Source organism: Ambystoma mexicanum, chromosome 1p (assembly GCF_040938575.1).
Source record: "Ambystoma mexicanum isolate Mex_15411 chromosome 1p, UKY_AmexF1_1, whole genome shotgun sequence".
In the NCBI taxonomy this organism is placed as follows: Eukaryota; Metazoa; Chordata; class Amphibia; order Caudata; family Ambystomatidae; genus Ambystoma; species Ambystoma mexicanum.
The window spans coordinates 1471739803-1471883981 of NC_090921.1; the positions used below are offsets into that span (position 1 = coordinate 1471739803).

At 45.4% G+C, this 144179-nt stretch overlaps 1 long non-coding RNA gene across 1 annotated transcript; it reads right to left on the minus strand.

Moving 5' to 3' along the window:
• Nucleotides 1-21805: 21805 nt before the first annotated feature.
• Nucleotides 21806-84986, minus strand: LOC138455868 (uncharacterized). The gene is made up of 3 exons (XR_011262041.1): nucleotides 84874-84986; nucleotides 84620-84719; nucleotides 21806-21964 (listed from the first exon to the last, which is right to left on the minus strand). It is a non-coding gene; the product is annotated as an uncharacterized lncRNA (long non-coding RNA).
• Between the last annotated feature and the right edge of the window lie 59193 nt (nucleotides 84987-144179).

Consider the following 144179-nt stretch of genomic DNA (forward strand, 5'->3'; position numbering starts at 1 on the left):
TGCTTGTCAAACTTTTGAGTTTTACACGTCATTCATGACGAGAATTTGCTATAAAAGTTACTGTTTGCATGAAGAATTTGGAAGTTGAAGCGAGACAGGTGATCGCAGCTCTGATGATTTCCATTTGTTTCCCTGTTTTTTGTACTTATCATTAAACGGACTTCCTTTTGCCAAACCATTGACTTGTCCTTATTGATTGGTGTTGGAGTAAGAGAATCCTGCACCCCATCCTCCTCAAGGTGCAGCTATCTCGTTTTAAGGTGCCGGAGGGCGAGCTCTGAATCTCATGGGCCCGTTCAGAGGTCGCTCGCCCTCCAGTATAGAATATTCTTACTTTCTAGGGGCTGTTCATGGTGCAGAGGAGAGGACTCAGTTAACAGGAAAAGTGGCGCTGGTCCAACAGGTACTTGGCGCGGTGGCCCAGGCTGTTTACAAGAACCGTGAAGGGGATTCTGTAGTCCATAAATGACCCCTTTACTCACTGACATGACCAACCTTACCCTAAACATGTCCATGCATGATGCACTAATACTTGATCATACAAACACCGTCCCCGCTCATAAACAAGGCAAACTCCCCTCAATAACCTCACTGAACCCCACCCCCTGAGTGTGTTCTGCCAAAATAGGGGTGGGCTGGCCTAGGGGGAACTCTGGAGATCTCCCGGTAGGCCTATGCACCCTGGGCCTCTTTCGTGTGGTCTCATTTCCACATGTTCTCATAGGAAATGGGCTGGGCTTGCTGAACTTGTGTCATTTGGGGACACTTAGAAAAATATTCACAGGGCCTCTTTTGGTTCCCAGTCCACCCCATCTTTCTACCAGCCTGTCCTACTTTCTGAGACCTCCAGTCTTCATTCTGTTGGACCTACGGGGTCGCAGAGCAACCTACCACTTCTCGAATAGGGCTGGCCTATACGTACCCCTCTCTTAGCAACTTCCAAACAGGGACGTCATTTAGGGGCAGTCCCCTGATGTCTCCCCTGCCACCACTGTGGTCCCCTTGCTACCCTTTTTTTAAACTTATTTCTTTTTTTTTAATTGAGGCTCCTGGGCTGTGGCCAGCAGCATGTTGCTCTTTGTTTCTGGAGTGGCTGGCTTTCTGATAGCTATAGCCGGTACGATAGCGCAGTGGGTTGAGGGGTTGCTGCTGCAATGTGTGTGTCATCTGGAGGTTGGAGGTTCGAATCCCGGCAAGGTCATTCAGCCTTTCATCCTGCTAAGGTTGATAAATGAGTACCAACACAGGTTGGGTGTAATTGTATGTATCTTTGTTCTATATGAAGTGCTTAAGCGTAAGTGCTATATAATAACACATCATTATCATTTGGCCTTGGACGTCTGCTTGCATTCACAGTATTTTGGTAATGTGGGCCTCTACGCATTGATATTAACTATACATATGGTGATCCATTCTTGTATGAAATGTATATCACTTTACAGTGATATCGTAACCATATTTTTAGTAGCGTACTTAGAAACAATGCTATGTAATGCCACTTCCTGTTTTGTCATAGGATGAAAGGATGTGTTCCATCGCTTCCTGTGATGTCACTTCAGGGTGGGGTCAAATGACATCACTTCCTGTGATGTCCTCAGCAGTCAAGGGTCGTGTGATGTCACTTCTGCTACCCCTGGCATTTTGGTGAAATGACGTTCCTGCTCCCAACCTAAAACTTTCTCAGGCAATATTTATGTGTTAACTCTTTATCGTGATAAAAACGGCCTCTTTCAAGTTGACTGATTAACTTTACAACCATGTATTGTTTCTCTTCTTGGCCCAACTAATAAAACTGATTTGTCCCTCACCGAGCACCGATGGAACCCACTCATCTCAAAAAGGGAGTAAGGTTCAATCTTCCAGAAGCCCCGTGCCTTGGGCAAGAGCATACACCCAACCCACGCATTTCCAGGTCAGCGGGGAACTTGCATGACTCAGTGCGCCCGGGCCCGGTCTCAATGGCCACGTGGAGCCGAGCGAAGGCCTCCCCTTTCCCCAAGAGACTTTTGTGCCCGGTGTGTGAAACAGGCACAGGGCCACTTCATGCTTCACAGCATGTGGGAGCAGCAGAACGCAGAGGCCGACGTGTTCTGTTCTAATTACTTCCCCGCTACGCACGGCAACGTCAGTACTTACCCCTCAGAGGCCTCCATCAAATTAGGGCTGTAGAAAAAGGATGAGGAGAACAGGAAAGGGAACAATAGGGGGGACACACATAAAGAGAAGGGAGAGAAGGGAGAGTAAAGTAGATGAGAAATGAAAGTGAAAAGAGTGGGACTGAGAGAGAGAGATGCCAGGCTGCACCCTACGGTACGTGCTACGCTCCTCATCCTACTTCCTCCTACTTTCCCTAGTCCACCACCCGGACATGCCTGCTGGTAGTCCAGCAGTACCTGACTTGACTAACTCTATCCTGTAACTGCTGGGAGGATAGCTCAGGGGCAACGTGCTTGCCTTGGAAACAAGACGACATGGGGCAACACAGGTTTGATCCCTGCGTCTGCGCTTAGAAACCTCTGGGTATTAAGTGTGTTATAAATAACCAATTACAACAAGAAGGAAATTACAGCTACTACAGTGTTTGCAGGGCCATACTCCTGATTCCTGATACATTGCTCGCACCTCTGATTTAGCCTCCAACCTTATGGGTGTAGCTTTGCGGGCCAGTGCGCTGCATTACTGCTTGCTTTATCCCTGCTTGCATACCGTGCTGTTACCAGGACCCAGCAGGTCGGCATGTCCTATCCTCTGCGCAAATTGCGATGTCATGCATTTCATAGAACATTTCATTTTGTTTTAAGTAACCATACACCTTGTAACCACTTGCAACTGTGGCCAGTTTTAGAGACCTCAGAGTATTGCTGTTCCCTATTAGCCTGCTGGGTCCCCGCTCGCCCAGCGTGCTTTTACCTGGGCCCAGCAGGCAGGGCTTGTCCCATTCTCTTTCTTAGAGACCCACTTCACAATGCCATGCACGTAATCGTATCTCTGATTCTGTTTTTGAACTACTAATCATACTCTCTCACCCTGTAACCATGCAACTTGTAACACAACTGTAACTGTAACTAGTACCTTGTGCTCTGCCATTAATGTAAAACAAGCATTGGGAATGCCAACTGTTTGGCCTTTTGTGTAGGCATGGGAACGGGTCCTTGCCAGGCGCCGCCGTAGTGGTATTAAGTGATCATTGATGGTGGCAGGCGAAAATGGTGCGAGTACCTGGGAATCTCATAGCACGGCATGGCAAATGCCTAATACTTCTACACAAGCCAAATACTGTTGGCGTTGCCAATGCTTGTTTTTAACACTAGTACTTCTACACAAGCCAAATACTGTTGGTGTTGCCAATGCTTGTTTTTAACAGGACTTCAGTGAAAGACACTCAGAGTATTTATAAATAGTGGCTGGAAGGCAGACCTGGTAAGACATGTTTATTGCACCAGTAGTAGGTTTACAACTCCAATTAAGTCTCATTCCGGGTTTGGAACTAACCATGGAGTAATTAGCTCCATGGTTGCCTCCGAGACCATCCCAAATCCGGCATGGTGAATAGAGTAATTACCAGTCCATTCCAGGGTCGGAGGGACCGGTAATTCCCCATTCATCTTTTGCCCTTCCCCATTCCTATTTCTGCCCCATAGGGCTCAATTGGAATGGGGAAGGAGGTAATTACGGCACCGTAAATTACGGTACTGTAATCCTTTGCGGGTCCCGTACTTAACTCCTGCTAAAAGCAGGAGGTAAGGAAGGACCCGCAAAGGGAACTCGGAATACGGACGTAAGGGATTACCGGCATCGGCACCCTTACCGGTGCCGGTAATCCCTTACCTCCAACCTCGTAATGACCCGAAGACTGCGTTGAAAAATCACTGCCAGGCAGTTCCAGTGCAAACCTAGATGGTAGGGCTTGAATAAAGGGAGATGAATAGTTTGGGCAGGGAGGGGCAGGAACTGGGTGCTAATGGCCATAGGGATAAGTAGGAAACAAAAACATGTGTCTGATGAAAAACTTTCATCAGACCTTGGGTCGCCAGATTTGAGTAAAAACTACTGATAAATGTTTTATTCTTTCATATCATAAGGTGAAAAATCAGAAATAATTAGAGTTCCATCTGTATAGATAGACAATAGTCCTGTATGTTTTGTTTCGTGGCTTTTTTATTCTCAGAGTTCATTTTAATTGAAGAAGCAGAATTCCAAAATGGTGCCGATGCGTTTCGGACCTACGTAGTGGTCCTTCATCAGGGCGAATTCTGCATGTTTTTGAGTCTTTGCCACGGTTCGATCTGGTGATATTCAAATCACATTGTCCACACCTTAGTGCCTGACATGGATTCTTGTCCAGAGCTCCAAGATGCCAGGTTAATGATCACGTGGGATCTTAGTGGGAATTGTCTGAGGGTCTCTCCCTCTGGTCCCACAGTGTATCGTTTCGAATATTATTCAGACTTGCGTGAATCTGCAAAAGCTGCACGTAATGGATGCATGAAACTGTTCTTTCTTCTAGTTCTATTGTCTGAGTATAGCCCTACAAGCTGCTTTGTTGTCTAATGTAAACTTGTAGACCATATTGCACGTAATGGCTGCACAAAGCCGTTCTTTTTTTCTGGTTTATTGTGTGAGGGTGGCCCTTAAAGACGCTATGATGTCTGAACAATCCTTCTCTCTGAACAGCGTTCGTTCTGCTGCAGTTCGTTGAGTCCGAAAGCGCGTGTTGCCATAGAAATGCTGAGAAACAATACGTGACATGATTACGTCTCTACACGTCTCTATGGATAAGTATGGCCATGGGCAGTCAATGGGTGGGCAAACAACCAACCACCACTTACAGGCTGTGTCCCTCCTCATATGCCCTTCCTCCGTATCTGTACTCTAATGCAATAGACATTACATTAAAATGGCATTTGCGAAGAAGACGCCCAATCCTACTGTTAGAGACTTTCAGTGGAAGAAGTACACACACACACTCGCATTGTTGTATCTTTTCTCTTGGATCACGGGGGCGATTGCGGCCTGCGAGGAAGGAACATGCCTTTGGACCTTCTGCCAGCCTGGATTTACACAGTAAGGCTGTGGTTTGCCACAGCCACAAGGTTCACCTTCTGGCCTGCCTCAGCGGGTCTCTCACGCACAGGCAGCAGCGTGGAAAGCGTGCAATACTCGGAAGGACTCCAATACTTTTAACCCAGCATCTGAGCCGCATCTCCCACCGACACCAAATCCACAAACCAAATCCCCAGAAGCGGCAAGACACAAGTCAATTCGCGCACAGCGCTAGAAAAGTTGCAGACAAAAAATTGCGAACAAACGGAAGCTTGTCATCATTCTCTGCATACTTTCACTTCGAAAACTCACAGTGGTCCCTTTTACACATAAACGGGTTCACCAGGCTTGACCAGCAAAGATAACAATACCACAGCCAGAAAAATCCACAATACCATAAAGGCCGGGTAACCTTCAGTTACATTTAGAAAACGTCAGTACAAAATGTCACCCATCGTCCTGCCATTGTGTTCCTGCGCCAAGTTCCTTTCACTTATACCCACACAAAAGCCCTCTTTCTGACCACCCTTAAATAAAATGGATCTATCCCACCGCATAAAGAGCCATCAGTGACACTCCTTTTAAACAGTGGTCGAAGTGTAGGAAAAGAAGTAGTGGAACTATGTTCCCAGCTGGCCTGCATCCACTCCCCACAAACCCCATCACCACGTCCCCTCCCACACACAATACTCACCCCCAAACACTTGCACCTGCTGTTTAAGGGAACGTTCAGTGCAGTGCACTGAAAGTGCAAGTTTCAACTTCTTCCTACACTTTTATTTTAAAACAAAACCATTTCTTTTTAAAATAAAAGTTTAGGAGCTGTAAAAAGTAATTAAAAAAAGTACAGGAGCACCGCTCCCGACCGATCCCGCTCACTTCGACCACTGCTTTTAAAGCGCATTTCATGACAAAACCGCTCCTAGCACTTACAATTCAACAGTCTGAATGGAACTCGTAGTCAGCAGAGGCAATACCGGGACACGAGAGAGCAAGCACCTAATCACGTTCATCGTCCTGCTCGTGGCATGTATTACATGCCATGATCCCCAGAACCGTAGTCAGGATTTATTTTATAAACCTCGCAAAGTTCAAATGCTCTGTTAAATAACAAGTGAAGTTGGAACTCGTAGATCGACCTCAGAAGGAGGACAGGCTGGGCGAGTCTTGCCCTAATTGAACCTTCGCCTGCAGCTCACCCTCAGCCAGCAGCCGCAAGCGTCCAACTCGCTGAGCTATTTTAACATGCTCATCTTGATTTTCCTTGTGCATGCTCATGGATGCTATGGCAAGTCCCGCTGCAGCCCCCGCGCGGTAAGCACGCTGTGTGCATAGCTATCTCCCTTGTTACTGTAATGTGTACCATACAAGACTGTTATCCAGACGGCATTGACCGGTTGCCCCCTGTGCAGTCATAACAAGGGTCGCCCCACATCCCTTACCTGCAGGGGGCTCGCCCGCCTCTGAGCCAAGCAGCCCGCTCGAACCCCTGCTCTCCAAAGGCAATCCAAAGAGTTGCTGGGGGGGGGGTAGGCTGAGGGGGCTATAGCCCCGGGTCTTTTATTTGTAGCCCCGGATAGAAGCTCAGGGGCTACAACCAAAAGGCTAGCTAGCCCCGAGTCCCGACAATCCCAACATGAGCTTAGCCCCTGATCTTTTCCAGAGCTAGCAGTACTTTTATTAAGCGGACGCAACAAGCACCTTAAATGCGTTCCGCCTGCAGCCCTAGGAGGTACTAAGGGCCCGATTCATGGAATTTGTTGCACTGTTCAAAGTGACCTCGCACTGCCGACACAAACCCTGATTCATGACACTGTGCAAAGTGTATTTTTGCAGTGCAAAGTCATTTTTGCAGTACAAAATGACTTTGCACTGACTTTGCCCTGCAAAAATACACTTACAGTTCCATGAATCAGGGTTTGTGTCGGCAGTGCAAAGTCACTTTTCAGCAGTGCAAATTCACTTTGAAGCGAGCAAACAATTCCATGAATCGGGCCCTAAATTCCTATTCCCCCAGAAGTCTTTAAATACTCCTGCATCCGACATTAGCCAACTCTGCCATGTGCAGGCATTCTATAATCGGAAGACGTAACAAACTGTGCCAGGAACGAGGAGGCTAGCTGCACTGCTGAGCCCCAACACCAAGCCCACAAGATGCATATATGCATAAGGATATATGCATAGCACTTTCCTCCCCATAATGCATTGAGCCACCGCTACTAACCGGCCCCTTAAAAAGCATCGTCATGCCGCCATCCAAAGAACACCCAGCATGGAGACCGCCATACCCGCGATCACAATGCTCCAGCAGCCCGCCAGCCAACCGCCATTGCAAGCACAGCTACACCCACACAAATGTTGAAACATATTTGACGCGAAAGCCACCATGTTAACACTGCCGCGCAAAGTATGCACAGCACAGAGCCCGCTATAAGTACATGCACTGCACTGCGCACACAGACCCGAAGACCACCATCGTGGCCCAGGTTCAATCAAATCATATCTCAATTTCACAGGGCGTGCAGCGGGGCAGGGATGCCCACACCGAGCCCCACTCTTGGATTAACAAAGGGCAAAACTTGCCACACAAGCCCTCAGTAAGCCCCTGCCCTTCATGCCATTAAGCATGCAACAGGGTCTGTAATCCCGCTAGTGGAGGAACGCTGGTCTCCATGCAGGCCTCCAGGCGAGGCTGGACATCCACTGCGCCCACCCCCGCCAACTCCACCCATACCTGGATGAGCAGACTAGCTCCTCTACTGTTTAGCTAATGCAGCGCGATGCTCAAACTGCGTCGATGCTCCCCAGGACCATCCAGTGTTCGGCCGGGGCTAAAGTGACATCTACTGCTGCTGACTTCGACCAGAGCTGCCAAAAAAGTCGAATCTTTGGTGACAGGAAGCGTCCCTGCATCATTGTCACAGGAGAGTTGTTCATCCGTCAGTTGAAGTCTACTAAGTGGCTCACGTGCTATAATACCTTGGAGGCTGGCCAAAATAAAACAGTTTAACTGAAGTGCATTTTCATTGGAAGATGGGTTCAAGAGTAGTATACTTGTAATAATGGTGAATTTAATATGATATCACAATAAACTAGCCCTTATTTCATTGCAAATCCCAAAATACAAAGCAAGCTCCCAAAATGCAAATTACTTTAGCTATTTTAAACAATGTATCATTTTATTTGTAAGCTTGCTGACAGAGAGCTTCCTTAGAGACGGTCATCCAAGATGGCTGCCTCCATGGAAGAGCTTAAAGAGTTCTGAGATGGGCAGGAACGGGTTGGATTAGCCATAGGGATCAGCTTGCCTATGGGCAGGGAATGGGAGGGATTCAATAACAGAACAACTGAGTATCCCTCCTCAAACGTCATCTCCATTGGAAAAGCATTACAGACCCTCATTCAAAGCTCATATTTGAAACTCTTATGTTAAAGCTCTTATTGAATTGACAATAGCTTCGGCTTAAAGATTGCTCTTTCAGCGCCACCTAATAGCCCAAACGAATAAATAATTAAAACAAATAAAGAGAGCAAGAGAGAGAGCGAGCGAGAGAGAGAGAGAGAAATTGAGAAGCAGCGTTTGGGTATTTTTGGCAGAGCCCTCAGAATTCCACCCTCAGAGCCATGATTAACGTGACAGAGCCAGCAATGCTGCTCATTTATTGATTACTTGTTTGCTCTGCGCAGTGACTTATTTCACTCAGCGGGGAAATTATAGGAATGTTAACAGTTAACCGTGGAATGGCAGCCATTTACACCAGTAAACCCCCCCCTCCTACGGTAGCGCACTGTTTTCTCAAGCTGGCTGCTTTTAACTATCTCAGCAAGAGCCTGCGTGCTTTGCTCTTTTTGATAAAAATAAAATAAACAAGGAGCTGCACTATTTGTCATCTCACAATGCCAACCCCTCTACAAAGTAAAACCAATATTTCAAATTGAAAAGCACCATTGGATTCTTAACATATATTTAACATATATTTCTCTTTTTGGTGGGAAAGCGACTTCCATTCACACCATAAGTAGCAATACAATGGATGACTGTACCAGAAAATGACTACCAGTACACTTGCATAACCCAGAATGCAGATTAAAAACCACTCGGAGAGACCGCCAAAAGAGATACGCTGAGCCACTCCCGGCCTTTAGGCTCTCACCTCATTGCATTCTGATGGCTGTCGTCCTAATGGTATGTATAGTGTGACAATACAACTACAAATACTATACAAGAAAACAGAATGACTTGAACGAAAAAGCCTACGTGCAGAGCTCTTGTGCAGGACAATTGAGAGCTTTTTTTCTGCATATTTTTTTTCACATTAATTTAAGTAGGCAGACGTTTAACTCTGTTCGTCATTAGTTTGCCCTTCATTAACACTGTTGGGATATTTGAGAATGGCAGGATGGAGGAACAGCATTCAATTGATAAGACAAGTCTGAAAAGGGAGGAATTTCAAACCGAGGCACAGAACTTCCCCACTACCCTTCCTTTAATCCCACCACTCCTCCTTTTGGGCAGACCAGTGCTTCCTCTGACATAATTTCCGGGTCTGTCAAAGGTTGTGCTTTAGAATTAAGGACTTTCCGCCCAACAGGGACAATCTACATGTTGGCACCCATGCATAGACTATTAGTGCAACTTGTATCCAGGCACCATGCCGCCATCTTTGATCGCTTATGAAACACTAAATATGCGGTGGGCGAATGTGTGTTTTGGTGGCTACCAAACTGCAAATTGAAAATATAGTTTCACTGCCAGCCTTCCACACTTGACCAGTCTACGGGATCCTGATCAACTTTATCTACCTACATAGAATTAAACTGGGTTCAACTACAAGCCTTTCAATTATGTGTCCGCGCGACACAAAGCGCCACGCACAAACACGGTTTAGTTCACTACAGCGGCTGCTTCACACATAATGATGATATTGATCATTTATGTAGTACACATCACAGGCAGGGTTGTACCTCATTGCTCATGACACCTTCATGTGTGTGCCAGCCTCCTGTAATATGGGAGCACATATGAACGTTTTGTTATGTTGTTGAATAATTTGGCGTGGTAGAACAGCAAAACTAGTTTGCGTAACATTTAATGTTTTAAACAAGCTGTTATTAAGGCTGTGATAGGCTCATTTGGAGTATTCTGTTTATTATGATTTTAGTCCTTGTTATCCATATGGCATGGCATGTCAAAGCGGGGATGGTACCGAAGGTGGGAGCCTTTTTGTGTTTGTGTTGACCGTCACTTGTGACCATGGTGCCCCGCCTAACAGAGCATTGGACTATATGAGATATGGTAACTTTGTTAGGCGAGGGAGTCTGCCTTGGGGCGGAGCCTTGACAGGGCACGCAGCCCGTCACTATGATTGCTTTTATTCTTCCCCAGCCTATGGCCAGTGGCAGTGGGGTCTCCAACAGCTACACAGTATGTGATTGGAGGGCAGGGCCTGCAGGGTGGTTGCCTACATCTGAGGCTTGCTACCTGCCACACATTGGTTTGTTCCTCTCTCTTATACCATCCTAGACATGTAGGTACAGCCGGCTGCTCCTACCTGAAGCCCTAGGGCTTAAGACTTCTAGCAGCTTGTTTGCCGCTATCCCCCATCCCCGCTCCAGGCAGGAGGGCATAAGCCTCCGTGTGGTGAAATGCTTTGACCATTCATATAGGATGCACACGTATCCCTGACGCGTGCATACAGATCCCTGCAGAAGATGCAGCAACCAAATAAGGTATCTTACATATTACATTCAAAAGACCTATTCCATGGGGCTACATACAGTACATGTCGGCGATATTTGTAATGGCATCCAGCATGCAATGCCCCCTTTGCTGTGACATGTGATCCTTTGTCACAGTGAGCCGCCTCCAAAATATTCCCACCATCAGCAATAGGTCAAAGGTAAAATAACGGCACCTATCCACCCCCTCCACAGTGTGGGGATAGACACAAAACGTATTGCCGATATACAAAGTGTTTGCCACACTAAATGTCTACAATTCTGCAGAGGAGGCCATCACTGACATCCTTAAGCTGGTGCCAAGCACATGGTTATGTGCTGAGAGGCGTAAGCTTGTTTCACTGGCATGGCATTGCTGGTGCGGGAGTTTCAAGACTCGATTTGGGAGCAAGCATGGGTACTGGGTTTGAACCTTTTGTCCCATGCCTTGTTTTAAATTTGCCCGCAGCAAAGCTAGTGTTTATAACTGATTCACTTTATGGTTTTAGATTGTCTCCCTTACTGAGAAAGTGTATGGAAGGCTAGCAGCAGCAAAGCCAGTGTTTATAACTGATTCACTTTCTGGTTTTAGATTGTCTCCCCTACTGAGAAAGTGTATGGAAGGCTAGCCACAGCAAAGCCAGTGTTTATAACGCATTCACTTTCTTGTTTTAGATTGTCTCCCCTACTGAGAAAGTGCATGGAAGGCTAGCCGCAGCAAGGCCAGTGTTTATAACCGATTCACTTTCTAGTTTTAGATTGTCTCTCCTACTGAGAAAGTGTATGGAAGGCTGCCCGCAGCAAAGCCAGTGTTTATAAATGATTCACTTTCTCGATTTAGATTGTCTCCCTTACTGAGAAAGTGTATGGAAGGCTGCCCGCAGTAAAGCCAGTGTTTATAACTGATTAACTTTCTAGTTTTAGATTGTCTCCCCTACTGAGAAAGTGTACGGAAGGCTAGCCGCAGCAAAGCCAGTGTTTATAACGCATACACTTTCTTGTTTTAGATTGTCTCTCCTACTGAGAAAGTGTATGGAAGGCTAGCCGCAGCAAAGCCAGTGTTTATAACTGATTCACTTTCTAGTTTTAGATTGTCTCCCCTACTGAGAAAGTGTATGGAAGGCTAGACACAGCAAAGCCAGTGTTTATAACACATTCACTTTCTTGTTTTAGATTGTCTCCCCTACTGAGAAAGTGTATGGAAGGCTAGACACAGCAAAGCCAGTGTTTATAACACATTCACTTTCTTGTTTTAGATTGTCTCCCCTACTAAGTTAGTGTATGGAAGGCTAGCCACAGCAAAGCCAGTGTTTATAACTGATTCACTTTCTAGTTTTAGATTGTCTCCCCTACTGAGAAAGTGTATGGAAGGCTAGCCACAGCAAAGCCAGTGTTTATAACGCATTCACTTTCTTGTTTTAGATTGTCTCCCCTACTGAGAAAGTGCATGGAAGGCTAGCCGCAGCAAAGCCAGTGTTTATAACCGATTCACTTTCTAGTTTTAGATTGTCTCTCCTACTGAGAAAGTGTATGGAAGGCTGCCCGCAGCAAAGCCAGTGTTTATAAATGATTCACTTTCTCGATTTAGATTGTCTCCCTTACTGAGAAAGTGTATGGAAGGCTGCCCGCAGTAAAGCCAGTGTTTATAACTGATTAACTTTCTAGTTTTAGATTGTCTCCCCTACTGAGAAAGTGTACGGAAGGCTAGCCGCAGCAAAGCCAGTGTTTATAACGCATACACTTTCTTGTTTTAGATTGTCTCCCCTACTGAGAAAGTGTATGGAAGGCTGCCTGCAGCAAAGCCAGTGTTTATAACGGATTCACTTTCTAGTTTTAGATTGTCTTCCTTACTGAGAAAGTGTATGGAAGGCTGCCTGCAGCAAAGCCAGTGTTTATAACAGATTCACTTTCTAGTTTTAGATTGTCTTCCTTACTGAGAAAGTGTATGGAAGGCTGCCCGCAGCAAAGCCAGTGTTTATAACAGATTCACTTTCTAGTTTTAGATTGTCTCCCTTACTGAGAAAGTGTATGGAAGGCTGCCCGCAGCAAAGCCAGCGTTTATAAATGATTCACTTTCTGGATTTAGATTGTCTCCCCTACTGAGAAAGTGTATGGGCAGATGTAGGGCCCTAGCTTGCTCCTCCCAAGGAATCAAGCTGCACGACACCAATTAGGCAAAAACAAGAGGATCTCAGAGGTTGAAGTGTTCGGGAGCGGTCGGGAACGGTGCTCCCATACTTTTCATTTTAATGTCTCACTGTTCTTATACTTTTATTTAAAAAAAAAACATTCTGGAATGGTTTCATTTTAAAATAAAAGTGTAGGAAGCAGTGGAAACTTGTACTTTAGTGCACTACACTGAACATTCCCTTAGACAGCAGGTGTGTATGTTTGGGGGTTTGTATTGTGTGCATTAGGGGGCATGGCAATGGGGTTTGTGGGGAGCGGGGCAGGCCAGCAGGGAACATAATTCCACTACTTCTTTTCATCCACTTCAACCACTGCCCTGACGACAAATGGTTTGCTAAAGGCAGGTCCTCTTCTGTAGTGGTGCAGACCAGCTAAAATCATTATTATTTGGAAGGTTGCTCAGAGCAATGGTAATGGTCATGAGTCATTCCAATACCTCTATCCATCACATTTTAATTTTGTTGGGAAAAGGAGTGCCATTTAAAAAAAATGGAGGCGTAGACAGTGTGTCGCCCCCAGGAGCAAGCATGCGATCTCTTTCCTGCGATGTCACTCCCAGTGATGTGAAGTAGCCGAGAATCTGCAGAAGGGGTGGAGTCATATAAGTGAGAAGAGATGCTCTTGAGCACGTGGTGTTAGAAGCAGCAGTGGTGCTTGGGCAAAGTGAAAAAGAACAAAGGGGCTTCTTCAAGTAAGTTGGAAACCCCACACGTGATTCTGCAAGACAAGTGATAACGATCAGTGCTGCTTGTTCAAAGCAGCTGGGAAACAATAGAGACGATTCTAGAAAATGGCCGAGGAAGAGCAGAGGTGCCAGTGCCTTGTCAGGAGCAAAGAGTAGGGATGAGTACTTGAACAAAATCAGAGGTGCTCATTTGCTTCTGTATACATTTTGTAGTAGGTCTCTATGCCAATGGCCTCACAAAAGTCTGGTGAGAGGACACCAGAGCAAGTGCAGAAGCAGCTCCTTCATGCCACTGAACTGGGTGACATGGTGTCACGTGTTAATAAGGAAGTGTGCGCAGGCAGTGGGGAATGGAAGCAAGGGCTCAGGCGAGGGGTGGAGTGGAAGCAGAAGAAAGAGGGGATGAGGGAAAGGGCTCCCCCTAAGGATGGCATCGGTCACATGAAGCCCTGCTGGGATTTGGGGGGCAACCGGTGGAGGGCCGTGTTTAGCACCTACCAGAATGTTGGCGGGATTGAAGATTGTCACCAGGGTTCTGCCAGCATAAGGACACAGATCCATCTCTTTAGGTGTTTTGCTGAGCACTACATGTCACCTGTGGGTGACTTCACCAGGTTCAGACTGGCCTGGAGGGCAATGTCCGAACCAAAAACGCAAAATGCGAGTGTGGGCCAGTTGTTGGGTCAAAGTGTTCCACTTGTGAGCCAGTTTGATGAGTTACTTCACGATGTGGTGAGTAGTTTTGACCAGTGCTAATGAATACATATTCTTTAAAATGCAAAATTTGCATCACATTTTACCAAACAACTCCCCCCTGGGCTACTGTTCTAACAGTCTGTCACAAAAGGAATACATTTCCATTTGCAACTGTTATGCCCGAGTCCGACCCTGTACTTCACTGCGTTTATCGGCTTGGGGTATGCTTACTAGCCAGCAGGTTTGTGAGAATGAGCACTGACTGTTGGATATGGAATTTAAAGGCGCGTGCCCCGGAAAGTGATTCTAAAAAAACAAAAACAAAGCCACAGCAGTCAGCTATGCATTATAGGTCCATGCCACCTGACCACTAGATGGCAGCCGCTGAACTTAGCCTAAAGAGAGGTCCTTGGGCCTGCCAAACACCGTTTATGTGGCTGGGTTTGCACCCCAGTTCCTGCACCGACTGCTATCACTGAAGCACCCCTAAATGACACAGAGCCCTGTACCCGTACTGGGCTTTGGAAACGGCCAGAGCGGCTATTCCACGCATCAGTTTCTCAGTCACCGTCAGCCATGCACTGCTAACATAGTGTGTTCAGCACGTGCCAGATAGCCACACCAGTAACGGGCTCTCTATACACCGATGCCGCTGTTATCGGTGCTTGCCAACTTAATGCCATTGTGCTTTTGTTATTCAGCAATACACGTGCTGTGCCACAGACGACAAATGGCCGAGTTGGCCTTGTCAGGATTCGAACCCATGATTTACACGTTGTACGCACATTTCAGTGGCAAAGCTTTAAGCCGTGGAACTATTCGACTCCAGAAACAGCCTCCCTGTTGTTCACAGAGTTCTGAAGCGACTGCCCCTGACACTCTGGCAGTCCTTGAAACCTGCTATTGACATGTTTTCATCGAGGTTGCAAGAGGACGTGGCCATGACTGTCTACAGTGAGATCTGTGTTGCCACCTTCTAAAGGAAGCGTACCATGCATTTCTTCATGTTTTTCGATTCGGTTGATTGCAATGCTTCTTTCTTTGTTGGAGACACTCTTATATTCGTGTTTACCGTGGGGGCGCTGGCTACACCTTTTTTGGAACACACCCCGGGGCCAGATTAGCAAAAAATTGCCCTTGTGCCAAAAAATAGAGCGAAATAATGTTAACACCAATTGTGCTGCTTGTATGCTTGAAAAAGGTTTTCCCCCAATCTATATTACCTAAAAAAAATAAAAAATCACTAGGACAAAAATGGAGCGGCTGTGTTTTTAACTATATTTGTTGTGTAACATAAAACAATCTAGCAAACACATTTATTTTTATGTTAGGCAGCAAACAGTACAAGAAGGCCCGATCCATGTGTGCCCTAGTGAAACATTTTTGAGGTAATATGAATTTTAATAAACATGTTTACTTTGTTCGACAATATCTAAGCAGCAAGACTAGTGGCAAATGCATTTGCTCCGTTTTTACAACATGTGCAAATGTTAGATACCCTGGGCCCGATTCATGGAATTTTTTGCACGGTTCAAATTGGCTTTGCACTGCTGAAAAGTGACCTCGCACTGCAGACACAAACCCTGATTCATGGAACTGTGCAAAGTGTATTTTTGCAGTGCAACGTCATTTTTGCAGTACAAAATGAATTTTGTACTGACTTTGCACTGCAAAAATACACTTTGCACAGTTCCATGAATCAGGGTTTGTGTCGGCAGTGCAAGGTCACTTTTCAGCAGTGCAAATCAGTTTGAACCCTGCAAAAAAATCCATGAATCAGGCCCTCTGACTCCCAAAGCTCTTCGTAGAGCAACAGCTCTACGAAGAGGGTTAGTTAATATTTTCCAATTGTAATATTTTCACAAAGATAATCAAAGTGGGAATGAAAGTGACTGCTGGGGAAAACGACCACGGAAATGAAAGGCTGGAAAATAAGAGGGGGGGCTGGTTGTATTGATGTAAGTTATTAGTGAGGGGATATGGGTCATAGCGAAAGGGTGTGGCAACTGCCCATGACGAAAGCCCATGACCAGTTGGCCAAGGTCTTTTTGCCTAATTGTTGAAAAGGAACAGCGGGCACAGTGGGATTTAGTTTGTTACTAAGCAGGGTCATTTGGGCATGGTCATAGGCCAGGGGGCACAGTCGTTTTTTTACGAATTGGTAAAATGTTGACTGTGGTCACGACTCAAGTCCAGTGAAAAACTTTAGTTAAGACAGAGGCATCTAAACCCATGAAATTCAAAGGGTGTGGGAAGTGACAGCAATCTTGACTCATACATGAGATCACAAAAGACATCAAATCAGCAAAGAGATCAAAAATGACATCATGGGGGACTGCTACCGGTGGAGGTGGGGGGGGGGCAGTTCTGAGTTAAGATTGTTGTTACTTCCCACATCCACAGACTTTCATGAATCTAGTTGTGATGAATTGGATATTAACTCTGTCTCAACCAAAGTTTTTGAACTAAATATATAAATATATTTATACACATTTATATGTATATATTCATTTATTTGTGTACTTTTTATGTGGTTCTAAAGTAGGCTTTATAGTGTCTTCCTGTCAAAGCAGAAATATTATTCGCAAACAGTTTCAAGCAACATCGGTTATGCTATCTTCATAAAAAATAGACATTTAAATATTATCTTCACACTGCAGAGTAGTAAAATATATATGCTTCATGCACAGTGCAAATCTAATGGTGAGCACTTGCATATTCAATTATGTTTCATTATTGTGTGCAGCGGAGAGATGTACAAAGTGTGGGAGCCAGCTTTTGAACTGCCATCTTTTTACAGTAGTGCAGTACTGTGAGTTGAGATCTGAGCTTCGGTATGTGCGTCCATTGGGATTAGTCCCTGGTCAGCTATTGTTGAAAAAGCCATGTTTTGAGAGATTTATGAAACTGGTGACTTGTGGGGGCATTCTGAGTAGATAGCAGGATAGAGTTCCAGAGGGTGGGTGCGTGACAAGAGAAGGATTGTTTGTGGGGCCTCTTTTTGTGGACGAGTTGTGATTCAAATCAGTTGGTCGCTTTGCTGCACGAGGAGCATGTGCCACCACATATGTGGAGCATACCCTGCAGGCAGGTTAGAGTGCCACCCGTGATTGTTTTGTAGATGATAGATGAAGTCTTAAACAGTATCCTGGCCTGGAGAGTAGGTCAATGTAGTTCTCAGAGGATGAGGTGATTTGCTAAAAGTGATTTGCATAATAGGATGTGCTGCAGTGTGGTGAACTGGTTTTAGGGGAGCCAAGTGAGCAGCAGGGAGACCCATCAGGAGGGAATTTCCCCCATTGATGTGCAAGAACACAAGTGCCTGCACTATGGTCCCGAAGTCCTGCGGCAGGATGAAGGGTTTGATTTCGGGAAGGGTGGTGCTATAGAGCCAAGCCTCTTGGGCCTTTTTGGCGATGTGTTTCAGGAAGGATAGGCTCCTATCAATGGTGAAGCTTAAGGATTTTACAGAATCCGCGAGTTGTGGATCAAACGCTTCTAGGGGCATTTCATTGAGCCACTGTTGGACAAGATGTTTTTTTAGCAAGGAGGTCAATCCATGTATTTGTATGCTCATTAATGCAGAAATGTTCCAGGACCAGTGGGGTGGCAATCCCATACGGGAGTGTGGTTCATATTCACAAAGCAATGTTTTCCCTTATGTGTACTAGTATGTCCAGCCTTCCCATGCTAAACAGAGTCGCTGATAGAAAATGCCTCTATAAGAAGTGGGGTTTGTGTCCCCCTTCAGTTGGGGACTCAACTGACCCCACATTCCACTGCATGCAAGCACGACAAAATGAGGGACACAGAGACTGGGAGAAAGTAATGCTTGCTTTATTATCTTTTTCTCTTTCTGCCACGAACGTGATAAAACATTCCTGCACATGCGTGAGTGTGCACAAGTCCATTGGTTATAGCCGGTCTGACGAGGAGCCTCGTCACGCCAAGTTAACCGTGTCTATGCTGGACATGACATCTGGCAGCGGCCTTGTTCTTGTGTATGCAGAGTGGAGACAGGGCTGAGATGGTCCTCATAGCCTGTCTGTCTGCAATTGTTGAAAAATGCACATTCCACATTTGTAAATATTCTACATGTGCAAGTTGTGACCAGATGTGCAAGTGTTGACCATGAACAAACCATTCTAAACAAATGTTATTGATATGTAACTGATAAATGTTTTGCTGCTGCCTTCGCATGACTTCAAATGAGCAGAATCTCTCGAAAATTGTGTGATCACTATCAGATCTGGGATTCCGTCAATTTTCTGTGTGATTTCCCAAAGAATCGCACCCTGAAAGAGCTCCTTTCCAAACAGCCAATGAATGCATGCATAGAACTTGCATATTAATCTCCCTACCATGTGCGATGCCTCGAGCACGTGCTTGGCATGGAGATACAATCGACCATTCTATCAGATTCCCTGCTACACCGGCTGCAAGCACTGTGGGCCTCATTATGAGTGTGGCGGTTCGGAAACAAGGGTGCCGGCAAGCTTAATGGCACCCTTGTTTCTAGACCGGTGCACTCTGAGTCTGTCTGCCGGGGCTGCTAGCCTGACAGGACTGAGCATGCCGGGCGCAGCGGCCCCTGGCAGGCAGACCCATCACGGAAGCACCAGCACCATTAGTAACGGTGCCAGTGCTTCTGTGAACCCATTCCCATGGAGTCCTATCCATGAGAATGGGGACTAACTGTAACTAGCGTGTTTTCCGGCAACTAGCTTCACGGTCCGCCGGGACTTGTAATGTCCCAGTGGCACCGGGAAGCTAGGTGTCGTAAACCATGTTACGTGGCCCCATGTGTTCCACCAAAGACTCCCTTCATCTAAAATTAACTTTTGCAGGGCTTATTCTGGCCTCACAAAAGGCCAGGCATGGAATGCCGCACAATATATTTAGGCATACCACGGATTTGTGAAGATTCTGATGACAGCTAAATTGCTGGATCGTGGTTGAAAGCCCGAGATCCAATTGTTCGAGGAAGAAAAGACCGAAGATTATTTTTCTGAAATAACCTTCAGTCTTTTCTCCCCTGAACATTTCCAATTTTGCACCTGCCCCCACCCACACCCACACCCCCAATCCCCTACTTACCTTGTGGCCACTGACTCGCTGTGTCCCTGCAACACCTGTTACCTTTCACTACTGTGATCAGGAACCGGTGCCACAGGGTCCTATCCTTTTTTGGGGGGTGGGCTTTTTCGGGATGGCTGTCGGGGACACCCCTGAAATCACTGCTCATAATATAGTGAACAATGGTGAGGGGGACAACCCCGTAACCCAGCTTTTTTATCTTTTCTTTTTTTGTGGCTTTTTCTGGATGGCTGCGGGGGACACCCCTGCACCCCCTACTCACAGTATAGTGAGCAAGGGTGCGGTGGACACACGCACAGCCCCCGCAGGCCTTAGCAACGCATGGGTGATTTGGTCAAACTTTTTCAACCGTTCAGAATTTTTGAACGGCCAAAACTTGGCCAAATCACCCATTCGGTCTAATAAACCCGGTCATTTTGGGAGATTCCAAATTGCTTAGTATCTGCAGCATGTGGATCCACCTGCAGCGCTCCTCTTCATCGGCAGTCCTGCAAGAATACACGTGGTCGGGCTTGTAATCCAGAAAATTTGCATATGCCGAGAGAGCACGCAGAAGACTTATCAGAGCACTGTCACTGTATCCGCAGTTACCAACATGAGGTTGATACCATGCAACAGAGCTTGGTATAAAATGACTTGTGTGACTGACTTGGAGCTGATACGTGATCTTTTGTTACACAGGGATTGGTTTGTTTTTATTTAAGAGTTTTCTTTGAAGAGGACAGACCTAAGAATCGCGGTGCGAAATTTAGCAATTATAAAGTAATTCAAAACAAGGCTGTGCGGGCACAAAATGAATACAAGTGCCGCTAGGATGTGGCCGCCCATGTCCCCAGCAAGGCACAGAGGTTGCAGATGATGGGGACATGCACGTCCTCCAGAGCGGGTGGACAGTGAGGAATACATTTCAACCACTAGGGAAAGAAGAGCGCAGAATCTTCATTAGGACGGGGAGGAATCTTTGGTGGGGCTGAAGGGGGCTAGTAAGTATGATGTCATTCAGTGGTGTCCTTGCTCATTGTTTTGGTGGCAGAGAGGTAAGAAATATTATTTACAAACCGGACGACGCAATTAATGAGCTAAAATTAATATTCTAACCAAACGAAAGATGAAAAGATTTCAGAAAATTGGAGAAGATGGAATGAAACTGTATTATTAGTTCTATAACCTTTGCGTAATTGCGTAGGAACCAGCGTTGGGGAGCAGTTAGCACCCTTCAGATTAGCATAAGTTTCTTTGATAACACCCATTGCCCTGATTTCCTGAAAAAAAAGCTTATTTTATATTTTACTCTGTTTTTTTCTAAGTTAAAACCCTCATGAACAGGGATTTGATTTGCGATTGTATTTTTTAAAAGCAAGGATGTCATTTTGAACAGAAATGACACAGAAAATACAGTTACAGAAGGCGGCGGGCAAACCCAGTGTTGGATGCCTTGACAAGATTATTTGGTCAAATGGAAGGGTAGACTTGGTGATGAAGGGCTGATATAGGAACATAGATCGGGGAATGCAACTAAAGGAAAAGACATACATATTCTGAGAACTAGGGCGTATGGCCAGTATAAACATAATAATGGGCCTCATTACAAGTTTGCCGGTCTGGTAACTATGGTACCGGTAAGCTTCCCGGTACCGTAGTTACCGGACCAGCAAACTACGAGTTCCGCTCGTGGGTGCCTTTTCGCCTGCCAGATCGTACCTGGCGGGCGGACCGGCACCCGCGAGCAGAGCATGTCGATGCCGATTCCCAGGCACCGGTAAAATTTGCAAGTTCGGTGGCAGCCTGCCGGTTTGACCGGCAAGGCTACAGCCAAACTTGTAATGAGGCCCAATGTCAGTTCAGTTTTCATATTCATAATCCTTTGCAGGTTAGCAAGAGAGGTGGGATGGGAGGTGAGTTGTGATGGGAAGGTAGGGGGGTTTGAGGGCAAACTCACTCCAGAAACGTACACAGGGCCTGAGCTGGCAAGGCCAACCCAAAGTCTGTGAATGCCCACTCAGCAGCGCTCTGCGGGCATTTACAGATGTTAATGTGGACCAACTACATTGGCTTCAGGCCCCACTTGGGAGACTAGCCTGGCTATGCCTCTGACTCACTCCCTACTAAGGTTTGAGATTGGTTTTGGACGTTTCCACTGATGGAATTGCTTTGATGTCTGAGGAGAGCACATTGCCGAGTCGAGAAAGAAGCAAAAGCAGGGGTGTGTGCAGGCAGAGACGGAGCGACTTGCTCATGAGAGAAGATGAATGCAGAGTGTGAGAGAGTAAGGAGTTGTAGTCAGTGCAGCCATGGTGGTCGTCATGGATGGAAGTTAAAATGAGAGCAAATTTGTATAGAAAAAATTACATCAAAATATTGTTTTCATTTGCCGGACTCCCCTCAAAACCCTCCCTTCCCTATATCACCCCTCATCAGACTCATAGAAAAGAAGGAATTGGAATACATTATCAGCAGCGACACCTACCTCCAGTGACACAGCCTGCTCCGCCAGAGCCCACCATTGCAGACCTCTTCAACAACTTGCAGCGCACCCTAAACGAAATAGGAGAGCCATGGTCAGAATGAATCAAAAGCGGGAAAGGAGATCCATCCGCTGTGAAAATGGCCTAAAGAATAGTTAGGAGGTTTACAGTGATGATAGGGGAGAAAACTCACAGCTCTGGGACGAAAACATAAATGCAGCTGAAATGTTACTTTATAATGTTTTTTAAACTATTTATCATTTCGAGATAATAAACATATTACAAACATCAATGATATACACCATAACAATTCAGATGGCAGCTTTTCCAAAAGAAGGAAAACGGAGGCTAGTTCCATTCCTCCTTATGGAGTCACACATCTTAAAGCCACCAGCTACAAGCAACCCTTTGCAATGTAACTAAAGAGAAAAAAAAAACAAAAAAAGGGAGAAAAATAAACATATACAAACATAAATAGACGACACGATTCGCACTCATACACACACACACAGTCATCACACACACCTACATTCCCACAAATCATGCATTCGACACAACTCTGTAAGGATGACATGGTATCAAGAATAGGCAGACAAAAGTGATCACAGTTCAAGGGTGTTTATTAAACTGTATAGGTAGGGTGGAAAAATGCCTAATCTAAACCTAAATCTAAAATGGGAGCAAGCTACGACAATCAAATCAAAATAAGGCATTCGTAGTGGTGTTGTCAAAATAAAAAGGGCCTATACGAAGAAAAACCTATTGCCAATCCTTACGCTAAATACAAAAAGAGTGTGGGATAAGAAACATAAGAAAGAAAAAAGCGTTCACAAATGATAAATCACGATGTGGTAGCTGGGGGGTCTCCTTTCCCCACGTTTTGAGCACGGGACAAGGTGTACTCCTGAGCACAGCACATGCTCAAGCTTTCCCAGCAAGACATGACAGTTCCGTTCTCTGCTATCAGGGCCTGATATATTCAAAATTAACAATTAAAAGTTCCTTTCCAAATGTACGTTGGGTGATGAATTTTCCCCCCTGGATCACCCTCTTCCAGACTCAGGTTCACAAACAGTTCCTATCAATATCAGGACTTTTGGAGGTTAGCTTAATTGCTTCCGATGGCCTGATCCATTCAAAATAACAAACAAAAAGTTCCTTTCAGATTGCACTTGAAGTGATGATTCTTCACCTCTGGGTCCACCTCTTTCGGGCTCAGATTCCTCTCGAATATCAGCCTCCCTGCTGTTGGGTTCACTCTAGTTTACATTCAAAAATGCTTTCTCGGTTGCATTCATGTGTCGTGGTGATTACTACTCACCCCTGGATCCCCCTCTTCCAGGCTCAGACCCTTTCTTAAATGATTTAAACCATTCTCGACTGCTTGCCTCCCTCCGTTGGGTTCACTACGGCTTTTCACAAATCTATTTCTCTTTTGGTACTCGCAAATCTTAATGTCTTTTTAAACAGTTCACTGTGGACATCTCTCTGTCGGATTCACTTTTATGATGATTACGATTGGTCATTTATAACGCGCTTAATACCCAGAGGTTTCTAAGTGCGGAACCGTGGATCGAACCTCTGTTGCTCTGCGTCGTCTTGCAAGGGACGTGGAAAAGTATGACCGGGTGTATTCGGGTAAGACACAGGAAAAAAGGGATTTTGGGAGGGATAGTTTCTGGATGTAATGGAGGTTGGTTTACCAGAGGTGTAGGCGTGGTTGGATTCTATTAAGGCTAGTACATTGGGAGCAAGGGAGACAGATGTGGTGCAACCTACCAAGGTCTCATGGATCTCGTCTTCTTCTCCTTCTTCCCTTGTATGATACTGCATCTCCCCTGAGATATTTCCCCGAGCACAACCCTGGGCTCCCCTACCCAGGTGATCCTCATTCGTTCGCCCACCCCTAGGGTTGGGATTTGAGAGCGCCAGCCCTTCCATGGCCACCTGAATAAGGGATTCTCGAGGTCTACTTGGGAGAATACTCTCAGGTTTCTCACAATTCTCACAACTATCTCAAAGGAAAGACTAATCTCAACCATACAGTTCATTAAATGGTCCCCACATCTCCAAATATTCACCCTCACGTTTCAGCTTTTATATCATGAATTTCTCATAACTGGACAGAGTCTGCAAATCTGACAGCCAGCCCTCTACCTTTGTTTTTTTCTTGCTTTCCAAACCCTCAAGATTTGCTTAGCTGCCATCACCAGCACTTTACCCAACTACCATAGTCTGGAGCCATATTACATCTCCCTGTATCTGAAAGCAGAATCACTCGATAAGGTGAATGTTACTTTAGAGCACATAACGTAATGATGTGAGAGGTATATGAAAATCTTGAAAAACAATTTGGGATAACACATTAATGTGCTAATACCGTTCTATTGGCATCACATGCCAGACCTTACATCTCTGGAGAATGTAGTAGAACATGTATGCAGAGTTGGGAAGTTTAAAGAGCTGCTACATTTCATTGTTATTAGCAATCAATCAAAAATCATTCCAATAACAGGCTTTCAAATAACTGTATCAGAATCTGCCTACTGAGGTTAGCAAAAGAAAGTAATTGAACAATATAAGGATACTAGCCATGAAAATGCAGATACAGATACAAACAAAATGGAATTCCCAGTAATCCTCACAACTCTTCACAGTTTTGGATTTGTACGTGCACAGACGCTGCGTCAAGTGAACTTAACGATTGGATGAAAAGGAAATGATAAACTCAGTAGTACATTGCAGCATATTGGAGACAAGCAATCACATTTAGGATGCCATTGACATGTTTACTTTGAGATGATTAATGCTCAATGTTTCACGTTTTATACTTTTATATTGTATTGCTCCATTGGAACTATGCAATGTTATATCTTCTTTCTGGCTGTTTCATGGTCATTGTGCTTAAACGTAATATTTTAAGAATAATGGGTCTGCAATGGTAAGGTCACCTGCTGAGTCCCCCACCTGTGGTTGCCTCACGGTGCCTAGAGGCCATTTTATGGCTACAACCAATGTTTAGCTTTCATTCATTCTGTTATTGTACTTCAATCGTCAACTGACGCGTGTGCTCAGTGGACTCTAGTGACATCCGTCAAACAAGAGTCGTGTGATATGCAGGTGCAGCCGACACTCCGGGAGCCTTGCCATACCTTGTTTAGGTCCAGATGTGAGGGTATAAAGCATCACAGGCGAGGATCAGGAAATTGTGGAGTTAGGCACTTCTGGGGACTGTTAGCCCTAGGGGTCTGGCCATGTGAATAACGAGACAGCGAGGGAAGATAGACTCAACGGAGAGCAGCCCAGCCCAACCCCAAAGGGTGCACATTCAGGAATGCGCCGAGACACAATGGCTCAGATTTCCACCAACAGCTGCACCCATATAAAATGGTCTGGGCCCGGTCCCTAAGAATGAGTGGCACTGTTCCCAGACAGCTGACCGGTGGTAGATCTCACTCCTAAAGGCTGACACCCCATGTCTCCAAGACCTAAAGGCTAAGCTATGAGTGCCCAGCAATGGGGGTGGGGGGCATGGATGGTAAGTGGTGCGGATGAGGAGGGGAAAGATATATATATATATATATATATATATGTATATATATATATATATGTATATATATATATATATAGGAAACCTTTTGCCAAAATAGTGACGTCCATATTACTGTCTTTATAGCTACATAACATTTTCTCCATATAAAAATTACAGAAAGTCCAAAAGAGCAAATTAAGTCATTTAACAGATCATACAATTTGGCGGCTTTAGTCGGGGGAGTCTCTTTCATCGCTTTTAACTGCTTCGAGTCACACCTGGATTGGCAGCAAGAATTTTGACACTGCCAAAAAACCGCGTGTTTGTTCTCCCTCCATTAAGATTTGCGACCCATCGCCAATGGACCTGCCACCATATTGCTTCACAATATCGCCCGTTTCTAGTTCCCTTTCAGCTTTTAACTCTGGGCAGCTAAAAATCAGATGTTGAATGGATGCGATTATGTTATCCTTGCGGCATAGTCTGCATGTAGACGTCATGTTAGCGCCTTTCCTCTCGAGTAACAGCAGGTTCCATGGAAATATGTTAAGATGTAGGCACAGGTATTGCATTCTCAGAAATGGATTGGGAAACATGTTTACATATCTTGGTAGTTGGTTTAATTTTCACGGCCTAAACCAGAATTCATCACAATGTTTATAGTTATAGATTGATTCTTGTGTGTCAATCCAATCATTGAAGTATATCTTTTTTTTTATCCTGCCAGGGTCGCGAACCAAAGATTCTTCTGTTTCGTTCCTATTTATAAGAATGGTTTGACAGGTGCCTTTCCATTCTGTCACCAGTTTCTCTCTGGAGTCCTGCAGCGCTTGTTCTAGGATTGCAAATCCACCCTTTGGGGTCTCTTCTACACATTTTCGATACAAGGCAAGGGGAAAGATATCAAAGGCAATAGAAGGATGGCATCAAAGATAGGTAGGGTGTGGCGGCCACCATTTCTCTCTCCTCGTGTTGTGGCTAATTGTCCCTGCAAACCTCTGTTGATATGATCTGAAAGTATCAGTAGTATGATCAAGGTCGACTTGGCAGTCTTTGGCTGCTTGTGTACTCGACTGTGGCGAGTCGGGTGGCGGGGGGCATCACGGAAGCGTGCCTTAGGAATTATCTGTGTTACCATGAGGTGATTGTGCTGTTGGAGGCCTATTCATTTTTTTTTAAATTACAACTAATTTTCCTATATTCTAAAATACCTGGACTCAGTGACATACTGCAGCAAGCAATCTGTCATATCTTAAAGTGTATACTCGTGAGCAAACTAGCCCCAAAGGGTGCTCTGCCTTTCCTGGTTGTTACAGGCCAATAACAGGGACAGTTCTTCAATAACTCACAGCACAGACACAGTACTATTCGGACCCGCATACAAACTAAAATTCCCATTTATCTGCATGGGTGGGCCATGACCACAAACTATGGTGGGCACACTATCTGTAGAAGGAGAGGAGGCAATTTGTTAAAGACTGGCAAACCTCCTAGCTAGCGCCAAGTCGGGAGGACCGAACCAGGGTACCAGTATAATAATCAGGTTTCATTAGGAATCTTGGGAAGCCCACTACTTCCCATTTCTCACGTTGATTGTACCGCAAAAGGCTTAGTCATGAAACTCCATCTCAACCAGTTACTCCTAGAAAGGGAACCAATTCACAAAACGTATACTAGTCAGAAGGACTTTGACATACTTATTCGTATTGTTTTTACCAAACGTGGGGCCTCATTATATGCATGATGGCAGCACCAATTTGAAAATTTCCATTTGAAAAATTCCCCCTAATTACAGGTTGGGATTACATGGGATATGTATTGGACAATTACATAGAACGTGGTGGACGGGGTAAATATGGGTTAGTTACCCCACTCAGTATTTTATATGTGAGCTTTGTGCAGACACAGGCATCCCTAGGAGACCCATCTGCCAAGCGAATAGCTGGAAGCAGAATAGCTCTCATGAGACGAAAAGACGCATAGTGAGTATTCTCACTAAAGATTCAAATGGAAATCCCTGAGCAGAAATGGCTCATACACCTGATGGATATAGAAGCATCTGGCTTGAGTCACATATATGTATACCAATGTTTCCCCTTAAGGGTGTCTTGAACCCCAGTGACTTTTTTTAATTGGATCTATTGGTGGAAAACAAATCCTGGGACTCCAATACTCAAAATTCAACCTTGCATCCCATGCTTGTGAAATGAAGCTTAATAACAAACTGGTAGGAGGAAATAGCCTGAAAACTGTCAGCGACACTGACACTAAAAGTGTCAATGACAAAAGGAATAATGATGTCCAACAATAAAAGAGCCATATACCAAATATCAACTAGCAACAAGTATTGGATCATAAAAGAGTTGATGGTTGGCAAGAAAATAATAATGAATGCATCAAAATCATAAATTGACCACTGAACCCTGTTGGATGGTGCATGTGAACCTAGTATTCCTAGAAAGAGTGGCATATAATCAGCCAGTAACTTCCTGGACATGCTGCTATACAAGTGTTCTCTGTTCAGACCTACATCTTCATTGTCTAATTTGATTGAGGAATTGAATAAGTCAGGCCATGGTGAACGTTTGCATGTATTAGCCTAACCTCTGACTCAAGTGTGCCAAACCATAATCGAGGAAATGGTAGATTCCATGTTGCAACTGGTACATGATGCAGATATGCATGTGGGGAATTATCTTCCAATGGCCTCTGATACGGGTGTAGTAAATAAAGTGTTGATGTGCTATGAAAGACATTCTATAGAGACAGCTAATGGTCAAACTAATGCACAGAAGATTGATACTCTAATTAAAGATACACAATTAAATGAATGAAACAAGAGTGACAGTTCCAGACAAAAAGATTGTCCACCATAGAATGTGGTTAAATCTGGATCGGTACCTGGATTAGAGCACCTCTCTGAATGATATAGTCCTTTATTATCAGTGATTTCAAACTATGCTACCCCTTAGAGCCCACTCATAAAGGGGAAAGATTTCAAAATCATTTCTCAGTTGTCAGACCAGGGTAAATGTCCAGACAAGGAGACCAGTTATGATATGTATGACACAGGCCACATGCTGCGGGGGTGTGGGGAGGAGGATTCTTTTGCTGTTTCAGGCACCCCCAAATTGCAATGGGGGCATTATAAGCAAAGGGATGCATTGACCGATAAGATCATTCACTGATTTTGACAAGTTGGCAGCAGCCTTTCTGTCACCCGTGAGAACATAAAAATTACAAACATAGGATAACAAACCGTAAAGACAATTTCAGTGTGCCCCACTGAAAAATGACTTCTCATCTGTTGGCCTGTTAGTTTTATTCTGCGTCCATGTGTACTCTGCGCTAAACCTAGCTGGGGAGAAGACACAATGCACTGCTCTAAGACAGATGGGCAAAGTACATAGAAGAAGGTAGAAAAAGACAGCTAAAATACCTTGATATGAACTGAAGCCAGGGTAATTGAAGGAGGTCAAGAAGGTTGTAATGACTTTGTATTGCTATTAATAGTTGATGTACATGGAAGTTGGCCAATGGATGTTGTACATTCTATTTCTGTTCTGATATTTATAACCCGCTTAATACCCAGAGGTTTTTAAGCACAGACCCGGGGATCAAACCTGTGGTGCTCTGTGTCATCTTGCTTCCAAGGTGAGCACGTTGCCCCTGAGCTATCCTGCAAGACATGAAGAGTTAATGATGATGATGATGATGATGATGATGAAAGAAAAAGGACTAGCAAAAATGCAATTCGATATCCATTTCAAAAGAGAGCTGCAAAGAGATGTAAATGATGGAAAACTACAACTGAGGGAAGATTTTGGCAGAAATAAATAATGTGGCTGCCATTGACGTATGATGATCTGCTTCCCCGCAAACTCTGGTCCTGATCATCCAAGACAGCCCAGTAAACTTGAATCATGACCTGGAATAGGGCAGAGTTGAATAACTACAAGCATGATGAGGATAGACACACGTTCATCTGTCACAAGCATATTATTTGCTCTACACACTAATGGTCTGACATCTCTGCTGCAGAATCTTAATGAGGACGTTCCAAGAATTAATGGTAAGGGTATCCCAGCACTATTTTACGCAGATGATTGTGTGCTTTTAGCAAGTAATAAAAAATCATTGCAAAAAAATAATCCATGCCTATACCGTGGCCATGAATGATTTGGACTTAGAGGCTAATGTTGCAAAGTGGGCTACTTTGTGCTTTACCCAAAATGTGAATAACAAATGGAAGACTTTTATTTTCAAATGACATCCCAGGTCAAGAACTTTGATTACTTCAGTATTCGTTTCACTTCTAATATTAAAACTCAAAGTCATCTGATTAAACATGCTTCTAAATTGATGTAGGCTATAGATGCAGGTGTTACATTTGCCACTCCCTATAAAACTCAACCAGTTAAGCCAATGCTAAGAATTTACAAAGCAGAGGCCAAAGCTACGGCATTATATGGCAGCAGGATGTTTGGTTACTGTAATCCAATGAAATTACAAGCACATATTTGAAATAGTGAAAGGGCATTTGAGATTCCCTGGGTAAATAAGGTGGAGATGGCACTGACTAGCGTTTGTGCCTCCATCTAAACAATCTTACCTTCCCATGGGGGAAAATCCCCACTCGGTCATGGAAAGCCCAGTTATTAAGCCATTATGCAAAGGACTCTTATCATAAAGAATTTAGTAAACAAACACATGGATTTATTGAGAATCTTTTAACTCCACATTCTATGGCATTTATTTAAATTTCTCACCTTTTGTACATTGTTTCTAATCACCAGAGCACATTCTAGTTGTTTAAATGTAGGTGTAAGGCTTGCAGCATGTGATAATCCTTGCCCTGAATCCTGTCCATATTGCTCTTTTACACCTTAGACCCTTCTCCACGCTTTCCTTGATACTCTTCCGTCAGAAGACGCTATTTATTACCTATTCGGAAGAATGAGGGATTTGACTATGTTGCCCAATCTTCATTTATCTTATGACGGCAACCACAAAATATGTTGTGTGGGTGCTTACTTGATTTCTCCAAGGTCCACTGGAACTCAGGCAGAATAACTATAATGAGTAATTTGAGTAGAAAATGGCACCTGAACACTTATTAATAATGATGAGGATGCTCTGGAAAGGTTGTTAATAATTGTGCTCTGTACCTTTTATTGTTATGAAATTTTGTACTGTACTAATATGTTTTTAGGATGGTGAAGAGGGGGAACTAGACATGGCCCTTGTTGCACCCATCCCGCTCCCAGATCAGCGACAAAGAAACGAGAGCTGTACATCGTTTGTGGGCCCCTCCTCTCCATCATCAATGTATCACAGATGCGAGAAACGCTATTCACTCAGACTACCGTTCAGACCATACCCGGATGATAGTATTGAAGAGATAAAGTTGCCCTCCATCGAACAAGTTGACTGACTACAACTTCAGGGAGTACTGATGACATCATGACTGACACCATGACATAGATACATTAAACATGAAGCAGATACCCCTCTCTGCACTAAGTAACACAGACATTTAGTTTTATTGCTGATAGACATGAAGAATATGCTTATGACTCACATAGCTAGAGGACTGACACATGTATATCTTTTGTTGCGCCAAACACCGCAAGACGCATGAGAATACATATGAGCTTCTTGCTGACGCCTAACGTGACTAACAGGTACTGCCATGTGACTAAAGATGGAAGCCACAGGTACATTGGAGTGAATGGGAGATGCTTCAAGTACTCGAAGCACAGAGACTGCTGACAGGCTGATCCAGCTGGAGTGTGCCGAACAGGCTTTCAGCATGGCTACCATGCACAGTCAGCCAAGGACACTGAAAGAAGGGAAGTTTCCAGTTAGCTGGAGAGATAGAGCAAATGCAGGGAATACAAGCCGAAAATCCTTACAATTACAGACAAGACAAATCCATTTTGCGGTCCCTACACACGTGATCCACACCTACAAGACAGGACCTATTCATCCAAGATAGACAGGGATGGCTTTTCCAGTTGTACTGAAGGCAGGAGAATACAAAAGTAACACAGGTTAATGCTCTGTCTCAAGGTCTAGGAGATTGGAGAAGGTAACCTATTGGGAACACGCATCACCTTCAGGGTCGTTGCCACTACCTTGAGTTGTTGCACTTGGCCTGCTACCTGTCCAAGGCTCCAAGGCTGAGAAGACCCTTTCCATCCAATCACTATTCACCTTCATTCTAAGTTACACTTGGTTGCAGCGGCCAAGCATCTTTCACTAACCTGTAACTTTGTATTTGATACTTTTAGAAGTGGTCTCAGGATGGAGCCACCAGATATGGTTTACCCAATGAGTGCTCTTACCCCCTATAGAATAGATATGTAGTTCACCTCACTAACCAATCCCTTCCCCTGTTAGATTTCTGGGATGGAACTTCATTTTTTGTGATGTCACGGGTTAACACAACCAGATGACAGGCTCTTGACGAACAAGAGCGTGTGGAGAATGTTACGTTGTTCCTGCTGCAATCCCTGTCATTTGAATTTGTAATAAAGACAATAAACCTTTGTCCTATGACTGGGTCTTCTGATCTTGTTGCAGGAGATTTCCAGGGCCCAGTTCTTCTTCCGTGTAGTGGGGAAGGCTGATAATAGTCCACCTGGTCACGTTTAAAATGGGATGATTGGTTTTAATATTTTATTGTTTTAAGTTGATAATTTTAACATATGAAATGTTGGCTTTGTACATTTTGAACTACTTGCCTGAACCTTAATTAAGTAATACTGACTGACAATCTCACATAACCTTCCAATAATGTTGTTTAGCCCACTTTACCTCTCTCCTTGTGTGCCCTACGATATCTATGGCCTGGTTAGAATCCATGGCCTTGCATACAGACGTCTGTTTAACTGAAGACACAAAGGAGATCAATAATGGCCTATGGTCGCTTTTGTGTCTATCATGTATCTCAAACGTGTTTACCCTTTTCTATCTTGTGAGTGATACAAAAATATACTCAATTAAGGAAGAACCAATAGGCCTGAAGAACGCATGGCGTGCTGGTTGGTCATTGCTGGTATGCCCTTAACTGAAGCGCATACATGAAGCAAGTTGTTTTAGCAGCCAAGGGATGGGCCTTCTTTGGTCGGGCAGTTAATAAGTGTGGAACATCCCATACTTTATCTTGGTCATCCTATATCCCTTCCAGATCGGCTAAGGGTTCAATTTGAAGATTAAAATCTCCTGAAACCACTGCATAGATGTAATCAGGTTGGATACTTCCCAAGATTGGACCAGCTCATGGACTTTATTCATCGTTGTTAAAGAATTCAATCTATTATATACATTATACAACAATATATGCAGCCATCAGGAGTTAATGCTACCAGATGTTGGAGTTCTGGCAAGCCGGTCTCCCTTGGTATAATAGGCCAGTTAAAATTGGGATCTACTCAATTTAGTAGGCCACTACTTGGACGACCACTAGAGGCTTTCTGTGTTGGAATATGGAATGACCAAAAGCCCTGCATTTCAATCAATTAGTGAGCAGAATAAAAACAAAAACCACAAACTTCTGGAACCACACAAAGCCACCTCTGCGCCGAAAATTGGAGGCACCCAACACTGCACCCTTGTCCTGTGGGCTTCACCTGCTGGGCTTGGAGTTGTAGGTTAAATGGAAAAGGAGGTAGGGCTAGTAGCATGCACAACGGCTCCCGGTGCATTACAATACCGGCGGCGCCCAACGCCGTGCCTTGTCCTGTTTTATATAAGAAGAAACATATAGGGAGAAGAGCTAGGATCCTGAAGACTGCCTAAAAGAAGAATCCCTGTCCCAAATCGATAAGTGTTGAGCTTGGACTATATCTGGAGGTGAAGGGGCCTTAGTCATTAGGGAGCATGAATCAAATTTTATCCGAGGCATGTCTCATTTCCTAGAAGGAGAGTACATAGCATAATGCACCTCGCCGACTTGGAATTGCCTGAAGCCCTTCAGGGTCCTTGCTCAATCTGTGCCTTAAAGAATGATTCAAAAGTTAGTATACAAATTCCCCAAAGAATTCAGGGATATGCCCTCTAGAACTATTCCTCTGTAAATCACAGGAATGGGTGGACTGGGAGCGAATGTCACTAGGGGAAGTCATGCCGAAAAGAATGCTTTAACATTTATTGCAAAATGCAACATTTCTTGCTAACTTTATTTAAAGCCAAGAAACATTAGATTTATTGCAGAATACACAGTATTGTCTTGTGCAAAGCACACAGTGGCTGATAAACAATCCCCAACAGTATAGAAAGCAGATAGTGTAGCTTCTTAGTTTGAAATATATCCTGCTTTCACTGGATGCAAAGATGAGTAACATTGTATTGAAATAATATCAAATAGTATTTCTCTGCATTTCGCTGTGCTGCATGAGAAGAGTAAAACAGGTACCATTTGCCAGCGTGAGGGTGCAGACTTTTGTAAATCATACCTAAATAATTGAATCCTCTGGTTTTCACAAGTGTAGATTGACACTGTGCTTGTGAAAGGGTTACATCTTCCACATTCCCATGATTGATTGCTAATTTGTGACCTGTGAAATCTTGGTCATGTAAAAAGAGATATCGGGACCAAAGAGAGTGATGCAATATCTAGTGAACAATAACATTTCACCAATTATCTTGTTTTGAAGTGAGAGGACCCCAGTTTAGATACATCACAATTACCCAAGGCAATTGGTGTGATAGTTGTTGCCCTTTCAGAAAATTATAATCTTGGGTTAATTCATAGTCCAGATAAAACAATATAATGTGCATTCTAAATTGATAGCACAGCTTTTCTAAACTCAAGCCTGTAGACTGTGATGCAGCCCACTAGTGCTTGTATTTCTTTTACTTGCATATGCTAGAAACCAATCACACCAGATTGCACATGGGAACACATTGCTAATAGGAGATCTCAAGCAAATCACATATTTCTGTGAATCTTTTCTCTGATACCAATACTAATTTTTGATACTGGAAAAAATAAAACGTTTTATTGCAAAAAAGAACATCAAATTTGTTTAAATGCCATGGGAAGTCTTTCAACACACTGGCCAATAAGTAGTAATGTAATTATGGACACAGACTATGGGCCTCATTCCGACCCGGGCGCAAAGGGATACCGGGCACCGGTAAGGACACTGGTGCCGGTAATCCCTTTGCTCCCTATTCCGAGGTCCCCCAACGGGACCCGTAAGGTGCGTTTGGTCAGACCAAACGTACCTTACGGTTCCCGTTAGGGGACCAGGGCGCAAATAACGGCCTTGGCATGCGCCGGGTCGTTATTTGCACCCTCCCCATTGAGCCCTATGGGGGCTCAAATGGGAATGGGGAATGGTTTGGTAAATGGGGACTTACCATTATCCAAGGTCGGAATGGACCGGTAAGTCCCCATCTCACCAAACCAGGGTCGGACCCGGTTTTGGAGGCAGCCATGGCGCAAATAGCACCATGGCTACCTCCAAACTCTTTTTTGAGGCCCTATGTTGTTTAGAGATTAGATTGCCCTACTAGAATTAGATACAGAAACATAATTCTCTGATTGTTATAACGACTGCATGTGTGCAGTGAACCTTAGTTAGTGTGAAAAAATCTACCAATGTACATATATTTTACTGTGGTGTCTTTCCAGCATAAAGCTGTGGGTCCACCTAAATTAAGTTGTAACTCCAAATACAGCCTGTTTTTTGTCACAGAATTGCAGGTAGTTTTGTATAGCATGGGGGTGTTATTTTAGTGGATGCTCCTTATCGATATCTACAATTGAATCCACAAACTACCTAACAGTATTGACATATATGTACTTGAAACTCCGAAATTGGGACACCTCTTAGAACAGCCTATGATATTCTAAAGCAATCTTTAGTAATTAAAAAAACAGGAGTATCATGATTGGGCTGTGATATGTCCAACAGAGCTCAATCATTCCCTTGCATTACAAGCTATCTTGAGTACAAGCACACTTTTTGTTGCTGAGACATATTTGGATCAAACTGAGCCACTCTTCTCTCCCTCGCCCCCAGAAAATATAACGTTTATATGCTAATATCAGGAAACAATGGCTGGGTCCATGGGCCTCATTCGGAGTCGGTCGGTAAGGGATACTGGGTACCGTTAAGGAGACCGGTGCCGGTAATCCTTTACCGACCTACTACGAGGTCCCTTAGCGGGTCCCTTCTTTAACGCCTGGTCTGATCAGGCGTTATGGACGGGACCCGTTAAGGGACTTCAGAGCTAATAACGGTACCGTAAATTGCGGTACCGTTATTAGCTACTTTCCCATTCCATATAGAGCCCTATGCGGGCTCAAATAGGAATGGATTTTTCAATGGGGACTTAGCGGTCCCGCAAAGGTCGGACTACACCGGTAAGTCCCCATTGAACCAGGTCAGAGTCGGTACCGGTATGGGAGGTAGTCATGGCGCAAATAGCGCCATGACTACCACCATACTCGGAATGATGCCCCATGTCTTAAACATCTGGCATTAGGTCAATGTTAGGAGCACTGACATATTCTAAATTAATATCTACAAGTGTGACTATCTATGCAGTTTCTCACTTCCTAGGTAGAGCTTGGAGTAAGAGGGCACATTATTTGAATACACTTAGGCCCTCATTCCGAGTTTGGAGGCAGCCATGGTGCTATTAGCACTATGGCTGTCTCCAAAACCAGGTCCGGGTCCGGTCTGGTTGAATGGGGACTTATCGGGTCATTCCGACCTGTGCGGACCCGGTAACTCCCCATTCAACCAACCATTCCCCATTCTCATTTGAGCCCCCATAGGACTCAATGGGAATGGGGAAGGCGCTAATTACAGGCCCGCAAATAGCGGGCCCGTTATTAGCACCCTGGTCCCTTAGCGGGACCCGTAAAGGACGTGTGGTCAGACCACAGGTCCTTTGCGGGTCCCGCTAAGGGACCTCGGAATTGGCCGGTAAGGGTTTAAAGGCACCGGTCTCCTTACCGGTGACCGTTAACCCTTACCGCCCAACTCAGAATGAGGGCCTTAATCTTTTTTTACTTACAGCCACATGAGATTACCCTGCAGTTATATCAATTTTAGGATAGTGCTAATTATCGATTCTATATTTTACTCTTTGCACTATTGAAAGTAATGACACCCTAATCGATGTACGGTAGTTTGTTTGTTTAGAATGTGTATTTGTACCACATGGCAGGGCCTTCGATCAATTGATTGCTGCTATTATGTGCAATGAACTGTATACTTGTTTATATACATATTTCATGAATCACAGACCCGGAATAAACTAAGCTATGATGATGATGTACTGATTATAAATATCGTCATAATATTGTGATATCTGTGCTGAAACTAAGAATGGCAACACAACCTAATAGCTTCTCCATTCCACGGCCCCTTTTGTTTCCCTTCTGCATTATATAGAAATTCTTACAGACATCTTAAGATACGCCAAAGTCAAACTTTAAAGGAGTAGTCTTGTTACAGGAATAGCTTTTTAGTCATTAGAAACATGGTTTGTGATTTGCTTCTGCAGTTTCCTACTGCTCTTTAATAGAAAGGGGTTATAACAGATAAGAAACGGGGTATGTTCTGTGTTATAAGTAACAAAATACAATACAATACAATACAAAATTGTTTACTCATTGGAGCACGTATCGGCAGCAGGCCATGTAATATTTCAGTGTTAATTGTTGACTAAAGGTAGGGAGATGTGCCATGAGTGACATAATCGCAATGTTCTAAAGCAGGGTTGTCCAACTCCAGGTCTGGAGGACTGGAATCTTGACGGGTTTTCAGTATATTTCTCATTAATATTCATGAGAGAAAATGTGCTTACATTTAGAGTCATTGTATGCAAATTCATCTCATGAACGTTAATGAGGGCTATCCTGAAAATTCGACATGTTTCTGGCCCTCGAGGCCTGGAGTTCGATAACCCTATTCTAAAGGATAACAAGCATGTTTTGATTTGTTGCAATTTTGTATCACAGTAAAATAATATTCACAGTGAAATGTACCCTTATCAACGAGCTGGTAAAACAGTAACTAATTTCATGGGTGGCTGAAGAAATTGTTGTGTAACCAACAGGTCACTGGTGTGATTCTATATGGGACCAAATGAACCTTAATTCATGCCACGGTTGGCAGAATTAGTACTATTTAGATGGATACTAATATCACCTACCACATTGCATAAGTAACTTGAGACTGTTTGTGGAGTGCACTATTCAATTGGTGAATGTTACTTTAGTAATACACATATCTGTACTCTTCTTAATGTGTACATTTGGAAACATATCTCACTTTTAAGTGGAGGAACCTTTGTCTCATGACTATATGCTTAAATACGTGTCTCACTGGGATGTAATTTCGAATTAAAAACCTGTGCAACTATGAACTCTTTATATAAAAATGTAGTTACAGTTTTATCTTTACGTTTTTAACTTTTCCTTGGAATCTTACCAAAAGTGGACCACTTTAGTCAAGTATATATATACATTTGATACATAAATTAATTAATCAGATCAGGAATGCACAAAATTCCCTATTTTAAGAGATGGGGAAATGTCCATACTACTCATTATATCTGCATAAATTGCAGAAAATTATCCATTTGAATTTTGGGATTATTTGCATAATTGAAGACCTCATGAGGACCTTGTGCTTGCACACAATAGAGAAACTCGGATCAGGCCCTTCTGAGATCAGTCCGTTCTAAAGTTTTCAAAGTGTCTCTATTTGTCTGGCATGCACAGGAGGAACTTTTTGTTTTTGGGAATCTAACACATGGAAGCGAATCCTCAATTCCTTTCGTTTTACAATGTTTTCACTCTTCAGAAAAATAGCCCAGGCAAATATACAAACATGAAGACACAATTAAACAATTTCTCCATGTATCCATGCCCTCACAGCACCAAGAAAGCTACAAATAGAGACCCACGCACACTCAAAAATACACACTTGTCTCAGCAAGACAAATGTTTTCAGCTTCTTACAGGAGAGACTTTCCCAGGCTCTTTTCAGACTCTACATCTTCAGTCATGAATTATAAGAGCCGTTTTTCAAATGTTGACTTTTTTTAACAATGATACTCTTGTCACTCAGGACGAACAAAACGTGTTCACAACATGTGCTCACTAAACACATAAGTTATGCGTTTGTGGTAAAACATGCAGGGTTTGAAAATACCACAAGCCTCATTACAAGTACAGCAGTGTGGGTAAAAATGGAAGTAATGCAGCAGTAATTAGATTACTGCTGTATTACCACACCACCATACTTTGGTGGTAAGGTGGAGGATTTACCGTTAGCAAAAAGCTGTAGGTAAATACTTCACTTTACCACCAACTATTGGCAAAACCAGCGGAATAACTGTCAGCGGAACTGTCGCTGGTGGCAATTCCACTGAAATCCCCATGGAGTCATATGAACTCTGAAAATGGGAATGAACACCTCCCTACCACCACTTGTAATCTCGCAATAAATCCGCGGGACCAAGAGGCAGTAACAGCATTTGAGTTTGGTGGTAATTCGGTGGATTAACTGCCGAATTACCACCAAACTCATAATGAGGCCCATGTTTTTCCGGTTCCAGCTAATTTTGAGATTTGGTACTGAAATTCTTCATTTTTTTCGCTACTTTTGTATGCAGGATAATTCGACACGTCCACATGTCCCCAATGGATTGCTATGGATTCCAAAAAGAGGTTTACAGGCGTTTCAGCATGGATCGAAATCATGCAGAACCTTCCTGTCACTGCATGCTTACCCCATGCAGTATCTGTAATTCTGTCTGGCAGTATAACTGTAATAGCCCTCACAGTAGCAAAAAGTCACTTTTGTTGGCTGTCTGCCCACTCCCTTTATGCAAGGATGTTAAAATGGCTTAAGAAAGGTAACACGTCAAGCCAAACTCATAGCACAATGACAGGTCTCGCAGCCCCGTGTGCAAAAGGTTTGGAGAGTTCGAACTGCACAGCACCTTTTTTTTTTTAAAACAATGTTATTTACAGGGAATCACACAGTGGGCCTCATTACGAGTTTGCTCTTAGTGGTCAAACCAAGTAGTATTACAGATATCGCCTGTTTTGCCACTCTACCTGATCATCGGCTTCGCAAAGAAAATCACCTGCTTGTGTGTGGACGCATCACCCCACTTACAAATGGTGGTAATGGTATATTGGTGGTGTAACCATATGTGGTATTCCTGCCACTCCCCAAATAAGTCCCATGGGGAGTAACAAACAGCCATAATCAGTAAAAGTGTTACCATTTCCACTGGCAGCAATGGTAATTCAGTTTAGCAGTATTAGCACTGCTAATACGGCCAAACTCTTAATGATGCCAAACACTTAACTTTAAGATCTTACTTCTCAAAGTATAAATGCATGAAAACGTTATAGAGCAATGTGAAATATATTTTTTTCACTGTCGATGTTCCATTCCCCCTTCACATATTTTAGCCAAACAGCTCCTCCATCACCAATACTAGTAGAGGTTTGTGAAGCCTTCAACACTGGGGATTCTTTCCTTGGCTTTGAAAACGCTGCACTTTACTGGATCTCTCTCTATGACAACTCCTTGTCCATCTCATGGACCTCCAATATCTTTTCTCCCACCCCACTCCCAGTGGACATTTCTTAAGTAGCAAGCCGAGCTCCATTCCTCTTCACCCTGTACAACTCCTCCTTGGGAAAGCTAATTTCCTTTTACGGATCTAACTATCACAACTTTGCTTATGGCACCCAGGTGTTCTTCTCGCCCTGGTCCCTCTAATAGCCAAAGGTCTAACCAACTGCCTAGCTACCATCCACCACTGAATGGCACCATGCCGCCTCATGCTAATTTCCTACAAAACAGAAGTCACCTTTCTCCCTGCCTCCAATGATGCCCCCACTCTCCCGTCACTTATATTATTTCCCCTAGATCGCCTTATCCCTCCCCAGTGGTTTACACCCATGAGGAGGGATTTGGAAGTGGTCTGGTTCATTACAGCCACCACCACCTCCGATGCCAGACTCAACCTCTTTAGCATCAGAAAAATATACCACCGCCTCATCCACCACCCTGCAAAATCTCTAATCTCACTCTAGTGCTCAGCAAGCTTTACTGTTGCTTGACGCTGCGCCTCTCAAGAAAGCTCCCAACTTTGCTATTCAAACACGTCTTGACCTATCACGATCTTCCACTACATCTACCTACATACACCAAGCTGGATTGCTCTCTATGCAAAATCACACTCTAAAAATTCTGGTCCTCTTAATTACATTCATTCAAGGTCTTGCCTTGTACACTGGATCTCTATATACTCCTCTGCCCAAAACCTATGCTCCTCGTCCCTCAGAAACACATCTTTCCCCCAGCCCCTGTGTACCCCCTCTCACTTACTTTCCTTCTAATGGCTTGCGCCGCTACACTGTGCTCGTCCCCTGATGCCAATCCACCAGTAGAACTCTTCAAATCGATATTCAAACTTCACACACTAGTGCCTGAAGTCGCCCTGCTGCCCCCACCTGCACACACCAAGGGGCCATTTCACTTACTGCTCACATGTGCACTTCTCAGAAACATCCACGTGTAAAATGTCACCATGTTATTAAGGACTCCATGCATTTTATGCCAGTTTTTAATGCCATGTACTCCTTTCCTTTTCCCTATATGTTACAAAATACACCTCCATGCGCAGGGCTAAATAGTTCAGTACTACAACGATTAATGTAATAGAAATCTACCCAGCAAATGCCTCTGCTCTTTTTTTATGGCCACTATGTATGTTATTTCTTGTCAAAAGACAGTCAGTGCTCAGATAAATACAAAATATAACAATGAATGTGCCAAAAAACACACAATTTATGCTATCTACCTATTTTTGCTATATACCTATTTATGCTATCTACCAAAGCAGACAATAACGCCACTACAATTACACTGTTCAACCTCACCATCATTAACAGCAGAGACAAGAGACCAATGCAACAAACAAGACAACAGAGGACAAGTGCAAGAGAGAAATGTGTATTCAACACCAATTCCCGTTTCCGTCTACCCTATACCTCATCAGTGGTGTGTGTCCAGATTGCCTAAAGCTGCTTTCACTTGGCCTTTCTACTTCACCCTTCCTCTCCCCTCTGTAGACAAGCCCCACCAGTAGGAGACCACTATGGTGGTAACTGGTGCAGTGTAAAAGCCTATTTACATTTCCAAATCAGTATGAGGAGGTCTATGTTGGATAATCATTGTGTGTTTCCAGGGGGGGGGGAACATTGTGAATAATGGAGGCAATCCCAAAAATAGCACAAACATTTTAAGAATGTGCAAACTAAAACATATGACTCTCATTCAAACAAAAGCAAATTGTCCATTTCTATTTTTCATACTTATATACCCATTAACACACACTACAACATGCTAAATAATAATATATGCTTTAATTGAGAATTATACAAACAAAAACAGGGAACTTCTAAGGGGCCACACATGTGCCACATTCACCTAACCTGTATATGTGAAACAATGCCATAGAACATGCATGGACAGACCCAGCAACCAGAAAGGGAAACAATATAATGTATTGGAGTCAATACATAGATGCTATTTTGATCATTTGGAACCGAGACATATCAGCTCTAAAAGAACATGTAGCTCATCTCAACCAACATAACTGCAACATTACATAACTGTGAATTACAGTAGGTCCAAGCTATTTTGTTTTGTTCTAAAACTATTCATTACTAACAATACAATTCACAGAATCTACAGAAAATATCAGCTAGCAATACCATTCTTCATGCTAAAAAGTCTCATCTATGTCACACAATAAATGATATGTGGCATGGATAACTTGTACAAATTAAAAGCAATTGCAGTGACAAAGAAGAGCATCATAAACAAGCAGAAGAATTGAAAGATAAATTGCATGACACAGGATACCATGTGAAAATGATTGAACACGCATCTTTAAAAGGCAATACAAAATCAAGATCATCTTTGTTGGTTCTAAACATTAAAAGTGAAAATAACCAGGACACAAACATCAAAAGAAGTTTGGAAAAATGTAATTGTATCCAATATCCTTAAAGAACATGGGACAATATTGACATCGGACAAAGGTCATAGGAAATGCACAAAGGATATGCCGACTATTACAAACCGCTGGGCAACCACAATAAAACATATATGTCCAAGCTTTATGGAACCAGATAATGACATATTAAAGGAAATAAAGTTGAATCAACGTTGTTTACAAAAAAAACCAACAGGACTTTCAAATGCAGCAGCTGTAATATCTGCCATCTAACGATGGACAAAACAAAAACTATACAACTATCAAACAGGAAAAAGTATACAATACAAGATCACATTAATTGCAACATGAAATATGTAGTTTACAGGACTCAATGTATCATCAGAGCGATCAAGAATCACAACATAAAATTTCACATGGATGTACATTGGCAAGAGAACATCAAAATGAAAATATAATCAATATATAATATGTTCAATTTGAAAATGCAAGACTTCCTAACAGAGGTGGAAACTGAGAATGTTTATTGCACCAAGAGAAATCCAAAAGGATATATAAAATAGACACATGCAATTCTGAATTGGAGGAACTTTATTTATTTTTGCAATATCACAAACATTTCTTTACTCTTCATTATTTTCTTCTTATAATTATGTTAAAATGTTTTCTGTAAAATGGAAATAGAATAAATCTAATTCACTTCACTATTGTAATATTCAAAGTTTATTATATACCAAAAAGTAAAATCCAACTATAAATAATCTCATGAGTGTTTATAAAGAATATATAAATGATTCACAAGAATATAGAAAATGGTCCATATGGCAATATTGTATAATGAAATTACACCAGGATTGCGTTTCACAGATACAATTAAATATTATGGTTCTATAATATCAAAAAATTATAAGACACAAGTGCCAGGTATTAGCATAAGGCAATATCAGAATCACATAAAAGGTAAATAGGATCCTAGCCCAAAAGTGTAAAGCTGCAGTGAAATATACTTGCTACTTGTAAGCACAGATTGATGCGATTAGATCAAACATGGTGCACCCAAGCTCATCAAGTAGAAATTCTGTGCGTAATGTAGCATGATGCAGAAAGACACTCTCCTTCACAAAAAGATTTGTTTTTTCTAACAATTGTTCAGCAAAAAAGGCAAAAAGAACAAAGTAACATTCTGCTTGGGAAACCACTTCTTTGCAATAATACCTAAACACGAGTGTATCCGCTATCACAACTTCATTGGGGGGATTTTTAGTGTCTAAGCAACCAAATTTAATCTACGATCAATAAAATCATATGCAAATCATATTATGAAACATATACACCTTAGGTGAGCTACCATACATTAATTGAGGTTAAACTATTAAAAATATTACACAATTTGTATGTTTTCTGCTTACCTTCAGGTTAGTCATAGAAATAGATCATTATGAAAATGTACTAGATAGCCTAAGAACTGCAATATGAAGCATAGCATTCCTACGGTGAGCACTCGGCATAAAGAGAATTGATAGTTTCATGTTTAAGTTCTCTAGTAATTGGATGAACTGCTGATGCAGAGTTCTTTCTTGCAGACGGGCACCCTGAGCTCTTTTTGTATGTAAAAGTAACTTGGGGTTGGTCACCCTAAGTTACCTAGTGTTATCCAGACGTGGACCCCTTGTATACTGTGCTCAGAGAGGCACAGCTATACCTCACTGATGAGGCCAGAGTAGGCCAACACACGTGTCTGGGAACGCTGTTGGCAGTCTTGTTCAAAGGAGGATTGCCATAGCATTTCGGCGCTGGACTGCTCAAGTGGGTGGAAAAAAACTGATATGCAAATTAATATTCCTCCTTTGTGAAAGGTACAGTGAGGGCTAAAACATGTGGCTGAGGACTCTGGTTGGGCAAATTCCTACAGGACAGATTATCATGCTGTCTTCTTTCTTGAAGAGGGGCGCTCTGACCTCATTTTTGGATGCAGGTAGAAACTCCATCACAAGACTTTGCTGTAAAAAACAGCAAAGGGAGACTGGAAAGGAAAATTAAGTGGGTAGAACCCTCCAAAGTTAGGGCTCAAATTTGGAGTTTGAAATACGTTTAAGCAATACTGAAAACAGCTCATATATCCTGATGGTGATTGGCTGGATGTAACACAATGGGCCAGTTAATTACAGAAGAGGAATGTTGCTTGTTAGGAGATTTGTATGCATATTTTGTGTTTCATTCATTTGTATAGTACACTGTACAGTGGGATGTGGTGAGTCAACTTTGGTCAGAGCTGTTGTACAAGACAAAAGTCAATTTAGTGTTGAAGGTTCTTTTCAACTTTGAAATGGGAGAAAGTCTTTGGTCTACAAGCTATTGCGTATTACTGTGACCCCTCTGGAGATTAAGTTTAGGGTGAAGTGGAGCAGGGAGATACGTTTGTAATCATGGTTGACCAATGACGCAGGGTTTGTGACATGACCAAACAGGCTAGTAGCACTGATAGGTTCACCATGAGTCAACTCAACTACTCACGTCAAACATGCTTGATGCCATACTGTATGCACATGCTTGATAATGCAAAGTCATAGTAAAAGAAAGGTGAACAAGCATTGGTCAGGTTTATCAACCTGACATAAATACTAGCAAAAGGAAAGATAGCTGTTAGGCAAGATTGTGCACAGTAACCCTGTGGGAGACTACACCAGTCTTGTCCTCTTGGTATTAGGTAACCCACCTATTGGTATAGGTCGGTACTACACAAGTTGGTAGAGGGACTGAGCAGCCAGACTTATCTCAAGAGGGCTAAATGTGAGCTGTAGAACTGTAGCATAGAATTCCACACATACAAGTATCCAAATAACACTTACATTCAAGGTTTTCCAGTAAAATAATTATTTATTTAACTGTCAGTTTTAAATAAGCCTTCTTTAGAATTGGCAATATGCAAAAATAAAAATAAACTTCATAACACCTTCTCAGATTTAGAATAAGCAAGTAAATACTCGTTAGAGATGCTGTCAATACACTTCCTACACCCTGGGGTGACTTCAATTTCTAGGACAGTATTGGCATTTATACATCACTTTTTATACTTAACAAATTCTGAGGTTGTGGAAAAGGAAAAGGTTTGGGAAGGAAACAAGTTAACGGATTCTTAGCATATGTGCACACTTTTCAAGCTCCCAATGAAGTCTAGATTAGATCTTTTCTAGCAATAAAAGGTAAACTAATGCCCCACCTATGAGGGACAGTTTGAATCAAAGTCAATGGGCCTCATTACGACCCTGGCGGTAAGGGGTTAACGCCAGCGTTAGCTGCGCCGACCCCTTACCGCCAACTACGAGGTCCCTTAGCGCCATGGCGCTTTTAACACCTGCTTTTAGCAGGTGTTAAAATCCATGGCGCTAAGGGACCATGGAGTTAATTACGCCACCGTAATTTACGGTGGCGTAATTAACGCCTTCCCCACTCCCATCATGCCCTATGGGGCAAAAATGGGAATGGGGAAGGGTAAATGGGGATTGGGGACTTACCGCCCCGCCGACCTCGGAATGGGGCGGTAAGTCCGCCAACCACCATGGCGTAAACGTAGTTTACGCCATGGTGGTAAAGTCACGGCCCAGGCGGTAACTTACCGCCTGGGTCGTAATGAGGCCCAATGGGTCAGAAGAGTCTGCAGGGAGCCAGGACAGCCAAAGTCAATTTGAGCAATGTCTGTGGAGCTGAGGCACTTCTTTAGGTAGCACAAAAGTCTTGCGCAATGTTAGAGAGTTTGTAAGGAATCAATGTTGGGCCACAAGCTGTTGGGCTTCTGAAGGTCGAAGCAGAGATCAACTCAGCAAAAAGAAGCTACTGTGAGTCTCAAGTGAGATAATGCAAGCTACAGACAAAAGGGGTAAGTACCCCATAGTCAGGACAGTACCTTCGATTTGATGAAGAGGATCCAGCTAACTTTTGTTCTGGTTGCAGCCTTGCAGATCCTGGGTTGCTGGGGCCTCAGTCATGGGGACAAGAGGGAGGACGTCTAGAGGACTCCTGCACTGCAGTTCAAAGGGCGAGAGTGGCTACGGGCCCTTTTCAGTTCAGCGGCACTTCGCGGTTTCAGCTACTGACAAATAGCACCACCGTGGTCGTTGGACACTTGATGGGCTGCCCTTGCTTCTGTAGTCCAGCACTATGGTGAGGTGACTCAGGCTTGGGTTGTCCTGCTTCGGAAGGGTCCTCAGGATCTTCTTGGAGCTTTGGTCCAGCTTAAAGATGATGCACTCGACTACGGATTTCTCGACCCCTGGCATTCGGTTCCAATAGCAGCAAGGAAGTACAGCCAATTGGGGAAGGTCCTCCAGCAAAGTTCGTCTTTGGGTTAGTTGGTCCCACTAACCCAAGGGAAGAAGTCATCCTCTCCAGAGCTTGTCTAGTCGATTCGGAGAAGCAGTTTCAGCACAGCAGCAGGGCTTCACCGGGTAATTCAACAGTCCAGCAGGATGCAGCAAGCTTCTCTTCATGATTCCTTTGTCGGATGTTTCGTCCAGTGGTCGACTCTGCCTTCAGTCCAAGAAACCTCAACTTTCATGCAGGTTTCTCCCACTCATGCACAGCCTAGCGGTCACTCACACAGCAGGGGGTGTCCTACAAGGACAGCCAGCCTATCAGCACTGGGGTGCATTCAGGTAACCAAGGAAACTAAGGACAGGGAGTTTCAGGCACCTCTCTCGTTTCCTGCCCTGCCAGGCACACTGGAGCCAGAGGCGGGTTTCAGTAATGAAGCCTGCCAAAGGCAAAACAAACAAAAGGGTTAAACCTGGTTTGGTGCACAGAGTAAAACGAAAGGAAGACCTCACATGCAAGAAAAGCGAAAAAAGAAGACCAGGACATTTTGACAAAATGGGCACCCATGGCTGCACTACTGCAGCTGAGGATTCAGCCTGCAGGAGAAATGCACAATGGTAGGTAGGCAAATTAAACCACTGCCACCAGCGATTTGAAGTCATGAGGGTAACATAAAAAATTTTGCATGAGTAAGTAGGAAAAGGGGCTACTAAGCAACCCCCAACACTTTCACATAAGATGGGGTGTACCGGACCTACATAGGAAAAACAGTTAAGTAAAGTAAATTTCACTTTACTACTCTTGGGAACAGAAGTTCACCCAAGAGAAGGTATTTAAACCTTACGAGAGATCCAAAGGACTTCTCTGTGACACTGCACTGAAGGTGCTGTGTGTCACCATACAAAAAGTAGATGCCTGTGGAGTTTGTCAGACTCCAGAAACAAAGAAAACACATAGGGTTATAATTTAAAAGTCCTAAAGTCCAGCAAAAAAGCTGGGTGTCTCTAAGGTGGGAGGAACTTAGCACCGAAATGCAAATTCTCACTATCAGTAGCCAGAAATCTAGCAGGGGCTGCTCACGGGCGTTTTATGTAAAGGATCTCATTGTGTAGAAGTTCACAGTCCTGCAAAGGTTGAAAGTGGGCTGTCACCCCAAGGCTATGGTACCCCTTTAAATTCCTTGCCCTTCCCATTGATAATGCCTGGCATAAAAGGAAAATAATTAAAGATGGGTTTGAGGTTAATGATTACAGCACCGCTATGATGGAGGTCTATATACTCTGAATAGATGATGACCTATGAGGTTGGCTCTTCTCATACAAGTGAGCCTGATCAAGCTAATACTAATACAACTAATGAGGCAATGGATGCTGACTACACATTGGGTATGATAAGATAATCGTGTGAATAACTAAGGCATAGGACTTAATGACTTGTGCCTGAAAATAGTGGCTCTCAAATGTTGGACCTGCAAACAATTTAGTTTGGGTTTAAAACGTAATGTTGCACTGTGAAAGGGTGCCACAGATTTTCTGGGTGTTTAGGTTCTATGTTTACTTTGTTGTTAAGATATAATGGGCCCCATTACGCTTTTGGGGGCAATTAGGTAGCACATCTGCAGAATTACCGCCAAACTCGATTACCATTACTGCCACTTGATCTCGTAGGCTTACCACAGGATTACAAGTGGTGGCAGGGTGATGTAATTCCCCATTTTTAGAGTTCTTAGGATTTATGTTTTTTGTGTCAGTTTTACTGTGTGGTAAATCTGCTGATTTGTGGAGGTAAATTGGTGGATTTACCGCCAGCTTGTTTCTGGAGGTAAACCCTCCACTTTACCTCCAAATGTATAATTCGGTGGTGAGGTAAATAGGGATAATTCTGTTACTGCCAAAAAAAGTGGCACCAACAGAATTACCACCACCTTGTTCCTGCACTGCCCTCCATGTAATGGGCCCAATGAATTGCTAGTGGCTAGTGACCGACAGCAGGACTGTGGTTTAATGTGGGATTGTAGATTGAATATCCTCTGCAGCCTGATTAAATATTATAGGCAATGATCTACTTTAACAACATAACATATAATTTTCCTATAAAAAAAAGACTGAAATCTTTTTTCAAAAAGAGGGTAAGATATAATTTTCCTTCCAGACACATATATGTGAGTCGAGGTGGTTATGTTATGCTATGACCAAAAATACTTTGGTAGAAATAATTGCCACCAACTTGTTTCCTGTAATTTGCAAATATTTTATTTAAAAATAAAACCTTTCCATCCAATATCTCACCACCTGTCACTGTGATGAACCATTTTAGTTGTTGGGAAAGCCCATTAAAAATCCTTCGCCAACCTCCCACTTAGCCCACACCCTCCATTTGCGTGTTAAATCATCGTCAACTCCTCACTTGCACAGTGGTAGACAATATGGGAAAAGATTGCAGAACACATGATCTGATCTGATATTAATATATGTATATTATTGAGTATTTCGGGTTCTGTGATTTTTCCTTAAGTGGCCAGTGCTCCTCTCTTTTTCTTTCCCTCCTATATTACTGAAACTTGCCTTTCCAAATGTTCAATCATTTTAAGAAACTGTAAAAAGTATTTAGGAAATGATGTAGCTAAAGTCTGTATATCCATGCGTGCACTCTTGGCACACAAGGTTGCTTTGCCCTGTTATGTCTCTCCATGCTTTACTATGACTTGACATTCTTTCTCATGCCTTATATGTTTTGTAATGCCTTTTGCGTGCCTTGCTGTGCCACGTTATTAATTAATTACATAATTAACCATTTGTATCTAGCTTAATACCAAAGACCCGTTTCAAGGCATGGGACCGGGATTCAAACCTGTGCTGCGCTGTGTTGTCTTGCTTCCAAGACAAATGCATTTCCACTGAGCTCTCCTTCCATCGTATGCGTTCTATATGTGGCATAGCAACTGTTTGCACCCCCCCTAACCTGCTCACCATTCTACCTTTAAACCTATGCTATACTGATGCCAGGTGTGCCATTTGCGAATCTGCTCCTATGTGTCCGACTGCAGTTATGCTTTGAGGGGTCTCACTGTGATCTGCTCACTGGAATTTGCACCCATGTATCCCACGGTAATTATGGTTTGTGTGTGTGTGTCCCACTGTAATTTCAACCCACTGTGATTGTACTCCTAGGTGCCACACTATAATTTTGCCTTGCCCCACAGTGAATTTGCTCCCAAGTGCCTCACTGCAATTCTGACCCTAGGTGTTTTGACAGAGATTTACCCCTGGAGCAATTTCAATTGACTGTTAATGTGATTTGGGATGAGGCATGGCACGCTACAAACTGTGCACTGCTAGGAACACCAGCCCAATCTAGGATGCCTTAGGAGTTCTCTTCTCGGTTGGACTGCAACATGTAATGAATGATCTAAAGAACCATTGAGTTTTCAACTGGAGACTCCCCGCACTAACATTTTCAAATGTTATCCTCCAACATGCAATATGTATACCAACTAAACAACCCACACAGGGGGATAGAACAACCCAGACACCAGACATTAAACATCAGAACACTAGACCTCGCCAACTAACATATATCACAATTCCAACCAATGCATCCTTGAACTACGGGCACATAAGTCTTCTCTCTGGACGCAGATACCACAAGTGGTCACAAAACGAACCACGTAGACAAAGACTCACGCAGAGGACAATGGTACTTCCGAACTGCATGCATCAACTCAGAGGCAAACCAATTTTGCATTTGAACTCTTTCCTGAATAACGAAACCCAGCCCCCTTTTCTCTTTTAGGTCCGTCAAAGCACCAAGAGACCTTGCAAATATCAGTGGAGTGTGGTTTAAATCCCAATAAACAACGTAACAAAGAGGAGTAAAGGCCTGGCCAAGGAGTAAATCCACAACACATGGTGTGTCAAGCTTCTAAGTGAGATATTGGAATGTTCTTTTTAATCAACTGCAACAGAACTACAGGATTAATCAGAAATGATTAACAAATAATGTGCCCTTTTCCTGGCAACACCTACTGAGTCCTTTAAACATAATCCATAGTTCCAAATTTGGCTGTGATTGTAACATACATAATTTACCAGGGAGGGAGTTAAGTGCACCCCTTTGAATATGCTTAAATTGGGGGCCTGTCCTAAACAAGGCAAAGACTAGGGCAGTCACACTATGTGGTACGAGTAGATCAATGAAAAAGAGCACAAGGGGGCTTTTCTTAGCCAGTGGTTAGTAGCATAATGCCACTCCTCTAGTGGAGCAACCATCATTGAAATATTGTGGGGGGGGACACAGTACCAAAAGCATGTAAAATAAGGCCAATACAGCACATACTATTATTTTGATTAGAAACAGATTTTAATTAAATTAATTGCATTTATTTATTTATTTATTTATTTATTTATTATTTGCTTGTTGGGCACCTATACAATAAGAAAATATTGTTTCAAAGCACCCACAGGGAAAGGAGGGAGCAAGGGTGCGAAAATAATTACAACACAATATTTAAGAGCAGAGGGGGAAGAGGGAGAGGGAGGAACCTACCATACCTTGTGAGTATTCAGAACGTGCAAGTGCCAAAAGGAAGAGGAAAGTGCTGGGGAGTCCGGGCTCGTGTATGAGCCATAGACAATGTGCTAGGAATGCTGTCTGGGCCGTGGTAGGTGTAAGTGTGTGCCTCCAGAAGAGAGGGTGTGCAGATGCAAAGTGCCGTGGATAGACAGGAGCTGGGAAGAATTGGTGTGGGAGGTCAAGGCCCCGAAGATGCATAAGGGCCGAGGGCACTGATTCAGCCACTGTGGGATTAGCAGAGGAGGAGTGAAGGAGGAGGAAAAGAGGAAAGTCTTAAGGTGCTTCCGGAATTTGAGAAGATTCTGCTCAAGGTGCAGGGGGAGGGGGAGGCTATTCCATAGGAGAGGGCCTGTAGCGGAAAGTGAGCGACCCACTGCCCTCTGTTTGGCAAAACGCTTTACACACAAAGAGTTGGTGACAGAGGAACAAAGTGGTCTAAAGAGAGAGTATTTAGTGAGATAAAGTTGAAGATACTATGGTCCCCGGGCCCAGACAGCCTTGTGGATGATGCAGAGGGATTTGAATTTAATCCGTGCAGCATCTGGGAGCCAGTGAACACTTTTTAGTGCAGGAGAGATGTGGTCCCTGGGTTTAAGGCCAAGGATAAGTCTTGCTGGCCTATTCTGGATAAGCTGGAAGGGCCGCAGAGTGGAAGAAGGAAGATTCAGGAGGAGGCTGTTACTGTAGTCAAGTCTAGAGAGAACCAGGGCTTGAGTCACATTGAGCCTCTGAGGGAAAGTGAGAAAAGGTAAAATTCCTTTGAAATGTAGAAATAATATCTTGGGTCATCTTTCTGATGGAACAGATACTGGTCCTATACACCAGCAGAGGCCTTAATCTCCAGAAATCATCAGCCACTACAACCAAGGCAGGTTCCAGTGAAACTGGATAAACAATTACTCACGGGCACATCTTATTCAGAAACCTTGGGGTGTATGTATGAAGAGATTTCACAACTAGCAATGAGTGGCAGTTGTATGCCACACTGTAGCAGTCTGCATGCAAAGTACATGCTGAGGAGAGCGTTGTGAAGGATAATAAGGCTAATCATGTTAATAATGTACTGCCCACATTTGTCATCTGTTACATATAACATCACACATTCATTTACACCAATTTCACACCGCTCCTGAGTTCTCCCTTGTCTGATTTAGTATATTATACAAATTCAGTTTTTTTGGCTCATGCCAATTTGTTTCTTATCACAATATTGAAGTTGAAATGAGGACTAGAGCTATGTTGCTTGCTGGTTGGTGTAGAGCTTCAAGACCATAAAGATGGCAGCTAAGCGCTATATAAATGCCACTTGACGCGTGAGATTGGAGGAAGGGACTGGTGGAGTATCCCACACTTGACTTGAGAGGGCCTGAAAGATTTCCAGAGTGGGGACTAAAGTTCGACGAAACTTTAGATAATGCTTGGTGGTACATGTCATGCTTGATACCTCCATCTAGCACTGGTTTTGCAGCATACAGCAGTTTGCACTCTGGGATGTGCCTTTCCCATAGGTTGTGGCCTACAAATCATCAAATGCAAAACAGGAGTGGCTAAAAAGCAACGTACGTCCACCTGTCAGCTACTTTCCTACCACTACTTGCTTACTCTCTATGGTGTTTGCAAAGCAGAGTTATATGGCTGCACCGCATGTCTGACATAAGTGGCACATCCTACATTTTTTGTTTTTTTGCATTATTGTATCTGCACTTTATGATTATGCCATTATAAATGCATAATTATATGTAGCAGAAACCAAAGATAACTAAGTCTGGGTTGGATGGGCTGCACATACATGGCATCGGGCAACTTGAGCTGTCAGTGGTGTTTGTAGGTACTGGGGCAGAGCCCACTACATTGGTGGTATGTGCAGCCTATTGATAATCCAAAAGAGCTAGCTCTGCCCTATGTCATTGGGTGCTGCGCCCTGTGCTGTTCCTTTATTTGCAAGGTTTTGAATCAATCTTAACCACTGGGAATTGTGCTGTGCATCACTCCAGACCATTGTTTCTCAACATACATTACAGAAGGGGAAAGACCACATGCGAACCAGGTGTAGTGCCAGCAGAAAAGGGGTAGTCCAGCCTGAACTGCTTGTCACATCCCTTCTGCACAAGACAACTAGCATCCCCAGACATGCTTCTGAATCATCAGCAAGATGTCACTTTGGTCTTAAAGCACAGCAGCCTCTGGCCCACATCTGGACTTCCAATCACAGTGACAAATGCAAAACTGGAGGTTGATGAGTGGTAGTTACCTAATCTTAACCACTGGCAATTGCTCTGAGCAGCCATCCATAGCATAGTTTTAAAGCCTACCATGCTGTCACAGATGGGGAAAGACCATCCCATATCAGGTACGGTCCCACCGCAACAAGAGCAGTCCAACCAGAACTGCTGGGTACTTTCCCTCTGGCACGCTAGCACAACAAATCCCAGGCATGTTTTAATCTTATTGGGTGCCATTAGTGAGATGTATTGAATTGAAGCTCTCCTTGTTACAAATGCGCCAAGCTTGGTCAACGGTTTGATCCAAAATTGTTATTTATTGTTTCCACAACTACTTTTGTGTTTTAATTAATCATTTCAAGTGGAATGCCCTTTTATGGTGACACGTTTTTATCGGCACACCTTTAGTGCCTTTATCAAACCAGGGCTAATTGTGACAAAAAGAATTGTTATAACATAAATCGTAATCCCATGTTGTTGCAAAACAAATAATCACAGAGAAGTGAGAAACAAATGAAAAAAGCAATTCAAATTTCATAATCCAAACATTGTCAAATTTCATGATATTACATGTTAGAAGAAATATATATAAAGAAAGAAAGAGAAAATACGGGAGGGGGACCGGGTAAGGAATTTTGAGGAAAAGAGAATAACATAAGAATTAATCATTAGTTAAACCGTCTTAATTTAACTTGATGCCTTTTTTCTCTCTGTTTATTATGTCCATGTGAAAATAAATAATTATCTTGCGATTATTGTTATCAAATGCCTTTGAACAATTTCTCGATTACTCTCTTCAAATACTGTATGGTGTAATATTTTGTAATATTGCCAGATTGATGCTTGAAACATCAAGACCAAAGATCAATTTGCCCTTATGTTTTGTGCTGTGATTAGAGTTGGTATGTGACAATGGATGTTGAAATTACCTGAGTACTTGGTACATATGTGCTTATTCCATCTGTACTTGCTGTAGTAACCGGGTTAAATCCCTGATGAAAGATATAATTCTGAATTAGTTATACTTTGCTACAATCCCTTGATTGTCCCTATTGTATTAAGATGCTGCAAATTAGATTGAATAAACTTATCATGGTTACTAATGCCATGTTTGTTTAACCATAAATGTTAGGATCATAACGAAAAACCTGTAATATGCTTGCAAAGACATGTTTGTTCTAAGCATATGATGAGCTCTGCTTTGTATTAAGTAACTATGCGTCCGATCGGTCATCGTAAAATAACATATATTGTGATCCATCTCACTATAACCTATGAAAATATTAATGCTTTCTCGCAACCATGAAACCCGTTTCAATTTTAGAAAAAATCTGTGTGCCGCTTCATGCGCGTGCTGACTGCTACATGATAATCGAATCTGCAAGTTTAAACGCACTCGTCATTTTGACGGCCATGACTATAAATGGGCAAGTCCAAACGTGACGTCTGGGCTATGCTTATCTTTACGATCTGCCAAGTTGCCAAGTTTATCTCTTACCGTGTTTATCCGTCCGTGAACACTCGTCAGTCCAGACGTGTCCGTGCTACAGTGATTATTTAATTAATCTAGCACCATATGTTTTCAAAGAGTATCTTGGCAACAGGCGTAGTCCTTTCTCCATGGTGGTGCCCCTGTCGGCCATCTTTTGGGACCACTTACATTGCTTATAATGGTAAATGATGTTATCGAACCACAATCATGTTAATGATACGTCACCGAAAAACAGGTGACGAGTTGTGCTTGATTATACACAACAAGGGAATTTAATTTCCTTTAAATTGCTTTGTTGCAACATTTAATAATACGTTATCAAATTAAGTTTTGCATGATCTCATAAGGGCAAATAGATTTATGATCTTTCAAATTTAATGTAGGGAATTGTGACTATGTGTAACACATATACCTTGTGTAACTGTGTGTCCTCACTAGTATCATGAATTAATGTCACTGGGGTACCAGTGATTGTATTTATTGTAATATATGTATGTCATATTGTGTTTCTATGTGTTATATGTAACTTGTGATGGTTTAATATGTTAAAAAGTTATTGTCATGCTGTGTATTCACAGAAAAACAATACATTTCGCTATCAGTGTTCAAGCCAATTTTCAATGCTTGAAAATGACAAATAAGCCATACTTCCGATTGTCGTAGTGCCATTTCTAGGTTTCCACCTCTCCTGCCAAGGCTCTCATGTTTTAGGCCAATGAATCGATTGTCTTTTTTGTCTCCCATTTGATGCTTTTGCTGCCAATGGATGGCTAATGGCAAATTCTGATTCTGACTGCCAATACCTGACAAATGTTCTCTGATGCGTGTGCGTAGCTGACGAATCGTGCTTCCAATATATATTTTCTGACGTATACATATTATTGCATATACCACATATTTGGTCTTGCAATTGATGTTTTGACTGATATTTGTCTGATTTCTATTTTTGTCTCAGAATTCGGTCATTTTTTCACATGCATATTGGCACATTGAAAAATTGCCAGACTTTCTGAATCCCTGAATATTCGTCGGAAGCCAATTTGCATGTTGCATATCATCTGTTCTGATTGGAAGGAGTGATGGACTCAAATGGTTCTTTAGTATTTTTGCTCGTTGTAACACTATTTGTGGTCTCTGTTGCGTATATGTTGTAAGATGGGGATCCAATTGTAATATATGCCAATTATTTTCACATGGACATAATAAACAGAGAGAAAAAAATGCATCAAGTTAAATCAAGACGGTTTAACTAATGATTCATTCTTATGTTATTCTCTTTTCCTCAAAATTCCTTACCCGATCCCCCTCCCGTATTTTCTCTTTCTTTCTTTACATATATTTTTTCTAACATAATATCATAAAATTTGACAATGTTTGGATTATGAAATTTGAATAGCTTTTTTCATTTGTTTCTCACTTCTCTGTGATTATTTGTTTTGCAACAACATGGGATTACGATTTATGTTATAACAATTCTTTTTGTCACAATTAGCCCTGGTTTGATAAAGGCACTAAAGGTGTGCCGAAACACGTGTCACCATAAAAGGGCATTCCACTTGAAATGATCCATTAAAACACAAAAGTAGCTGTGGAAACAATAAATAACAATTTTGGATCAAACTGTTGGCCAAGCTTGGCGCATTTGTAACAAGGAGAGCTTCAATTCAATATAATCTCTGACAGAGGTTTGGGGTTGTTACCTCTTTCTCTCCTAACAAATGCGACATAAGTACCTGATCATCGAACCTTACAAACTGGTCGCTTAATGTGAAGGTCGGCGTTCAAAATCACCCCATAATTTATACCTATTAGTGAGATGTAGATTGCACCTCTAAGCACAGCAGGCTTGGGATCAGGTCTTTGCTTTCTGGTATGTTGAGTCTTGCTTTCCATCATTAATACTAGAATTTCTAGCGGCGAAGAAACTGTTGCCACTATTGCTGTGATTAAAATCTTATATCAAGCTGGTATAGTTAAACTGAAATGGTAATGTTTTAGCCTTTCTAATTCAATTTTCTTTTGTTATCTCCCTCTTCCTTTTTCTTTACTTACTATTTTAATGATTGCATATTGGATTTATGCTATGTAGGGAACTTTGTTTTAAGTTTCTTTCTAAAGAAATGTTTATATGAATTATGTCTGTAAATTTGTAACATGATTGTTTCTTTTTATATTGTGTAGATTTGAGTGTGAACAACCAATAACACAATAACAAATAAATAAAATAATGTGATGCCGCAAATGGAAAAATGCATGATGGGGAGGCAGGGATGGATGTACTATTCACAAGTTAATTGTGACAACTTGAAATGTTTGCAAACTTTTCTCAAAGTTGTGTTATCAAGAACAAGTCGCCTGATTTTGTAATTGTTTGAAACATGCATGTAGCATGTTGGTATGCATTATGTGACTAAAAGATGTGGACCACAATAAAAAAACGTGTGTTTTGCTAAACATGATTGCACAAGTTATTTTGTTTACTACATGTTTTCTGACCCAACTTAATCAACTCCGGACGTTTCTGATGTTTTAGCTTTGAAATTCGGATTCCCCATCACAGTCTTAACGAGACAAATATTAACCACCTTTGAGAAGGTGTGGAACTTTTAAAATAATAGGGTCACTGAAGATGAGCTTGGCCTGATTACCTATTTGTCACTTATGGCTGCCTGCTGGGCCTTGACTGGAACAAAGGATGTAAATTAAGCAATACTGACAGCATAAAAAGGTCACTGAGAGCACAGCAGGAAGCTTTGATGGATGAACGCAGTCATGACTGCTCTTAACTTCAGACCAGACAGCAACCTTTTAAACTGAAACAAGGCCAAACAGATGTTGAAATGCAGCACGACTGGGCATTATTAGTGCACATCTTTTAAACAATGTATTTAAATCTCTTCCTTTCACTCTCACTGGGTCATGTTTTCCATGTTTCATGCATGCTCATTCAAACTTGAGTTTTGTTTGTTTAATGCAGTAAGCATTTTGCCATTTCCCTGTGTCATTTCACTGTGCAATCACAATATCCTATGTCCTTCTTCTAATGTTTGCCGGTGGAGATTCCTGGGATTCACGTAAATCTCCACCGGCAAATCATTATAAGATGGACAAAGAACACCACTTTGGTGAACACATTTTGCAGCCAAATCACACTCTTGATGACTTAAAAATTCCAGTGCTGAAAGTGAACTCTAGGACAGAAAATGCAAGAAAAACATACACATACCTATTCGTGCAGACTTTCAATACACTGGCAGATGCTTTCAACAGACATCATGTGTCACTATCCCAAATAACAAAACTTCTGGCACTTTGCACCCATAGTCACTCAGGGGTCACGGGATATTGGCTTGACTATCATTTTTCTAAAGCTCTTCACTGGCACCTGACTCACACAGACCAAGACCAGTGTCTCTGTGACAATGGTCTATTGCCAGACTCCCTGCAATCCCAGACCCACAAGCTCTTTAAAAGCCATGCCTCGCGAACATCGCAGACCCCTGTGAGTGCCCCTGCTCCATGTCAGACTCTGCCCTTTCCTTATCGGATGTAGAGAAACAGAATCTCCGCATGTTTTTTGATACCAGCCTTTTCACACAATCCTTGAAATGTCAGAAGCATAACTCATGACTATTTGCTCCCTCTCCGTACTGGTCATCAACACGCAGAATTTTGACATTGTGAACTACGGCAATGTTTGCATTGTTTTAAGTTATGCTTCTTTTTTAATGTTACCACTTTGAATCCTGCCACAGTGATGTTTCGCCACAGGTTCATTATTTTCTACTGTGAGGCTTCACTACATTGAATTTTGCTACGGTTGAGGTTTGCATAATGTTAAGTTCTGCTGCCTTTAAATTTTGCCATTTGAATTTTGCTACCATGATGTTTGTATCATTTTAAGTTCTGCTGCTTGTGAATTTTGCCATTTTGAATTTTGCTGTGAGGTTCCATAACTTCGAATTTTGCAGCTGTGAGGTTTGCACTATTTTGATGTCTGCTGCGTTTGATTTTGGCCACTTTTAGTGCTGCCACAGTGAGGTTACACCACATTTGAGGTTTTCTACTGCGAGGTTTTGCCACTTTTATTTTTTCTGCTGTGAGGATTTGGCACTGTGAATTTTGCTACTGTGAGTTTTCCATTAAATTACATTTTTACTGGAATAACGAGATGGTACTCACAAGAGGACCTGCACTGACATTGTCTCTGTCTTTGCTGACAATTGTGCATGTTATTTGCTTGTTGACTGCATATAAAGTATAGCAGAGCCCTCACCTGAAGGCATTCGCCTCAGGGAGCGACAGACTATTCACAATACCCTTGCCCCCTTTCACGCTGCAGCCCATTGAATACAGGTGAGTCCCACAAAACATTCGGTCCAGCTGTCACATAGCCACTGACATAGCTGTCGTCTTTATGCCTTTGCAATAAGCGCTGTATGATTTTAAAATACTTCAACCTAGTCATCTTTGCTTATCACAGAATGTAAATGACTGCTCGCTGGCATTGTACTGCTCCTTTTATTTACAAGTTTGCACAGACTACGGTCTTCTGAAGGGCGTTCATCCACCACAGCACTTCGAGGCCAGTAGGTGCTACCAAATATCAAATTACATAACATAATTGTGCCAGCACCATCCTCGCTAAGGGATCAACCTGAAAAATGGCAGTCTCACCACCAATAGGTTTGAACCTGAGATGACTGACACTAGGCCATCACTTCATGCCTTCCTGAGAGCAGCCTGACAGTGTTTCTATCTTTTCCCTGCCTTTTTTTGGACTGAGACGCATGTGGGTAACTTCTGATGTGCATGGCTGGGTGTGAAGGAACCGTGAATCAGAAACACAGACACGAAACCATAAGGAAATCCAGAGGCGAATGCAGCAACTAGAAAACTACAAGCAGGGCGATGAACTGTGAAATCACCTGCGCTGGGTCTGCTATTGTTCGTGTTTAGTATGAGAATGCCTCCCGCAGCATGGGTAAAGGAACTAAGCCCGAGGGCCTAAACAAAACCTTGAAAGGTAACCAAATACCTTTGCGCGTCGAACAGGTGTTGGGAATAGAAAGTATAGCAAATTGTCCATCAACCAAAAAGTGAGTGCCAAATAAGAGGCATTTAAACACCAACTGGTATAAATAATTAATATAATTAGACACAATCCGCAAATAAGAAAGAGGAAGAACACTTTTTGAGTAAACCATCAGAGCATTTACAATTGGTGAGTGTTAGGTACAAGGGGAGGAGAGAAGAACAAGAGGACACGCTATTAAATATTGTTTGCAAATCATCTCTGATACAGATTAATTGTGTCCTGTTTTTCCAAGAGCTTATTCATTCTTTGTTTAATGAAGTGATTTTAAGAGTATGAAAGCTTGCAAATAATTGACTTTGTTAACCTAATTAGCATGATGTCTTTTTTGGAACAACTGTCTATAACATATACATATATTTATGTTTTTGGGGAAATTCATCAGAGTAGGTCTTTTGTAATGGGGTTCACAACTTTCTTTTTATTGCTGCAGGCCATCATGTGTTTCATGTTCTTTGTGTTTGGCAAAGCAACTCATGAACAGTAGCCAAACTAAGCAGACCAAATAGTTTCTTTAAATGCACATTCTTAAAAGGCCATTAGTGACTTGGGATAAAACTGGGAAAACTGAGGGAGAAAAGGGTAAATCAAGGGGCAATGAGAGCTGGCATTGGAAGTACTGAAATATATTTCAGTTGTTCTAACACAGATCTTCCCTTAAGCATTTGACTTCTTAACCTTAATTCAAACACAAAAATGGGCTGTAGAATGTACTATTCTAATGGGTGTGGGCATCCACCACTAAACCCCTCCTAACTGGGCACATTCACCCCTCCATCTTTCCCTCACCCTTCTCCACAGTAAAACGCCTCAAGCAGAAGCTAACTCCTAGTTCTGTTTGTTTTGCGAGTTCTAGCTCTCCCAATTGCAGGAGATACCGCAGATATAGATGTGAAAAAGGAACTAGAAGTTGAAAGCCTTTGCTCATGTTTGTGTGTGTTACTGGTGTGGGTGTGTGTGTGTGCGCGCGCTTGCGTAAAACTCTCTGGGGCTGATTCATGGAATTTGTGCGCTGAAAAACAGGGATTTGTGCGCCATTCTGCCCGCAAATCCCTGTTTAACAAATGGGGATTTGCAGGCAGAATGGCGCACAAATCCCTGTTTTTCGGTGAAAACAATTCCATGAATCAGCCCCTCTGTGTTAGTGTAACCTTGGCTGCTTTTCATCAATGTTCATGTACATCTCTATACTCGGGTCTTTTGTGCAGGAATGATTCAGCCGTATGTGGACTTGTTTGTGTGTCGTGTTGTGCTATTGGCATCTATTCATCTGTTTCTCAATTGTTTTCTTTCGAGACAGTCTGTAGGTGCACGGATCTTTATACTTTATATAGTGTTGAGAAAGATGGGTTCTATGTGATTTTTTCCAGGAGATTTGGTTGAATCCAAATCCATCTATTTTCTTTTTCTTTTAAGCCATTAGGATGCAGATATATGTGGGGGTGTCCCCCCACATCCTCCCCCTGCAGCTCCCTCTTGCCCCTCAACCTTAATTATTACCCTTACCCACCCCCCAAATATATTTGCATTCCAATTCGGCTGAAGAAATTTGATGGATTTGGCTTTGGCTAAATCTCCTGCAATGAAACCTCTCTATCCAGAAAGATGAGCAATCTTTGCAGATAAGGCTTGCATATGGCTGTCGGTGGCTTGGGTATGCATTTGATTTTGTATTTTCTATATCTTTTGGAAGGACGTTGCCTGTGGCTGTGCAGTGAGGTGCTCTGTGTGTTTGGATATGAGTGTATGAAGGTCTAATTAGACATCTTATGAAATACAAATGCCAGGTTTTTCCCTAGCACCATATGTGGAATATTGTGGCATTCTAAATAACAGGATTATCTTGGTTTCAAAGCTTAGGAGTTTTGGCCTGCAGTGTAAACACGCCATTGTGTGTGTGTGTGTGTGTTTTACTGCGGGGCACCCCTATGCATAAGTGTGTAACAGACACTTTACTCCCGAAACACAGGCAACTACCCCCTAACCAAAAAATAAATAGGGAATAAAAACACTCCCAATAAATGTGAAAAAACAACGGCTTTGTGGTTATGTTTGGATGAGTAGCAGCAGCCAACCAGTGCTAGAGTAAGCAGATCCCACATTGTGAATGATGGATATGAAGAAGAACTTTAAGGTAACATCTATCTAATATTTTCCATCAATTGCAAGAAGTATGGTTCCAAAATGATTATTTGTTTCAGAGTTAAACTATATGTTTACTCATATAATAAAATACTCCCATTTGTGAATGGGTAATTATCCTTTTTATTCCACAGAAAATAATTTTAATCCCAACTTCAAAAAATTGGAAGCAAAATACTCTCAATTCAAAAACATATCCGCATTACTGGTGGATAAGATGTTTGTGTTTGTTGCATTGGGGTGAGGAAGGTCTAGAAAAACTGACCATATAACTAGAAAATAATTATAGAATAATACACATATTCATTTGCACCCCCTCACACAAATGTAATCAAATGTACATGTGTTTCTGTCCCACACAGCCTTTATCAGTAGAGCACACTGAATATTTATTTTATTTTAAAACTAATATCAAATGCCAACATCAATAAATAAAATCTCATATAAACCAGGGACTAAAGGCAAGGGACGCAGCACCTCACGGCAAAAATATGTGATTGCTTTTATCAGGGTTTTATTGCGAAAATCACTTTTATTAATTAAAAAAATAGCACTTGTTATCACAATATTCTCCCCATTTTATTGCCCTGGGGTTATTATTATCCAATGTAATGATACTCATCTTATCAACCTCAAACAAATGAAAGACTGAGGGCCTCATTTAGAGAATGGTGGAGTGTTAAACCCCCCGATCTTCTGCTGGCACAAAGAAGCCTATTTAAAAGTTGCACTCCACCAGCTGTTCACCTGTTTTCGGCCAGCGGAAAGCTGGCGGGTAATCTGCTGGTCACCATGTATTGCAATGTGGACCCACGGACTTCCCGCCAGCGGAAACCGGTGTAAAACTGGAGGAGTACTATCTTTCAATAGGCCTCTTTCTGCCAGCAGAAAACTGGCAGATGTTGGTATTCACCAAACTCTAAATAAGGGCCAGAGTCAGGTCTGGGATTTGAGTGAAGAGCAGGTTGAATGCAGATCTCCACGGCAGGTTCTTAAATCGGCAAGCTATTTGATGCAAGTGAGGTTGTCAGGGTTGCACGGGCAAACTGCCTGGTTGCACTACTTCCCGCACCATGAGCATCAATAATGCATGTTCTCACCATCAAGTAGACAGTGGAAAAGACTGGGATTGTTCCAGCCAGAAAGACTGATGAATGCTTGTTTCATTGGCTCAGGCTTCATGGGCCCATGAAGGAATTGTGGAGGTGGTGGCTCAGCTGCAGTTTTCCAATGCACAGAGGTCCAAGACTACCATTGGCGGGTTCTGCTGGAGTGATAGCACGTCACAAGGCAGAGCGTTTGAATCATCCCTAAACGTCCCGAGATTCTCAAGGCGACGTTATGGAAAGAAATGATATTGTCCTTGTGAATTGCACAATTTGAACTTCAGCTGTTTTTGCAATAACAGTAACCAAAATTGTAACTGTGTTTTTGTGAGTGTTTGTGTGAGAGAGAGAGAGAGAGAGAGAGAGAGAGAGAGAGAGAGAGAGACAGAGAGAGAGAGCAAAATAATAACGAGATGTACACGATCCCAAGGGCAGTTAACATTACACAACAGCGATGTTATAACCCAATCTACAGAACCAAGGCTATTCATTTCCCAGTGGTCAATATTGACTTCTACAGGAGCATTAATCTCTTAATTATCCTGAAAAATATGGTTCAGCATAAGATACAATGATTTTTCCATTGCATCATGGCCAAAAATGTGGACTGAAAATAACATGTTTTAGCATCACACCGCTTTTCCCTATCTCCTAACCTCAATTCTATTTTTACAAGGGAAAAAGAACAGTGTAGGAGTACCTAAAAAACATTTTAAATTACTGTGCTCACCTAATTATTATATAAGCAGGCAGCCTCTTCGTAATGTAAGATCTAAATTTTCCAATTTAAATTGTTTTTTTATGTCGGCCGCCCAACTTCTCAATGGAAAATAAGTATCAAAAGAATACAAAAACACGGACAGTTTCAGCTGTTAAAAATCCTGCTGCCCCTATTGTAATTGCAGCATGCGACTCTGAACCGCAGCGGCCCGCATCGAGCCACTCAACAGGTACAAATTGGTGATACATAGATTGTACCATGCTGTTAATGGACAATTTTACAGAGATCTATTATTTGGGGGGCATACAATATAGATTTAAAATGCGACAATTAGTTTTTTTAACACATTTTACAGAAAAACATTCAATTTTGTCTGAAAACATCAGAAGACAGAAAATAAGTCAATATCGCCAAACATCAATTGGAGCTTGACTGGCTCTTGTTTAATAGATTTCTGGCAAAGAACAACTGTGTTCAATTAGACAGTAAATATCAAGAGCAGGTGAATTACATATGAGATATTATTGACCTAGAGGGAAGTCAGTATTGCCTGAAAGTCACAATGTAGCCCGAGGATCCAGTTTGAAGACTTTAGAGTGCTCGAGTACTAATGACTTCCAGAGGGGCACTGATATGCCAGGTGCACTGAAATGAACAGTCCATGGTCAGTTTATGACGCCCGATGGATTTTTAACTCCAAAATGCACATAATCATGTTTTTGGCATAAAATATTGCATCTCTCTTCTCCTGCCCCAACTATTTAACTATTTAATTATTCACTGCTTTTCAAGGCATGTCTGTTTAATTTTTTTGAAAAGGGTAGATAGTTACCATCTATGTAACTTCTCATTTACGTCCCAAAAGGCATCATAAACCCTTGTTTTTCGATCTTTATTGACATATTTTAAGTTGAAGTCACCCGTCACACTGAGGCAAAAGCCAAATATATAACATCTTGCAGAGCATCATAAAATTAATAACTGTACAGATCTACTTAATCTACAACACAGGATAGTGAGCAAAGGCCTACTTCGCAGAGATTATTAAATTTGGTTATATGTGATATAATCGCTGGAAAACATATCGAGGGTGAATTGACATTTTTTTAAAGACACTAAACACCATCCCCAACATATTTTACGACTGGTGCAATTATATAAACAAACTCCAGTCCTGGAAAATTTGGGGAAGGTGTTGGATAATGCCTTTAAAAAAAATATCGAGTCGCGCTCAATGTTATTTCCAGCGATTATTTCACTGGACAACATTCAATTTCAGTATGATGAAAACATATCCTTCACTGTTTAGAGAACTTAAAACTGAGTATTATACTCTAGCGAAAGACCTTTACATAGAAAAAAGAAAAAAGGTCCCTCTGTGACTTTTGTTCTCATCAACGAAGGTTCGCCAAACTGGTCAGGCTATTGATGTGGCCAACTTGGAACACTCACTTTTCATGCCCAAAATCATTTCTCAGATGAACACGTTTTTGCACATAGATTAGCACAGTAGCTGAATAATCACTGTTTCAACACTTTGGGCCTAATTTATAACACGTTTTTTTAATTGTGTTTTCCCATTGAAAAACGCTTTTGTAAATCGGGCTGTATATCTTAAAATTGTCCACTTCCATTTTAGAGACGTTTGCCACACAGGGAGCCTTTTTCCTAAAGTTGTGTTTACCAGAAAAGCTTTGAAAATGTGAACAGTCAAATGTGAGATATTCACCTTTTAAGCAAAAATAAGTATATTGATGTTTCCGTACATGCACAAAAGGCACAAAGGCCAAGATTAAAAAAAAAGAAAATCCACAGTTACAACACACGAAACACGAAATTCAAAGGATGATCATGCATACCTAGCAATTGGAGGGCCAACATACTTGAGCATAAGGTGTGGCGTGACAAAATGAAATGAAAAGCATTTTGTGAGATGAAAAATATTCCACGAAATGATAATGATAATCAGCTGAAGTAAACGTGCAGTAGGGCCGCCAGACACGCACTAGGAGCGGAGGCACCAACACAATGAAACCATTTCATGAAATATTCCATGAAATGCAAAATGTGACCAGCAGCACCCAACACAGAGTAGACACTGTGCATGCCCAGAAGGGTCAGAGAGACCAGATAAAATGAAAAGCACAAGATGATCAGCTGGGCACAACGTACAGCAGATACACCGTGTATGCATGCAGGTGAGTTTGTCTACTTTACTCTTTTCTTTTCAAAGTAAATGTTTCAAATTGCAAGCAGGGGACCGAACAATATGCAAGTATGTTTTTTTGTAAAATTTCCCACTTGCGGCCTGATTTACAAAACGTTTTTCGATGGGATTGCACCACTGGAAAATGCTTTTGTAAATTAGACCGTTGGTGTTTTAGCTTACAATTTGAAACCGTTTTTTTTGGGACCTGCACTTCCCTTTGTTCTCGCGTGTATTTACTGTGAATTTTTTGCAAAATTACAGTGAGAACAGCCTGCATCAATGAAAAAAGTATGGTAGAGTTTCATTTCTAAAAAGCTTTGGTTGCTGCAATGCACCGTGGGAGATACATACAACCGTTTTTGTGCCTGGGGAACTTCCTTCACCTTCAAATTTGGAGAAAAAAACTGCTGCACAGATTTACACCAAGCAAAAAAAAGGGAAATATACACTGCTTTGTGCCCAACTTGTTTCTTATGTGGCGCACACCTATTCAGCCATTTTTCTGTATGCGTGTTCAAATGAAACACTTTACTCCCTATGTGAAAATGAACGGGAGTAGGCCAAGAAGTGCTTTCTTTGTCAACACTTAACCTTTGAACCACTGGAGGAATTTGCCCCATACTTTTCAGTTTGGGGGAGCACTTGCCAGACAATAGTATTTTGGGAAGTCGGTGCAAATTGCTGTGAACTTAACTATAGAGTGCTGATTGCTTCCCTGCTGTGTTGGTGTCTGTGTCTGTATGTATATTATAGGATGGCAGTCGCCGCCTTGTAGTGAAGGCGAGTCGTACTCCCACAGGAAACCTGAAAAAACGAATTTCTAATAACTTTTGATTTGTGCGACTGATGTGGTCGTAATTCTGAAGAGAACTAGGTACACCTGCCACCCGCCACAAGACAGCAAATTATGGGAATGTTTTGTTAAAAAATAAAAATTTATTAAGAAAACAAAAAATATGAAGCTGTGGCCTAGCTCCCATTCATTTTCCCAGACAAAACAGGTCATTTGTTTGCCAGATCGCACAGTCCAAACAGCTGGATGGATTTGGGCCAGGTGCGAAAGAACTTGGCCGCGAAGCGTTGACTTGAGTCCTTTTTGTGGTTTGGGGTTATTCCATGCAGTAGTTTTTTAAATATTTGATGGAGAAGGGGGTGCCACCTTTTTTCTGCAAAAAATAGATATATCTTCCATGGTCCATTGGTTTTCAGAAATGAAAAAGCTGCCATCTTTCTTTTTCTTGATGTGAGAGATAACTGTGGGTATAGCCAAGGGTATCGGAAAAATTTAACCCAGAAAAAAGGCTTTTACATGTCAAAAAACATACAAATGCCATCAGGCTAGAGGTGGGGTGTAGGCAAGAGGACATCAAGTGAATTGTGGCAGTTGCAGGGAGTCTAAGGACTGGGATTGCAACATAAAGCTTTTCTGTATCCTCAGCTATCGGATAGAATAGCCACGATTAGCCGACCTTTCATAGCAAACTGCATCATAGAAGCAGCGAGTGTTGTGGGGGGAATGGGAGAGGGCAGGGGAGGGGAGGAGGCCATCAGAGGAGTGGGGGAGCTGGCACAGATGAGGTGGGCAGTAGATGAGGGCCTGGGTGGATGCAAATAATGTTTTCCTTATCCTGTTTTTCCTGATAACTGCGGGTATGTCTACAGTTAACCAAGGTTAGTTCTGTATACGCAGCTTTAGAAAAACAATTTTTTTTTACAAATATATATTTTTACAGCTAAAGTGACGTCGGGGGTGAAAAACCACAACAGGAATCCAGATCTTACATACATCCACTAACCGGGGCAATCCCTGCTTAGCTTCAACCAACCCCCAGGCCATGTTGCCTCATCAATGAGCCCAAGTTACATTAGTGATGTCATCAGTGATGTCATTAGGGATGTTATCTGTGATTTCATCCTTGTGGTCATAGGCTGTACAACAGGGAGCGCAAAGTTAAGGTGGTTTTAGCTGAATGTCAGGACTTTTGTTGTGTTACGTTCTCACCTTAACGTCCCTGCAACTAAAGTGTTTTTCGCTGAATATATATAAATATATAAAACATAAGGTTACTAGCCATACAAATTTTAAGTGTTTAAACATTGGGAATGCCAATGTTAAGGATTAACCTATTATTAAACTTAAATCAACACTAAACATAATGAAACCAACCTTAAAACCAACTTAGTTTAATGTTAACTTACACTTACACGTATGGTAAGTGCATCTACTATGTACCAGTGTGTTTGTTTACTCTGCATTATAATGGACGCATTTTGTGATGGTGTGTGAGTTCTCTGTTGAATGCTAATTTCTTTCTCCAATGTATTTTGCTTCCATGTTGTGGCTATGCTGTCCAAGATGGTTTTACTGTTAAACAACACATTCCTCTTCTCGCTGTGTCCCTTTGACCTGTATGTTGCGCTGTGCATTTGTAATTTAATTTGGTCCATGATGGAATGGGGATGAATGTGCGTGTTGGATGCTGTGAAAGCTTTTGAGCATTTTCTGGAATGCTTTTCCTAGTATATTTTTTATTTTGTTTTGCTCCTATGACTCAGGTGAGCATGCCAAAAGGTCCTAATTATTGTTTTGTACGGCAGATCATCTCGTACATTTTGTGGGATCTATATATATATTTGTGAACCTGTGTTTGCATGTTCGGGGTTGGCTCCAGCCCCATAACAGTTGGTGGGCGGACATTTTGACAAAGATTGGGATACCAGTCTGGGGTGTACTGGCCATGGTGAAATCTGACCAACCCCACCCATTCGCCCTGCACAGGGCGGGGTCTGGCCCTTTGCTATCAGTATAGGCGTTTTTGGGAGATTGCAGATTTTGCAATATTTCAAAAATAGGAAGTTATGACACAATAAAACATACACCAGACAATAGCAGACCCCCACGTGCATGTCATCTACAGACCTGTGCAACACCGGTTGGTATCGCTAGTGTATGTTTTGTTTCGCTTACCCAAGAATGGCATGTCTGTGATTTAGAAGCTGCAGACATTTTTGTTTGATTAAGGGAATACTTTTTATTTTGCAGTATGTTTTTCATTTTTTGCCCATCCAACGCAACCACGTCAGCCCTACTGTGTGTTTGGTGTGGTAAGTCCTCTTGTTTGTTTTGCAGTATATTTTACATTTCATTTTTTCCATCCACTCTTGCATATCACAGAACTGGCCTTTTTTTTGTAAACTGAAGATGTTTTTGTGTATGTTGCAATATATGTATATATTTTTCATTCTATGTTGGCCCCTTCTGACTACTGTAAAGTGTCCTTGTGCATTTAGTGGAAGATTTTTCATTTTGCAGAACGCTTTTCATTTAATTTGCTCCTATTGTGTACGGCAGAAATTGAGTGTGTATGTGCTTGGGGGCTGCAGATGTTTTTGTGAATCTTTAATCTATTTAATTCTGGTATTCCCCCAGCACCTTTGCACATCTACGGTGGCCACACTTCCGTTTTGGTGTGGCAACTCATCCTGCGTGTTTTGTGGGGAATATTTCATTTAACTGCATATGCTGTATTTAATTGTTCCCCTCCGACTCTACTGCACATGGCTTTATAGGCATGTGTATTTGTGGGGGTAGGAGGGTGGGCTGCAGATGTTTTTGAGAACTATTTTTCATTTTGCAGTATATTTGTTATTTATTGTGTCATCTTCAAACCCTATGCTCACGTACTGTGGTAGGTTAGGTGTGATAGGTCATCTTGAGCGTTGTGTGAAATATATTTCATTGTGCTGTATATTTCTCTATTTTGTCTTGCCCCTACAGTCCTACTGCACGTGACTAAACTTGGGGCTGCAGATGTTTTTGTGCATTTCATAGTATATTTTTAATTTCATTGTGTCCAGCAGATTTTACTGTGCATCATGGAATTTGGCTGTGTGTGTATGTTGTAAGCTGTAGATGTTTTTGTGTTTTTTTGCAGTATATTTTTCATTCTGTTTTGTCCCTGCATTCCTATTATAAATGTACGGCGTGTCTGCTGCTCGTTGGATATAACTGATCATAATGTGCGTTTCTTGGACTATTTTTCATTTTGTGATTTTTTTTATTTTTTTATAGTACTTTGCATAGCTTAACTTGAGTGTGTTTGTGGGCTGCAGACAGTTTATATTTAATTATGGTCATGCCTCGGACTGTTTTTTGCACATTTAAGATGGCCTTTTTGGTGTGGCAAATCAGTTTGTGGAAAACATTTCATTTAGCTGTATATATTTCATTTTGTTTTGTTGCTCCTGCTCTACTGGACATGACAATATATGAGAGTGTGTGTTTGTGTGTCTACTTGGGCTGCAGTTGTTTGTATGTGTTTTGGGGAATAAGTTTAATTTTGCTAAATGGTATTTTTCATTTTTGTTTTGTTCCTCCTGCTCATGCACAGCAACCTCACTGCGTGGTTGGTGTGGCAGATTTTTTTGGAATAGTTATTATTTATTATTTTGCTTTTTCATTTTAATGTATCCTTCCAATCCCACTGCACCAGGTGGCAAAAATTCAAGTTGCAAGCTACTAGCGAGCCATGAAACAAGTCCCTTTCCACCTTAATTCACTAAACAAACACAGCACACCATTTCTTACTCGCCAAGTGTCAAATATCACTAGCCAGTGGCTACTGGCGATTGGCGATTTTGCACACTGCACTGCATATGACTGAACAGTGGTGTCTATTTTGGGGAGCTGCATATGTTTTGTGCAATATTTTTTTATTCACGTTGCCCTTTCGCACCACCTGCCTTGCTTGCAGCTATATACACATTTTCTTTCCTTAAAAAGTGAATATCTTGATTTTGTCTGATGCGAGTTTCGAAATATTTGTGGCATCCACTCCAGCGTAAGGCCAGGGTTTGTCAAACAAATCTCAAAAATCGGAGCAGACAATATTGATAGATCTCGGCTAAACAGTGCCTTTTTCAATCTCTGAGGAAAGGCCCATTCAAAATATATGTGTTTTAGCAATCGTATTCCGCATGAAATTTGGCATGAGTATTCAGATTTGGCTAGTTAGGTGGCCTTGCCAAATTTGGGGCTTTCATGATCGATGGGAACAAAAAGTACAGATGTCAAATTCAAGGTTACTTTAACTATAGTGCTTCTATTGCCTCAGTGTGTGTGTGTGTGTATATATATATATATAGCTTAAAGTACAGTTAAGGTGATCAGATTTAATGCAACAAAACCTTTGAGATTCAGTGTATGTGGGGAGTGGTGATCATCTTAACTCACCATCGCCCCGTTGATGGTCCCTAGGATCTAATGATGTAATATTGATATAGAACTTAGGCCAAAGCACTGTCTATAGAACACATATACATACAATATCACCAAACCAGTGTTGGTAGTCATTTATCGACCTTGTAAGGATGAGTTGGCCTTTTGTCGGGATGCGAACATGCGACCGGCAGAGCACACCCATATTGCAGCAGCGAGCGCTCAACCAACTGAACTATGTTATTAGCCTCTAATTGTGTTTGTCATTGTGATTCCCATCTGTTAAGTATGGGCTTTGCAACAGGGGAGACCCCGAGTTAAGATGACCATCACTTCCCACATTCACTGAATTTTGGGGATTTTGTTGCGTTGAATCTGATAATCTTAAAAGTCCCTTAACTAAGGTTTTTTGAATGAATTTCAAGGGTTTTGTTATACCATAGTTTATTCAAGGGCCACTAGCCATGGCCTTTGGCTGTGGTCACTGTACTTGTTGCACCAATAGGTTTCTTTGGGGCATTCTGAACAGAGCAAGTGGCAAAAATACCAATTTCCCACTGCCTAATAGATGTAATTACAACAGATGTCACCCCATTTATTTATTGTCCTCAGTTTCCATATTCCAAATAATGACTGCGATTATCTTGCGGTTATTACTGTGATAATGCTTTTAAATTAAAAAGTCCTCACATGCGCTCCTCATGTGCCTCCTTCCTTTTCCGTAGGTCCCCACACCCATCTCAGTGGATTTTTCCCTCCCTGTCCCACTCTCATTACTCCCTTTATCTCTTTGCTTCGTGTGATGCATTTTCACTTCGGAGCGCCTCTTGCGAGATTGCTTCAGTAATCTGCGGTAATCTTGCAAGTTTCCTCCAATATAGAAAAACATCTGAACTGTAACTAGCTCTCAAGCCCACCCCCATCTTCACATAATGTCCTCTGTCCGTCTCCCCACTTCTAGCTTGATGCAATTTCAACCTATTTCCTCCTCCAAATAGTTTTTTTTACACTTTTGTTTTCTCATGCCCCGATATTACTGCGGTAATCACTCACTGCGGTAATCAGTGAGCAAAAAAGAAAATGGTGCCTTTTCATTTCTGAAAATTCTCTCTGCTGCAAAGCTCCATGGGAGCTATAGCTATATATGTTTGGGAGATGGGTTCCCCCTCTTCCCCGTCAAACATTGTATGAAGAACTACTGAACAGACGCCCCAAACCTGTCCTGGAAATTAAGCAAACGCTTCATGCCCAAATTGTTTCTTCTTTGGGGCAATTCCCCCCAGCAGTTTTTGCACTTCGACTTGATAACATTTTTACATTTTCTCTATGGGAAAATGAACGGGAGTAGGCCGAAAACAGATTTTTTTGCTTTCTTAATAACTTTTACATTTTTTACATATTCTCTCCCTTAATTTCCAGTGTGCAACTTTTTTTGAGGAAAATATCAGCTACATCTGACATGCAAGTCACATGTAATTAGTACTTACATTTTTCAGATTTCCTATTGCTCATGTCAGTCACCTTAACTATCGTGCAGCGACTGCTGCACTATAATACATTTACAGATATAGATATATACATATAGTGAAAAACTTCAGACAAAGTTAAGTTGTTCGCAACAAAACCCTTTCAATTTGGCAGGTGTGGGAGGTGACAACATTCTTAACTCTGAGTCATCCCCGTAGGTGTCGCCCATGATGTTATTTTTTATTGCATTGTTGATCCCTGCTATCATGTCATGAATATGCTCAAAGGTTGAACACTGAGGTTCACTCTGGGTTAAGAATGTTGTCACCTCCTATTGATGCTGAATTTCCAAGGTTTTATTGAGATAAATCAGATTATCTTAACTCTGTCTTAACTAAATGTTTTTCACTGATTTTCAAAGGTTTTGCTATGCTATATCTTTTCCAGGTCCAACTGGCCATGGCTTTCAGGCTCTGCCCATGTAGTGCTAATTAATATATTATAAATGTTCGAGGCCCAGTGGCCCTTGGTTTATGGATAGGGTCCATATCACCCAGCCGAGTAACTAACAAGATCTCCCCAGCCATTAAGGTGCATAGGTCATTACATGCCCATGTTGCAACAATAAGGCTAAAAGACCACGGCCTGTAAACTACGGTCGCGGCCCATATCCTAACCACATCCCACAGGCCATGACCTTTGGCCACCCACCTCCTGCAGCCATGTCCACTGTCCATGTTGCAAAATTAGACCAAAGATACTGTGGGACACTGCCCCTGGCCTTTGGCCATTGCCAGTCCATATGGCCACCCGCTGAGTCCCATATTCCTGCCCTTAAATTATCATATCTCACTCGCAATGGGTACTGTCCCTTTTGAACCAACTTAAAGTTCATGGGTCACTGCCCTTTTGCCTTTGCACACCCTCCCCCTTTAATTCCTGCATAAATGTCCCCAGGGGAATTCCTATGTTAATAAACTGTGGTCACATCGATGCCTCCTTCTATTACCACACTAATCATTCCCATGGTACTGCATTGTTTGTTGATTGTTGAAGTGATGGGAAAACTTGCCAATTTAAAATCTTTCCCATCCCCACTGTAAATCTTCATGTGGCACCCCTCCTTTCTAGGACCCCACACCTGCCCTGTAAATTCTCCCTGACCCTCTCCTACTATTCCCTTTCACTCGCCGGTTCCCATGACACATTGTTTTTCCAGGTGCTTCTTGGGAGTCTTTAGCAGCAATCCCCATGGCAAGACGAAATTGGGCTGTTTAGCCCACCCCAAACACTCCCACTTCACATGTCATCCTCTTCCCTCTGCCCCACCTCTAGCCTAGTGTGAAATTACTCCTTTACCTCTGAAAACCCTATTTTGAGCATTTTCCTTTTTTGGCTTTCTGCAACATTCCTGCAGTAATCTCTTGCATGAACCAAAAAATCTGGCGCTTTGTCATTTCTGAAAAGTCTCACTGCTGCAATGCACCATGGGATATTATATTAATTTTTTTTGGACATGGGCAAGCCCTTCCCGTTCCTTTTCTTTTTTTTAAACACAGGACAGTATTACACCAAACTAAAAAAGGAATGCTTTGAGACACTTTGTATCCAACTTATGTCTTATTGGTGCAATACCATCTATCGGTTTTCACACTATGGTTTTTTCTCTACTGGAAAATGAATGGGGAAAGGCAGAAGACGGCTTTTTTTGTTTTCTTGATCACTTTTGAACATTTAACACAGTTTCCCCAAAATTCACAGCTTAGAGGGGCCAAAGCTAGACCATTTGTGGGAAAATGACATCCAAATCTGTCCGGCAAGTCAAAAAATATTAACAATAGAAGTTTGGGAAAGGTCAATGCAAAGGTTTTATCTTATGTATAGGGTGGTGTGTATATATTATCCTCTAATCAACATTAATTTGTTGGACTTTAAAACAACCACTTATAAGATGGCTCTGTGCACTTACTCATCCACTAAAGAGATCTGTGTGTAACCTGAAGGTGAATGGAAGAATCCCAGGGGTTTCAATTTATTTATTTTAATGTTAATTTATAACACGCTTAATACTAGCAAGTGATTCCTAAGCGCGGGATCAGGATTTCAACCTGTGTTGCACCGCGCTGCTTTACTTCCAAGACAAACGCATTGCCCATGAGCTATCCTTCCTCCCCATCCATCTATCCTTCCTCCCATATCCAACTATCCTTCCTCCCATATCCTTCATAAATCAGAGCACAGTTGCGTATTTATAGCACCTCAAAATTCAATATCCTGCTAATTTTAAATAGGGTGGAGTAGTAATGCTTTTACGTCTTGATTTACCTCTTCGCCTCATTTTAATACAGTGACAAGACAGGGAAGAGGCACAGAACAGAGATAAGATCTCCGATGCCCATTCCTCCTCCCTCTTGACAGAAGTTTTTGTTGAACACCTGCATGACATTTCCTATGAAATCCGCGTTGGTTTTGCACCTGGTCAAGATCAGGCAGATCCCATAGGAATTCATAAGTGAATGCTGCCTGCAAAGTGTACCTTTTTCATGAGACGGAGAGGAAAATGAATGAGTAAAAGCGAACTAGTACTTTCCTGCTCTTCTTTGCCTCATGAAGGTTGGAAATTCCGTGCCGGGGACCCAAAAACACATAATGAACCTGTGAGTATGTTACATAAGTGTGGCAATTATTATTCGTTTTATTAAAGATTATCCTACATCACGGCTTTGATCAGCGCTGCTGTGTAAAGGCTTCATAGTTATAAAATGATGTCACACTCATACCGTAGGCTACTATGTAGCTCGTACATAGGGAATGCAGCGAAGCAGCCATTACCTGTTTCCATGTCACTAAGGGATTTCGCCACAATAAGGGAGATGGCGGCGCGACAGCCGGGGCGCAACAGCCGCCCAGGGCCTGTTGCTTTACTCTTGGCGGCTGCAGTGCCAACGTGATCCCTTTGGAGGAGCAACCGCAGCTTTACCTGCTGTGGCGCCTCTCAGCAGCAAGGTTCCTCTTCTTGATCATCAGCCTGTCCAGACTGCAACTGACGCTCCCTGAAGGGCTATTTCTCCCATCCAACCACCCCCTTTATCGAAGAAAGTGGTTTGGAGTAAATTAAATCCTATTTATTTAGATACTCTAATGATATCGCCTCACCTTGAATGTTAACGTTTGCATTCGACTCTGTTATGTCTCAATTGTAACATTACTTTTGCTGCATTCAATCTTGTTTCTGCCGTGGGCGGTTATATGCCATGCTCAATTGCATCCCAGACCTGTTCCCTTTCCAAGGGGCTTTGTCAGTGTGTTGCCAATTAATACTTCCCAGGTTACGAGCCACGGATCAGTGCTGTGAGGTTGCTGTGACTTTTCAAGCACTCACTGTTTGAGGTTGACCCGTTAGGTCTGCAAAGGATTAGCCGGCTACTTTGTTCAAAAGCTTGTGGCTAATTTGATTAAATCCTCGTCGGCTATTGTGTTTGGAATTAACATATATCCAAATCTGTATGATTGCAATAACACAGTACACCCCATGCGTTTTTAAGGAATGTGTTTTTTCATTCAGAGCCTAATGAGAGGCACACTTTGAAACTGTTTTGTTTGTTGCCACTCACTGCTTGAGGTTGCCCTGTTAGGTCTGCAAAGGATTAGCCATTTCCTCTACGCCCTAGACTATCCCTGTGGCGTGGAAGGGCTACCCATGCACTCGAGGAAAGTTTAACTTCTCTGACAATGTTGGCATGCATTGTTGTTGGTTCAGGAATTTATGACTTGTCTAAAGTTTATCAAAATTAAGTTGAACCTTCCAGTAATCCAAGGCCAAACAATGCTCCCCGTGCAGACCTTGTGTTCCATGTAAGCAAAAGTCCTTGAATGAAATAGTGTACGGCTTGTTTTCACATCAGCCTGGCATTGAGCAATTCGTCATTGCATTCTCAAAGATTGAGGGCTTGAGACTGTGCACAAGAACATTAGTTTTACGAGAAATGTGTAAAGATATCTCTGAAACCTGAAATCATGCAAACAATTACAACTGGTAATCACGAAATGTTGAGATAAGAAAGTAAATCTGATTAGAATTAACCAAAGCGTGTACTGACATATCCTGAAAACTTATTGTGATCAGAGTTTGCAGTGAGCATGAACTAATGGGAACTGAGTTCCGCTACATTTATTTTTTAAACGTAATAGTTTCACTACTATTTGCTACAAATTCACAGTTTCAGAACAGTTCTCAATACAGTTAAAGCATACACCGTAATTTTGCTCAAGAGGCTCCCTCAAGCTAATCAGTTTGCTTCGGCCCCAGCTGACCCGGTACACAGTAAAACAAGGTGCAAGGCCTCTTTAGTGCTGCTTTCTAGCTCCTCTTGCAATCAAGGAGAAGATTGCAAAAAGTGCTTGCTCTGCTTAACAGGGGACATCACCAACTCCTATTAATCACATCTACGTGGCTCTTCTTAAAAGACCTGGCAGTAGCGTGATGCCTAAACACATAAATCAGGTGTAAACATGTAAAGTTGCAAGCTACCAGCCAAGCCTACACAGCCACTTGCCACCTCACTTCTTCACATGCACAAAGCTCACAATGTGTTACTTCGCAAGAGCCAATTATCACTCGCCAATTGCTACTGTCAAGGTCAAATGTGAGGTCTGCAAATACCCTATTTCTTCCATCTCAATCCGACCCCCATCCTTTATCACACGTGATGGTCCATGCTTTGACTCCCTTTCTCTCCCCCAACCCCATAGGGCACTGGGGTCACAGTTACACAACATTGTTGATACCCTTCTGACTTTGACTGTGATGTCAGCATGTTTTTCAAAATATGTTGTTGCGGGTTTATGAATAAGAAAATGCCCGCTGTGGTGTTTCCTGTGTATATGACACTGATAGGGCGGGGGGTGGAGGGTCTCCTATTCATTTGTATTGTAAGTATGTGTTGATAGCAATGGGAAGGTGGAAACATTTTAACATGTGTAATGATGTGTTTGCAAATGTGTGTGTGTGTGGTGTGTGTGTGTGTGTGTGTGTGTGTGTGTGTGTGTGTGTGTGTGTGTGTGTGTGTGTTGTGTGTGTGCGCGCGCACGTGTGTTTGTGTTAGCCTTTAAGTCCAGTGAGTGGCACCATGCACTTTGGTGGAATGACGGGTGCTACCCACAAGTCCATACAGAAGCAAATCTCCAAAAACCTCCTGAAGCCAAAATAAAAACGGGTTTGCCCCTGCTCAATAAATGCGTGCCTGCGTACAGAGCACACTTGTGTAGGTTGAAATCGATGCTAACAAGATCTACAAACCACAGCAGGCACAAAGGGTCAAGCTGTAAATGTTTGCTTTAATAGTCCACTGAGACCCTGATCTGAAGGCGTGTTTTTAGTGACAGGGGTTATCAGTTAAATTAAGCTTTTCAACTAAACACCTGTGGTAACAGAGGTGCTGCGGAGCTATTTAATGGTTTTCTATGGTAATGTAATATAGTAATGTTTACTATATTTTTGTTTTTTTCGCGCTGCATTTATGTTACATTTTATGAACAACATTCAACTACAGAATAAGCCTGCCCTCCTGAGAAGGGAGGGTCTTGCCCTCAAAGCATATGCACAGTATTGCAGCTTCAACCTTATTACCACGATGCCTTCCTGGGCATCCACTATATAGAATGCGGGGAGGGGGAGTAAGTGTTAACGAATGTGCTTAATACACAGGCCGAGACTGGCCAATAGGGTAATAGGCCCTTGGCCAAAGCAAAAACACAAAATGCTGGTGTGTGCCCATTTTGTTGGTCAAAGTGGCCCACTTTTTTGGCCATTTTCGGCCAGTTTAATGAGTTAATTCACTGTGCGGCTAGTAGTATAGACCAGTGTTGCTGAATAAATATTCTTTCAAATGCACAATTTTCATCACACTGTCAAAAATATCCCCCTTAGTTACTATTCAAACAGTGCCACAAAAGGAATGAATAGCCATTTGCAACTGCAGGCCACTTTTTCATTGATGCCCGAGACAATTTGGTTGCCCAGTCGGACCCTGTTAATACAGTAATATACATTGCATGTTGCCACGACCAGGAGTGTGCCATGTAGCACTCTCCACAAAATAAAGCGTTAAGCAGGCCCTTCTGGCATTTGACACAGTGGCCTGAAGATTAAACACTGACCTCTGCAGCAAATTCCGAATCCACTGCTCTCTCACGATAAAACCAACACCAAATCAAAAACTGTAAAGCCGCCCGACAGTCGTGGAGGATCCCTGGAACAACTGCCACACAGTTCTGTAGTTCAAAGTGGATAGCAACATGATCCTACAGCAGACGTGGGCTGCAGCTAGCTCGCAATCTACGGGTATCACATCGGCTGGCAGTCAGTCCTCTCTAGTTGCCCTCAGCAGCACTTGCTTCCCAGCAAGGCCAGAGCAAGGTACCGTGCACAACAAGAAAGGAAGAGAATGCAGGCACCGGCACCTGGAGTCCTCTTTCTTTGTTTGATTAGTAAAAAGGCATTGCTGCGAATGCCCGCCCCGGCAAGAGTCCTCTTTCTACGAATGACTACGGCCAGAGGGGTAAAGGGAGTGAAAGGCCAGCACCGAGAGCATGCCGGTAAGAAGCACCACAAACAGCAAGGAGGGATAGAAAGAGGACAGCGAAGTGCCAGAGGTAAAAGAAACACCAGAGTGTGACTGCTCTGCGACCCCAGCTCAAGATGCGTGCACATTTGAGATTGGAAAAAGACACCCCTTTGATATCGGTAAGTAAAGATATGGGCCTGATTTAAAAAAGCATTTTACAATAGCGCATTCCCATTTAAAAACGCGTTATAAATCAGGCCCATGTTCTTTTCAGCGATTTAAAGTTTCACAGTCTAGGAGGCAAGTGATACATTAAAACAATGTATTACTGTAAAATGTATTTTTTTTTAGATTTTTCGATTCCATGCGAGGCAGAAAGTTTGCTGATGATCAAAGATTATTTGGAAATGGAAGAACCAGGCAAATGTTAAATATAGTATTAGATATTTATTTTTTACAAGGGGAAAAGGCAACACATGTCCTGTTCGTAAGTTGTACTAAAAATAATAAAATACATAGTCTGCCTTTTAGTGCCCTCCCTGTCACTGTTTATGGTAAATGGGCAGTGCCAATTCTTTGAGCACATGTTCAATGAAGGCGGATCCCCCCGTTTCTTTTAGGAAAGGTGAATATCGAACACTTAAAATCCAACATTTCGGGGTCGTAGATAGGAAAACATAGCTCCAGTGGCTGATGTGGCAGGATCCACCACCATGTGGCAGGATCCACCACTGACCCAGTTACTACACTACATTTAGTGCAGCGTTTATATGCACAGTTTTTGGAGAACGTGTTAAAGTGCTGAAAGCGGGTGTGAGGGTGAACAAGGATGGGGGGCTGCATTGGGTGGTCATCAGGTGGGATACTGGTCTTCCTGGGTTCAGACAGAGAGTGTATTTTATGGGGTGCATTGACGATGCTCCTTGTAGAGAAGGATCTTGACCTATTTTCTGAACATTAGGAGGTTGGGGGTGAGTTTGAAGTCTTAAAGTTTTTAACTTTTTTTTGATGTAGGTACTTCCCTTATTAAGTGTAAATCTAATCCCATGGGATAAGGGTGAAGCAATGGAATGAAAAGCAAAGCCTCATAGTAAAATAGAAGAACTTGGGCACATACAATAATGCAAATGTCAGAAGTATAATGTGATGTAAAATGAACTCCAGTGGGGAAAACTGAAAATCAGGACTATCGGGTGCTCAGGGAGAAAATGATTAGTTGCTCTCAAAACACAGCTTTAAGGCTTCAAAAACAGGAAAGATTAGGAAAAGGCAAATCCTCAGTGGAAGGGAATGCTGCACCTTTGACGCGGCAGCAAAAGCCAGATGAGTCATTTTTGTTTGCCAGAATTTTGGCATCTCTGGCATATGAAAATAGTAGCATTGAGTAACACTGAATCGCTATGGCAACACAGCTGAAGGTTCTGAATTGCGTGCAAAGGAAGCTAGTGCATGTAAAACAAAATGGTGGTGGTAGGGGTGGCGCGATCTAAAGTACATGTCCCAGTTATAAGGAGGGCTATTTTTGGTGAACATTGACTTGGCTTTGAAATGCGCCAGGAAGATGGAAGACTTGTCTACGGTGCAAAGCATCACTGGAGTCGGGAAATCACTGGGGCTTCGACAGTCGATCTAAAATCAGGAGGTGACATAAAAGCTTTAATTTGTTTTCAAAGGGGAGACATCTAAAATGTTTAGGAGTTATTAAGCCTCGTTGCCTGAAGCTGGTGGCTAAGAGCAGAAGCAATTGTATAATCCAGCGAATAAGAGATAAGCGTTGCAGGCTGGGCCTAGCTGCCCTGGAGCAAGATACTAGTGTGGATGGATGGTTTTAGTTGAGGGAATGAGATGAAATCCGTTGACTGGTTGCCTTTCGGCAGTCCTTCAGGCAACGGAAGTCTGCCTCGGACGGACACATTGGCACATTTAAGAGTGTCATTGCCATGCAGTTCAATACAGCGTCCAGCTGAGCCCTAAGTGACCAGTGGCATATAGATGTTACCAAATGCGGGTGACAAAGGTGGCCCTTGGGCTACCCGAGAGGCCACTGCCAAGGGGTCTACACTGGGGGATGGCTTCTGGGTGGAATGAGTTTGGCCAGATTGGAATGTCAGCGCTCTACAGGACACAGCCCCGTTCCAATGCATGGAGACCAAATGGAAGGTAGTACTGCACGGATAACCGTGTCGATTCCCGCCGAGATATCAAGGAACGGGCGGGGGGATCAAGGAACGCAAGCAGAGAAACGTTCACCTCGCCATCACACCGGTTAAATCAGCCCCATTAAGGTAGTTGTTGTGGTGCCTCACCAAGAATGGAAACCATGCCGACACGGCAGGAGCAAACGACGGAACAAGAGGTGGTGGCCCAGCTCCAGGACTGCACAGCCTGTAAGAATGCTGCCTTGAAGAAGAAACTCGTTTTGCTTTCTTCCAGTCGACAGCATCTGCAGCCTTCCCTGGTGTTAAACATGCAGGGCGAGTGCACATATAAAAACCAATTGCAAACTCTGACGATCTTCTTCGAAAACGGAAAAGTAACGTTACATCCGGTCCATATAATCACTTGTTAATATTTATAGCAAAAATGTTACAGGTAATAAACATTTTCCTGCAGCATAAACCATGTCCGCATTCCCATCCAAACAGAACTTAAAAGCTGGACCGGTTTTGTAAATATCACCGCACGAACGAGCTTATTATTTAAAAGGTTAACAAAAAGTAATCCTAAAAAGAAAATCCTGCTAAAAGATTTACTCTGGGGCCGTATGTCACTAGAAGGAGCGTACTAGCCTTCGATGGGAAGGCTGCCTCGGGCCTGCGTGACTGCACGCCCCAGAACCAGCCCCCACATCATCAAGCACCCTGTGTTTGGCTTCGGAGATGCGTGATACAATGGGCTAGTTCGTATAAGCCAATTTAATTAGTGACAGCAGTGCTTGCATTTAACTGTCTGCAAAGCATAGGGGCGTGGAGGGGGAGGGGGTAATTTTGCCACGCTCAAGTATTTTTTTAATAAAATATTTTTATATTCCGAGCGGAAGCTAGAAGCATGGACAGATATTGTTATTCTCGTCTCACCCTCCTCCTACTGCAGCTTTCCAACTGGTAAACAACTCAACAGATATTTCCCATATTAAAGGGGGAGTGGCGGGGGGCTGCGGAAATACCCGTTTTCTGTACTCTCTGGATTTGGTCATTACGGAAAAAAATGCTACGAATGCTTAGCTTGCGCCATTATTTACTAATATAAAGATGTACAGCTAGGGAGGTCTCGCCGGAAACAAAATACACTCCATCGAGGAGTACTTCCGGAATCTGGGGGGCAAGTGCGCGAGAAGCGAGAAAACGCGTGCACCAAAACGTGGCTTTCCAGAAAACGTGGAATCGTTTTCATGCCGCCACTAGCAAATAGTGCAACGAATCCGTTTATGTCTGGCAAAGAATGAACCTACCTGACAAAGCGTGTTGTGTTATCAAAAGGCGGAGAGAAACTGCGGGTGGCTGGGGTCTGGTGTCCCTTTAAGCCATTTTCTTTGGAAACTGCAGGACACCCGTTCGTCTTCTGGCGGGGTTGGCCCAGCTTGTCACCCTTTTTGTGGTAGATACAATGTCGGCTGGGTTATGACACTGCCCATTGTAAAGTGGCCTATGAAGTTGTGGCATTGTTACTTTTAGAGGAATCAAAATACCTCCTCCAGGGGAATTTACGGTTCCTGCTTACGAAGCCTCCCGCGCCCGGCGTGTAGGTGCCCAGGGCATTGCCCCCCCACGCACAAGCTAGCATTGCAAAGGGCGCGACCCATCACCACCGCAGACTGATGCACAGTAAAATGCCTTACAGTAACTGCAGCAACAACCTATTACCCATACCTCAGTCTATTCTTTGAACTACTGCTTGCCTTAGAATGCAGGGAGTCTTGGGACGGTGAGGGCGAGAATGGTGCAAGGCTCTAGCCTCTGGCAGCACTGGTTGGAACCCCAACTCGGGCATGTTCTGGGATCTACCTGGGATGAAGGTCTGGTCTCAAACCCCCTCCTCAGGATGTTCCATGCAGCTGCCGTGGCTGGCTGGGCATCGTGAATTGGCCCGTGCCCGCTCCCGTCGTGGCACTGCTGCATCAGCGCCCACCCCTCTGCTGTGCCAGGGTCCCTTCCATTCCCGGGTCTCTGAGGAGGGCAGGACACTGAGCAGGAAGGGCAGCATCACAGGCACTTGGCGGATGGACATGTATCATGACATTTTGGGAGCGGGTCCTTTCTAGGGCACACGATTGCCATGTAAAAAATAACATTGTTGTAAACACTTGTTTGTGGTCTGTGGTTTTCCAAAGGACTCACGCACCTGTGACGAGGAAAGCGCAGCGGGCTTCTATATGTACATATCACTGGCATTAAGAAGCAGTGTGTGCACTGCATGCTGCGCTCGCCACCCATGGAGCACCCCGAGTGGCGTGGTTTTGTCCATAGCCCCAGCACCACTATAAAGTTTAGTTTCAGGTTAAAGGAACGGCAGGCTGGACATGTGGAGAATGTCTTTTATAACTACGCCTTTACACGCTAGGCTGTGATTGATATTAGCTGGCCATGTTGCAGTTTGCGCTTGTCATTGTAGATTTCTCTTGTCCCTGTGGTGAAAGTAGTTGCTAGTTCCGGCTCCCGATTTAATATGAACCACAGTGGGAAGAAAAACCAAGCGCACTCTGCAAGCTTGCAAGGCATCGACCGCAAATCCCCGGCATACAGGACACACAGCCCTCGGAGCCATGCACCCGGCACCTGTTGCTCGCATCCAGTGACTTGGAGACTTTCTGAGGAGATGCGCGTCCTTTGCCGCCAGTAAACATGCGCCACAGGGCGAATTGTCCTTTGCCACTGAAGCGGCAGCGCTTTCACTTTCCATTCAACATCAGGGTCGCGAAAGAGGCAGGTGCGAGGCAGCAATGACAGGACCCCACCCCGCGGGCAGCCCTTCGTACACAAACCTTGAAGCGGGCGCGTGACCCCGCCGAGCCCTTTCTAAGCAGATTAAAGAGTAGACGGGGGAAAGTACTCACCCACACCTCCAGGGGGCTCCTCCTAGTCCTCTCACACTGCGATGCAGCGGTCTTCCATCGCGAGGCGTCTGGGCTCGGTAGGAAATAAGCCACCAGTCACCTACAATGGAAATAGAAGTCAATAGAAAAACCGACTGAAACCCCCTGTTGCTTGGCAGTGGTGGATGGGGCTCTGAGCGCTGCCTCTGTGTGTGTGTGTGTGTGTGTCAGACTGTGTGTGGGCGAGCCGAGCACTGCAGAGGGGAGTCTTATACCGAGGCTGCTCTGCTAACAGGCTGTCCTTGGTGGCCACTTTGAGTGGCAGCTTTTGTAGGCAGGGGCTGTATAAAACAGCACAGAGAGGTGCCTGTCATTTACATGTGTGCGCCACTGATGTCATCCTTGAAAGGGAGCGGGCCTTCAGAATAAAAGTCTGTGTGAGTCACGTGAGGAACTCGGTGATAGAAGAAGGGGTGGGAGTAGGCATTCTGGCAACCAGACTTGAAAGGAAGGCTCATAATTAGGAAATTGCCCACTTGTAGCAGGGATTGTGTCATGGTGTGCTGTGTATTCCAAACGTCTTCTCCCCTATGGAATAGATACTGCTTATAGCATACTCTGATACACCCATAGAAAAGTAAATAGTTATTTGTGGCTGTTATCCAAAACATTCACCTACAACATTGTTTGATCCTAATTTTTGCATGATCACAATTGGTACTCATTTCATCAATCGCGTACAAGATCAAAGGATGCTCCTTCCACTCCTGCCAGCATTCAATCCTACAATTTAGGAACCACGTTCAAATCCCAGTGGCCAGTGCTTACATCTGTGGACTATCTCTGCAACATGATAGCATAGGAGGGGTAGGGGGAGTAAGGGGGGGGGGCTGTCATAAAAAATAACTCTCTTCGTCAGTAAGAGCAAACGAGTGAGTTATTCGATTTACGGATCAGAGTTCCCCTGAAAGGCGAGTCTACTTCAGGAGTTGGAGTAGCGCCTAGAGACAATTCAGTGCGCTAAATGAAAAGCGAATGCTGGTTCCTGGTGCAGTTTTACAGCTCGGGGCATGAGTAACTGGTTACCAGGCCCTTTGTCTGTGCTGTACTTCACAGACAAAGCGACTGACTCACAAAAATGCATTTTGTGAGTCAGTCCCAAAATGTTTTTTTTTTTAGCCAAAAGCAAACAACATCAACAGATAAAGAAAAGAAAGTGTTAAGTTCCTTGCAGAAGACAAGCAGATTGGATGCACAACTCAGGTGTGCCGGAAGTGAGCTTCAGATGCAGAATATGTAGCTGAGGACACATTGCTGGGCAGTAATCTCTTTCCTGAGTAAAAGGACTTTAGGTTGGACCAATGTTACTCGCCCGATATAATTTAAAAACACTTTCTGGCTCACAAATGTGAGCCAGAAAGTGCCAGTGGCACTTCTCAAACTTTTTGCCATGGGAAGTAGCTAATCGCGATTTGCCAATGCGGGCCTCGTTTTCTTGGAACATCCGGGCTTACTCTTTGTCCAGTCTCGCGATGCTAACAGGTGTCCGCGTTGCGCGCGGCGCTTGGATGCACATTATCATGTGTTTCTTTTTTCTGTTCAACACTTGAAAATCTGTAAAAAAAAAACAAAAAACTATGGTTCACAATTTCTAAACTCGCGATCGGTGAAAAGTGGCAGTAATTCTTCTACATGATTTGTCAGATATAGTTGGGGGGTGGCACAGATTTTACATGTCGACCCCTTTGATGCGCCACCTGGCAAATCCATCTGCAATTTGCACCTGACAGTAGCAGGCAAATTCCAGTGGAATCCATTGTAAATGACCCCCCACCCCCTCTCCCCGCAGGCTTTTGCCAGGCACTTAAACTCATTTGTATTTGGAAGTGTAAAAGAAAGGTGTAAAGGCGATTTGCCCCGTTTTTACACTTCTATGAACATGTCATGGTGGGAGCCTTTTGCACTTAAGTGCAGATGTCCACGGTTCTCTTCAGGATAATTTAGGATTTGTATAAAATGACCTACCGTATGCCATTCTTATGTACTTAACATTGGTGTGCTATATGTTAACCTACATGCAAGGGGAACCCATTCTCCTCTTTTTCCCACTATTCACAGGGAACCCATTTTCCTCTTTTCTTCCGCTATTCATTTAATTTCAAGTTTATTTCTGAACAAATCTGCCATAAAATCATATTTATCACAAAGAAAAAAACATAAAATGGTTCTAAGTTTTATCACTGTACACTTTTTAAAGGTCGAAACATTTGTCATCTAATAATGTTTGTTGTATGTTTTGTCATTGGCTTGTGTTTCAAAATGTATTTCCCTATTTGTTTCTGCTGTTTTTCACAGTCACCTGTCTCGTCCTCCTCCTGCATGCAGGTCACACATCCGCAAACACTGCCCTTCCACCCGCTCTGACAACCACTCCCTCGTCTACAGGTTGTGTTGGCCCAGGCGCCATTGAGCTAAGTGGGCTTCAGCCCCCTTCGAAATGTGAGCTGAGGGGCGGGGCTTCCACCCAGAGCTTTTTGTTAGTCAGACAGGGGAGAGAAGCCTCTCCTGAAACCGGCGGCTTTAAAGTGTTACTCTGATCATGCAGAAAAACCAGATGCACACATCAGCCCCCTCCCCACAGATGCGAGGGAACATATAATAACATGATGTGCTCTTTGACATCCGAGGGGAAGTGGCTGATGTGCACATCTGCTTTTGAAAGCCCTCTAGAGCAACCACTTTGTGCGCTCAAATGAGGGGCAAATATAAGAGATCTTGTCACACAAAATGATGTGTACATTAGAAGAGAAGAGCTAACTCTAACAGAATCATGGGGCTCAGCGAAACCAATAGGACACTCTCCGTGCGGCACATGGAGGTGGACTTGGGTCTTAAAAGCCTGTGGAAACAGTTGCAATTTACCAACTGCAACTCAAAAAGGGAGTTCTATGCAATATGGTGCCCATGTCACAAGTTATATTTTGGCATGACAGAGAGGAAGGTAAAGGTCAGAATTATGGAAAATAAGAGCTGCAGAAGGAATTCAGTATTGGCTGCTCCCATGCTTGGCCACTTTGTAGCAATGAAACTCACACCAGAGTCATTAGTGCGGACCATTTTGACACAAGTACCGTTATCAGGGGACAGCGCCATTAGTAAGAAAAAACTGTATCACAAAGAGCAAAGGTTAATTTACCTGTGTAACAGTGTAGATAATGGCCTGAACAAAATGATTGATTGGTCTACAGTCTGAAGGCAGTGACTCACTCTACAAGAGAGACACTGTCTGGTGGAAAGCGGTGGTCACAAATCACATAATTGCAAAACAATGTTTCATGCTTGCTATAATTAAGGCATAGGTCGACATTTATCTTAATCCTAGATAGGAGCTGCCAAATCAAGCAGTAGAAAGGGAAGGAGCACACTGATAAGGCTACACCGAATTCGGTCATAGGTACAATAAACAGTAAGTGTAAAATATAAAAAAAGATGTCAACTTACGAAATAAGTAGTGAATGATCGGCGCTAATTATTGGTGAGGTTATTCGTTCCTGTTGATGTGGACGAGATAATATATTCTACCTCGCCATAGACAATCAAACGATTACGGCGATGCTCTGCCAGGGATCATGACGTTTTGATGTACCGCATTGAGGATACCGATACTCTTTCTAACATGGAAGGCTAGGTAAGGTAGCAAGACACTTAATACTTAACGCACTAGTGTTTCCAGTACACGAGAAAGCTTTACCTTTCACTTCCGGTCTAGGGAACAAGATAAAGGAAGGACTAGCCGAGATACCGTGAAAGATTGGAGTCGCGAAAGCAAGTATGTAACTTCTCGGGAGCCTGCAAGAACAAGTTCATTAATCAAAATAAAGGTGAGTTTTTAAGGTCTACTCAGACAGAACACTGCTTGTTTGGTTAGTATAGATCATAGGAGTCGACAGTCAAATTACCTAACCGACCGTCCAACTCAATAAGGAGTACAGCACACATCGGTAGTAAACGAGTGCAATGTTTTATTTTCATAGAACCTCTGCCAATACGGACCGAGTTATCTGATAACTGCTATTTGGGCGTGCTTTCAACGTTGAACCAAAGCAACTATTTATACTACTTGGATTTAAGGAGGGTCCGATGACAGAGACCAAATTTGGTCCGGTTGGACTACTCCCTGGAATTAAGACCGTGACAATATAGCAGGTAAACCTTCAGCTAATGTGTCACCGTAGTGTTGTGCATAAGCTGGATGCACCGTGAGAGGAGATGTTGTTACAATGATAACGCGCCAAATGAAACAAACAGGGTTCATATTGCGGTTGCAACAGCATCATGCAATCATAAATTAGAAGAGAACAATAGTAGGTTTTGTGAGCTGAATCAAGTCACTCAGTTGTTTACTGAATATACAAGAGTTGTGCCGACTTTTGTTGAAAGCTGCCGACAGTAACATTCGTTTTAGAATGTTTTCAGTGTTTAAAAGAAAGGAAAACACATTATTTCAAAATGAAGTGAACTGCACTTAAGTAGAGATGACTCAAATGTTGTGGGTTTAATCTTTTTTCTGTAAACCAATCAACAGTGTATTAATGGAATGCTATTTCTCCACAACCTTGTAGATCCGGTTCCTAATAATAAGGAATTCCACGCTTGGCATTGCACCCGGTTTACTTAGAGCAATGCAGTAAGCCTGGCCAGAATTATTTATTTATTTTGGCACATTTGTTGTATAATTTAAGACAATACAGAAATAATAAGTACAACCTATATTAAGAGTTGTGCTATCTCCTCAGGTCACTGTCTGTTTAGGCAGTTTACCCCTATGAGGAGCAGTCAGAAGTATGTACCCATTGGAAGACGGACGACTACCAAGCCCATGTTATAACACACTGTAATTTTAACTTGTTTCCCCTGAAGAATTTCCCTCAATTATGTTTGTGATACAAAAATGGGAATGAAACATGTTGGGATTGTTGTCACTGTTACATTAATCATGACAGTATTATTTAGATACTGATGGTTAGTACATGCCAATGATATACTTTGATTTAGATTAAAGACAGAGTGTATATTAGACATAGGTATTTCTAGATCGGGACCCAGTGTTAAGTTTTAAATATATGTGTCATTTTGTAATTTGTTTTCATTATTTTTCATTTTTTTGTAATCTCTTTAATTTCCACTGTTCATCTAACTTTTTATTTATTTTTAGGTAGTTTTTATGGTGTGGGCCCATTTGTATTGATGAGCCATTGCTAAGTAAAGAACACTGGTGTTATTTAGGTTTTTTTAGAACACAATATTGGTTTTGGAGAAATTGTGGGTTTCATCTTTTCTTTTAGAGATGTGTTCTAAAGTTTTTTGACTGTATGAATTATGTGTATTAAAATGAGAATTATCGATTGCTATTAAATAAAAAATCTTTTTAGAGAGTTTATATTTATAATATTGACTCTCATCTTTTGAATTTCAAAGAATCGTAGTTGTGTTTATTTGGTTACGTAACACTGACTGTTCCTTTCAGATTGGGGTTGGTCCTCCTTTTAGGGGACCTAGACCGAGAAGGTTGTAGCAAAAGAGGTGACAGGATTTCTTTGGTAAAATGGTCTGTTGTTGAAGGGGCAAAGTCCTGTCCTCTTATTAAAATTAATCCCCAGGTCCTTTTTTAGTTTTAAAATGTGTTGGCCCAGGCTCCATTAAGCTAAATGGGCTTCAGCCCCCTTCAAAATGTGAGCTGAGCTGTGGGGCTTCCACACAGAGCTTTATGTTAGTCAGACAGGGGAGAGAAGCCTCTCCTGAAACTGGCAGCTTTAAAGTGTTACTGTGTTCATACAGAAAAATCAAATGCACACATCCGCCCCCTCCCCACAGATGCGTGGGAACATATAATAACATTATGTGTTCTTTCACATCCGACAAGAGGGGGCTGATGTGCACACCTGCTTTTTGTTAAGCAGAGAAGTGAGGGAAGCCTTTCCTGAAAGTGGCAGAGTGAACGTTTTACTGTGTTCATGTAGACAAACGTATTTGAACAAACACAGAAAAAATGTAAAGCTACTAGGTTCGAGAAGGCTTTCATCGCGCCTCTGCCTCTGAAAATTCAAATGCGCACATCAGCATCCTACCCACAGATGCAAGCCAACATATGACAATGTTGAGCACCGAGAGCTGTCGGAGGCGGCTAGGTGGGGTGGCTTGGCAGCCTGACAGTTTTGGGACCCTTCCTCTAGCCTCGTCAAACCTGCTTGTGAGAAGCTGCTGTTGCAGAACTCTGTCGCAGGGTTCCTGGCGGCTGGGGCATCCAAAGAGCATCGGTTAGAGGGCCGGGCGGGGAAGTGAGGTTGAGCATTGGACCTCAGCTGGGTCACTGTCACAGGCCCTGTCCTTGTCCTGGAGACAACGCTGGTGCTGGGCATAGAAAGTGCCAAGCATTGCAAAGTCTCTCTGTGAGTCCTGGTGGCTGGCGTGTTGCACGCCATGTGTGTGCGCCATCTGCGTTCTGTTTTGGGGAGAGGGATGTAGAGCTGGGATTACTGCACTGTGCACAAGGCGGCTTGTGAGCTGCGAGTTTCTGCCGCTCAGCTGCTACATATTTGTTTCTGACCCGGGCCAATATTATGTGTCACTTTTAGCTATAATATTTCATTCCTGGAGTTGTGAACATGGGCTTTTTGCTGCTCCTTCTCGTGGTCATATTCAGGTATCTCTGTCAGAATGCCTGTTACTAGAGCGGGCACATCTAAATCTATGTCGAGAAAAGTAGATCTGTGTCCCCTTCCTTTGAAATCTGTTAATCATGAGGTAATTGATGCTCCAAGATATGATGGCATTACAGCGGGTTCCCCAGATGAAGTCACCCCGGAATGGGCGGATAGGCCGTCAACTCCAGGTGACAGTCGTATGTTGGAAGTCTTGGCTAGAATACAGTGGTTGCAACAAGAGAGAAGGGAATCAATGATGATGCGGGGTGAAATAGCCCCGGATGCCATGAATAAAGAGGCCACAGTCGGTTATGAGGGCTCACCAAAAGAAAAGGCCTCTGCAGAAATGATGTTGGACATAAGGCCTAGTGAACCCGACTCATAAGAAAAGAAAGTGGGCCTCAACTTCTAGAGGCTAAAATATGCGCAGTGCACTTCATCAAGGGAAGGAAAGACAAGTTGAAATAATGGTTAACAAATCCATGGAGAACTGCACTGATATTTCCAGAAACAGCAGTGCACAGAATCTTAAATGAAATACCAGATTGTGTCCCAGCAGCTGCAGTGAGAGTTCATTTCATGTGTAAAATAAATAAAATGTCTTTTCATTTTCCCTCCAAAGTGACAACCTGCAAAGCGAAATGTTCACCAAAACCACAAAAAGTGTGAATATGATGTTCTCGTATAACAGCTTTATGCAAGGGACAACTTAGAAGTGACACTTATATATATGCTGAAACTGTGTGCCTTCAAAGAACTTATCTAAAAGGGAAATGTGAGTTTAAAAGGCAATTTGTGGCAGGGTACATGGATGATTATTTCTTCGGAAATTAAACTGACCACCAGTATTCTTTCCCCTGCTGCCCTGAAGATCTGGCCTCAGTGTCATTATCAATCAAATCAAGTACTCCACTATATAGAAAGAAATACAATGCTTTAGATTGAAAATATGCTGGGGAACTGATAAGCCCTGTCTGTTCTGGCAGGACATGTGACCTCTAGGCCACAAGTCCCATAAAAAGTGCATTAGCTTGGCCATTAGACGTTGAAGGGGTAAGTTAATATAAACACAGATCCCTCTCTTGACGTCATATGCCTAAACAGGGGAACTGAAATTTTAAAAAAAGGTGGGGTCAGAGAGTCAGAGGAGAAGTGAAACTGCTCTTTGCTTTTAAATGGGAGAATCATATTTTATCGCATACAATGAAGACGTTACATCGTTCGACAGTAATTCTAGGATTTTATTAAAGGTGAAAGTTAACCCCTTCTAACCATGTGAAAACAATTTTGGTGGGATAAAAACAACTGAAGTTATTAATGAAAATGAGGTTTGGGCCTTACCGTAATTACCAGAGATGTAAAAAGTTTATAAAAGTATGCCATTTATGATTCATATTACGCCCTTAAAGTGCCATATTTTTCACTGATAGGGTTCCTAAGTAAATGAAGAAAAACTGTATCTCTGCACAGGAAGGGAGTGCAGAGACCAGACTAGTCTCATCTGATTTGCTTTAAAATGCAGTTTTCAAAAATGTATTCATACATGTTAAGATGTGAAAATTAAGGGTACTTGCCATGTGATGAGATTTTCAAGTCAAAAACACGACTGAGCGCGCCTGTCAAAGTGAGATGATGAAGCTCTCTCCTCCCCTAGCCAGTCCAAAGCACTCCCCCATTACCTTGTCCTATCAGCACACACGTGAGAGGGGGTAGTGACACTCCACCAATCCTTTTTACAGGAATCATGACAAGTTAGTGATGTCATTTGTCCTATAATTAAGACAGCTTGCCTCAGATCTGGACTCCTCCCACTAATTCCAAGAGGTGACTTGCTGCCGAAATCAGGCAGGAACATCCCAGTAGAAGAAGGCCTAATCTTGCACTGGAGACAGGAGCCAGGAGACATAGAAAATTATTGTGACCCCTTGAAGGAAAGAGAGGAGATCCTTGACAGACCCCCTTGGCTATCCCAGCAGTGTGCGCTGATGCCCCCTGATGCCCAGTCCACACCTCTCCTGTAAGTAGAACTACCCCCAAAAAGCCATAGAATGTTTAAGCCTTATATATTTTTCAGCATTGTTTTAGTAATTTCCCCATTGAAAAATCCTGTTTGCCTGTGTAGATCCTTAGCATATGTGTCAAAGTAAATCAATTAAAAGTAAATCAATTAATTCCCACATTTAATTCACAGGATCCGTATTGTTGGTATTCAAAACCAACAATCTTTTCCCAGTGTGTGTGAGCCGGTATAGTCATAAAGATTTGCAAAAGAATTAAACCCCTAAACCTGCTTCCACCTGTGTGTGCGCAGGGTGTAAAAAATGAAATTCCCCCTTGATCCCCTTTGTGTTGAACATGAAGTGCGAAGCTCAGTAGTGCTGGTGCATATGCAAGGTGCCAAAACAAAATTTCCCCTATGTGCCCCTTGTGCTCTGCAAAACAAATTCCCATTTGCATTTTATTTATCACATTGCAACTGTGCTAAACATCCCAAAATCGATTTTCTCAATTTGCTCTGAAAAACGAATTTTCCCATTTGCATTTTCTGTTTTACATTGTATCTATGATTCCAAGCCAAAAACCGATGTTCCCATTGTATGCTGACTAATATCCTGAAACCCTGTCTTTCCTTTTTAGGTGTAGAAAAACAAATTTCCCATTTCTTTCTATCCTTTCCCATTACAGTTGTACTAAGTAAGTCAAAACCCATTTTCCCAGTTTGCTCTGTAAAACAAATGTTCCCATCACCATTTTGTCTCCCATATTGTTTCTGTGAGGGAGACCACAAATCTGATGTTCCTGTTGTGTTCCCACTCCCTGCCACTGCTTTCCATTCAAAGGAATCAAGCCTAATTGATGTTTGGGGGTGAGGGTTGCTGGGAGAACACTTAACAAATCTGCTATCGATATGTGTTGAATTGTTCTACTTTTGTCTTGAGATGTAAAAGGAGTTAATTGTGACAGTATATCTCTACATTGTACTTCACAGAAGTTATTTTGTTTGTGTTGCCACAAAATTGGTGGCTGATGTAACCTATGTGTGAGATTTGGCTCAACAAATTAATTAATAAATACTTTTTAATACACACCAGCCTGGTACCTTGTCCATTGGAGCACTGGACATTTGTTGAAGTTGTGTGTGAGACGGGTTGGAGGCCTAACCACAGTGAACCAAATAAAAACTCATAGTGATTTATTGTGCGCCACATTCACTAGGGGGAATGAGCTCCCTGAGTTGGGTGTGACCGTATGACAAATAATGACAAAACGGGGGGCTCGTCCGGGATTGGTAGAGAGTTTTCACCTGTGACAGTGCAGTAGAGTATACTATTGATAGAAGGTATTGTTACATTTAGTGGATAGAAAGTTGTGTTGCATTGTGAAGGTGCCATCCAAACCTGTACCCTGGGTTTCAGGGCAGCGTGTGTAGATAAAAGTAATCATTGAGTTGCCACTGTGAATACAAACTAAGCAAGAACAGGGTTGAGATTTTGCCGTTGCATAGAGAGCATAGAAGGTGCAGAACACATTTCATAATGAGCACCGTAGAAATCAATCTAGTCAGGAAGCACATTCTATCCAAATTGTTTATTAAAGGTGAACGGGTAAAACATGAATGCAGTGTGGCAATCTAGAATGATGCAACAGGTTACCTCGGTAAATGTGGATATGTGGCAGGATAATAGCCTGTTACATCAGGCAGCGACAGACTTTTATATGGTACAGACCACCAGATATGAGCAAATTAAAATGGCTCAGCTCACAGCATATATGTACTTCCATAGGATGATCCTGAAAGAAAGATACCAGGAGAGTGTAGCCTCTGTGCAAAACCAATCTGAGCGTTGGGATCAAGCACAGAGAGAGTTGAAGCAAGTAGAGGAAAAAGTGCAACAGAGTCAAAATTCTGAGTTAAGATTAGAAAACATTATTCAGCAGCTGAAATATGAGTTAGTGGCACAGCAGCAAACTTATTTAGAGTGAGAGTCCCAATTCTCTGCACTGAGAGAGGAATATTAAGAAAGTGTGGAGAATCTGAGAGAGAGTCAACAGCAATTAAGTGAGCAAGTGGTGCGCAATAGAGCCTGCTTAGTGGACATTTGTGCAATTCAAATGCAAATTACAAAAATGAAAGATGAGACTAGCCGGTTGATCTTAAGGGAGGTCATTTCTCAGGCGGAATTCGATCAGGAACGCCAGAATCGGAATGCTCTGAAACGACAGAGAGAGCACCTCAGTGAGGAGAATAGCAAATTGTGTCAAGAGAAAAGTGTCCCATGTCAGGAAGTGTTCCAATTAAGGAAAAGGACACAGAGAAAAGCGGGTTATGTTCTCAGGAACTGACTGACATAAGGATAGAAAAGGTAACATTAATGGGACATGTGAGGCAAGCAGAGTTTGACCAGGGAAATGCCAGGCAACACAGGCCAAAAATGCACTAAGTAAAATGTGATAAAGAAAATGCAAATGGGAATGAAAATGCAAATGGGAATTTGATTTGCAGAGCACAAGGGACACATAGGGGAAATTTCGTTTTTGGTACCTTGCATATGCACCAGCACTACTGAGCTTCACACTTCATGTTTAACACAAAGGGAATCAAGGGGAAATTTCATTTTTTACAACCTGCGCACACACACGTGGAAGCAGGTTTAGGGGTTTAATTCTTTTGGCAAATCTTTATGACTATACCGGCTCACAACACACTGGGAAAAGATTGTTGGTTTCGAATGCCAATAATACGGATCCTGTGAATTAAATGGGGGAATTAATTGATTTACTTTGACACATATCCTAAGGATCTACACAGGTAAATGGGATTTTTCAATGGGGAAATTACTAAAACAATGCTGAAAAATATATAAGGCCTATACATTCAATGGCTTTTTGGGGGTAGTTCTACTTACAGGAGAGGTCTGGACTGGGCATCACGGAGCATCAGCGCACACCGCTGGGATAGCCAAGGGGGTCAGTCAAGGATCTGCTCTCTTTATTTCAAGGGGTCACAATCAGTTTCTATGTCTCCTGGCTCCTATCTCCAGTGCAAGATTAGGCCTTTCTGTGCTGGGATTTTCTTGCCAGATGGATACTGGATCCCAAGCCACCCTCTTGTCCAAAAAGGCCTTTGACCAAATGAATTTAGGAAGGGGCGACAGTCACCAAATTCCCCTCACACCTCTTCCTGGGCAACTCCAAAACGTTGATGGAAATTATATTTCCGTCGAGGGGACTGCGGATCTTGAGATCAAAATTGGGCGACATAGGGTGAAACACCCAGTCAGAGTCGTCCCTCCAGATGGCACACTTTGTCTACTGGGGAAGGAATGACCTCCTGTGGAACCCCTGATTAACTGCATGAACAAGGTCCTCTGGACTCAGACTAACCGGCCAATCAAATTAAAACAAAGCACAAATTACGTGAGTTTAAATGGCACATGCCACATAATTGAACAGTGGTCTGACCAAATAGATTCCACTTTAGGAAACATCAAGTCTCAGACATCACTGTCATCTCGGTAGGAGAGCAAACTGGTGATGGGAACGCTTCTCCATTTTTGAAAATTAATCTTCCTCCCAGTTTTAAGTGGCATTCCACACTGAAAGGGAATACTCTGAAATGTTATGCTGATTCACAATCTGAAGAAAATCCAAATCCCATGATAAAAGATGATGAAAAATGAGCTCAATGTTTGACTGACATCCAGAAAAAGGGTGAACAGCTGTTTTTCCCCATTCAGGTAAATGAGGGGGGAAGCCTGTTCTCGTCAGAGTATGCCTGAATAATAGAAAAGCTTCATCAGTGAAGCATTATTCAGGAAACTCCCAAAAGACCAGACCATTCCCACATTTAATTTAATTGATGAGTGGGAAATGGGTCTGGAAACTCCAAATTCCAAACATCTCCTGCCTAGCAGGTGCATGCAAAAAATGTCAATTGGTGACAAAAGTATAGAACATAATTGTTGGGTTGTGAGAGATGTTCCCTCTGCATTTTACTTAAGCAGCAACATTCTCAATCGATTCGCAATTAAATTAGACTTACTTAATTATAAAGCCTGGTCCCGACTGGGGGGTAAGCCCATGGGCTTTGGCAACACTGAGAAAGTATTGCAGTCAGCTCAATCACTGCCCTATGCAGTTGAAGTTCAAATGGGAGAAGAAGTCACCATCCCAGGACAGGTACGACAATTCACAATTCCCCTAAAAATTAAGCAAGAACAGAACCTCAAAAATGAGGACCCTTATATAAATCTGATTTATCACCTCCAACAGCAAGGTTTGTATTTAAACCCGACACCACTAGTTGACCTAGAACACAACACCATTCGAATATTGGTGGATAACAGCGACCCTAGAAGTATCACTTTGGGCGCAGCCACCTTTATTGTAATGGCGGTTGATGCCCAACAATATTCTATTGACTTAGGGAATGAGATCATGGTACCAATTCCAAATGACTGCTATAATGGTGATGACGATATCCCTCCGGAAAAGATTTTCACCGGCGAGGGGGGAATTTCTTGGTGTACTCTTACAGCCCTTATGGTGGGGAAGAGTTTACCTGTGACATCAGGAAGGATGAGGTGGTATTTCAAGTCAACAGTGATTACCTCTCGTCCTTGAAACCTCATGTCCAGGCCAACACAGTGACAAGAGATCTCTCCACTCAACTGGAGGATACTGCAGAAATGGCAAAACCAAAGGTATTTCCAGGCTTTAAGCAGATGGTTGAGGAACAAATCAAACTTGCTGATGCCTGTGGGACCGAGGAGCAAAAGCAGAAGCTGAAACAGGTGTTTTTGGATTTTCAGGAAATCATTGCACTGGACTCGTACGACTGTGATCGCACCGAGATACATTCAACCTACATACCAACGGACCCTGAGATGGCTCTGTATTTGTGAAGCAATACCGGTTGCCCCTCGTGTCTATGGAGTCATCTGCAGAGATTATAAAGAATTTAGAATCCAGTGGGATAATTCATGCAGTCCACAGTTCCTTTAATAATCCGGTACTGGGGATACTCAAACCCAATGGTCAATGAAGACTTTGCACAGACCTTACGGAGTTAAATAAACAGGTCCACATGTCAAGATGACCCCTTCCCTACATCGATCAGGGACTGGCTCAGATCCAAGGGTCAAGGGTGTATACCACCATTGACCTGACCAACTTTACTGAACAGTACCCATGAGTAGGGAAGACCAATACAAGCTTGCCTTTACCTTCGGGGGCAGCAATACAGGTGGACCCGAATCCCCTTCGGATACATAAACTCAGGCAACAAATTTAACATCTTTCTTCATAAGGCCATGCCCGACTTGGGTGAAAGGGGAAACCTAGCCCTTTGTAGACAATGGGCCTCATTACGACCCTGGCATTAAGCAATGGTGCTATTAGCGCCATGGTTAACACCAGTAACTTACCGAATAAGCCATGGTGAAATGGGGAATTACCACCCCATTCCAAGGTTGGCGGGGCGGTAATTCCCCATTTACCATTGGCCCTTCCCCATTCCCATTTTTGCCCCATAGGGCTCAATGGGAATGGGGAAGGTGGTAATTACGATACCGCAAATTGCGGTACCGTAATTACCTTCAAGGTCTGTTTGCGGGTCCCTACCTTAACGGCTGGTACAGACCAGCCATTAAGGTCGGGAGCCGCAAAGGGACCTCGTAGTAAGGCGTTAAGGGGTTAACGGCGCCTCAACCTTTTACGGTGCCGTTAACCCCTTAACGCCTGGGTCGTAATGAGGCCTAATGTTTTAATCAAGAGCTCAACTGTGGAGTGTAAGAAGATTCAATTCAACACTACAGCTAAGTCAATGCCTAGTCTGGGATACTGAATGGAAACCCTTATTGATATGTCTTTATGTCCAGTTCATGAGTTCTGGATGACTACCCCTATATAACACCCCTCTCTTAGAATCCCCCTGACCCCACTGAGCCAAGAAGTAGTTCTGTTTTGCAAGTTTAAAAGGTTTATTTGAGAATTTAAACAATATATATATATATATCACACTTTATAATAAATTAATATCTGATAGTACACTTAGACATATGATGTTGATCAACAATGGGTAATCTGGCACTAGCACACTTCTTTACAATCAAGGAGGAGTTAGTATAGGATGGATAAAGTAGCAAAACTACTTTTATGATTTCAAGGGAAAAGCAATGAGGAATAAAATGCAGTACAGAAATACTTGATATGATTTTAGCAAAAGATAAAATAATCACTTTTTCTCTGGCAATTCACCCCCCTCCCCTATGCAATGTAAGAAATGGAAGGAGATGGAAGTAACACACACAGTTCTTAGGAATGCAATCAAATATAATTCAGTTCACCCCAGCAAGCTTAGACCACAGATAGAAGTTTGAAACACAGGCCCGAAATGCTTTTAAAAGGTGATGGCAATGAAGTGAGAAATATGCTGAAAATGGTTTTAATTCCCTTCAGGGGGAGTGGTAGCTACTTGGGATAAGTTCAGGCTCACTTTAGCAATGATTCAGAGATGGTGATTAAGAGGCAAACAAATTTTTAGCAAGGAAAGAAATGACTGCTGATGGTTACACGTGGCTGGATTTTTAACCAAATCGCAAATCGCGGTAAAATTCACAAGTGCGTGAATCGTGATTGCGGAAAAAGTATAAGGAGTAGGAAGTCGGTTCTGAAGCTTCCAAGCTTTCAGAGGAAAGTTAAACCAAGTTCGTAGCCCAAACGGTTCCAGAGATACAGACGATTAAATAAAGGTAGTTTTTCGGATTTAAAGTAAACTCAAAATGACAAGTGACAGCTATGCAGCTGCAGAATTGACAAGTGACAGTGGTGCAGGTTTACCAAATGACAAGTGACAACTTCTAGGAGGCAGTTCTGGTTAGATTAAAATAGTTTGGATTAGATTATTTTAAACTAAGAGCTTATTTCTGTCACAATCTGACCTAAATACTCACAATATATTTTGGAAGGACTGGACCTCGTCACGGATCTGATCAATCAGGCTAGCGGCACTTCACAGCGATCTGGTCTCTGGTTCTGCGGTTCTGCACGGTCTGGTCTAGTCTGGCACTGGTCTGGTCTGTCCGGATACAGCGGTCTCTGCACGGCTCCTGGATCTCTGCACTGGTCCTGGCAAAAGTTCTTGTCAAGGGATTCAAGCAGCTCACCCGGCTGTGAGTAGCTTGCAGTGATTTGAGGCCTGCTGCAAAGAACTCAGCTTGTGGTTTTAGGCCTCTGATTTAGGTTCTAAAGTATAAGTTCTAGGTTCTGGAGTATGTAGCTGGAGTCAGTCTGGAACTGGTATCTTCTGGATGTTGTGTGGTCCGGCAAAACGCTCCGCAGCAACTGGATTTGAATCCCCTCTCTAGCTTCCAGTGGCTCTTTTTATGTCTTTTGAAAGTGGGTGTGTGCCTGGGCATAGCTAAGTGTAATAATTGTCACATAAATATTCTAACACGGCCAGAAAGTACACAGAAAACACCTACCTGAGTCCTTTCCCTGCGATTTATGGCGAAAATGAGGAAATACCTAGAAGTCCCTCCACTGGCCAGAACGAAAAAGTCCAGGCCAGGGGTGAGCCCTCCAGGGAAAACCCCCGTAGGGGAAAAAACCCTGTGCCGAGAAGAGCTGCTGGGGTTCGAGGCGTCCAGATAGCTGCTCCCCGGGGAGGTTCCAGATGATCGGGATGTTACTTCTCAATGTAGTAAATGATCTTCGTGCAATCAGTAAGGACTACTGGAACTGGATAATAATATAAGGGGAAATTTAAGATTTACCCACAACACATTCATAAACTGAGAAATGGAGTTTAAGAAGGAAGAAATGGAGGCTTACCCAAAACTAGCCAGAGATAAGCCTTGAGTGAGGAAAGGAGTGTCCCCCGATTTTAGACCCGGGATGTTAGTAGGAACTAACCAGAAAACTGTGAACAAAACAGAAAAATATGAACCTGGTAGCAGAGGGAGTTGAACTGACTTCCTAAAGATATTCGTGAGGAATCTTACCCTCGGAATAAAATGGTGAGTAAGGCTCGGCTCCCAACGTGGGTCGGAGTATATAATCACGACAGATGAGATGAAGCTTTTGCCTGAAGGAAAACAAGGAATGAGATACCTGTGAAGGTACAAGATCTCTCCCCACTATACAATGAGAGAGCAGAGGAAAAAATATATGAAGAGACGTACCCGCTCAGTGAGCGTTGGTGGTTAAAGGAGGCGTCTCCGCCCTGAAGTGCAGGCCGGGGGATTCGGAAGTGAGGAAGGGATTCTTCTGCCGAAAGTTAGGAACACATATAGGGACGAAAGCCAGAACAAGGATTAAAGTGCCTATCAGGACAGAGGAGCTAAAAAGGCAATTCTAAGTATGGGGAAGAACAAATAGTAAATAGTTAGTGTTCGAACTCACGAAGCGTCTCAGAACTCTGTGGAGAGTAGCAACGCACTGAACTGCCGTCGCCGTCTCGTGATAAGCGTTGCGTGCGTAGAGGGGCGTGGCCATGGAAAGGTTGGTCGCTGCTTGCAACACTAGACCGTTGCCTGCAGTACTGCAATTCGCCATGATACCGGAAGGAGCCAGGTAAGGTACTGCCAGATCGCTGTGCCGTGTCCTCATCTCGACAGTGTTTATTACAGTATGCCCCCTCCTAAGGGTACCGCCCCCTGGTTTGTTAGGATGTTTTGAATGAAATAGACGCACAAGTTTGGGGGCATGAACTGCTTTTTCAGATTCCCAAGATCGGTCTGAAGGGGAGTACCCTTTCCAATCCACCAGATACTGTAATTTTCCATGATGAAATCTGGAGTCACAAATTCCTGATACCTCATATTCCGAACCTGAGTACCCTAATAAGGGGGGAGGACGTACCGAAATATTAGGATGAAAAGTACTTCGGAGATCTGGCTTTAATTGGGAGACATGGAACACCGGATGAATTCTGGACCAGGTCCTTGGGAGTTTTAATTTGAAGGCGACTGGGCCCCTTGCTGCCTCAACGCGAAATGGACCCAGAAATCTCGGTGAAAGCTTTGAAGGCCGAAGATGTCTGGGGAGAAAACGAGAGGACAACCAAACCCAGTCACCGACTTGAATAACCGGAGATGGGGTCCGGAGGCGATCGGCGAACTTCTTTACTCTTTCTTGAGACTCCGATAGGGCTTTTGAGGCAGCGAGATGACCATCATGAATCTGTCCCATCAGCTGTTCAACATCAGGAAACTTGACATCGGAGAGTTTGGTCTTGGGAAATGCGGTTGGATGGAATCCATATGAACAGAAAAATGGTGAGGTCTTAAGTGAGGAATGATAAGAATTATTATATGCAAATTCTGCTAGAGGTAATAACTCTGACCAATTATCGTGAGCAGCTGAGATATAGTTTCTTAAATAACCTTCCAAGGTCTGGTTGAGCCTTTCAGTCTGGCCGTTGGTTTGAGGATGATACCCCGAACTTAAAGCTCGTGTAATTCCTAAGATCTTACAAATCTGCTTCCAATATTTAGATGTATATTGTGACCCTCGATCAGAGATGATGACTTCCGGTAATCCATGCCGGGAAAAGATTTTGTCAATAAACTTCCGGGCCATTTGAGCTGCGGACGGAAGTCCCTTAAGTGGCTCGAAGTGTGCCAATTTAGTGAAGGAGTCAATGGTTACCATAATGGCCGAATGACCTCCTGAGGGAGGTAGATCGACCACAAAATCAGTGGAGATGATTTGCCATGGTCTTGTGGGTAATGGCATTTTTACTAAAGTCCCTACCGGATGTTGACGGGGACTCTTAGTCTGAAGACACGTAGGACAAGAATCGACATACTGTTGAACATCCCTTCTTATCGTTGGCCACCAGAAATAACGGGAGATCAATTCTCGGGTGGTAATCCGTCCTCGGTGACCCGAAGTCTTGGAATCATGACACCACTTCAACACTTCCTTCCGTAGTACCTTGGTTGGTACGTAAACCTGAAGATCATGGAAATAACAACCTTCCTTTTTGGTCAGCGTTTTCTGGTGGGCTAGGGAAAGTTTCTTCAATACTGCCGGCCCGGATTGTTCTTCCAGACGTGATACAAAATCGAAGGGTTTGTTTACCTGCAACGTGGAGCAAGAGAAAATGGGTTCTGAACGGAAGAGGCTCGAGGGAGTAGGGTCCTTTCTAGACAAAGCATCCGCTTGCAAATTGTACTTCCCAGGAATAAATGAGAAGGAGATCCGGAAAGGGGAGAAAAAGTGAGCCCATCGAGCCTGTCTGCTGTTGCATGTTTGAGCATATTGTAAAATACGCAGGTTGTGATGGTCTGTTCTAACTTCCACTGGAATGACGGCCCCTAATAATAGATGCCTCCATTCTTCGAACGCTCTTTTGATAGCCAACAGTTCCTTTTCCAAGACAGTATAATTCCATTCGGAAGGGGATAATGTTTTAGACAAATATGCGATGGGTCGTTCTTGGCCCTGATCATCTTGTTGTAGCAAGACGGCTCCTAGAGCATGTTGGGAGGCATCAGTCTCGATGATGAAACCCTGCTTTTGATTCGGAGTCTTCAGAATGGGAGCGGTGGTAAACCGATTCTTTAATTCCTCAAAAGAATCTTGAATAGCTTTGGTCCAGACAAATTGAACCCCCTTCTTTAGTAGATTAGTCATGGGTTGTGTAAGAGAGGAGAAATTTGGAATAAATCGTCTGTAGAAATTAGAAAATCCCACAAATCTCTGGATATCCTTAGAGTTTGTGGGTACAGGCCAATCCTTAACAGCTGAAACCTTCTCTGGATCCATTGAAATACCTTGAGCCGACAAAATGTACCCCAGATAAGTCACCTGTGATTGATGGAACATGCATTTCTCCATATTGCAGTGTAAATGGTTTCGGTGCAGTCTGCTAAGGACTTCCTGGACCTGAGATTTGTGTTCTGAAAGATTATCCGAGAAAACCAAAATATCGTCAAGATAGACGATAACGGAATGAAGTAGAAGGTCGGAGAAGAGATGGTCCATGAACCTCTGAAAGACTGCTGGAGCGTTCGAAAGACCAAAGGGCATCACCTGATATTGATAGTGACCAAATGGAGTCCTGAAAGCAGTCTTCCATTCGTCCCCTTGTCTAATTCTTATTAAATGATAAGCCCCTTTCAAATCCAGTTTGGTGTATATCTTGGCCCCTTGGACTGCTTCTAATATATCAGGAATTAGGGGCATAGGGTATTTGTCCGGAATGGTGATCTTGTTAAGGCCCCGGTAGTCAATACAGGGTCTGAGCTCTGAACAATTTCTTTTTGGAATAAAGAATAATGATGCCGCCGCCGGGGATGTAGACTCAGTAATCAACCCGTTCTTTAAATGAGTGTGTAGATATTCTCGTAGTACTTCTTTCTCGGTGTTAGAGAGAATATACATTCTTCCAAAAGGGAGAGGTTGTGCTGGAACCAACTCAATGGCACAATCATCGCGACGATGAGGTGGTAATTGCATAAATTCTGAGGTAGAAAAGACGTCAGCATAATTTTGGTAGTCCTTCGGTAAACCTGAAATGTAGCTGACAATCTTGGTCCTTGGACTCTCTAGAACTGGCAATGTAGGAGCTTCTTTGTTCTTCCCTGGATCTCCAATACAATGCCTCACACAAAACTCGGACCCTAAGAAAAGGGATCCAGCCGTCCAGTTAATAAAAGGGTTATGTTTTCTTAACCAAGGTATCCCTAATATGATGGGATAGTGGGCGGCACGGATTATATCCAAAGTTATGATTTCATGATGAGAGGATATTGACATGGACAAAGGATTCGTCTGGCTCAAAATTGGGCCGGAAATTAACGGACTCCCGTCCACACTTTCGACAGGAATAGCCTCGGGTTTAGCCGAACAAGGTATGTTTCTTTGTCTGGCCCATTGATCGTCAATAAAATTGCCAGCGGCTCCACTGTCCACCAATGCTGATATCTCGGGAAGGAAAATTTCACCGATTCTTAAAGTTACTTTTAGAACCAACATATAAGTCAGAGAAGAATCGGGACAAAGTGAACATTGTAAATTATGTGAGGAACCTAAAACTAGAGAGGGTTCCCGAACCGTGGTTCCTCCTACGGCCGGGCGCTGGCGTTTCCCGACTTTCTAGGGGGAGCGATGGGACAATCTTGAACCACATGAGTATGTGCTCCACAATACATGCACAAGTTATTGGTTCTTCTCCGGGTACGCTCCTCTATCGACAAAGGACCTCGAGGGGTAGCGGTTCCTAATTGCATAGGTTCATCGGAACTCGATTTGTTTGTGACCGATGAGGGCTGAGAAGGAAACGGGCGCATGACTCTGCCTCTTCGTCTTTCATTGTTCCGTTCTCGGATTCTGTAATCTAACTGCATAACCAATGCCACTAGTTCTGCCAAGGATGATGGGCGAGGTACTCTGGACACTTCATCTTTTAGCTCCTCTGACAGACCTCTACGAAAAATAGTCACCTGAGCATCGTCTGACCAGGTTGTCTCGCTAGCCATCTGTTTAAACCGGGTGACATAGGTCAGTATGTCTTGGTTCCCTTGTTTAATGTCTAGCAAGTGTTCCTGAGAGGCCACCCTAATTTCCTGCCTAGCGAACATGGTTCGGATGCTGTGACAGAATGCCGTATAGGAGTCAAGAATTGGATTATTGGACGTTACCAATGGGGTGGCCCACGCTAGGGCTGGTCCTGACATCTGAGAAATCATATAACCAACTCTGTCCCTATCATTCTGAAAATAAGCATGTTTGAAAGCAAACTGTATAGTACAGGCATCAAGAAACTCTTTTACCCGATGAGGATTTCCATCAAACATTCCTCCTGGTAGAGCCCCGGGAGGAACCTCTGAACACTGAGGGATCCTCACACTTGTAGCCTGCTGAGCTGCCTGCTGTTGTGCAACCTGTTGCTGGGCAGCTTGTTGGGCTGCCTGCTGCTGATTCTGTAACAGCGCAGCGTTTTCCTGTTTAAGGGTCTGAACTTCTGAAGTTAAAGCCTGTACTGCAGCTATAAGCTGCTGGATTTGCTGATCCATCTTCCTCTAGGTGTTCCCCAGATACGCCCCGGCCGTGTCAAAATAATTCTCTTCGTCAGGGCGTTGCTAACTGTAATAATTGTCACATAAATATTCTAACACGGCCAGAAAGTACACAGAAAACACCTACCTGAGTCCTTTCCCTGCGATTTATGGCGAAAATGAGGAAATACCTAGAAGTCCCTCCACTGGCCAGAACGAAAAAGTCCAGGCCAGGGGTGAGCCCTCCAGGGAAAACCCCCGTAGGGGAAAAAACCCTGTGCCGAGAAGAGCTGCTGGGGTTCGAGGCGTCCAGATAGCTGCTCCCCGGGGAGGTTCCAGATGATCGGGATGTTACTTCTCAATGTAGTAAATGATCTTCGTGCAATCAATAAGGACTACTGGAACTGGATAATAATATAAGGGGAAATTTAAGATTTACCCACAACACATTCATAAACTGAGAAATGGAGTTTAAGAAGGAAGAAATGGAGGCTTACCCAAAACTAGCCAGAGATAAGCCTTGAGTGAGGAAAGGAGTGTCCCCCGATTTTAGACCCGGGATGTTAGTAGGAACTAACCAGAAAACTGTGAACAAAACAGAAAAATATGAACCTGGTAGCAGAGGGAGTTGAACTGACTTCCTAAAGATATTCGTGAGGAATCTTACCCTCGGAATAAAATGGTGAGTAAGGCTCGGCTCCCAACGTGGGTCGGAGTATATAATCACGACAGATGAGATGAAGCTTTTGCCTGAAGGAAAACAAGGAATGAGATACCTGTGAAGGTACAAGATCTCTCCCCACTATACAATGAGAGAGCAGAGGAAAAAATATATGAAGAGACGTACCCGCTCAGTGAGCGTTGGTGGTTAAAGGAGGCGTCTCCGCCCTGAAGTGCAGGCCGGGGGATTCGGAAGTGAGGAAGGGATTCTTCTGCCGAAAGCTAGGAACACATATAGGGACGAAAGCCAGAACAAGGATTAAAGTGCCTATCAGGACAGAGGAGCTAAAAAGGCAATTCTAAGTATGGGGAAGAACAAATAGTAAATAGTTAGTGTTCGAACTCACGAAGCGTCTCAGAACTCTGTGGAGAGTAGCAACGCACTGAACTGCCGTCGCCGTCTCGTGATAAGCGTTGCGTGCGTAGAGGGGCGTGGCCATGGAAAGGTTGGTCGCTGCTTGCAACACTAGACCGTTGCCTGCAGTACTGCAATTCGCCATGATACCGGAAGGAGCCAGGTAAGGTACTGCCAGATCGCTGTGCCGTGTCCTCATCTCGACAGTGTTTATTACACTAAGCCTGCCCCTCACTACTTGTCATTGGCCCAATTCTCCCCTCTCCCATGATTGGGGAAGGAAATGTGAGTCAGAGTGATGCTGTAGGTTTTATGGGTCAGAGGATCCTCCCTGGTCAGTTTCCACACAAATCTATATTTGACCCAAATACATATTGCACAGATATGCAGTTGTTTAAAATTACATGCACCCATCACATATCACATGAGGTATACTCTGTTCAAACTCTGCTCTTCCTGGGGGCTTGCATTCAGAAATGGCAACATTTTGCGCTTTTTAACTGGTTTTGCAATATCGGACATTTACCCAAATTTACACACATGTGCGCAAGGAGTATGGACATGAATTGATGAAGTGTCAGATTTTTAACATGCAGACATTTGGAGTGAGACCCTATTTTCCGCTAGCAACCCCCCAGAATACACCACAGAGTCCTAACGCATCTTAAAATGTGGGCAGAAAAATCACAAGAATTATGGTATCATTTAGATAATTTTGACAAGTCCGCACCATGAGTTATAAATCTTTCTTAAAATCATATTCTGGCCAACAGGGGTGTGTCTTCCCAGGTCACATGGTGGAGAAACCAGTCTATCCACTTTCTTTAAGCTCAGCCTGTCCTCAGAGGGGGCTGCCCCTCCCCGTTTCTGCCAAGAGGAAGACACTTTTACGATGCCCCCAATATAACATTTGCCTGAGTCCAGGACAGGCCTTTGTTCACCTCCCTGTAGTCCCCAGCTGCTCCACTCCTAATCTAATCAGAGAGGTGACAACTCCTTTTGGCAAGGGGAAGAGTGGCTGAGCAGGTTTTAACTCCTGTGGGGGTAGATGTCAGACAGAATTCAGTTTCATTAAGCCAGGTTTCAGATAAAATGTCACTTTTTGTCCCCCAGTTTAAGTCAATACAATTTTTACATATGCAGCTAGAATGCTGATTCTAAGTTCAAAACTATGACATTTTAACAGTTACAAACTATGTGACACTCAAAAGTAGGTCACTCAGTTAATTTAAACATTTCGATTTTGGTGGTTTTAATGCAGTTTCAGTTAGGCTGCTGACATGCATAGCTCAGCCAGTTTTGTTATGAACATTGTTTTGGGCTCTTCATCTTCCCAGATTTTGTATGCACACATACTTCATTCTGCCAGATGTCCGCTGGTGTTCAGTGAGATTTGTGGATGTGTTGCAATGTTTGAAAATAGGCATTTTGAGCTGGCATTCAGAGAAACCAAAGGTAATTTTAAAGCGTTTTTGAGCGCTGCTGTTTTACCTTTGGCACCCATTCCACTCATGGCACCCTGGCCCATCACGCTCGCACTGGTGGGTGGCAAGTTAGGCAGCCATTTTGGTGTACGCACAAACTGCGTGGTTCTCCTGGATTCTGGCGCACATGTGGGCTTTTTGGCCATCTTGGACTTTTTAAAGCCCACAGCACCAAATGTTGCAGCATGATAGCTCAAACGTGGGTCAGTACACCCAACAGGAGGAACACATAGCTGAAATACGATATGTTCTGACCCAGTTGCAGAAAACCAGAGCGAAACTGTCCTTTCAGAAGGCACAGTGGTGTAAGATCTGTGTGAACCTCTTAGGGAATGAAATCACCCCTGAGGGTCTCAGTCCTCAGGTGAAAAAGGTGGAAGCCTTGTTGAAATTAAAAGACCCTATGACTCTGCATGAACTACGGAGTCTTTTTGAACTTACTATCTATAGTAGAAAGTTCATAGAGGACTACACAGAGGTCACAAGAACCTTGGTCCATTTACTAAAGGCAGGGTCAAGTGGGAGTGGGGTCCAGAGCAAGCTGAGGCAGTGAAACAACTAAAGAGAAGCCTTAAGTGCCTTGTTTGGCTTACCCATTAAAAACAAGGAATGCTTCTTGGAGACAGGGTTCTCAAATACTTGCTTAACAGCAGCATTATACCAAAAACACAAGGTCAACAAAGTCATCTCATATGCGAGCAATACTTTGTCCTCTGTGTAAGAAAAATTCAACGATTGTTAAAAGGCACTCCTGGCAATGGTGTGGGGGTTAAAGAATTACCGCCTGTTCATCCAGGGGGAGCCCATCATTGTCGAGACTCCTCACCAGCCCTTGCAATATCTCCAAAGTGATTGAATCCGAACAGGGAACGTGAGTAATTCCAGAATTTCTTCCTGGATTCTGTCTATGCTAGGCTTTCCTTTGGAGGTCAGATATGGCCATAACAAGAAGAGTCCCCAAGCGCAAGGTTTGGCTGACTTGCATGACTGTTCTCAAGAAAACGGTCTCAAGGATGAAAGTCTAAAAGCTAAAGACAACATGGAGGCGTACCGTACTCCCCACACAAAGTCTACGAGGAAGACACGTGCTAGGGGATACCCACAGTTTATGTGGATGGGTGCTCCTACTATGTTGATAATAACGGGGAAAAGGAACTAGTGGCTGGTGTTGGGAATGCCTGGGTGAATGATGCCTCTGCTGGGTACAAGATTGGTCCCCGAAGGTGGCAGAGTTGATGGCGGTACATCAAGCCATCCTCACTGCTGTGCAACACCAACTCCAAGAACTCATCATAATCACTGATTCCGATTATGTCATTAATGGGTTTGTTGATAACCTGATTAACTGGAAAGATTGAGGCATGATGTGTGTAAATAACAAACCGCTCAAGCATGAGCAGTTAATCCAAGCAATTGATGATCTGGTCACCTATAATGAGATGACCATCCATTGGAAAAAGATCAAAGGTCACTCCAAAATAGAGGGACTAGACAAAACTGGAAATTACTTGGCCGACCAGTTGGCCAAAACCAGAGCCATCCACTGGCATTTAAACTGAATCCCTGTTGGGCAAAATCCAGGTCGCTGTTGTCACCAGGTCCCATACACATGTCCAAAATGAACTCTCAACTGCCCAGTGGAGTAAAGAAAACCCAGATGCTGATTTGATGATGGCACAAAAAGGGGACCCAATTATTGGGAAATTATATCAACATATTGAAGACCCTGTGAATTTTCCTCTGACCAAATCCGATTATAATGGGAAAGAAGATCTCCGGGTGTTGATGACGTTTTCCAAAATGTTCAGAATCCAAGACGGTTTGTTGGTACAGAGATCTATCTCTGGATATGACCAGTGGGTGGAACCTACCTCATTCCGAAGCCTGATGTTAAGTCATGCCCATGACGCGGCCACTGCTGGCCATATGGGGTTTGATGTAACTTTGGAAATCTTGTGAGAGGTTGCATACTGGCCACACATGGGTCAGGACCGTGACCAATACTTAAAGGGGTGTCTTGTGTGTGCTCAGTTTCAGCCAAGTTCCCTCACACACAGAGCTCCCCTACAGAAAAGGGGATTGACACCGCCTTGGTCAGATTTGCAAGTAGATTTCATCGGGCCTATTATTCGCTCCTCTAGGGGAAACAAGTACATGATGACCGTGACATGCTTGTTTACCAAGTGGGTGGAAAGTCTCCCGGCCTCAAATTGCAAGGCAGAAACAGCTGCTGCCCTCATGTACAATCACATCTTCTTGCGTTTCGGCCTCCCCCAATGGATTGAGTTGGATCGAGCAAGTCATTTTACCAGTGAGGTGATGACAAAGATGTGGGTGATACTCGGGATAAAGAGAAAACTCCAATTGCCTACCGAAGAGCCTTGAGTGGGGGAGTTGAGAGGTACAATAAAATGATTGTGGGTATCCTGAAGAAGTTTGTGGTGGACTCTGGGCCTAGTTGTATCATGGTCACCGGGCCAAGGACACAGACATTACAGGGTTACACATACAGGGGGCCCGGATGGACATAGTCCTGGTACCTTTGGCGTCAGGCTCATAAGGAACAATAAACAAGACATTCATTTGGGTCAAAAAATGCCTTTATTATGGACATAGCACTTCATTTTGGGTGCACCGTGTATTTAACATTGGAACTTTCCACCTTAAAGGAGCCCCACATGCACACTTTGGTGGGACTACTTGCTATTGGGTTGCCTGACACATGCTGTCTCACTAGGAGTGGCAGCGTGTGGCAGGCAAGCCAAGCCTAGTGGGCGTGCCCACAAGCACAGCTATATTAGCTGCTCTGATCCCTGAGGCAGACGCTTCGCATTATTCCGCATTTACATGCAGCGTAACGCTCACCGCCGCCTGGGATTCCACTTACCTTTAGAAGTCCAGTCATCTGCCTCCATATTTACCACCTGGGGGATCCTGCTCTCTCCTGTGTACGTCTTCATGGTCATCTCTGCACATCTTCTTCTTGGCACCGCGGCTCATCTTCCATTCTTTGGGGATGCTGGAATCTTCATCCTGATACCGCAGCATGACACGCTCCACCCGTTACCGCATCACCTGCAAATAAAACAAAAGGCAAGGTTAGACACTTAACAGACATTAAGTTTATGGTTGCGCTACCATCAAACCTTGTGCTTTCCCTTAAACCCTCACTTACTAGTTGTTGGATATTGTGGATTCATCCATCTTCATCTCGGCTGCATTCTGCGTCTCCAAAGCTGCTGTTGGGCAACAATTCCACCTATCTGGAAGAAAGCAGAAGAGAAATCAGAGATCAGTGAAGTAACTAGATCCCATCCACAAGCGCCCCTGCCAGAAATAGCAGGACGGCAAGCTCATCCTCCATACTTATCAGGTGAGCCTTATGGGCCGGTACGTATACACAGAAATTTCACCTTGGGTAGAAGGTTTTGGGAGGTACAACAGTCACCAATCAGCGCACTCACATTTTCTCATATCCACGCAGGAGCAGTGCCACCAATTCTGGCCACCTGCAACTTGTCCATAGGGGGTGAAACCTGAAGGGGGTGATCTAACCACTGGGAGGGCTGCAACCATGCCCCAACGCCTCCACAGAGACCAGGTGAGCATTGTGGGATGCTTTTACCCATGAATCCGAGCCCTACCAAAAAAAACTGTGCATTACTGGCATTGAAAACATCATGATGGCCAGAGCTTCCCAGAAAATGCACAGGGAAATGCATGAAGAATAGGCTGCCATCCATTTTTGCCGATGTTATGGGCACAGAAGGGCACTGCCTAAAACCACCATGGGCTACCCACACAGTAGCCTGAAACCATAGGGAATGGCAATGCTGATTGCCAAAAGCAACCTAGAACTGTGGGGAATTCATTTTCTTAAATCCCAAAAATGGTTGCATTACCAGTACTCACCACTATCAGAAAGCCGGCGTTTTAAAACAACACCAGACATTTGTTTAAAACTGAATAAATGAACCCAAAGCAGGCCAAAGAAAGACTTACTAAGAGGTGGATACAATGTAAAGTTATATTCTGAAGTGACTTGAAGGTTTATAACAAGACTGGCCGAGCTCTGCAGGTCTGCAGCGGCTTAAACTGAAACTGGATTTAAAATTACCAAAAATCGAAATGTGTAAATAAACTGAGGGACAGACTTGTGACTGCCACATAGTTTGTCACTGTTAAAATGTCATAGTTTTGAACTTAGAATCAGCATTCCAGCTGCATGTGTAAAAATTGTTAGTTTTATTTGAATGCAGAAAACTGGGTAACTAAAAGTGACAGTAGCTGGGGCCTGGCTTAAGGAACTGGATTCTGCCCGACAACTTCCCCCGAATTGGAGTGAAACTGGATCCACAGCAGTTCTCAGTCCTGGCTGCATTCTGAGGGGAGGTTACCCCTCTCTGATTGAATTACCAAGGGACTGCTATAGACTAAACAAAGGACCCAGGCAGAGGGTTTGTTGGGGGGAGGCCATAAATGGCTTCCTCCTGAACAATGGGCCTTCCAGGGCCCAGGCAGATGGTTTATTAGGGGGACCGTAAAATAGCTTCCTCTTGGCAGAAGCTGGGAGGGGCAGGGTCTCTGAGCTTGGCAGAAACTGGATAAACTGGTTTCTACACCATGTGACCTGAAAAGGCACACCCCTGTTGGCCATAATATGATTCTAACAAAGATGTATAACTCACAGCGCGGACTTGTCAAAATTATTTAAATGATACCATAATTCTTGTGAATTTTCTGTGCACGTTTTAAGACACGTTGGGAATTTATGTGATGTTCTGGGGCAAAACCCTGCTATTTATGGATACTACAGACTCTGTGTTTAAGCTAGAGACATGGGAATTTACTGGAGTATGTAAGGACAGGCCGTGTATATGTGTATAATTTTTAATGAAGAACCAAGGTTGCATAACCCACTAAAATCGAAAATAAGTTGCCATTTTTGAATGCAAGCCCTCAGGAAGAGCAGAGATTGAACAGAGTATACCTCATGTGATAGGTAATATGTACAGGCAATGACAAACCACTATGTATTTGAGAAATGTGTATTTTGATCAAATATAGATTTGTGTGCAATTTGACAGGGGAGTGTCCTTTCTGCAAGCCATTAAATGACATCATTCTGACACACAATCCTGCTCTCCAGTGAGAACACAAAGAATTCTCCAACCTATCAGAACTCTGAAGGGGTTGGGCCTAGAAAGCTAGCCTCTCCACCCACTTTCAAAACACATAAAAAGAGACTGCTGGGACAGGTAGGGAAATTCAATTCCATTTGCTGCGGAGCATGCTGACCGACGACTTCACATCCAGAGATCCTACACTTAGACTTCCAAGCTAAACAGAGACTACAGAACTTTGAACCAAGAAGGCCCACTGCAAGCAAAAGTATTTGTCAGCAGGCCCAAAAATCATTTGCAGACTATTCACAGCCGGACCCAGGTGTTGATTCTGGCCTGAAACCCTGTGCCAGAAAGATCCAGAAGCAGTGCTGTACCCAGAGAAAGCAGAGCAGTATCCAGAACCAGAAGCCAGAGATCCAGAGTGACCCAGACCGCTGTAGCAGAACCAGAGAGCTGACCCAGATCACTGTGAAGTGCCGAGACCAGAACCGGAGTCCAGTCCAAAACCTGACCAGATCCGTGGGGAGGCCTATTTCAAAATACATTGTGAGTACCTAGCAGAACTGTGCAGAACCAATCTCTTAGTTAAAATAATATAATTCAATCTATTTTAATCTAACCAGAACTGCCTCCTAACTGTCACCTGTCATTTGCAAAGCTGTCACCTGTCATTTTCTAGCTGCAAGCTGTAACTGGTCGCTTTGAACTTTTAAAATTTCAAATCCGATAAACTACCTTTATTAATCGTCCGTATCTCTGGAACCGTTTGGGCTAGGAACTTAGTTTAACTTTCCTCTGAAAGCTTGGAATCTCAGCTTTTCAACAAGCCTATAACCGACTTGCTATTCCTTATTATTATACTTTTGCCGTAATCGGGATTCACGCATTCGCGAATTTTGCCGCGATTCTCAATTTGGTTAAAAATCCAGCCACGTGTGAAAACAGCAGCTTCCTTGCTTTCCTTTGCCAAAAATTCGTTTAACCTGCTAGTTACTCCTAGATCCTTGCTAAAGTGAGCCTGAACTCATCCCAAGTATATTTCACTCACCCTGAACCTCCTAAAGGGAATTAAAACCATTTTCAGCATATTCCTCACTTCATTGCCAGCACATATAAAAGCATTTTGGGCCTGTGTTTCAAACTTCTGTAGTCTAAGCTTGCTGGGGTGAACTGAATTACATTTGATTGCATTTCTGAGAACTGTGTGCTTTCCTTCCATTTCCTTGCATTGCATAAAGGGGGGGGAGTGGATTGCCAGAGGAAAGTGATTACATTGTTTTGTTGAAATCATATTGAGTATTTTCTGTATTGCATTTTCATTCAACATTGCATCCATCTGAAACTAGATAAAGCATTCTCTACCACCTCATTCTTCTGTTCCTATTCCCAAGCGTGCTACCTCATCCTTTATTCTACTCCTGGGTAATGAAATCAGTTTATTAGTAGAACATTACCCATTGTTGTTAACTGCTCATGTTCTGAAGTGTGATATTAATTATTAATTTATTATAAAGTGTGATATATATATATTGTTTACATTCTCAAATAAACCGTTTAAACTTGCAAAACAGAACTACTCTTGGCTCAGTGGGGTCAGGGGGGTTCCAAGAGAGGGGTGTTATATAGGGGTAGTCATCCAGAACTCATGAACTGGACATAAAGATATAACAATAAGGGTTTCCATTCAGTATCCCAGACTAAGCATTGACTTATCTGTAGTGCTGGATTGAATCCTCTTACAGCATAACAAGTTGGTACATCTGATTACTGCTTGTCCTGATGTCCATCAGGTCTACACCATCTTCTGCGACAAAATGTCATCATTTGTCAGGTTTGGATAACACTTCCCTTAACTCCTCCTCACCTGTCTCCTTGAACACGCCTTCAGGTTTCTCCGAGTTCTTCTTTCTTCTGGGTTTCTTTTCTTCCTACGTCTTTTTTTCTTTTTTTGATGTAAGTAGGGACGCGCTCCCTCGGTTGCCACCTTGACCGGGCGAAAAACCCCTGTCCAAAGGACTCCCGAGGAGCACGTTCCTTAAGACAGGGAAAAAGCCAAAGGCTGAAAAAACCCTGTAGTAGTGGTAAGGTGGTGTTTTTTATTATTAAAGTTCAAATGATGTAGCAGAAGAATGAGCAGCAGGATCCAGGTAAGGTTTAGAAGTAAAGTCCAAAAAAGTCTGTAAACCCTACAAGTAGAAGGGATAAACAATCCTTGCAGCTTCTTTAGAATGGATCGGGATACCAGTTAGTTGGTTGCAGCTCCTCTCAGTAGATTAACAGGAGAGGATCCGGAGTAGGGCTGTTTCTTAGGATATGCGATAGGAGCAATAGCAGAGAAACAGAGGGGAACTGTGACCGTACCGCGAGCAGCAGAGGTGAGGAAGCAGGAAGGAAAATAACAGAACTACAAATGAGCAGAGGAAAAGAGGAGTTCAGCCGAATGCCTGAAGGGAAAAATTACCGAAAGATAGATAGAAAGTAGATAGGGGTAGTAGACAATAAGTACAGAGGAAAGGGTAATAGGAAGTACAGAGATCACAAGCGATAGACACAAGAGAGTAGCGTTTCAACATAGGAAGCGAAACGCTACGTGCATGAAAGAAAAGTGAACGTAATCCACAGATTAAATACCTTAGAAGATGATTGTTCCAAGACTGCTGTAAATCAGGAAAGGAGAGACTAGAAATATGAATTAATTAAGGATCGAATAGAGTAAAGCTAGTCTATTTGGAAAGTAGACAAGCAGCATCAGACAGAAAGAATGATACAACGCACCGGATGAAGGTTCTGATCCCGTTAAATGAGTTCCGGCGGCCATGTTGAAAATAAACTAGACTATCAACATGGATCTTGCTTCTCCATGTTAGGAGTATCTTCGCTTCTGCCATATTTTACAGGGTTGATGCATGACACCATTCAAGCTCATGACTGGATGAAAAATGGGGCTGCCTCAGCATCTGTTCTACAGTACTCAAGAGTAGACCCTGATCTATACATCCATGAGTACATTGAGCATTTACGAAAACACCTTCAGCACATTTTGCTTACGCTCAGCAAAATCTAGAAAAGTCCACAGAGGGGATGAAAACCCCCTACGACTTAAAGACCACCAAGAAAAAGTACCAAGTAGGAGATAGGGTCTACCTGTACAATTTTCAAAGGAACCAGACCAAAGAGCGGAAGTTCCCACCCTCCTGGCATGGTGCCTTTGAAATTGTAGATAAAATCTCACAGGCTGGAGTTAGAGCTGCCAGAAAGGTAGGGGTCCAGGACCAAAACCAAAGTCTGAAAAGAGCAGAGAGCAGACCTGAGCGCCACTCCCTCAGGACCAGAAAAAGAGCAGACATGCTCTAAAGGAGATCCCTGGAACGAACCCAGGCTACAAGGAAACAGACATGCCATGCTCTCCTTGCTCTTTTCTCTGTGAAAGTAATCAAAGAGCCAAAAGGGAGGATCTGGGGGTGAAATAGCCCCAGATGCCATCAATAAAGAGGCCAGAGTCGGTTATCTGGGCTCACCAAAAGGAAAGACCTGTGCAGAAATTATGTTGGACATAAGGCCTAGTGAACCCGACTCATAAGGAAAGAAAGTGGGGCTGACTTCTAGTGGGTAAAATATATGCAGTGCATTTCATCAAGGGAATGAAAGAAACGTGGAAATAATAGTTGACAAATCCATGGAGAGCTGCACTGATATTTCCAAAAACAGCAGTGCACAGAATCCTACATGAAATACCAGATTGTGCCCCAGCAGCTGCAGTGAAACAGAGTTAATTTCATGTGTAAAATAAATAAAATGTAATTTTTTTTCCCCTCCAAAGTCCATAGTGACAATCTTAGAAGTGACATATATATATATATATATATATATATATATATATATATATATATATATATATATATATATATATATATATATATATATATTACACAGTCATATTAGTGGCTGTGTAGTTATGGTTAAGTTGCTGTTTCCATAGGAAGAGCCCTTTTTGGGTGGCTTATAACTTTGCTCTCCCTGGACGAATCCTCACCAAACTTTGCAAATATAAATATAAAAAAAAGTATATTGTCACGCTGAATCGTTTTGCAGAGTTTGGTGAGGTTTGGTTCAGGGGGGGCAAAGTTATAAGAGGGGTCCCAAAACTTTTTTTCCCATAGAATGAATGGGGAACAAAATTTGCTCATGTCTACAGCCCAAACCGCTGGATGGATTCTCACCAAGTTTGGACCAGGAACAGCAGCTTGGTCCCGAAAGCGTGCTTTTGAAAATTGGGGAAAATCCGTCCAGTAGTTTTTTATAAAATGAGCAAACAATAGGTCAAAATAAATTTGTGATATCTATGTTCGGTCCGCAGACACACTTCCCTGTTCGCTCCGCGGACAGTGTCCTGATTGGCCAACCAGCTTGCATCATGTCCGCGGACATGCAACGTGTTCATTGATTGGACGGTGAAGAGCGTGAAGCGCGTCAGATTTCAGGAACGCCCGCCATCATGGATTCACGGACGTCCACGGACAACGCGGTGAAACTTTGTTGAAAAATACTATTTAGTAGAGTGTGTTGTTGTGTGAAAGTGTTTGGGGAGGGTGGGGGAGTAAGAGATGGGTTAAATGTTTTATTTATTTAGGTGGTAGACCCCCCTGTTGTGTTCGCTTTGTCCGCAGACAAAGCGGATGTTCTAAAATGTTCTAAGTAAACAAAATGGGGGGTGTTCTGAGGACACTACGCCTGTCCGTATTGTTCGCAAGCAAGCTGAAAGTGTTCTAAGAACACTGGCGGTGTCCTGAAATGTTCGAAAATAAATAAAATGGGTGTGTTCTGAGGACTATAAGCCTGTTCGTTTTGTTCGCAGGCAAGTTGAATCTGTTTTAAGAACACATCATGTGTCCTGGGATGTTCGTCAATAAATAAAATGGGGGTGTCCTGAGGACGGTATGCCTGTCCGTTCTGTTCGCAAGCAATTTCAAATTGTTCTAAGAACACAGGTTCGTAATTACGTTCAAAGTGTTTTAGAACATATTATGTGTCCTGGGATGTTCGTAAATAAACAAAATAGGTGTGTTCTGAGGACGGTAAGCCTTTTCGTTTTGTTCGCAGGCAAGTTGAATCTGTTCTAAGAACACATCATGTGTCCTGGGATGTTCGTCAATAAATAAAATGGGGGTGTCCTGAGGACAGTATGCCTGTCCGTTCTGTTTGCAAGCAATTTCAAATTGTTCTAAGAACACATATTTGCAAGCATGTTTAAAGTGTTCTTAGAACACATTATGTGTCCTGGGATGTTCGTAAATAAACTAAATGAGGGTGTCCTGAGGACGCTATGTCTGTCCGTACTGTTCGTAGGCAAGTTGAAACTGTTCTAAGGACACTCATGATGTCGGTGGACATTAAAAGTGTCCATATGGCATAGTTGAAATGGCCATGCTCCCAAGACTCTATGCCCTGGCCACAACTACCGCAGCATATCACACCCATAGTGGTTTATAACTTTGGGATCCAAGAACAAATTTATAAGCAACAAAGTTATAAGCCACTATGGGTGTGATATGCTGTGGTGGTTGTTGGCAGGGCCCATAGTCTTGGGTGCATGGACAAGATCAAATTTATAGGCAGCAAAGTTATAAGTCACTATGGGTGTCATTTTCTGTGATGGTTGCACTTCATATAATATACTTACTGTTTGGTTTACATGGGCATGTATTTCTTGTTTATTTCTGTGATAAAAGAAGATCATGTTAGTATTTGTATTTTGTAACAACTTTTTTTTGTTACCCTCATATTTAGTAGATTACAAACCAGTGTACTGTGCAATTTGCTCAGTTTCTGTGTTTGTTGCTAAAATCATTGGGTCTGTGGGAGAAAAAAAATCCATGTTGGATAAAAAAAAACCTTTTTTTGTTGTGCTACAGTCTATTTGTTTGTTTTCAGTGTTCACTTGTTGTTTCTGTCTAATGCTCTATATATTGGCTTGTTGCAAATATTTGGAGCAGTTAGATACCTGTTGACATATTCTAACCGTCTATTTTTTGTTATAATGAAGTGGTATTGATTTATCTATTTAGATATTGAAAATGTTGGGTTAGTCAGATACCATTTGGCATAGTCTAACTGTCTATTTTCTGTTATAATGTAGTGGTATTGATTTATCTGTTTGGTTATTGAAAATGTTGGGGTAGTTAGATACCAGTTGGTGTATTCTAACTGTTTATTTTTTGATATAATTTAGTTGTATTCATGTATCTGTTTAGTTGTTGTAGAATCTTGGGGCAGTTATATAGCTGTTGGCATATTGTAACAGTTTGTAGTTTTCTAATAGAAGTTTAGTTAATGTTTAAGTACAGTTTAGTTATTAAATTTTGGTTTTAAGAAATTATAATGAAGTGGTTTTGATTTATCTGTTCGAATATTGTAAAATTTTGGGGTAGTTAGATACCATTTGGCGTATTCTAACTGTCTATTTTTTGTTATAATGTAGTGTTATTGATTTATCTGTTGCGTTATTGAAAATGTTGGGGTAGTTAGATACCAGTTGGCGTATTCTAACTGTTTATTTTTTTATATAATTTAGTGATATTCATTTATCTGTTTAGTTGTTGTAGAATCTTGGGGCAGTTATATAGCTGTTGGCATATTGTAAGAGTTTATAGTTTTCTAATAAAAGTTTAGTTAATGTTTAAGTACAGTTTAGTTAATACATTTTGGTTTTAAGAAGATTAAATACGCATTTGTAAGATTTGCAGGTAATCACTGCTTTAGAGTAATGGTACTATCATTACATTTTAACCATCCACAATTCTTTTTTATATATGCAGTATAGTGACCTGCATTGGTTGTGGCTCCTGTGTGGTAGATTATACCTATTGTTGTGAAGGTTTTTTTACCAAGTGTTACTTGACCATGTGTGAACCCAGTCACTTTGCAGTTGTTTTTGGTACCATCTGCATTGTAACGTAGAAGCATTAGTATTACGTATTTACTATGTGTTTGTATTAGTAAGGTGGAGTGATTATCCGAATTGCAGGTAGTACATAATCTACCATGGTTTGCATTTTGTACAAGTTGCTGAAATGGAACGGATTCACAATTAGGTATTGATACATACACAAAGCGCTCATTGGGGATTTGTTCTTGTGTCACATTGTTGCACAGAGTGCATGCATGTTTCCACATGTATGAAATCTGGAAGATTTCATTTATAGGTATGTTTTTGTTTTCCAGGACTTGTAGTAAGTACATTAGAAATTCTTGTGGATCTTCCTGTGAGTTTATAGTGAATTTCACCATTCCAGCACAGTAGTCCAATTGTTGTCTTATTCCATAAACACTATACGTGTTGTCAGGATTGTTTGTTGCGTTTCTATCAGGTACTAACATTTGCAAACACAATTGGTCTGTACTGTGTAAGTAAATGTTGTCAACTATTGGTGGTAATTGAAATAGAATATTCATTGCTACATTTGCGTAGCAACTTACACCATTTACATTTGAAATTTTAAATGGACCAGGTAGTTCTGTATCTGATTGCTTTTTTTGGAGTTTGTCTTCCTTCTTTGATGAAGTACCTGGTTTACTTTCCCTAATAGGTTATTTTTTGATTGTGGTACTTGATGAAGTATTAGTTTCTTTTAATCTCTTTGGAGGATTTGCAGTGACATCCTTTTGCATTTCTGTTTGATTTAGTTTTCTTTTAGAACATTTTACTTTCTGTGGAATAGGATATGTTTTTAGATGGGGGTGTATAGTGAACGAAGTCTATTGTATTCTGAAATGCAAGGAATATCAGCGTTTACTTTACTTGCATCAAAGTTGATTAGAAATAGACGGTCAAGTATACATAAGCGTGATAGTGCTACGTAGCTCATGCATTCTTTAAAGACTTTGTTACCAATGTCTATCAATGCTTTGTCTAGGGTAAGACCTTGTGATTTATGAATGGTGACTGCGTATGCAAGAGTTAGAGAAAATTGTTCTCTTCGTACATACATGTCTTTGAAGAGAAGGAATCGAGCTGTTGAGCATCCTATCCTTTTCACTTCTGAAAGTTTGTCAAAGAGAATATTGACAAACTGAATGTTGTTGTCACGTGGGTATGTTTGAAAGCCAACAACTGTACCCAGTGCTCCATTAACTAGTCCTTGATCCACGTCAAGGTTACGTTTAAGCATTACTCTGCAATTTAAGGATAATTTGAATATTTTTTTCCAATCCAGCTGTGTTGGAGATTGAATTTTCTAAACTATTTAGTCTTGTTGTGGCTTGCTCACACATGGGTAGTGTCATACCATGTACCTCTAGTTTTTCTGTGGCGCTAATTTCAATTATTGGTTGCATTTCTTTTTTTAACATTGTTTCATTTAATTTGAAACAGCTTGCAAGAGTTGGCATTAAGGCCATACAATTGAAATTTTTGTGGGCTAATTGATCCATAACATCCGTAGCACATGCAATATGGCCATAAAGTGCATGAATGTGCTGGGTTTTCAATATTGCTTGTGCTTCTAATTTTAATATACCAACTCTAATACTTTTTAAGATGTTGGCATAAGTGAGATCTGCAGATTGCTGCATGTTTTCTGTTAATTCTCTGTATTGGAAATGTTGCCAAAGGTTGACATTTCCAATGCTGCCAACAGTTTTACAGCAGAGTCTGTGTCCTAAGGTTTTAAAAATAGGCTCACCTTTCACTGGTGTCAATTGAAAAAGATCTCCGAAAACAATAATGTGTTTTCCTCCAAAGAGCTCTTTGTAGTTTGTTTTGAGTAATTCTTGTAATCTGAGGTGAATCAAGGCCAACATTAAGTTGGAGACCATGCTCACTTCATGTATTAGTAGCATTTTCATTTGTTTTAATACTCTGCGTAGTTCCATTGCAGCTTCTATAGAAAGTTTGCAATTGTCTAATGTGTTTTGGTGTTCTACTGGCAGGAGTAGTAATCGGTGTAAAGTGACACCACCTATGTTGTAGGCAGCTAAACCTGTGGGGGCAGTGACAGCAGCTGACAGTTTGTTGTTTGTCAATTGTTGAAGGAATTTACTGATGATTTTGATTAAGAATGTTTTGCCAGAACCAGCTTCACCACTGACGTACAGTTATATAGGTTTGTAATTTTGGTAGGTGCCTTCTTTGTTTTCATGTTGTACACCATGTGCAATTTCTTTTTTTACTTCTTCAAAAATGCTATGTTGCTCATTGTTTAGTTTAGATTGTAGTATAGTTAAGTCTTCTTTATCTTCATACTGACACTATGAGGGTAATTCATAGAAATTCGCAGAAAAGTGTCGCAAGCGGCTGGCGCAGAGTGTCCGCGTGCGATTGTCTGCGCCAGGCACGTGCGCTAAAACCGATTTCCGCGCACAGCGTATTCATGGATTTTAGGTTCCCAAACCAGCCGTGGCGCAGTGAATCGCAGCGACCCTGCAGCAGCGCCAGTAACGCCCCGAAGAACGCCCTCGCGCAAGGAAAAGCCATCAAAATCGCTAAATCATCGCAAAGGGCTGCGCTAACCCTGGACCAGTTCACCGGCTGGCAAACAGCAAACGGCAAGCGGGGAACGTGTATTTCAGGGGTGCGCGGGAAGTTCCACACGCGATTGGCCCAGTGCAAGCAAGGTATGTGAATTTCAGGGGTGCGCGGGAAGTTCCACACGCGATTTCAGCAGGGTACGTGTATTTCAGGGGTTCGCGGGAAGTTTCTCACGCGATCGGGCCTGGGGGAGCGGGCTACGTGTATTTCAGGGGGTCGCGTGAATTTTTTCACGCGATCAGGCCTGGGTGAGCGGGCTATGTCTATTATAGGGGTTCGCGTGAACTTTCTCACGCGATCGGGCCTGGGGGAGCGGGCTACGTGTATTTCAGGGGTTCGCGTGAACTTTCTCACGCGATCGGGCCTGGGGGAGCGGCCTACGTGTATTTCAGGGGTTAGCGTGAAGTTGCACACGCGATAGTCCCAGTGCGAGCAGGGTACGTGTATTTCAGGGGTGCGCGGGAAGTTCCACACGCGATAGTCCCAGTGCGAGCAGGGTACGTGTATTTCAGGGGTGCGCGGGAAGTTCCACATGCGATACCAGCAGGGAATGTGTATTTCAGGGGTTCTGGGGAGTACTACACGTGAATTGGCCGTGTGGGTCCTCCCAGTTGTACGCTCCACAACCTCCACGGCCCCTGCAGGCAGCCCACACCACGGGGGACTACCCTGCACCCCTGCCCATGTCCCGCAGGCATCCCATTCACCATGGGCATGCCCCCCAGCCAACCCACATGTCACCTTGCACTACTGATCAACAATGCATGTCTCCCACCACCCCCACCCCCCAGCAGTGCAGGGGCAGCCTCCACCAGGCCCCCACTCATGTCCCCCTGCACCCCCACCCCCCAGCCACCATGGGCAGCCTCCACCAGGCCCCCACTCATGTCTCCCACCACCCCCACCCCCCAGCCACCAGGGGCAGCCTCCACCAGGCCCCCACTCATGTCTCCCACCACCCCCACCCCCCAGCCACCATGGGCAGCCCCCACCAGGCCCCCACTCATGTCTCCCACCACCCCCACCCCCCAGCCACCATGGGCAGCCTCCACCAGGCCCCCACTCATGTCTACCACCACCCCCACCCCCCTGCCACCATGGGCAGCCCCCACCAGGCCCCCACTCATGTCTCCCACCACCCCCACCCCCCGGCAGTGCAGGGTCACCCTCCACCAGGCCCCCACTCATGTCTCCCACCACCCCCACCCCCCAGCCACCATGGGCAGCCCCCACCAGGCCCACACTCATGTCTCCCACCACCCCCACCCCCCGGCAGTGCAGGGTCACCCTCCACCAGGCCCCCACTCATGTCTCCCACCACCCCCACCCCCCTGCCACCATGGGCAGCCCCCACCAGGCCCCCACTCATGTCTCCCCCCACCCCCCAGCCACCATGGGCAGCCTCCACCAGGCCCCCACTCATGTCTCCCACCACCCCCACCCCCCTGCCACCATGGGCAGCCCCCACCAGGCCCCCACTCATGTCTCCCACCACCCGACCCCCCGGCAGTGCAGGGTCACCCTCCACCAGGCCCCCACTCATGTCTCCCACCACCCCCACCCCCCGGCAGTGCAGGGTCACCCTCCACCAGGCCCCCACTCATGTCCCCCTGCACCCCCAGCCCCCAGCATCCAGGGTCACCCTCCAGCAGGCCCCCACTCATGTCTCCAACCACCCCCACCCCCCGGCAGTGCAGGGTCACCCTCCACCAGGCCCCGACTCATGTCTCCCACCACCCCCATCCCCCAGCCACCATGGGCAGCCCCCACCAGGCCCACACTCATGTCTCCCACCACCCCCACCCCCCGGCAGTGCAGGGACACCCTCCACCAGGCCCCCACTCATGTCCCCCTGCACCCCCACCCCCCAGCATCCAGGGTCACCCTCCACCAGGCCCCCACTCATGTCTCCCACCACCCCCACCCCCCAGCCACCATGGGCAGCCTCCACCAGGCCCCCACTCATGTCCCCCTGCACCCCCACCCCCCAGCATCCAGGGTCACCCTCCAGCAGGCCCCCACTCATGTCTCCCACCACCCCCACCCCCCGGCAGTGCAGGGTCACCCTCCACCAGGCCCACACTCATGTCTCCCACCACCCCCACCCCCCAGCCACCATGGGCAGCCCCCACCAGGCCCACACTCATGTCTCCCACCACCCCCACCCCCCAGCAGTGCAGGGACACCCTCCACCAGGCCCCCACTCATGTCCCCCTGCACCCCCACCCCCCAGCATCCAGGGTCACCCTCCACCAGGCCCCCACTCATGTCTCCCACCACCCCCACCCCCCAGCCACCATGGGCAGCCTCCACCAGGCCCCCACTCATGTCCCCCTGCACCCCCACCCCCCAGCATCCAGGGTCACCCTCCAGCAGGCCCCCACTCATGTCTCCCACCACCCCCACCCCCCGGCAGTGCAGGGTCACCCTCCACCAGGCCCCCACTCATGTCCCCCTGCACCCCCACCCCCCGGCAGTGCAGGGTCACCCTCCACCAGGCCCCCACTCATGTCTCCCACCACCCCCACCCCCCGGCAGTGCAGGGTCACCCTCCACCAGGCCCCCACTCATGTCCCCCTGCACCCCCACCCCCCAGCATCCAGGGTCACCCTCCAGCAGGCCCCCAATCATGTCTCCCACCACCCCCACCCCCCGGCAGTGCAGGGTCACCCTCCACCAGGCCCCCACTCATGTCTCCCACCACCCCCACCCCCCTGCTACCATGGGCAGCCCCCACCAGGTCCTCACAATCCCCAATCATGTGCGTAATGGTCAGCCTCCACAGCCAAAAAGCCCTACCAAGTAACCCATTCACCCACATGGAAATGGAAATCACATGTTACACCCCCAATGTTCATGAAGCTAATGAACCCATGTCCGTCACACACATTTTTTGCAATTGAATGTGAAAACACACAACATGAAATGCATGAAACCAATGAGATGATACCACACAGTGAACTATGCCAACAAAATTGTATTGAAAAAAATAAAGAATGCCAAAGAAAGAAAATTAACTACAATGTAAATGTGAAAAAATAAGCTGCATGTCCGCATAAAAACACAAAACAGGAAATCCAAATCCTAAAAATGTTTGTCCAAAGTCAAATGTAAAAAAATCTCCATGCAACAAAGAACTATGTACAAAAATAACAAGGGTCCATGAGCCCAACTGAACAAAGGAAACCTCGTAAAAAAGCTACCTAAATATCAACTATATACAAAAAGTGGAGCAGTGTCCGTCGACTCCAAATCATAATAAGAACGAAAGGAAACCTAAAACTAAAGAACTATATACAAAGGCGGCGGGCAAGTCCAGCGGCTCACTCCGTGGTGTCCCAGGCCAGGGCATCATCGAACTCCTGTTCGATGTCCCGGAGGCGGTCCAGTTCCATGGCCCCGAGGGTACGCAGGGACGACGCTGTGTCCTCCTCCAACCCCCTGCGGATTGCCTCGAGGCACTCGGCCCGCCTCAGGGCCCTCCGCATGGAGTTCTCCGCCCTGACCATTGTGAGCCGCGCCTCTTCCGCCCGCCGCCGCTCCGCACCTATGGCGTGGCCCAACCGCTGCCACACGGAAGACACTCTCTGTCCTGGGTCCCCCTGCCCTCCGGCCGATGCCTGCCCCTCCGATGTCGAAAGCCCCGAGCCTTCATGTCTCCCACCATGTTGCTGCTGCTGCTGCTCTGCCTCTGCCCGTGCACTGCCTCCTGCTGCCTGCACATCCTCCGCCAGCTGGGGTGCACTTGCTGATGTGGCCACCCCTGCTGGACCTCCGACTCCCGACTGTGGCAGGGATGCCTCCTCCACCAGCCTGGCCGCACCGTCAGAGGCAGCTCCACAGGGCACTCAGGTGACTGATGGGTGGGAAGATGGCACAGAGGACGACTGGCGCGTAGGGGGTCCAGTTGAGGAGGGGGTCAGAGCAAGCCCCATCAGACAGCGGAATCCGGCCTGGGTGACCTGTCCAAGCAGGCTGACGTGGTCAACGAGCCATTCGAGATGACATGCAGTCTCTCCATGAAAAGACTGCAGGTCACCTCGCATGGCCCGTTGACGCAACGCCACACCAGCCAGGACAGGCTCAACCCGGACCTGGATGGCCACGTCCGCAGGCAGAGGAAGGCCAGTTGACGTCAGCTCATCCCCTGCCTGAAAACGGGTCTGGACGTAGGCATCCCTGCTGGTGCAAGATGATGCAGGGACAGGATCGGGGACAGGATTGCACACAGGCACCTCCGCGGCCGCCTGTGCTGCCTCCTGTCCCTGATCCTGCACTGCACCACTAGCACCGGTGGGATCCCCACCTCCAGACCCCGTCTCTGGTGCTTGCGCGGCCCCCTCCTCCACCAAACCCCCCACCAACCTGGATGACTCCGTGCCATCTTCCCCTGTTGGGCCCTGTGGGGTCCCAGCTGCCCCTTCTGCTGCCGAGGAGTCCAACTGCAACCTCCGCCTCTTGGACCTCCCCCCGGCAGCTGCGGCCTGGGACGCGGCACCGGACTCCTCACTCCCCGACGAGATGACAACACGGGAGGGGAGCCGGGCCTTGCGTCTTCGGCTGGCGGTCGGATCCCCGCCGCTGTGCTCCACAGCACCTTCTCCGCCCTCTTCATCAGTTGACGCTGCAGACAGGGAGAAACAAAACACAGGCATCAGGGCACTGTACAATGGACACATACACGCATGACAGTTGCACATGAGTGGCATTGGCAAACCTCAGACATGTCATCACAATCCCCAACACACATGTCATTGCAACTGGCACACATGAGCCATACCACAGACATATCGCAACTGCCACCACCATCCCTACACATACAACAGCATCAGCAGCCAAAGGGGAGCCAGACATCACATGCAACACAGGAAGTGCACCACACATGTACACACACCACCACACTTGCATGCATGTCTACACCTCTGCCAAGTGTCGCACTGTTCAGACGGCCATCCATGTCACATCTGCCAATCAGGCTTCCACATACCGCTGTCACATGCATCCATGTTGCATCACTGTTGCACCCTTGTCAAATACACACACATGCACATGTACACAGTGCTCATACATGCAGCCGAAAACAACATACATGCCTGACATCACGGACATGTCTACTTACATACACATTCATCCAAACATGTGTGCACGCACCACTGCATTTGCCATGCAAGCCCACACACACAAGCACCATCCATGTCTCACACATTACAGCCCTCGCATGTGTTAGCCCCACGGCCCTGTACACCCCCACCCATACTCGACCCCATACAAACAGATGTGCAACCGGCACAATGGCGAATGATCACCACACGCACTGCTCACAACCAGGATGCATGTACACTCACCGCTCGACTCCAGACGGGTCTGCTTCTCTAGGACCTGGACGTGGAGCGCTGGGGATATGCGTTCCAGGACCCCCATCTGTTCTTCCGACAAGTGGCCCCGGCGCCCCTTGGCATCCGCTGCCTTCAAGAGGCGCCGGGCCTTGTTCAGGGTCCTGGACCTGAAGTCCTCCCAGCGCTTCCTGACATGTTGTAAGTCCCGGACTGCCACCCCCTCCGCCTTGATGGCAGTCACGATGTCAGTCCAGATCCGAGTCCGTCCTTCCTTGTCGGCGCGGGAACTTCCAAAGAGGGCATCATACCGCCCCAGGACTTGCTCCACCAGGACACCAACTTCGGTGGCACTGAAGCTGGTGCCCCTCTGCCTCTCTGGCCGGGGGTTGTCAGTGGTCACAGATGGTGTTTGCCCCGACATGACAACCCCAGAGGCAGGAGTGGGTGGGCAACTGGGTCCTGGGGCTGGGCTGTGGAGCGATGGAATTCCAGTCGGAAGTCTTCGGTTCCAGCAGGGGTGGTCACAGCAACAGCACCCCTGGCTGATGTGCAGGCAGCAAATGGCAGTGCACGTGGGCAGCAGGCAGTCAGGCAGCAGCAGATGGCAGGTGGGAGCGTGCTCGGGGCTCTGGGGGGCAGTAGTTCGGCCTTCTGGGCAGGAGCGTGGTCTTCCATGTGCTTACGCGTGGCCAGCTTGGTACGGAGTGATTTGGCACGTGAAAATCCTGCACGTCAGCGTGAAAACCGAGGAAAGGCCCTCAGCGCGTAAGCGCATCAGCACGCATACGCGATTCTATTGGACCAAAGGCCCTCAGCGCGTAAGCGCGTCTGTGAAGTGACCCACACGGGTGTTTCCCACACAGCACGTGATGACAGAGCACACGTGGAAAGACTGCACGTCAGAGTCTCATCGCGTGTGATTGGTGGAAATGGCCGTACACGCAGAAGTCACAAAGTGTGTCATTGGTGGAAATGGCCGTACACACAGAAGTCAAAAAGCGTGTAATTGGTGGAAATGGCCCTAGCGCGTACACGCCACGTAAGTGACGTTGGACGTGTGGGCCTGTATAAAAGGTACGCGTAGAACACCATTTCCTTGTACGTGCTTTTCGTGGAGAGCGAGTGGGTGAATTCTGTACTTCTTGTCGGTTCACACGCGATTTACTTCACTGCGTTTCAAGTTCGTATTCCCTGTTACCTCTGACAGATTTTTCTCTTTTTTCTCTTTTACTGGTTTACCTGGGCCTGTTCCCTCAAACAGTGTTCCCTTCTACTGTTGTCCTGTCTCCTCAGACAGCGGTCAAATCTTCTTTTGGCGGGAGTGTTGCCAACCAAACGTGCTCCTTTTTCACGTTCTTTTACCTGGCAGACGGTGAGTCACGCACGTATCTAACATCTGTGCTTGCTCCGTGTGTAGCCTACCCCTTCAGAGGTCATTCTAGGCTGCGTGTGACACGCATACGTTCATTCTTGTGTTACTGGGTGCCACAGCGTAGTGCAGGTTTTTCTTTCTGCACACGTGGTCTAGGAGGGGTTGCGTGCACGTCATCTCCCTTTTTTGGGGCTCCTGTGCGTAGCGTGACCCGTCATCTTTCCCCAGGGGTTACAATCAGCCTTGCAAGAGCACTAGGGTACAATTACCATTTGGTACCCAACCCCTTTGACCCCCAATTGCCCAGGACAATATTTTACAGCCACTCCCATACGCACATCAACATCAGTGCCATGGTTGGGAGGCGAGGATTCCGTAAGGGTGGCAAAGGTGGAAGAGCCACAAGTGGTGGCCGTGGTGGATCCGGTAGGGGACGTGGTCGTTACTTGCAGGGTGAGCCTGTCCCCCCATGTGTGGAGGACCAGTCAAGGGCACCCATTATCCCCCCCACCCCCCTCCCGTTGAGGCTGATGTGGCTGACACCATCCATGTTCAGCCCTTGTTGGACCAGCCCATTGTGGCACCAGACCTGGCTGACTCCATGGCTGACTTCCAGGTCAGCAGGCCTATGACACGTGCGCTGGTGCACGTTGATGTAACCATGCCACGTGCATCTGGGGCAGCAAGGTCATCTGCTGCACCAAGTAGGCAGGGCGGAGAGGCTGCAGGGGCAGCTGCGGCTCCATCCACCCCAGCCCTCACACACCCAGCCCAGACAGTGTCGGTCCTAGTCCATGCTGCTGATATTCCCCCTGACACCATCACACTAGAGCCATTGCCTGCACCAACTCCCATGCTGAGTGTGCAATCCCACACTCCTGATACAGAGTCCACCAGGGCTCCTGCCCCTAGTGTCCAGAGCGGCGCAGGACACTCAGGATCACCACCACCTTCCAAGCGGAAGAGGAAGAGTGCTCGTCCGGCACAGGCTGATGCCCCAGACACGGCTACACAGTCCGGCCCGTCCAGGAAGCCCAGCTTCACGGATGACGAACTGAATGCACTTGTCGAGTATGTGTCCGCACATGACAACGAGATGGTCATTGTTGCAGGATCCAAGACCACACCTGCACAACGCCAGGCACACTGGCAGACCGTTGCGGACATCGTAAGTGCCCTTGGAATCGTGAGGCGCACAGCCAATGATTGCTATAAGCGGTGGAATGACCTAAAGCGCAGGGCAAAGAGTAAGCTGGCCTCAAGTCATGCCGAAACTCTAGTGACTGGAGGTGGGTCTCAAGTAGTAGACATGGAACTCACTCCACATGAGTCAGTCGCTGGGACCTACGTCACGGAGGAACAGATCCAAGGCGTGGGAGATCTCCCTGATTACGAGGCATTGTCCGGTGAGTGCACATGCATGTGTGTGTCATCCATGTGCATGGTGTGTGTGAGGGCTTCTGTTTGTGTGCCAGGTGAGAGTGTGTGCACCTGAGTCGTATGGGTCAGCCATGTGCTTCATGCAATACATCCTGCGCAGCTGCATTTGGCCATAGCTGTATCCCTTCTGCCAACAGTAGACATGTAGTCCAACTGCACGCAAGTTGCCCTTGAAGTGTCACCTTGCCACAACATTGTTGCAAAATTTAGCACTGTTCATTTAGTCAGATATTTTCCATTCCACCACTTTTACTAGGCATGTCACAGTCCTCTAGTCACATGTCTGACATGGCTATGGTAAAGTTGAGTGACTTTGTTACCTGGATATCATTTTTGTTCAAGCATGTCCCTGTGCAATTGCACCATTTCGGACTGGCAGCTCCAGGTGAAGAATCTGACCTGTTAGAATTAGAAAAGCTATTACATGCGGGAACTGGACAGTATGCATAGGTGCTGCCCTCCTCTCCATCTTCACTCAATAGCAATGGTAGATGCCATCTGTGCGATGGCATGTGTGTTTCACCTGCCAATCACAGGCCAATGTGTGATGCCACTGCCAGGCAGCATGCAGAAAATGTGTTCATCTTCAATCTTGGTGTCATCAGTGTGTGCCATTTGCCTGCCCTTCATACGCAGTGAGGGTGCATGCATGGGAGGGTTTTAGTCATGTGGGACATGTGTCAAACAAGTACTGTTTCTCTTGCTTCTCAGCCCTCATTGTGTGCCATGGTGCTAATGCCTGTTTCCATTTCTTTGTTTTTATGTCTTTGCAAGGGAAGACGCACCTGATACTGCTGGGGTTGTGGAGATGGTGCAGACCCAGGAGGGGCCCGAGGGCCGACCAACCACCAGTGAGGGACGTGGTGTGGTGGTGGGTGAGCACCCACAAGTGCTGCAGGTCCTGCTCTCAAGGGGTGTCTCTGGCTGCACCTCCCCCGAGCTGTACTCAGGTGTTGATTCGGATGAGACCTACGTGTCGTCGCAGGTGAGTGTTCCAGGGAGGGATTCTGTTCTGTCTCACCCACCTGCACCAGGGTCAGAACCCTCAATGGGGATGTCAGTGTTGGCAGCTACGCCTTTGGTGGTTACGGATGCAGGGTCACACTCCGCGACATCTGATCCTGTTCCTGGGCCAGCAGATCAGAGGGGGAATGCAGTCCTGCAGCCTCAGGCAGTGCCGGCACAGCAAGGCGCAGTCCGCCTTGCCCCAGACAGGTGTGGTGCCCGCCGACGTGGTGGCCATACGGCACCTGGCAATACTGCATGGGAGCAATCCATTTACGGTATGGCAACCCAACAGGCAGCATCATCCGAGATGATGGCTCAGGCCATGGATAGGGTGGCCACTTCCATTGTCCCCCCTGAAAGGCTGATGGAGCGACTAGAGCAGGCAACCGACACCATCTGCCAGTCACACAGGGAGAACATGTTGGGGTTCAACAGGGACAGGCGGGCGGCACTGGCGACTCTGCAGGAGGCCATCTCCATTGAGTCCCAGGGCCACAGGGAAGCCCTGAGGCAGGAGCTCCTTCACCTCAGGACGACTCTTGTTGAGCTTGAGGCTTCTACACACCAAAGGACAGAACAGCAGCTGGAGCGTCTCACCCGTACGCTCTCAGCTGAGATGCAGGCAACGAGGGCGGAGGTCCGGGCATCCCGTGAGTTGTTGCATGGGGACCTCCGCACACTCATCCTCCAGATCCAGACCTACCACACCCGCATGCTTGCAGCCATGGAGGAGCAGACTAGGGCCTTGCGTGGGCTGCCTCCCATAGTGCAACCACCTCCGGATGCAGCTGCACAGGGTGATAATAGCGACAGCAGTGATACTCCCACAATAGGGTAGCCGTGTGGGCCATGAGCCCATGGAGGTGTTTTTTTTCCCAGGATCCACGCAGGTGGGTTCTGGTGTGCATCCTGTCCTCGGACCTCCTGGGTGGCCTCCCCAACCCGCCCGGGCCCTTCAATGGCCATTTTTGATTTATTTATTTATTTATTTTTTATTTATTTTATTCCCAATTTTTTTGGGACGATTTGTTGGCTTCCGTGGTTCCTGTGGGCATACGCTGCATTGTGGCTGGGCACATGCAGGCTTGTAATGTATTTGGTTCAGATGCTTGGGTTTGAGTCACACACACCCCTCCTGCTTCCCGTTTCCATGGGCTTGCAAAGGGTGTGCCCAAGTGACAGTGAATTACACAGTGACGTTGGACTCCCATGAGCTGTGTGGGCAGTCTGTAGTCAATACTGTGTATACATTCCTAGTGCATATTGCTGTTGTGTTGTACACTGCATGTTGCATTGATGTGTAACTCATCTTCTGTGTCTACCTCCCAATTTGCAGGTCCCTTCCTCATTTCTACACAAGGACCTCTAGTCTGGAGATGTGGTCCATGTTGGCAGCAGTGCACCTACAACTCTACAGGCGCCAACACTGCACAGTTGGTAGTGGTGGGAGTGCAGGCATTTCCAGGTGGTGAGAATACTAATATTATACATTAGTGATGTCATGTTAATGGTAGTACGTGCTCAAGTTTGTTGTTGGTCCGGCATTACTGTGAGCATTTCAGGTGTTGCAAGTTTCTAATAGGGACACTGTACATTGTGACACTAGTGTCATGTTGTGGGGATTACTTTGTTTACGTGCAAATAGCATGACATGGCACGGTGTGTCGTGTGGCGGTGCTGGGGTTGGGTTGGCTGACATGGCACTGTCCTCTTGTTGCATTTTGCAAGTGGGTATTCATTTCAGCTGCTTGAATTTGTAACTTCACAAAACTGCATTGGTGGTGTCAGTGTGGGTAGGGATGCACACATTGTGACACTTCCAGGTGAACAATCTCAGGCTGATATGGTTTTCACGGTTCTTTCTCCAGACATTCAGGATCAGTGTCAGGTTGAGTCATCATTGATTGTCAGATGGAATGTGCCAGGGCAGTGTGCACTCCACAGGGGTGTGATTTCTATGTGAAGTAATTAGCCACTAGCTGTGTACGGGCTGCCTCCCCCCGTGCCCTTTCCCCTCCCATGCGCAGCGGCTGTGCATGTGGTTGGGGATGGGGGGGCACCACCATGTCCACGGCCAGGCCCCGGCGTGTTGCAACGTTGTGCAGGACACATGCTGCCACTATGATCCTGCACACTACTGGGGGAGCGTACAACAGCTGCCCGCCAGAACGGTCAAGGGAGCGAAAGCGTGACTTCAGCACTCCAAATGTGCGCTCCACTATGCCCCGGGTTGTAATGTGGGCTGCGTTATATCTTACCTGGGGTCGCGTGGTGGGGTTCCGAATTGGCGTCATCATGTGGGGGCTGAGAGGGTAGGCACTGTCCCCTGTGGAGGTGGTGATTGGTATCATTGGTGGGGTTGTGACCTTGCTCAGTATCTGACATGCATGCATGTGCAGTGGCATTCATACTCACCAAGCAGCCATGTATCGCCATGCCGGCCAGCTTCTAGGTCCCGGCTTAGGGTGGACATTCGGTAAATGAAGCTGTCGTGGGTTGACCCAGGATAGTTGGCATAACTGAGGTGATGATTCCCTTGGCATTACATACTACCTGCACGTTGATGGAATGCCAGTGCTTGCGGTTCCTATAGATGTGCTCAGATGCCCTGGGGGGACGTAGAGCCACATGGGTGCAGTCAATGGCACCTAGCACTTTGGGGAATCGTGCCACAGCGTAGAAATCCAGGGCGGCAGCATGCCTTTCTGCAGGGGTTCTGGGCAGGTATATGTGCCTGCGGACTGATGGGCGTGCAGTGATGATGTTCAAGACCTGGTGTAGGCAGCGTGACTGGGTGGCCTGTGATACACGACCCACAATGGCACTTGTCCGCTGAAATGATCCAGTGGCTAAGAAGTGCAGTACATTGAGGACCTTCTCCAGGGGGCTGAGTGCTTGGGAGCACAGGGTGGGTGATGTGAGGTCGTCCTCCCACTCACTCACCAGGTCCAGTATGATGTGTGGTGGAAACCTGTACCTCCCATGCACCTGGTCATCAGGCACCCCGAAAAGGCTGGTTCTGGGTGTGAATGTTCTGGCCCTGACTATCCTCCTCCTCCTCCTTTGGTAGGCCACGCCCACTGCTGCTAGGAACGGTATGTTCATCCTGGGTCTGAGCTAGTTATTTTGTTAGCGCGCAAATTAATGCGTTGCGCGTGTTGTAGGCGAGCGTGTGACCCGCGCACCCCTCAAATCCAGTGCCCAGTCCAATAGCGTGTGGAAATTGGCGCGCACACCGGGATACAGGTGCGCTGACGTACTTGCGTGTGTAAGTGTCCGCGCACACCTGATATACACGTACATAGGCCAATCGCGTGTACACGCACTTTTGGCCAATTACACGCGATGAGACTCTGACTTGCTGTCCAATTACACTCGATGAGACTCTGACGTGCAGTCTTTCCACGTGTGCTCTGTCATCACGTGCTGTGTGGGAAACACCCGTGCGGGTCACGTCACAGACGCGCTTACGCGCTGAGGGCCTTTGGTCCAATGGATTCGCGTATGCGTGATGACGCGCTTACGCGCTAAGGGCCTTTCCTCGGTTTTCACGCTGACGTGCAGGATTTTCACGTGCCAAATCACTCCGTACCAAGCTGGCCACGCGTAAGCACACGGAAGACCACGCTCCTGCCCAGAAGCCCGAACTACTGCCCCCCAGAGCCCCGAGCACGCTCCCACCTGCCATCTGCTGCTGCCTGACTGCCTGCTGCCCACGTGCACTGCCATTTGCTGCCTGCACATCAGCCAGGGGTGCTGTTGCTGTGACCACCCCTGCTGGAACCGAAGACTCCCGACTGGAATTCCATCGCTCCACAGCCCAGCCCCAGGACCCAGTTGCCCACCCACTCCTGCCTCTGGGGTTGTCATGTCGGGGCAAACACCATCTGTGACCACTGACAACCCCCGGCCAGAGAGGCAGAGGGGCACCAGCTTCAGTGCCACCGAAGTTGGTGTCCTGGTGGAGCAAGTCCTGGGGCAGTATGATGCCCTCTTTGGAAGTTCCCGCGCCAAGGAAGGACGGACTCGGATCTGGACTGACATCGTGACTGCCATCAACGCGGAGGGGGTGGCAGTCCGGGACTTACAACATGTCAGGAAGCGCTGGGAGGACTTCAAGTCCAGGACCCTGAACAAGGCCCGGCGCCTCTTGAAGGAAGCGGATGCCAAGGGGCGCCGGGGCCACTTGTCGGAAGAACAGATGGGGGTCCTGGAACGCATATCCCCAGCGCTCCACGTCCAGGTCCTAGAGAAGCAGACCCGTCTGGAGTCGAGCGGTGAATGTACATGCATCCTGGTTGTGAGCAGTGCGTGTGGTGATCATTCGCCATTGTGCCAGTTGCACATCTGTTTGCATGGGGTCGAGTATGGGTGGGGGTGTACAGGGCCGTGGGGCTGACACATGCGAGGGCTGTAATGTGTGAGACATGGATGGTGCTTGTGTGTGTGGGCTTGCATGGCAAATGCAGTTGTGCGTGCACACATGTTTGGATGAATGTGTATGTAAGTAGACATGTCCGTGATGTCAGGCATGTATGTTGTTTTCGGCTGCATGTATGAGCACTGTGTACATGTGCATGTGTGTGTATTTGACAAGGGTGCAACAGTGATGCAACATGGATGCATGTGACAGCGGTATGTGGAAGCCTGATTGGCAGATGTGACATGGATGCCCGTCTGAACAGTGCGACACTTGGCAGAGGTGTAGACATGCATGCAAGTGTGGTGGTGTGTGTACATGTGTGGTGCACTTTCTGTGTTGCATGTGATGTCTGGCTCCCCTTTGCCTGCTGATGTTGTTGTATGTGTAGGGATGGTGGTGGCAGTTGCGATATGGCTGTGGTATGGCTCATGTGTGCCAGTTGCAATGACATGTGTGTTGGGGATTGTGATGACATGTCTGAGGTTTGCCAATGCCACTCATGTGCAACTGTCATGCGTGTATGTGTCCATTGTACAGTGCCCTGATGCCTGTGTTTTGTTTCTCCCTGTCTGCAGCGTCAACTGATGACGAGGGCGGAGAAGGTGCTGTGGAGCACAGCGGCGGGGATCCGACCGCCAGCCGGAGACGCAAGGCCCGGCTCCCCTCCCGTGTTGTCATCTCGTCGGGGAGTGAGGAGTCCGGTGCCGCGTCCCAGGCCGCAGCTGCCGGTGGGAGGTCCAAGAGGCGGAGGTTGCAGTTGGACTCCTCGGCAGCAGAAGGGGCAGCTGGGACCACACAGGGCCCAACAGGGGAAGATGGCACAGAGTCATCCAGGTTTGGGGGGTTTTGTGGAGGAGGGGGCCGCGCAAGCACCAGAGACGGGGTCTGGAGGTGGGGATCCCACTGGTGCTAGTGGTGCAGTGCAGGACCAGGGACAGGAGGCAGCACAGGCGGCCGCGAAGGTGCCTGTGTGCAATCCTGTCCCCGATCCTGTCCCTGCATCATCTTGCACCAGCAGGGATGCCTACGTCCAGACCCGTTTTCAGGCAGGGGATGAGCTGACGTCAACTGGCCTTCCTCTGCCTGCGGACGTGGCCATCCAGGTCCGGGTTGAGCCTGTCCTGGCTGGTGTGGCGTTGCGTCAATGGGCCATGCGAGGTGACCTGCAGTCTTTTCATGGAGAGACTGCACGTCATCTCGAATGGCTCGTTGACCACGTCAGCCTGCTGGGACAGGTCACCCAGGCCGGATTCCTCCGTCTGATGGGGCTTGCTCCGACCCCCTCCTCAACTGGACCCCCTACGCGCCAGTCGTCCTCTGTGCCATCTTCCCACCAATCAGTCACCTGGGTGCCCTGTGGAGCTGCCTCTGACGGTGCAGCCAGGCTGGTGGAGGGGGCATCCCTGCCACAGTCGGGAGTCGGAGGTCCAGCAGGGGTGGCCACATCAACAAGTGCACCCCAGCCGGCGGAGGATGTGCAGGCAGCAGGAGGCAGTGCACGGGCAGAGGCAGAGCAGCAGCAGCAGCAACATGGTGGGAGACATGAAGGCTCGGGGCTTTCGACATCGGAGGGGCGGCCATCGGCCGGAGGGCAGAGGGACCCAGGACAGAGAGTGTCTTCCGTGTGGCAGCGGTTGGGCCACGCCATAGGTGCGGAGCGGCGGCGGGCGGAAGAGGCGCGGCTCACAATGGTCAGGGCGGAGAACTCCATGCGGAGGGCCCTGAGGCGGGCCGAGTGCCTCGAGGCAATCCGCAGGGGGTTGGAGGAGGACACAGCGTCGTCCCTGCGGACCCTCGGGGCCATGGAACTGGACCGCCTCCGGGACATCGAACAGGAGTTCGATGATGCCCTGGCCCGGGACACCACGGAGTGAGCCGCTGGACTTGCCCGCCGCCTTTGTATATAGTTCTTTAGTTTTAGGTTTCCTTTCTTTCTAATTATGATTTGGAGTCGACGGACACTGCTCCACTTTTTGTATATAGTTGATTTTTAGGTAGGTTTTTTAGTAGGTTTCCTTTGTTCAGTTGGGCTCATGGACCCTTGGTATTTTTTTATACGGACATGCATGTTTTTTTTTCTCATTCACATTGTAGTTAGTTTTCTTTCTTTGGCATTCTTAATTTTTCTTAATACAATTTTGTTAGCATACTTCACTGTGTGGTATCATCTCATTGGTTTCATGCATGTCATGTAGTGTGTTTTCCCATTATATTGCAACCATTGTTTGTGACGGACATGGGTTCATTAGCTTCATGTACATTGGGGGTGTAACATGTGATTTCCATTTCCATGTGGGTGAATGGGTTACTTGGTAGGGCTTTTTGGATGTGGAGGCTGTCCATTACGCACATGATTGGGGATTGTGAGCACCTGGTGGAGGCTGCCCCTGCACTGCCGGGGGGTGGGGGTGGTGGGAGACATGAGTGGGGGCCTGGTGGAGGGTGCCCCTGCACTGCTGGGGGGTGGGGATGCTGGGAGACATGAGTGGGGGCCTGGTGGAGGCTGCCCCTGGTGGCTGGGGGGTGGGGGTGGCGGGAGACATGAGTGGGGGCCTGGTGGAGGCTGCCCCTGCACTGCTGGGGGGTGGGGGTGGTGGGAGACATGAGTGGGGGCCTGGTGGAGGCTGCCCCTGGTGGCTGGGGGGTGGGGGTGGCGGGAGACATGAGTGGGGGCCTGGTGGAGGCTGCCCCTGCACTGCCGGGGGGTGGGGTTGGTGGGAGACATGAGTGGGGGCCTGGTGGGGGCTGCCCATGGTGGCAGGGGGGTGGGGGTGGTGGGAGACATGAGTGGGGGCCTGGTGGAGGGTGACCCTGCACTGCCGGGGGGTGGGGGTGGTGGTAGACATGAGTGGGGGCCTGGTGGAGGCTGCCCATGGTGGCAGGTGGTGGGGGTGGTGGGAGACATGAGTGGGGGCCTGGTGGAGGCTGCCCCTGGATGCTGGGGGGTGGGGGTGCAGGGGGACATGAGTGGGGGCCTGGTGGAGGCTGCCCCTGCACTGCCGGGGGGTGGGGGTGGTGGGAGACATGAGTGGGGGCCTGGTGGGGGCTGCCCATGGTGGCAGGGGGGTGGGGGTGGTGGGAGACATGAGTGGGGGCCTGTTGGAGGGTGACCCTGCACTGCCGGGGGGTGGGGGTGGTGGTAGACATGAGTGGGGGCCTGGTGGAGGCTGCCCATGGTGGCAGGGGGGTGGGGGTGGTGGGAGACATGAGTGGGGGCCTGGTGGAGGCTGCCCCTGGTGGCTGGGGGGGTGGGGGTGCAGGGGGACATGGGTGGGGGCCGGTGGAGGGTGCCCCTGCACTGCTGGGGGGTGGGGATGCTGGGAGACATGAGTGGGGGCCTGGTGGAGGGTGCCACTGCACTGCTGGGGGGTGGGGATGCTGGGAGACATGAGTGGGGGCCTGGTGGAGGCTGCCCCTGGTGGCTAGGGGGTGGGGGTGGCGGGAGACATGAGTGGGGGCCTGGTGGAGGCTGCCCCAGCACTGCTGGGGGGTGGGGGTGGTGGGAGACATGAGTGGGGGCCTGGTGGAGGCTGCCCCTGGATGCTGGGGGGTGGGGGTGCAGGGGGACATGAGTGGGGGCCTGGTGGAGGCTGCCCCTGCACTGCCGGGGGGTGGGGGTGGTGGGAGACATGAGTGGGGGCCTGGTGGGGGCTGCCCATGGTGGCAGGGGGGTGGGGGTGGTGGGAGACATGAGTGGGGGCCTGGTGGAGGGTGACCCTGCACTGCCGGGGGGTGGGGGTGGGGGTGGTGGTAGACATGAGTGGGGGCCTGGTGGAGGCTGCCCATGGTGGCAGGGGGGTGGGGGTGGTGGGAGACATGAGTGGGGGCCTGGTGGAGGCTGCCCCTGGATGCTGGGGGGTGGGAGTGCAGGGGGGACATGAGTGGGGGCCTGGTGGGGGCTGCCCCTGCACTGCCTGGGGGTGGGGGTGGTGGGAGACATGAGTGGGGGCCTGGTGGGGGCTGCCCATGGTGGCAGGGGGGTGGGGATGCTGGGAGACATGAGTGGGGGCCTGGTGGAGGCTGCCCCTGGTGGCTGGGGGTGGGGGTGGCGGGAGACATGAGTGGGGGCCTGGTGGAGGCTGCCCCTGCACTGCTGGGGGGTGGGGGTGGTGGGAGACATGAGTGGGGGCCTGGTGGAGGCTGCCCCTGGTGGCTGGGGGGTGGGGTGGCGGGAGACATGAGTGGGGGCCTGGTGGAGGCTGCCCCTGCACTGCCGGGGGGTGGGGTTGGTGGGAGACATGAGTGGGGGCTGCCCATGGTGGCAGGGGGGTGGGGGTGGTGGGAGACATGAGTGGGGGCCTGGTGGAGGGTGACCCTGCACTGCCGGGGGGTGGGGGTGGTGGTAGACATGAGTGGGGGCCTGGTGGAGGCTGCCATGGTGGCAGGGGGGTGGGGGTGGTGGGAGACATGAGTGGGGGCCTGGTGGAGGGTGCCCCTGCACTGCTGGGGGGTGGGGATGCTGGGAGACATGAGTGGGGGCCTGGTGGAGGCTGCCCCTGGTGGCTGGGGGGTGGGGGTGGCGGGAGACATGAGTGGGGGCCTGGTGGAGGCTGCCCCTGCACTGCTGGGGGGTGGGGGTGGTGGGAGACATGAGTGGGGGCCTGGTGGAGGCTGCCCCTGGTGGCTGGGGGGTGGGGGTGGCGGGAGACATGAGTGGGGGCCTGGTGGAGGCTGCCCCTGCACTGCCGGGGGGTGGGGTTGGTGGGAGACATGAGTGGGGGCCTGGTGGGGGCTGCCCATGGTGGCAGGGGGGTGGGGGTGGTGGGAGACATGAGTGGGGGCCTGGTGGAGGGTGACCCTGCACTGCCGGGGGGTGGGGGTGGTGGTAGACATGAGTGGGGGCCTGGTGGAGGCTGCCCATGGTGGCAGGGGGGTGGGGGTGGTGGGAGACATGAGTGGGGGCCTGGTGGAGGCTGCCCCTGGATGCTGGGGGGTGGGGGTGCAGGGGGACATGAGTGGGGGCCTGGTGGAGGCTGCCCCTGCACTGCCGGGGGGTGGGGGTGGTGGGAGACATGAGTGGGGGCCTGGTGGGGGCTGCCCATGGTGGCAGGGGGGTGGGGGTGGTGGGAGACATGAGTGGGGGCCTGGTGGAGGGTGACCCTGCACTGCCGGGGGTGGGGGTGGTGGTAGACATGAGTGGGGGGCCTGGTGGAGGCTGCCCATGGTGGCAGGGGGGTGGGGGTGGTGGGAGACATGAGTGGGGGCCTGGTGGAGGCTGCCCCTGGTGGCTGGGGGGTGGGGGTGCAGGGGGACATGAGTGGGGGCCTGGTGGAGGGTGCCCCTGCACTGCTGGGGGTGGGGATGCTGGGAGACATGAGTGGGGGCCTGGTGGAGGGTGCCCCTGCACTGCTGGGGGGTGGGGATGCTGGGAAACATGAGTGGGGGCCTGGTGGAGGCTGCCCCTGGTGGCTAGGGGGTGGGGGTGGCGGGAGACATGAGTGGGGGCCTGGTGGAGGCTGCCCCTGCACTGCTGGGGGGTGGGGGTGGTGGGAGACATGAGTGGGGGCCTGGTGGAGGCTGCCCCTGGATGCTGGGGGGTGGGGGTGCAGGGGGACATGAGTGGGGGCCTGGTGGAGGCTGCCCCCTGCACTGCCGGGGGGTGGGGGTGGTGGGAGACGTGAGTGGGGGCCTGGTGGGGGCTGCCCATGGTGGCAGGGGGGTGGGGGTGGTGGGAGACATGAGTGGGGGCCTGGTGGAGGGTGACCCTGCACTGCCGGGGGGTGGGGGTGGTGGTAGACATGAGTGGGGGCCTGGTGGAGGCTGCCCATGGTGGCAGGGGGGTGGGGTGGTGGGAGACATGAGTGGGGGCCTGGTGGAGGCTGCCCCTGGATGCTGGGGGGTGGGAGTGCAGGGGGACATGAGTGGGGGCCTGGTGGGGGCTGCCCCTGCACTGCCTGGGGGTGGGGGTGGTGGGAGACATGAGTGGGGGCCTGGTGGGTGCTGCCCATGGTGGCAGGGGTGGTGGGAGACATGAGTGGGGGCCTGGTGGAGGGTGACCCTGCACTGCCGGGGGGTGGGGGTGGTGGTAGACATGAGTGGGGGCCTGGTGGAGGCTGCCCATGGTGGCAGGGGTGTGGGGGTGGTGGGAGACATGAGTGGGGGCCTGGTGGAGGCTGCCCCTGCACTGCTGGGGGGTGGGGATGCTGGGAGACATGAGTGGGGGCCTGGTGGAGGGTACCCCTGCACTGCTGGGGGGTGGGGATGCTGGGAGACATGAGTGGGGGCCTGGTGGAGGCTGCCCCTGGTGGCTGGGGGGTGGGGGTGGCGGGAGACATGAGTGGGGGCCTGGTGGAGGCTGCCCATGGTGGCAGGGGGGTGGGGGTGGTGGGAGACATGAGTGGGGGCCTGGTGGAGGGTGCCCCTGCACTGCTGGGGGGTGGGGATGCTGGGAGACATGAGTGGGGGCCTGGTGGAGGCTGCCCCTGGTGGCTGGGGGGTGGGGGTGGCGGGAGACATGAGTGGGGGCCTGGTGGAGGCTGCCCCTGCACTGCTGGGGGGTGGGGGTGGTGGGAGACATGAGTGGGGGCCTGGTGGAGGCTGCCCCTGGTGGCTGGGGGGTGGGGGTGGCGGGAGACATGAGTGGGGGCCTGGTGGAGGCTGCCCCTGCACTGCCGGGGGGTGGGGTTGGTGGGAGACATGAGTGGGGGCCTGGTGGGGGCTGCCCATGGTGGCAGGGGGGTGGGGGTGGTGGGAGACATGAGTGGGGGCCTGGTGGAGGGTGACCCTGCACTGCCGGGGGGTGGGGGTGGTGGTAGACATGAGTGGGGGCCTGGTGGAGGCTGCCCATGGTGGCAGGGGGGTGGGGGTGGTGGGAGACATGAGTGGGGGCCTGGTGGAGGCTGCCCCTGGATGCTGGGGGGTGGGGGTGCAGGGGGACATGAGTGGGGGCCTGGTGGAGGCTGCCCCTGCACTGCCGGGGGGTGGGGGTGGTGGGAGACATGAGTGGGGGCCTGGTGGGGGCTGCCCATGGTGGCAGGGGGGTGGGGGTGGTGGGAGACATGAGTGGGGGCCTGGTGGAGGGTGACCCTGCACTGCCGGGGGGTGGGGGTGGTGGTAGACATGAGTGGGGGCCTGGTGGA